The following is a 144,179-nucleotide window of genomic DNA, read 5'->3' as shown; positions in this document are numbered from 1 at the left end:
TCTCTACAATCCTTATCAACTCTGACATTCTATAATGCTAAATTCTCTGGTCTTGCTCTCAAAATCAGTGTTATCAACCTCTGGACTGGACTTTTAAACCATGTTGCATCACAGCGCCCTCTTGTGTCTTGTTGAGGCATTATTTCTGAAATCATAAACACATTTCTCCAAGACCAGTTCTCTTCCAAAAAGGACTTAAGGATCATCCTGGGCTAGTGGGGGGAATCATAAGCCATGACAGACAGAATGCCATCCTGCAATTTCTGTGTGAATGTGTGTGTGTGTGTGTGTGTGTTTTACATAAATTTGAACTTTGCCAAAGACTTAGGGAAATTCCAAAGGAAATGAGCCAGTCATCCAAAAAGATATTGAAATACATTGCCATTCCTTTCTATTGGCTGTCATTTTGATTTGTCTGGTAGTTTAGATTTATGGGAATTCCAGGCTTTTTTACTCTTGGTAAAGAGTAGGTGTCTAGGCCTGGTGTCAACAGCTATGGTATGGTTGAAAGGAATAACATTTGCAATCAGAAACTGTGGTTCAAATCTCAGCTCTCTAAATTACAGCCTGGGAGAAGTTGGTCAAATCCCATTCCCTCTATAGGCCTGTTGTCTCCTCTCTAAAATAAGAGAGTTGGAGCAACTAATCTTTAAAGCCATTTCCAGTTCTAACTCTTATAATTCTCCTCCACTTAGCTCCAGGCCCATTCCCCAGTTGTCCTGGAACCTCTTTCAGAGTGGTGAAGGGAGATATGGAAACAGGTGGGACAGCTTGGTCAGGGTTAGATCAGGGAAGGTGAGAGTGATTTCACAAAATTACAGATTATCAGAGCTGGAAGGGACCTTCAAAATTGGAGATCAAACTTATTTTTTTATATATGTGGAAAATTAAGCTACAAAAAAGGAAGTTTCTTGGCCACAGGCCACATATCTTGTAAGGGGCAGAGCAAGGGTCTGAACCTAGGTTTTCTGACTCCATATCTAGGGCCCTGGTCAATGATACCTCAAAGTCTAATGTGGTTCCTACTGTTTCTCTCCATTCCATTTCCCCAGTACCCCACTATAACAAAGGAATTGATCATGATTTATTCAATATTTATCACTGGTCCTCCACTAAGGGGGATTCAAAAGAAGATTCATCCATTACCCTGGAGACATTTACCATCTGATTATAGAAATAAGACCAGTACCTCTGTGAAACAATTAGACAGTCATATATAATTAGGTGAGTAGTTGTTTTTAGAAAATGGATCAAGAGCTCTATATTCTAATGAAAACTCACAAAGACTTTGGCCAAGTCTTTTCTTTTTTTTGCTTTTTGGAAGGGGGAAGGTAGGGCAATTGGGGTTAAGTGACTTGCCCAAAGTAACACAGCTAGCTTTTGTGGTAAGTGTCTGAGGCTGGATTTGAACTCAGGTCCTCCTGACTTCAGAGCCGGTGCTCTATTCACTGTACCACCTAGCCACCCCTGGCCAAGTCTTTTCACCTCTATAGGCCTTTAGGTGCAGCATTCAGAAAAGCATGGCAACCAAAGTCAGGAAATGAATTCAAATTTCAACTTTTCCACTTAAAACCTGTGTGATCTTAGGCAAATCAATTAAATTCCTTCTTTCCTCATCTGGGAGTAGACACAATTGTTATCAACACCCCAATGGCATTTTTGTGAAAAAAAAAAGTGCTTTGGAAACCTTAATGTGCAGCCAGAAATTCCAGCTACTAGTGTTATTTCCTGAAAAATAAAGAGGGTAGACAATTATCTTGAAGGTTCCATCTATGCTCTAACATTCTATGAGGGTGTGAACGAGGGAAATGAGCCAAGCATCCTTGGCAAGCCTTTTCTCCTTGCCTCCCAGGACAGACTGAATGAGTAAGGGGAAAGACAGCTGACCTTGAGAAGGCCACACTGGGGAAATTTTCTTGGGAATCCAGCTGTAGCCAAATGAATGCTTAGACCTCTTCATGGCCTCCTTCTCTGGCTCCCATCCTTTCTTCAGCTTCTCTAGGGAAGCTGTAAGAGCAGGAGAATGAATCTGTCCCAGGGCCAGGTTTCAGTACTAGGACAGGTTTCCTAAGACCTTAGATGACTTTACACAGACTCTAAAAAATGTTTGGACACTGTGGAAAGGGCATTTAGTGGAAAGGGCATTGGCCAAAGAATTAAAGGTAGTTAAGTTGCTTAGGAGACAGCAACAGGCCTGGAGCTGGGAAGATCAAAGTTCAAATACAGCCTCAGACACTTGACCCTGGACAAGTCACTTAACTTCTTTTTGCCTCAGTTTCCTCTTCTGTAAAATAGGGACCTACCTCCTATGGTTGTTGTGATCATTAAATGTGCCTAACACATGGTTAACTATAGTCAGGGATCTGGGTGCTAGTCCAACCTCTGTCACTAATTATGGGAGGAGGTCTAAGATGTCATTTGAGCTCCTGAGGGTCTCAGTATTCCCCATTTCCTATTCTAACAAAATATAGAAATAAAAATGTGCCCAATCTAGGTTTAAATTGAGGTGAGACAATGGGTATGAAAGAGAATTAATAAGCAAAAAGCTTTGTAGATGTAAGACATTATTAACGACAAAAGACTCTCACTTGGCAATTTAAAGAGCTCATAGGTTTTCAAGTCAAAGGGGGTTTGGAGATAAAAATCCAGCCCCCTCATTTTGTGGATGAGGAAATTTAGACTGAGAGAGAGCAAGTAACATGGCTAAGGTCACAGCAGTACCAGAATTGTAAATGAGGTCCTGCCTAGGCTGTTTCCCCTTCTTTCTCGGTTCCCACTGCAGACTAGGGTGCAGTCAAAGATGGGTAAATATGGCTCCTTGGGAAGAAATGGCAAGTTGTGCCTCTTCCCCCAACCTAAACAGACCCTTCCCTCTAGTAGAACTGGGCTAAAGGAGAGCAATGGGCACTTGAGAACTGACTGGGACTGATTAGGAACTGGTTCAGAGTCAGCTCCCCGAGCCCCAGACTAACAGGCTATCCAGATCCTCCAGAGGAATACAGGAATGCAGAGAAAACCCCTGCCCCATCCCATTACCTCTCAGCATCCCAGATCTCCCACTGCATCATCTACCACCAGCCAGGTAACACCAACCATGAGCATCACGCGCCACCTGGTGGCCATTGTGCATTTCAAGGTCTTCGTAAAATTAATAAGACTAGAGAGCCATTCCCATCTTACAACTTAACAATGAGAATTTTATGTCACAGGCGTTTAGGGATCTTTTAATTTTTCCCTGACTGATTCACTCTCTAGGGAAGCTAGTCCAAAACTTTTCTTATATCAAGTCACATACCTGAGGAAATTGGAACACCCCTATGTGAATTCCATCTACTAGCCAATTCTCTACCTGAAAGTTTTTCAACATCATCCCCCTTTCTCTCCTTCTTTGCTCCAGCTTTAAAAGAAGAAGTGACCCTTTTCGCTATGACTAACCTCTTACTTGTGCATTTGATTCTTTTAGCCTCCCTTCACTTTAAGGGGCTAAATCATCCCTTTTTTCTGTGTAATTTTGGCTCTCCCTATCTACTGATTCTTTCCTTCCTGTCAATAAACACATCTAGATTTCCCCCTTTAAAAATAAACTTCTTTATTTGATCTTACCAAAGCAGTCCCATACACTATCACTCAACTGAAACTGCTCCCTCCAAGGTTATCAGCAATCTCTCAGTTGCTAAATCTGATGTCCCCAGCTTGAGTCCTCATTTTTCTTAACCTCTCTACAACCTTTTACATGGGTATTCATCCTTGATGATCTCTCCTCTTTTCCCACACTCTCTTTGTTCTGCTTTTGCGTATCTGACTGTTCTCCAATCTAATTTTCAGAATCACAATCTATATTGTTGTTATTGTTCAGTCAGACTCTCTGTGACCCCATTTGGGGTTTTCTTGGCAAAGATAATGGAGTGGTTTGCCATTTCCTTCCCCAGTTCATTTTACAGATGAGGAAACTGAGGCACATAGGGCTAAGTGACTTGCCCAGCGTGTAACAGCTAGTCCCTATCTGAGGCCAGATTTGAACTCAGGTTTTCCTGACTCCAGCCAGGCTGTTTATCTACATATGATCCTGAACATTGCTCTTCATCCTCCTTATGACCTCTACTCCCTCCACCTCTCAGTTCTTTCACAAGCCAAATTTGGTAGAGGTAAGTGTCAAGTCTTACAGTGGAGGGTCATTTATCCAAAAGAGTTTAGGGGTTGGGTGGGTGCAATATGAATCAGCAGAGTGATGTCACAGCAATAATAATTAATAATAATAATGCAATTTTGAGTTACATTAAGAAGCACAGATTCCAGCAATAAAGAAAACAGTCCCAATGAACTTTTCCCTGGCCAGAAAAAAACCTGGAGAGTGTTTCTAAGTATCAAAGTTTAAGAAGGGTATTTATAAGCCCAAGAGTGTCCATGAGAGACAATAAGAATGGCAAATGGCTTTGAATCCACGTGATTTGTAGACAGGTTGAAGGAGCTAGGAATGTCTAATCTAGAGAAAAGAAAACTATTCCCCAGGCCAGGGGGAAGAAGTGTCAGCACATCCTAGCTGTCTGCTAGTATTTGTCATATGGCAAAGGGATTAGACTCAACTACTTTGGCCCAAGAGGACATAATCAGGAGCAATGGGTAGGAGATACCCAAGAGAAAATTGAGACTTGATATCAGAAAAAAAGTTCCTAATAATTAGAACTGTCCAAAAGTGAAATGACTCACCTCCAATGGTAGCAGGTCCTCACCCCACCCACCCAGCCAGCCTTAGGGGTCTTCAAGTACAGTCTAGATGGCCACTTGTTAGGTATGTTCTAGAGCACATTCCATATTGGGAAGCTGGTGGACTATATGGTCAATGAGATCCCTCCTGATTCCAAATTCTGTGTTTCTATGAATCGAATAGGAAATTAATATGTATTTTCCCATTTAATCCTCACGATACTGATGAGGTACAGGCTCTGGGAACTTGAGCTCTCCTTGAATCTTCCCTCAAGAGGCATTTGTCTGAGGCCATAAGCTTTTCATTATAGCTTGGCCCAAATCTCTGTTACTAGCCAGCCCTCCCTTGTCCGGATATCCCCCACCCCACCCTTGATCCTCCCAAAATATCTATACCCAAGTCTGTTACCCTTCAACTAGCCTAGCCCTCCACTGCCTCATCTCCAGGTAGCCTCCAGCAACTTCCCACCCTTAATCACACATTTACTGGAGTCTAACCTCATCTGACTCCTCCTGAAGACCCTCCCCAAGCTCATTACTGGAGTCTGACCTCATCTGACTCCTTCTGAAGACCCTCCCCAAACTCCTCCTCTAGACCACCCCTAGATTCCTCCCACAACCTTTCTGTATATAAGACCCCATCTTGCCTCCATGTGGTTTGCGAGCGCCATAGAATTTTCTAGCACAGACTTGTTCTGTGTCAGATGATTCTGGCCCGCTTATCCAGTACAAGCATCACAGATACCAAGGCTCCTTAAGAGTCTCCCCATCATGGCAAATCTTTAATAAACGTTGCTTTTCTTTGGCTGAGAGAAGACGGGTCAAATTCATTTGGCAGGACCCGGCATGTTGGTATTTTGGGGTCTTGAGCACCCTTTACTTCAACAATACTAGAAATAATAGATATGGTATAGTGGACAGAGCCCTTGTTACAAAAGCCATCTGGAAAAACTCTTTCTGCAATTTTAGACCTTAGTTTCTTCATCAGTAAAATAAGATTATTGAGCTCAATGATCTAGATTGTCCAGATTGTTTTGGAATCTTGACTGTCAATCAGTATGTTAGCTATCCCTTACAGCTTTGTGTCAGGGAAATTTGAAAAGCCTGCCCTCTATGCTTTTGTCAATGTCATTTATACAAATGTTAAACAGAACAAGGCTAAGTTTTGTTCTTCAGCATTGTTACCAAACTACTCTGAGTCCTGCTATACAACCAGCTCAGACCTACCTATTCCTAAACTCCATTTCTCCAACTTTCCTACTAGAATAGTATGAGGGATTTTGTTATGCTCTTCACTAAAATCTAGGTAAGTTTCATCTATAGCTTTCTCCTGTTCAACCAGTCTAGAAACCTTCTTCAAAAAAGAAATAAGATTATTTTGGCATGACCTATTCTTTGTGAAACCCTGCTGTCACTTCATAATCACCACCTCTTTTTCTAAAGGTTAATTAACCATCCCTTTAATAATACACTTGAGAATTTTGCCAGGAACCAAAATCAAGCTCACTGACCTATAGTTTTCAGATGCCACTGTCTTTCCTGTTTTCAAAATCGGGTATTTGCCCTTCTTTCTGGCAGTTCCTCAGCTCAGTGCAAACTGAAGGGCATCTAGGTTCCCTCAACTGCTTTTCTACTCATATCGGATATTACCGTCCTATTAACCATTTTTGTCCAGTCCTCTCCAGTTCAAAGATCATTTTCCTTAGCAAAGAAAATGTAAGAAAATAAAAGCAGCTTTTTTCTCTCCATTGTCTATAACTATTGTCCCATCTTCTCTAAGCAGTATCTCATTGATTGATCCTCCCCTTTCCCCCAATATTATTTTTTATCCCCTTTTTTATCCTTTTCTTCACTGGCATCAGCTCATTACTAGCTGTATGACCTTGGGCAAGTCACTTAACCCCAACTGACCAGCCTTCTCCCACCAAAAAGTTAAAAAAAAAAAAGAATTCTAAACTAGTTTGTGAGTTCTCTATTATTCATCCACATTGTTCTCTTTAGATAACTCTCCATTTTCTTCCTCATCAAAATTGTTACTATTTGTAACTTCAGAATTTCATTCATGATAGTTTTCCATTCCTCCTGTGCAGAGTTTCTCTGTAGAAGTTTATTCTATGGGATTCCTTTTATGCTTTTTCTAAGTCTTTTGAAATCTGTTCTTCCCAAATTGGAGCTATTCCTGGCTTTTCTCTCTTCTTTCATGAGTTAAAAAATGGACTAGGAACTTTCTTCTAAGATACCCATCATTTCCACTCCACCTTCCTAGTAATCTGGCTTATAAGAATCAGATCCAGAATAGAATTGCCCTCTGGTTGGTTCCTCTATCTTTTTTAGTTCAGCTGAAGCATGATAGATTCTGCTCCAAATCCTTATTTTAACTTTTCATGTGTTGTTTTGTCTGTCTCCATTAGATCCTGGTTTTTAATCCATTCTGTTATCTGCTTCCATTTTATGGGTGATTTCATCCCATTTATATTCACAGTTATGATTACTAACTATGTATTTCCCTCTATCCCATTCTTTTCTACCTATTGCTCTCCTTTTTTTAGCTTTTGATCACTGCCTCCCTTAATCTACCCTCCCTTTTACTCCTCCCTTTCTCTTAGACCCTTCCCTTCCTACTTCCTTGTTGGGTAGGACGAATTTGTATATCCAACTGCGTGTGTGTGTGTGTGTGTGTGTGTGTGTGTAAATTGTATGTATTGTGTACATATGTATGTGTGTGTATACATGGAGAGGGGAGAGAGAGAGAGAAATCCTTCTTTTAACCAATTCAGATGAGAATGAAGTTCAAGCAATTGCTGTTTCCCCCCTCCCAGTTTTCCTCTCAACTATAAAAACTCTTCCTGGCACCTCTTTTTTATGAGGTAGCTTTACTGATTCATCCTCTCCTTTCCCCATTCTCCTAGCACCTCCTTCTTTCTTCACCATTATATTTTTTTACAAGGCAATTGGGGTTAAGTGACTTACCCAAGGTCACACGGCTAGTAAGTGTGTCAAGTGTCTGAGGCCACATTTGAACTCAGGTCCTCCTGACTCCAGGGCCAGTGCTCTATTCACTGTGCCACCTAGCCACCCCCAACCATTATAATTTTTTAAGATCATCCCAACATAATCAACTCATATCCATGCCCTCTATGTAGACTCCTTCTAACTGCCCTAATACTGATACAGTTCCTAGGAGCTGCATGTTTCATCTTCCAATATAGGAAAGTAAGCAGTTTAATAGTTCTATATGATTTCTCCTTCATGTTCACCTTTTTATGCTTCTCTTGAGTCATGTTTGAGTGTCAAATTTACTAATTAGCTCTGGTCTTTTCATAAGAAATGCTTGAAAATCATTTATTTCATTAAATGTCCATTTTCTTCCCCATAGAATTAGACTCAGTTTTGCTGGGCAGGTTATTTTTGGTTGTAGTCCTAGCCCCTTTGCCTTCTGGAATACAATTTCCACTCTTTTATAATGGTAGATGCTAAGTCTTATGTGGTCTTCACTGTGGCTCCATGATATTTGAATTAATTCCTTTTGGTTCTTGAAGTATTTTCTCATTAACTTGGTAGCTCTGGAATTTGGCTATAAACATTCCTGGGAGTTTTCAGTTTGGGCTCTCTTTCAGGAGGTGATCAGTGAATTCTTTCCTTTTCTACTTTATCTCCTGGTTCTATGCTATTTCCTTTATATAGGAAGTCTACACTCATTTTCTCTTATCATGGGTTTCAGGTATTCTCAAATTATTTCTCCTCAGTTATTTTCCAAGTCAGTCATTGTTTCCAATGAGATATTTCACATTTTCTTCTTTTTTCCAGCATTTTAAATTTGTTTTATTGTTTTTTATGTCTCATGGAATCACTGGCTTGTGCTTGCCCAATTCTAATTTTTTTTTTAAGCAATCGGGGTTAAGTAACTTGCTCAAGGTTACACGGCCAGTTATTTCTGGGTGTGGTGCTGAGTGTCTGAGCCCGGGATTCGATCTCCAGGTCATCCCAACACTGAAGCCGGTGCTCTTACTTGCTGTGCTACCTGGCCGCCCCGCCAATTCTAATTTTTTAGAAATTTTCTTCAGTGACATTTTATACTTCTTTTACCAAACTGTTCATTCTCTTTCATAATTTTCTTGCATTGTTCTCATTTCTTTTCCCAATTTTTCCTCTACTGCTTTTATTTGATCTTTTAAATCATATTTTGCTCTTTTAAAAAACAAAAAAGCTCTTCCGGGAATTCTATTTGGGCTTGTGTCCAATATGCATTTTTCATTGAGGTTTTACTTATAAATGTTTTCAAGTTCCCAGTTGTAGTTAAAGAGTGTAGAGGAGAGGTTACAGAGACCTTACCTGATTAAGGACCAGAATGTAGACAAGGAGGATAGTGATCAGAATTCTTCCTGGATCACCTCATCTTAGAAACACTAAAAATCTTTAGGCCCCCAGAACTAGCCATAGGAAATTCAGGCTAGCTAGCCATCCCCTTCCGCAGAGATCATCAGAGCCCAATTCTAACATAAAGTCCAAAGTCAAGGAAAAGACTGGAAAAATTATATATATATATGGCAAAATTATATACATGACTACCCTACTATATGTTACATGTATATGTATAGATACATATAAGCATACTTTTCAGGATTCCTTAGTCCAGAAAAGAAAATCACTACTAGAGTAAGAAACATGAGAGCTCAGTTTGTCTATATGGCAAGGATGAGAAAAGAAAAGAGAGAAAAAAAAAGACAAGAGAGGACTTAATGACCCTGTGGAAGATATCTTTAAATATTTGAAGCGTTTGGGTATTTAAGAGAGGCTACACTCAATCTTCTTGATCCCAGAAGGCAGAATTAGGAACAATGGATGTAAAGAAAAACTCCCTAACAATTAGAACTAATCAGAAGTGCCTACTTCAAGAGGTAGTCAGTTTCCCCCTCCCTAGATGACCCTTTGTTGAGTATGTTATAGAGAGAATTACTGTTCCAGGGTGAGTTGGACTCTTCTGAGATTCTAGGAAATTTATCCTACTCCAAATACTTTTATTATCAAAAGTTCATACTGTATTTCTAAGTACGCTTTATGTCTAGCACCAGCACAATTCTTCATAAGAGAGGGTCATAATAACAAGGAAGGACCTAAAGAAATCTTATCCTATTTCCTCATTTGAGCTAGGGCTATTTAGTGTGCTAAAAGCAGTCAGTCCTTCTACTCCTGTTTAGAAAATTTGGAATCACTGGAAATGGATATAGAAACATGGGTGAAAGCCTGAGTGACTTTGCACTCTACTCCATTAAATTCATTGCTTTTCTTTGAGTCAAGGCAAAGCCTGGTCATACTAAAGCTTTCCTAGATCAAAGCAGGTATATTCATGGTTTTAGGATTCAGGGGTGGATGGAACCTTTAAGGGAGGTTTGGGTGTATTTGACACACCCTAGTAGGAACAGGACTCAGCTCAAGCAGACAAAATACCCAAGTTCTTAAAACTTCCCTTAAGTGAAAATTTCCATTTCAAAGAGGAGGTTAAAAAAAGAAAAGAATTCTAAGCCATTGTCTTTCAGAATGCAAAACTACCTCCATTCCAATGGCTTCCAGGAAATATGTCATTGATTGGGGAAACATAAAGAAACAAACAAAAAAGGATTGTCTACTATGTAGAAAGGTGTAATAAGAACCTCTCCACATCAGTTTCTTTTTTATCGTTTGAATATTAAGAACACTTAAAATTTCCGCTTAGGTTTCTTAGATAATTCTTCCTCCTTCTAGGGAAGATGATCAAATTATGTCAGATGGATGATGATGAGATGTTTATGTACACCTCGAGTCAGAATAATCCTATTGCCCCTTCCAGATGAAGCAGCAAAACACCCTGAAGGAGAGACAGAAGGCAGCCTGTGCCAGGCAAATTAAAACATCAAAATCCCAATAAAGATATGTCAGGAGCCTTAGGAGTAGCAATACCCTCCAGGTACCAGACCAGCTTCCACCTGAAGCCCCATAGCCTTTATTGAGGGGAGCAAACACTGGAGAAGGGGCCCACCTTCCCCAACATCATCAATACTAACTGCTAACCAATGAGCACCAATAGGCATGTAAGCATATGAATCTCTATCTTGACAACACCTCACCCCACCTCCCCAGACCCCCTCACACACACCCCTTGGAAAAAACAAAAACCCTATACTGCTAATCATGCTTCCAGTCCAGCATCCTGGGGGTGGGGATCAACTCCTATTACCCCAGATGTGACCTGACAACTGTTTCTGAGGGTGCTACTAATGACCAAGAAAATAAGTTTCTTATCGCCTAAACCTTTGACATTATCAAATGATTCAACATCAGAAACTGGCATGATTTAATCAATGGAAATGACATTAAAGAACATTATCATCTTCTCTGCCACTGGACCCTAAGGACCACCGAGCCTTTCCATCTGATTTGCAACTAAAACCTGCTCTGTGTTGTTCCCCTTTTAGAAAGTGAATGTCTTGAGGTGCAGAGACTGTCTTGCTTTTCTGTCAGTTTCCCCAGCATGTAGAATGATGTTTTGCACATAGTAACCACTAAATGTTTGGGCTTTTTATTCATTAATCTATGCTTTCATTGTGGATATGGTTGAAGACAGTCAGGGTAACCTTTAACAGTTAAGTATTGTAGCTCTGTTCTTAAAAGAAAACAAAAAGTGACCAGAATAGAGGAATATAATGGTTTTAAGTAAGGTTAAAAAATTCCTAGCAGTTAAGAGTTGTTCAAAGTTGAATGAGTTAGTTCAGGTGCTTGCTTTCCCATCATTGAAGAACCTTCAGGCAGAAGACAGCCAGGGGAGATCTGGGAATGTCTGGAGGCAGCAGGGAAGGAGCAGTCAATAAGTAACAGCTGAAAATTAGCTAGCAGAGAGGGAATCAAAGAGGTAAGCTACTGGAGCAGAGCAATGGGGTCAGATTAAAAACAGAAGTCAAGGGGTTTGTCTTGGCAAAGACTAGGCCCATATCTTCATCAAAAGACTGAAGAAAAATAAGAGAAAATACCGAATGATGTAAAGGAGTTTTGAACAGCAGAAAAGGAAAAAAAAAAAAAAGAGGAAACAGGTGGTAGAGGACCTCTATTTTCTCATAAAGATTTCAGGTGGACTAGGTTTGAGAAAAAAAAGTTTGGAACAGATATAGTTGGGAGTTCCATAGAAAGATAATCATAAATGGTGAAGGGATAATGGGGAAAGGGATTTGTGAATAGAGAAAAGAATATGATTGAACTGGCTAAGGATAGGGCCAAGAGTGAAAGTGGAGAAAAGTAAGACCAAAGCAGGGTTGATGGGCTGGGAGAACAGGGATTCTTGGAGGGACTGGAAGTAGCAGAGAGTATGAATAATAAATAGCTTTAAGGAGAATGAGGCACAAAGGGAGATGGAAGAAAAGAAAGCTGTGGTCTGGGATACAAATTTCAGAGTTCAGCATCACTTAGGTAATGGGATTGTGGGTGATAATTAGATCAGGGACATGACTATCCTTTTTTTTTTGCTTTTTGGAGGAGCAATTGGGGTTAAGTGACTTTCCCAAGGTCACATGGCTAGTAAGTGTTAGGTGTCTGAGACCAGATTTGAACTCGGGTCCTCCTGACTCCAGGGCTGGTACTCTATTCACCCCACCACCTAGCCACCCCAGACATGACTATTGTTGTGTATAGCTGAAGTGGGCATAAATGATGTTGGATTTACATTTGAAAACCTGAGATGCTCAGCTGTTTGAAGGGGTATCATGATGTATATCAAGGGCAGTGGTTGGGGTAGAAGGGATACCTGTAAAGTAGTTACTGATATTCTTGACAAAAAAGGGAGAAGGACCAAAGGGACTGGCAGGTGACTGTGATAAAAACCTGGATAGGGCCATATTGGTTGCTAGTCAGTTCCAAATAAGGAGAGGTTGCTGAATGAAGGTAGCAGAGGATTTTGAAATAGCAATGATGAGTAAGGAGTATGGCTATCACTCCTCCTGACCCAATGCATTATGAGACATGGGAGAACATGCCTCTAAAGCAGGAATGTAGGTTCCTCTGGGAAGCCAGATTTCTGATAGTGCAATAAGATGGAAGATTTGAATGTTAAGAGGAAGGGGAATGGAGATGAGTGGGATTTTTTATTAGAGGTCGGAGTTCTCAAGGAAGGGAGGATCAAAAAGGAAGGAATAAAAGGAAAATTATTGACACATGTGGCATTGTATACGATTTCAGGATCTCTTCAGTTTCTGTTGGTTTACAAGCAGCATCAATCAATCTACATGTATTTAGTGTTACTATATACCAGGCATTTTTGCTCCACTGAAACAATATAAACAAGGAAGCAACCCCTGCCCTTAAAGAACTTGCATAGTATTGGGAGAGACATCAAGGAAAACTTTGTTCTGTTAGTGAAATGAGTCTATTGACTCCCAAAACTTTAGAGCAATCTATGGGGAAAGGATAGTTGATGCTCCCCTGTCCCCTTAAAAAATAGCTGAAATGTTCTGGCTAATCCTACTGTTTTCATTTATGGACAGGAATTTGAAAGTCTGGTGATGGCGTAACTTCATAAATCACTTGTTGAGCTTGTGGATACTTACAAAGAATTATAGGCAGGAAAGTCCCATTTTGAGAGCTGGTATTCATGCATTGATTTGCAAAGATGATAAGCAGTAGGGTGGAAAGTCCCTATCTTTATGTGAAACTGATATAATATACTATTCTACATAACTTCAGTTCATTTTAACTATTATCCATCTACATTCTTTGTCAGCTCCGTTCTGAGTGAGCATGAGGGCTTTCTGGTGATTCTCGCACAGTAAAAAAAAAAATCACTGGAATTGGTGTCAGGGTACTAGGATTGAAATCCTTTCTCTGGTCCTGTGTGACCTTAGGCAAATCACTTATCCCTTCTGGGCCTTCCTTTATTCATCTCTAAATGAAAGAGCTGGACTAGGTTACTTCTAAGGTCTAAATCTGACATATGATCCATCATTCTTTTTTCTAGTCTTCAACAAAGAAATATCCCTTCTCTTGACCAAGGTCAAGCCCCTCCACTTGTGATCCTATCCCCTCCCTTCTCAGAATGATTGTCCATCCATCCCATCATGCCTTCTTTCTCTCTTCCTCAAACTCTTTTCATTAATTGTTTCTTTTCCTAGGTCTACAAAATGTCTAGCTTCTCCAATCCTTAAGAGAACTTTATTCGATCCTGCCATCCCTTCATGCTACTGTCCTATACATCTCCCTTTCACAGACAAATTTCTAGAAAGGGTCATATACACAGAGCAGTCATTCAGCATACATTTTAAAAAATATATTTATTTTTAGTTTTCAATATTCACTTTTATAAGATTTTGAGTTCTAAATTTCCCCCTTTCCCTTCACTCTCCCTCCCCAAGACAGCATGTAATCTCATAGAGGTTATATATGTATAATATATATATGTATGCTCATATTCAACATATTTCCAAACTTATTGTGAAAGAAGAATTAGAATAAAAGGGGGGAAACCGTGAGAAAGAAAACACAAAAACACATCCAAAAAAGGGGAAAATAGTATGCTTCGATCTACATTCAGACTCCATAGTTCTTTCTCTGGATGTGGATAGCATTTTCCATCATGAGTATTTTAGAAATGTTTTCAATCATCGCATTGCTCAGAAGAGTTAAGTCTAACAAAGTTGGTCATCGTACAGTGCCACAGTTACTGTGTACAGTGTTCTCCTGGTTCTGCTCACTTCAATCAACATCAGTTCATGAAAGTCTTTCCAGGTTTTTCTGAAGTCTTCTTGCTCACCATGTCTTATGGAATAGTAGTATTCCATTACATTCAATTACCATAACTTGTTCAGCCATTTCCCAGTTGATAAGTATCCTCTGAATTTCCAATTCTTTGCCACCACAAAAAGATCAGCAAACATTTACAAATCTCCTATTATGTGCCAGACACTGTGAGGCACTAGGGATATAACAAAAGTCCAAAACAAAAACAAACAAAAATCGAATCAGGTCCCAACTTCACAGGGTTCACTATCTAGTGAGCTGCTGCTTCCACTTCCTTATCTTGGCTTCCTTCTCCATTGTAATAATCTATATCAAGGACTAATCTCTCTACTGCACTCCAGACCTGCAGAATCAGTAACCTGCTAGATATCCCCATATGGATATCCTCTAAGGAGCTGAAACAAGACACATATAAAACAAAACTCATTGTATTTTCCCCCAAACCCACACCTCCTCCATATTTCTCTATTTCTTTCAAGGCATGACTATCTACTATCCTTCTAGTCATCCAAATTAGTAAACATTTTTGCCTTTTTTTTTTTTTGCTTTTTGGAGGTGGGGGGAAGGTAGGGCAATTGGGGTTAAGTGACTTGCCCAAGGTCACAGGGCTAGTGTCACGTGTCTGAGGTCAGATTTGAACTCAGGTCCTCTTGACTCCAGGGCTGGTGCTCTATTCACTATGCCACCTAGCCACCTCCATCCTTGCCTTTTCATCCCTTTTCTGCTGTCAGTTGCCAGGTTGCCATGTCTTATCTGTTCTTTCTCTACATCTCTGACATTCATAGCCTTCTCTCCCCAACTCAACTCAAAAAGCATTTATTAAGTTCCTGCAATTTGCTAGGAAATCTTGGGCACTGGGGATACAAAGACAAATAGTTTTACTCAAGGAAAATACATAGTATTGAAGAGAAACAACATGTGCACATATAATTAATAGTTACAAAGATACAAAGTAAATACAAAATCATTTCCCAGGGGAGCATGGGTAGAGACTGCTAACTGCGGGGAGCGTTGGGCAAGAATTTACAAGAGTTAGAGGAAGGAGAACATTTCAGGTTTGTGGGACAACCTGTATAAAGCCATGGAGGTGGGCTGTGGAATGCCATGAAGAAGGGAGATAACCTAAGTCAGCTACAGGAGATACCCTGTAGAATATGTTACAGTAGTAAAGTGAAATCAGTACCAAAATAAATAAATAATGATAAATAAATGTGATGAACTTTAAATGCCAAGCAAAGGTGTTTCTATTTCATCCTAGAGGGGACAATGATACATGAAAGCTTCCTGATGATGGGAGGGACACAGTCAGACTTATGATTTAGGAATACCAATTGGTTAGTTATTGAGCCATGGGTTGGAGAGGGAAGAGACAGGAAAGTAAAATTAGAATTAGAAGGATATTGCAATTGTCCAGAGAAGAGGTGGTAATGTGGGCCTGGATTGTGGCTATGTGAATGGATAGAAGGGGATGGATATGAGAAATATGGAAGAAGTAGAAGTAAAAACAGGTAGCAATTCATTGAATGGGGGGGGGGGGAGGAGTTGGGGAGTGAGCAAGAGTGAAAAGACAAAGGACTGAGGAGTGATTAGAAAGATAATGATGCCCTAGACAGGAACAGGGAAGTTGGAAAGTGAGATGAGTTTAGGGAGAAAGATAAAATTGTTTGGGACAAGTTGAGTTTTAGCCCATCTAGGTGCTTATAGTAAAGTGAAAGTGGGATGTGTGGATTGTGGGAGCAGGTGAATAGAAAAGATAATTGAAATGGAAGATGATAGAGAAAGTGTAGGGTGAGGTGGGTGGTGGAGTGTGTAGATTGAGAAAGGAAGACAGCACAGAACCCTGGGGTATATCTTAAGAAAGGGAGTAGGATGGGGATAATGACCTAAGAGAACAGAATGGGGGAACAGCTAGACTGGTAGGAGGAAAGCCTGGAGAGGGCAATCAGTGGTATCAATATTGCAGAGAGGTCAAGGAGGATTTAGCAATTAAGGGATCCCATATCCTCTACCCTTGTTCAGACCCTCATCACCTCTTGCCAATACCATTTCAATAGCCTCCTAATTTGTCTTTCCTCTCTCTAATCCATTCTTGACAAAACTACCAAATTGATAACTGCTAAAATAACGGACCTGGCCATATTACTCACCTACTCAAACATCTTTAGCGGCTCCCTATCACCTCTAAGTACAAAGTCCTTAGTATTATATTAAAATTTCTCTACAATCTGGTTTCCAGTCTACCTTTCTAGACATTTCCTATTATTTCCTTTTCACATCCTACTGGCTATAGCTGCTTCCTCCACATGATAGTCCATATCAGTCCACAGCCCCCCCGCACTTTGTAATTAGCTCCCATTAGTTTGGAATGCATTTCTTCCCTTCCAACTCAAAGAACACCTCCTACATTTTCCTTTGAAGCAGAGTTCATGTACCACCTCTTCTATGAGGCTTTTTTTTCAATCTTCCTCTCTAAATCCCCACCCCACCCAGTTCTAAGTCCTTTCCTTGCCTCCCTGAAATAACTTTATTTCCTTGGTATGTGTTTTGTATTTACTTCGTATGCATTTTACATGAGACAGAGCATTGGATTTGGAGCCAGGAAGTAGTGTGTTCAAATCCCACCTCAGACACTTATTGCTATATAACTTTAGACAAATCCTCTGTTCACCTCTCAGTTCTTTAGTTTCCTCAACTCCAAAACGGAGATAATAATAGCATGCATCTCCCAGGATTGTTGTGAGGATAAAGTGAGAGCATAGTGCAGAACACTTTGTAAATCTCAAAGCACCACATGCATGCTGTTATTGCTGCTGCTCTTTTAATTGTTATCACTTACTTTTGGGTATACGTGTTGCATCACATTCCTCTTATAGGATGTAAGCTCCTTAAGATAAGGGACCATTTTGATGTCTTGCTTTCCATGCCTTGCATAAGATAGATGCTTAATAAATACTTGTTATGTTAAATTGAGACGATTTCTCTATCTATAAAAGATGTGTAATACTATCAGCAGTACCCCTCTGACAAATGAGCTGGTGAATTTAAAGCACTTTGCAAACCTTAAGATGCAACATAAATGCTACATATTCTTATTCTTATTAATTAGTGGCCTGGACTCAAAAATTTGATTTCTATTATTTCTATTATACTCAGTATTACACCACTCCTAGGCTATGGTTGGAATTGGGTCCCCTACCTACAGAAGGACAGAAAGTAGTTGGAATACATCTTGAGGAGCTGAGATAATGATAGATTTTGAAAATAAGACTTAGGAGGAAAGAATGGCTAAGTATTGTAATTAAGCAGACAGAGAGACAAAGATACAGAGAAACCGAGGCTGTTGAAAACTTTTAGGAAATGAAAATCAAATGCTCCTTATCTCCCCTCCATACAGAATAAGAGGAAATGGTATAAATTTCAAGGAGATGTTTATTTGATTCCTCTGTGGGCTGTATATCTATTTTTATTCTCTTGGTCACCAAGCCAAGTTTACCAAGCACTTAGGAAGTTCATCATTTGTACCAGACACAGAGGTAAGACCTGGGAATATAAAGACAAGCAGAAAGATAGTCCCTCTTCTCCTCCTGATGCCCTTCTTGAGAAGCTTACATTTCAATGGGGGAATCACAAAGAAGGAAGCTGGAAAAAAGGAAGAGGGAAGGATCTAGGTATTGACAGTGGTGATGGGAGTTGGGGTGGGGCAGTGCTCTGAAGAGGAAAAGAAAGTCTGCAGAGTCAGTAGGCAGTCTGGAAAGCAATAAAGATAAGGTTGGCCTGGGCATCCTCCTTAAAGGAGATGCTTGGAGGAATCAGTCAATGAAGCAAGCTTCCAGGGAGAAGAGGGTTCTATGGTGTTGGCATGGTGGAGAAAAATTGGAGAGTCAGGAGAGCGTCCTGGAGAGAAACACAATACCAAATATCTGTGGTCTTACTCACTTGGTCCCCAGCTATCAGCAGTTAATTTCTTCATTTGCCAAGTCTTTATTGAAGGTGGTTAAGTATAGAACTGTCTGACAGAAGCTTATATTTTTGATGGAGAGAAATAAGGAAAGCACATAGAAAATCATCATTAATAGGAACATTCAAACATGTGGTGGAAAGTACAGGGATAGTTTGGGGTTAACAGTAGTGATGGTTCAGAGATGGGGTTTGGAAACTGTGTGGAGTCATAGTATCATAGGAAATATTGCTGAATACTTCCAGGGGTGGGGAACTTGCCACCTCAAGACCACATGTGGACCTCTAGGTCCTCAAGTGCAGCCCTTTGACTGAACCCAAATGACAGATTTGTTCTGTGAAGTTTGGATTCAGTCCAAGGGCCATACTTAAGGACCTAGAGGGCCACATGTATCCTCGAGGTCACAGGTTCCCCACTCCTGATTCTAGTATAACTCCTCCCATTACTGTTTTATAAATGGACTGAGGTTCAGAGAGGGTAAGTGATTTACTGATGGTCACACAGCTAGTTAGTGGAAGAGCCAGGATCAGGACCCAGGTCTTGAAATATGAGAAATAGTATCAATTCTGGAACCAGAAATGGTTTCTGCCTCTGGCTCTACTGATGTGACCTTGGGCAAGTTATTTAACCTCTGTGGATCTCAGTTTCCTCATCTGTTAAACGAGTTAGTCAATAAACATTTAAGTGCCCAGTGCCAGGAACTGTTAACTCCTAGGGACACAAAGAAAGACAAAAGACAGTCCAATCTTGTACCTCCCCACCCCGAGATGGCTGCCCTTGGCCCTTTCCTTCAACGCAGGACTTGGAAGGGGCCCTCTGATGTACACTTTCTCCAATAAGAAGGAGGGAGAGACCTCAGGGGTAGGAGGCATTGACTGAGGACGTCTGAGTTTCAGAGTTGATGTAATCTTGAAGAAAGATGAGTTTCTGGAGACAGTGATGAAGTCCAGGAGAGAAGCCAGGTAGGAAATGAAGGGGATTGGACTAAGCGGCCTCTGACATCCCTTTCCAGTTCCAAGTCTATAGTCCTCTGGCTTCAGATACTATGTCCTTTTCATTCTGGGAATCAGGCTTTTGAATAGAACTGGGTTTTGCTATTACTGAAAGGCTGGAATGGTGTAACATAGCAGAAAGTGGGGGTGGGGAGGCTGGTGCATGCATTAAGGACACTAGGCAAAGATTAGGAGGCAGCCAAACACAGAAGCTGTTACAGCATTGGGGCCACTCAGGGAACTTCATGGAAGAGATGAGTTGGTGCGAGTATTGTTGATACAGGAAAGGGTAGGAAGGATGGGTAAAAAGCAGCTAGAGGGGCAGATTCATTGTCTGAACGGAGCCCTGCTGGGCCAAGATTTTAGCACCAGAAAGCTTATCTATTACCGGCCAAGATAACTGGAAGGAAGTGTCCCAAGGTCTGTTGTCCAAAGTCAACACATGATTTAAAGAAAAAGTGAAATCATTAGCAAAAGTTCAACTCAAGCATTCATTCAGGGCCTATCCCATGCAGGATACTTTGCACTATGAATTCAATTTGCATCATAGGTTTTTGTGGAATTTAGGCCTCATCCACTGGCTTTTGTCTCTAGGCAAATACAAACTCTTCCATCATTTAAAGCCTTTCACAATGTGGCTCCAACTGACCTTTCTTTCCTGTCATGTCATTCCTTTTCTTCCTTCTTTGTCTTTGCATTGTCAGCCTCTTGTGTCTGGAATAGATGTCCTCCTCACCTCTGCTTCTTAGAATCCTGTTTCCCTCAGAAGAGCCACATCCTACATGAAGTCACTCCCAATGAGGTCACTCAGCTACTAATGGCATGCTCCCTCCCCAGAAATTTATACACTATATATATATGTATATATATATATATATATGTATATATATAACTTCTATGTGTGCATATTATTTTCCCTGACAAAATGTAAGCTCCAAACTGTTTCATTTTGGTCTTCATATTCCCAGTTCCTAGAGCAGGGAGGTGGCTCAGTGGATAGAATTCTAGACCTGGAGTCAGGAAGACCTGAGCTCAAATCAGGTCTCAGATACTTACTAGTTGACCCTGGCCAAGTCACTTAATACTGTTTCCTCATCTGTAAAATGAATTGGAGGAGGAAATGGCAAACCTTTCCAGTACCTTTGCCAAGAAAACTCAGAATGGGGTCAAAAGAACTGAACAACAACTATATTCCAGGCACCAGGCTAAGTTTTAAAATAGTATCCTATTTGGTCCTCACAACAACTCTAGCAGGTAGCTGCTATCATTATTCCTGTTTTATAGTGGATGAAACTGAGACAAACAGGATTTAGTAACTTGCACAGGGTCAGACCCTACTAGGTATCTGAAGCTGCATTTGAACTCAGGTCTCCCTGACCCCAAGTCCAGCACTCTGTCCACTGTACCACCTAACACAAATTTAACAACTCAATGGTGCTACTACAAAATGGAGGGAAGGAGGGAAGACTTGGGGTTTCATCCCAGTGGCTTACTTCTTGTGTGGCCTTGCTTAAGCTTCAGTTTTCTCATCTTTATTATTATTATTTTGCATTTTGGAGGGGGAAGGGTAGTGCTCTATTCACTGCACCACTTAGCCACCCCATTTCTCATCTTTAAAATGGTTATAAAGATATATACCCTTGGGGCAGCCAGGTAGCACAGCCAGTAAGAGCTTGGGCTCCAGTGTCGGGCTCAGGCACTCAGTACCACACACAGAAATAACTGGCCGTGTAACCTTGAGCAAGTTACTTAACTCTGATTGCTTAAAAAAAAAGATATATACCCTTTCCACTGGTTTATACATATTTATGATGAGAGCTTTTTTAAGGGTTTTTATTGTTGTTGATCAATGAAAGGATAGTAGGAACAGATTACAAATGTATGTAAAAAATAAACTTGTATTTAAAAAAATACTTGTATGGGGCAGTGAGGTAGCATAGCAAATAGAGCACCAATCCTGGAGTCAGGAGGACCTGAGTTCAAATCCGTCCTTAGACACTTACTACTAGTTGTGTGACCTTAGAAAAGTCACTTAACCCCAATTGCTCTGCCTTCTCCTCCTCCCCTCCAAAAAGACAAAAATACCCACTTGTAAACCTTTGAAAAATACATGCCATTATATTATATATAATTATAAAATATGTATTATAAAATTATAGGTACAATATAATTATATATGTAATTCTAAAAATGAAAGGTAGAGAGGATGCCTTACAGGGTGCCTGGAAGCATTAAAATGAAACATTGTGACAAGTGTTTTGAAAAACTATAAAATGACATGATTTCAGAGACCTCGGTGACCATCTATATCCTCAGTGATAATACATATGAGAAAAGAAAATTCATTTCTGATTTACCTGGTAGATGGTCGTCCATATTTTGTTTGACGACCACCAGTAAGGAAGAACCCATCACTTCCTGAGGCAACTCATTCCACCCTTCTAATTGTTAGGAAGTTTTTCCTGACATCAGTCCTAAATCTGTCAGCTTCTGCACTTTCTACTCCGGGACAAACAGGCCTAATTTATCCCTCTTCTACCCTGCCTCTCTCCCTTCCACAGCCCTTCAGATACTTAGAGGCAACTGACTTGTCCTCCCTGAATCTTCCCTTCTCCAAGGGTAAACATCTCCTAGTAGGTTTGTTTTTTTTTTTAAACTGTTCCTCATACAGTATGGACTGGAGGCCCTTTACCATTCTGACTTGTCTCTGGAAACATTCCAGTTCATCAAAATCTTTCCCACTCTGTAGTCAGTCCCTAGAACCGAACCTGACGCAGAACTCCTTGTATATATGACAAGGGCAGAGTTCAGTGGGATTTCTGACCCCTTATTCTTGGATGCTATGTTTCTTAATGTTATAAGACAGTAGGGTGTTATTTCTTTTAGTGCACATTTGCTGGGGCCAATTCTGCATTCATAGTCCAGGTCTCAAGACTTCCACTATCTGTGATTACAGCTCTCTCAGCAAGAGATATAGTCACTCATGTTTGGCAGAATGTTCTCTGGAAAAATCAGATATAGGGTTGTAAATCTGGGCAAACTGCCTATAGTTTTTCACCCCATGAAACTGACTGAGAAGGAAAAGCTTTTTGTCCTCCCCTGTCTGCTTCTGGTTTGGATTTGGCTCGAGCTTTGGGTTGTGTAAGTGGGGAAGAATCCAGGCTTCTAGCTCTCTAAGGGAAAAGCAAACAAATGAAATGGATGACCAATCATTTCTCCAAGACCTTAAACCAACCTGGCTCCCAGTGCTGCTGCGAGGGTATTGAGAGCCAATTTCCTGGAACGCTTAGAAAATCTTACAAGCTATAATGTTTTCCAGGCCCTGGTAGGAAAAGCCAGGGGCAGTATTTGCTCCACAGCTATTCCATAAAGCCATTCTTAAGGGGCCTCTCCACCGGAGCAGGAGAGTTCAACTACATCCGCAATTTAGATTTGATGGGGGTTGGAGGAGGGGCAGGTGGGGAGGCAAAAAAACTTTTCCCATTCCCCACAGGTTCTTGCTCCAGAGAGCTAACATACTGTCAGTGGTAAAAGGCTAAAAGACTGACTGAGGGGGCAACACTTTCCTCACTTGGTTTTAAAGAAAATTAATTTGTTCTTATGATGAGCATAGCCATCATTAATAAATACAAACATTCCAAGATACAAGGCACCAAAAAGTGATATATGAAATTATGAACCCGAGATTTTTAAAACAAAGTCTATATTAAATTTAACAAAGTAATAACAAAATTGCCTTCTTTGTGTCTCATTGAAATTTCTATTTTTCTGTTATTTTTTTTTTACTGATTCCCTCTTTCTTTTTCTTCCCTATCTCTATCACTACACTGCTTCTTCAAGTTCTCTCTTATAACAAATATGTATAGTCAAGCAAAACATATCAACACATTAGCCATGTCTGAAAAGTGTATGCCTCATTTTGTAGTTAGGCTTCTCTTCCAAGAGATGGAAGGCAATTCTCATATTATCTAGGGTTTAAATTCTAAAAGGAGTTGACAAAAAACAGCATATGAAGTTACCTACAAAAAATTTTAGCCAGAAGACAAACTGGTTATTATCCATTCAGCCATTCATTTATTCTGATCATTATTGAGTGCCTACTATGTGCAAAAGTCTAAGTCAGATAATTAATCCTAAGAGACAGCATCAAGTAGTAGAAAGAATGATGGATTTGGAGTCAGGGAGACCTAAATTCAAATCATACCTCAGACACTTAGCTGTGTGACCATGAAAAGATTATTTAACTTGTGTAGGCCTCAGTTTCTTCATCTGTAAAATACAGATTATTTTATTTGTACAAATGTAACACCTCCTGCTTTGGGCTATTGCAAGATGTGTATGAAGTGCTTTGTAAATTTTCAAGTGCTCTAATTGGTGATTATTATTATTCCTCTGTGTCTAAAGGGTAGCATTCTTATTTTGACAATCCATTTCAAAAGCTTCCATTCTTCAAATCCCAGCTAAAACAGGTTCTTCCATGAGTTCTGCACCAAATACTCCAGTTTTCATTGAGCTCCCTTTCATTATAGATATCTAACAACAAAATGTGGCAAGTCCTCAAAGAGATGGGAATACCAGATCATCTTACCTGTCTCCTGAGGAACCTGTATATGGATCAAGAAACAACAGTTAGAGCCGAACATGGAACAACTGATTTAAGATCGGAAAAGGAGCAGGACAAGGCTGTATATTGTCACCTTGTTAAACTTGAAATGCAGAGGACGTCACATGAAATGCCAGGCTGGATGAATCAAAAGCCAGAATCAAGGATGTTGGGAGAAATACCAACGATCTCAGATATGCAGATGATACTACTCTGATGGCAGAAAGTGAAGAGAATTAAGAAGCCTCTTGATGAGGGTTCTTGGTAACTGGTCCCATCAGTTTCCAACAAAAAGAAGGAGAAGAAATGGAACAGTGTCAGATTTTATATTCTTGGGCTCAAAGATCACTGCAGACAGCAGCTGCTGCTATGAAACTAAAGGTGCTTGCTTCTTAGAGGGAAAGCTATGGCAAATCTGGACACCATACTAAAAATCAGATATCACCTTGCCGACAAAGGTCTGTATAGTCAGAGCTATATGTTTTTTTTTTTCTCAGTGGCAATGTACATCTATGAGAGACTTATAAGGAAATAAGCGCACTTATAAGGAAAGCTGAGCAATGCACAAGCTACGCTTTTGAACTGTGATGCCAGAAAAGACTTCGGAGAGTCCCTTAGATAGCAAAGAGGTCAAATCAGCCAATATTTAAAAGAAATTGAAAAAGAAAAAAAGGCTAGTCACAGGAAGGTCAAATACTGAAGCTGAAGTTTAAATATTCTGGCCACATAGTGAGAACACAGAATTCACTGAAAAAGACCTCGATGTTGGGAAAGATTGAAGGCAAAGGGAGAAGGGGACAGAAGAGGATGAAATGGATAGATAGTGTCATGGAAGCAATGAAAATGTCCTGATTAAAATTTACTGCTTATACAGAATAAGGAGAACAATTTATACAGTAATAGTAACATTATAAAAAATAAACAACTTTGAGAGACTTAAGAACTCTGATAAATGCAATAGCCAACATGATTCCAGAGATACGATGATGAAGCATCCTGCCCAAACACTACAGGTTTTTAGTGTGCTATGAATGAGACTTTTTTTTTTGTTCATGGCCAATGTGGGAATTCACTTTGCTTGCTTCAGCATACTGGTTATATAAGGATTTGGTTTTTCTTCTTTTTTGTTTCACTAGTGGGGTGTAGCAAGGGAGAGAAAATCAATTCCTGTTAATTGGACAAAAATGTTTTTAAAACATTTACTGCATATAGCATCCCTCCCTCATTCTAAATACTGAAACTTGCTGACTTCTGCATGGGCTGGCCATCATTGCTTTAACTTATTCTAGTATTTATTGAATCACATATTGATGACTAAGACAGGAACCCTAGCCTCAAGGTGATTATAATTCAGTAGAAATGTCTCTAATCTAGCATTTTTTTTTGCTTTTTTTTTGGAGGGAAATTGGGTTTAAGTGACTTGCCAAAGGTCACATGGCTAGTTTTGTGTGTGTGTGTTTTAAGTGTCTGAGGCCCCATTTGAACTCAGGTCCTCCTGACTCCAGGGCCAGTGCTCTATTCACTGTGCCACCTAGCCACCCTCTAATCTAGTATTGATAGAGCACTTTTCAAACCACAGGAGGGAAGGCTGATCATCTGGGCTCAAGTGGTTGGTACTTTATCCGTGCCCTTCAATCACTGGGCCAAAAAAAGAATTCCAATATGAAAAGGGAATGAAACACTTGTGAGCAGGTACATTAGAATGTATCTATGAAAGTGTGCTGTCCTCTTCAGAGTAGTCACCTGAGGAAGCTCAGCTTTTGGTGTGCAGACTCATGGCAATGATGATGCCCTGCGTCAAAATAGTTTTAACTCCTTAAAAGTGAATTCAAGCCTCCTTTGAACACAGTAACATTTAATATTCACTTAGTGTTTTATAGTTCACAAGGTGCTTTTTTGTTGTTTTTATAATCATCCTGCAAATCCAGTTATTATCTCCATGTTACAGATGAATAAACCAAACCTAAGTTAAATAACTTGAACCACGCTAATAAAGTATGTAAAAATTTCATTTCCCAATGTAACCTCCAACCCTCAGAAGCTACCCCTTTTAACAGAGTTTCTTAATCTATGTCATGAATTCTTTGGCAGTCTGGTAAAACCTATAGATCCTTTCTCAGAATAATGATTTTAAATACTTAAAATAAAAGACACGGGATTACAAAGGAAATCAATTATATTGGAGTATAGTTATCAAAATATTTTAAAAATCAAATTCATGGATCCAAATTTAAGAACCCCTGCCTTATAAGAAAGAATAAAAAAATGGGAAAAAAAACCAGGTCAGCAAAACTAACAAAACATCAACCAAGTCTGAGACTATGTTACATGAAGTGCCCTATACCCACAATCCTCCCTTTCTAGAAAGGAGAGAGGGAAGTACATTCTCATCCTTCTTTTTCTTCAGGGTCAAATTTGGTCTTTTCTCACATTTCTATAAAGCCTTAGGTGACATCCAAAACTCCTGCCTTAGCAAGGTATTCCTCTTCATAAGCTTCTTTCAACATGTCAAGTGTTTCAATTGCAGGATAGCATACAAAATTTGATGTTAACAACATTCATTCATCATTATGGCGACATTAAATCACACATGACTTTCTTCATCATAGCTGTCAACCCAAGACTGACTGACCTTAAAGTTGTTGTTGCTTCAGCAGGTTGAAATATGTTTTAATATATCTTTTTTTTTTTTTGGAGTGGGGAAGGCAGGGCAGTTGGGGTTAAGTGACTTGCCCATGGTCACACAGCTAGTAAGTGTTAAGTATCTGTGGCCGCATTTGAACTCAAGTCCTCCTGACTCCAGGGCCGGTGCTCTACTCACTGTGCCACCTAGCCACCCCTGTAATATATCTCTACTATGATCAGTCCTGCCCTGCTTCCACAAGACAAACCAAAATGACTTTTGTCACTGTATAGTCAGTCCACCTAAGTGAGACACAGCAAAGTCACATGAAGCTACGCAGCTTCGAACAGAGACCTGGCACTGACTTTGAATCTTCCATGTCCCTAGGATCCTGTGACCCTGAGGCTTGGAAGAAGGTACCCTGGCACTAGAGATACATCACCTAAAATCACCCCACTCACCTAAAATGCTCAGTGGACGAAGCAATTGGATTAGAAGTGCTGTTGTTGTGGAGTTCGCCTCTGCGTGACCTCATTCATAGTTTTCTTGGCAAAGATACCAGAATGGTTTTGGCATTTCCTTCTCCAGTTCATTTTACAGATGAGAACCTGAGGCAAACAGGGTTAAGTCACTTGCCCAGGGTCGCACAGCTCATAAATGTCTGAGGCCAGATTTGAACTCATGAAGATGAATCTTCCTGATCCCAAGCCCAGTACTCTATCCAGTGTACCACCTAGCTGCCACAGAGGGAATGGTAGTGCTGAAGAAGGGGAGCTAGGACTATGCCCCTCTATTATGGGTTAAAATTATCCTGAGATGTCAAGATATTAGTCACCACAGGATTGCACAGAGAAGATTCAATTCAATTCAATTCAAACATTTATTAAATGCATCCCACTGTGTCACTGCCCTTTGCTGGGAATACAAAGACCAGATGAAATGGTCCCTATCCTCAGGAAACTTTCCATCTATAGAACAGTAACATCTTACTTTCTACCCTGGCCCTTTGCCTCTTTGTCAGTTACCTGATCTTTATTTCCTATGCAAGGAGTATCTGTAAGAAAGAAAGGAGCACTACAGAGAATGACACAGCATTCTAGGGAACAATGAAGGTCATCATCAGATGTCTTATTACTAGAATTGAGGAAACCTTTTTTAATAGGATGACTTTTGATCATGGGGACTTTACCTTGGAACCCTGAAAATAATGAAGAACAAATGGATCACTTTAGCCAATTTTTTCTGTGAAGTATAGAAGGGAAAAGGAGAAGTTAACTTTTTTTCATATTCCTCAGAATACTTCTGAATATTTACAGGATTGTTCCCTCCATTTCCCCCTCCTTCCTTCTCTCCCTCCCTCCAAGAAAAACTTAGGAACTCTATCCAGGCTATTTACCAGTTTTTATTAATAAAAGTAAATCACAGAATTGAATCTTTATAAGCAGCAAATATTTTACTCTAGAATCTCAGAAAGAAAATTACAGTAGGACTTAAGTCATTCCAACAAATGATCTTTTTATATCAATGAAAATAATAACTTATGGATCAAAAGGATTTTATTTTTACATGACAAAGAAAGCATTATAACCCAAGGCTTCTGAATGAAAGAAACAAGAGATGCAGACAGCAATGCTTCTTGGTTATTGCAGTGCTTAATAGTCTTAAACTCCTAATATGGAGCCTATCATTTGTTGATTCCAATGAGGAAAAACTTTAAAACTATGTTAATACAATTTGGGAGTCAGAAACTGACACAATTTCTTACTAGTATGTCCTGATGGCACATGTCAGCTCTACAGAGTTAATCAAAACAAAGTATTTAGATGAAACCAATGTAGATCTCTACTATGTTACCATCAATGCCTTGATTTCTGTTGGGTCTCAGTTTGCCATAACAACAGAGGATGGAGTTGCAGGCTTTATGAAACTGAATATGTGGGATTAAGTATTTTAAAGGCAGGGTTACAATTCCAGTCGCAACACAGGTTCTACTCCATAATTAATTTACAATGGGCTACAAACTTTTCAGCAACTAAATTGTATTAAAAAAATATAGTCATTCTTATTATATGTTCCATTCACAGCAGACATCACAAGTGTCCAAGCTTTATTAGCTTAGAAAAGTACAACTTTTCCCTGAAAAGCTCTAAAGAGTGATCATATTCCAGCCACAGCTGTTCTGAACTAACATTCATAATTAGCAGTGACTATATTTTGTCACTACTTTATTCTAACACAGAAAAAACATGGTGACAATGGGAAAAAGGCAGTACAAAATCGGAAGCAAATTTGTCAAGAAACTGATTTTTAACAACCAGTGGCATTTCATGTTGTCAGTAGCTGTCACTGTCAATATAAAACAACTCACTGCCTGTGTGACACACGAACGTGAACAAACACGGCTTTAGGAATTTGCTTAAGCTAGTTTTCTTAGAAGACTGTTCCACAATATTTTGATCCCTTCTGGAACAGCAATGGCATTTAAAACCTAGCTCTGAAGAATACAATCCTTATTAACAAATTTGAGTACAATTCATCTACAGGAAGCTGGTACTTTTAAAAGTAACTTCTTTAGTGTTCACTTGAAATGCTTCCATAAATATTTAAACACTGCATTTCAGCTTTCTCAGATATGACAATTTCCACTTGACAAACTATGATTTCCTTCCATGTGGATCATGTGTTAACTAGACTGCCAAATGGCCCATCTTATCATCAGGAAGGGTAAAGTTATCAGTGTTAACAACAGAGCTTTAAAGATGATGTTACTGCCATATTTAATGAGATGGTAAAAGATACCTCTGTAACCCTAAAACAAAATGGTCATTGTTTTCCCTTAAATTACTTAGTGACCAAATAGCAGTTTTTGAAATTATTTTAAATATGGGGCATTCACCACCACAGTTGCCAAATGAAAAATTAAACCGAAATACAGTAGAGCAAATTTGTGTATTCGTGATCCTTCATAAATTCTCAAATGTGAACTATTCTTAGGCTCACCAAGAAATATATTGGAATGAACTAAAGATGTGTTTGAAAGTATTATTTTAAGCATATGTTTATGTCATTTCATTTCCTTGAGACCATTTACCATTACTCATGGACATAATTTAATCAAGACTCTTCTACCATTACTGTCAAATACTACAATGATCGACAATCATATTCTGGCTATGGAGGGAGCTTAATTATTAAGCAACACCTTCCTAAAAAGCTTCAGTATTTATGATCAATAAAAAGCATTTCTCATTGAAATAACACTGAGGTGGAACGTGGGCCCTCTTCTTTCTGTCCAACTCAATTAACTTTTCAGATGAAAATGATAATCACATTTAGTCATAGTAAGGAATAATCTTCAAGAAAGCTCCATGGGTAGGTCTGGTACCACAGAAGTATATCTTGGATCCAACTGGGGTGTGAAATCTGGGAAGTGCTTAGATGCTTCCGTACCAAATACATCAAGGACTTTTCTGTTCATGACTGCAAACCTAGAAAATGAATGGTGAGAGTGTAAGCAAATGCAGACTTAATGAATCCTGCTATTGAGTAATATTTCATTTGGATTCATTTCACTCATCTGATAAAAAGAATAGAGCTACACTGAGGCTAAAGTTGGCTAATGGTATAGGCAATGGCCTACTTTATGATGTGTTAGTTTTACAAATGTTATCAGAAATCACTCTTCTCTCATGATTGACTAATACTTTATATAAGAGATATAATCAGTTGTGGAATCTCAGGATGCTTGAAACTCAACCTTTCTAATAGATGTCAGATTTCAACCAAAGGTTACTAAGAATTTTTTAATGAACTGAATCATATTTTTAAAGACTAGCAATATCAGAGATTCTAATTTAGGATTCCAATTAACTCATAGAGTAAATTCAAGCACATTTTAATAAATGAGTGTCTTCACAGTTTGTCATTCTCTTTCAATTAATAGTTTCTCATTCTCTTTCCAAAAAAAAAAAAGGTGTTAATACTTAAAGCAAACAATTTTGTTGTTGTTCAGTTGTTTTCAGTCATGTCAGACTTTTCATGACCCCTGGGGTTTTCTTGGCAGAGATACCTGGAAGTGGTTTCTCATTTCCTTATCCAGATCATTTTAGAGATGAGGAAGTAAGGCAAACAGAGTTAAGTAACTTGCCCAGGGTCACACAGCAAGTGTCTGAGGACAAATTTGAAAGAGGAGTTTTGTTGACTCTGTGCTTGGTACTCTATCCACTGTGCTACCAACTAACCAAAGTAAACATGGATTTTCAACTTTTTAAGGCACATAAGACTATAGAAAAGATACCTGCTTTTTATTGGTATCATTTAATCTGATTGACCTAACAATTAATGGAAAAGGGAAGGAAGTGAGTACTGTGCCAAATTCTGTCAATATGGGATAATATATAAAGGGGTGCTAGAAACAGGGGGAGGTGACCAAGATATAAGATGAAGGTCTGGGCACAATAAGGCAAAAGCACCACTTAAAGGGTCCGGTATAGTTTGAGGGGTGGAATCCAAGTTTCTAGTGGAAATAAGGCATGGTTTCATTTTGGATTCTACTGCTTATATAAAACCACTTATAAGCAGAAAATTACTTCTTAGAGTAAGAAAGGAGATAAAGAATGTTTTAAAAAGCTACATGTATTCAGAAGACTATGGCATGGACCCCAAGTATGAGCATATAATTAGCAGATAGAAGAACTTTCCTTTCACTTTAGGCACTTCTTTTTTCCTAGAATTTGGATTAGTTCTACAGAGTTGACCAAAATGTGACCCATAAAACTGTGTCAGGGACATCTGCAAGAAGGCTATAGATGTTCAGTTGGACCATCAAGTTGTGCTTGATGAACTACATAAGTCGATACTAAGAAGGAGACTGAAAAAAAAAAACCAAAAACCAGGGTAGGAGATTTTTGGACCCAGGGGCTGGATGAAACACAAAGATAACTGTTTATTATTTAATAATTAAAGATATTTTAAAAATACACACATAAAATAGCCGTGTGACCTTGGGCAAGTCACTTAACCCCAACTGCCCTCCAAAAAGCAAAAAACAAAAAACACATACAGAAACAAATATCAACAATTCCAATAAAGAACACCAAAATAATTAATAGGGTATACTAACACTACTTCAGTACTGAATTCTTGGACAGTAACTTTTTTGCTATTTTTAAAAGGCTAATATGATATTACCTAGTTTGGTCCCTTAGTCCATATCACTATATTTTAAGAAAGAACAGGAGAGAAATCAGAGAAGATCAAGAGAAGAATATAAAAACAGTTGAAAATATGAAGGGACATTGAAGGAGCTGTGTTAATTTAGGCTTAAAAAGGTCAAATTACTAATTTTATTCACATTTTGGGAGGGAATTTCAAGTAGAGAACATTACTTTCCAGTCCTTCTCTATCTTTAAAGAGGAAAGAATTAAAGAGAAGGGGCTTAATTTTGTAAAAGAGATAGCTATACTGTTGTAATGGTAAGCCTATTGAAGAAGGATATATAGTATCCACCTTTAAAAATCTAAAAGAATGGGACACACAACTATTTGACTAGAATAAGTCAAATGTAGTTCAGAAGGATATTTTTAGGACTAGAGATATTTCTTCCAAAATTGTTTATTAGTCCAATTTTTGGATTTATATCTTTAGCCAATCTTCTTAACATATTAAGTTTAAAGAAAAAGAAGTCTTGCATTTATGAAATTAGTAATATATTTGTTAAAATATGCATATATGTTTTCTATATAATAGCAATAGTTTTCAGCAAAATCACATTGTAATTATTTATAGCCAATAGCATTTCCAAAATATCTATAAGGATGGGCAAGGATATACTCATGTTCACTAAATGCCTATCTTGTTTATTCTCTGAGTTAATTTGGGTAGGGAGTGAGGAAATGATAATGTTACCTAATATGAAATATCCATTTGACCTATGAATTTTCCACATTAAGAGAACTGAGGATTTTCCCTTTCAGGAGATTTAAATTGTTTAAATCATCTTAGTTACTTACTTGCCCTTGGTGAGCCTTAAAAGGAATTTCCAGTAAGATGGTCGCAAGGTCTGAACTTCCATGACAGCCTAAAAAATATAATACTGGCCATCAAACTTCTTCCAGGACATAACAAAAATATAATCAGGCTTATAAGATGCAGTAGGCCTAGCTTTAATTTTTTTGTATTCATGATATATTAGTATTAACAATTACAACAATAGTAATGCTAAATCTATTAGTGTTTTATCTAATAATAATGAGGATACCATTTATAGACTCCAAAAGTTTTTAAAAATTTCCTTTAGAAAACAATTTGACTGGTAGTCAGCATCTTCAAGAAGTATGTATTGAGTAACCACTGGTTTTTCAGTACTTTAGTAGCTTCAAAAAATGAATCAATGTACAATACAACAACAAAACTCCATCCAAAGGCAATCTGCAATTACCCTAATATAGTAATAAAAGTGGTCTCAGAACTTTGGGAAAATATGAACAAGAAAATGAAAGCTGTTATTTCTATAAAATTTCATTTTCTTGCTGGAAATACTAGGGTATGCTATTGATATGACAGTGATGATGCCAATATTGTCCCTTTGGGAATACTCTACTGGCTTGGAAAGCACAAGTCCTGGTGGACTATTCAATACATTAGAGTTCTAAATTACTTTCAAACTAAACTTAATATCCATTCAAGAAGCAGCATATTCACATAACCAGTCTGACTCAGGAAGATATTTTGTATTCTTAGTGATTCCTGTCCTTAGGTTGGAAGATAAGTGAAACACTCTACCATGCACGTCTTGTAATATTCTAGGTTTTCCCACTGGATGTAATAAGCATTAGAGACCACAATAATCTCATTTCCCATTTCAAAGAGCATACTTACTGCCTGAAAACAAATTGCTGTGGAGATAGAGTATATGATGGTATCTGCATGAGGGAAATAAGGAACTTTCCCTGCTTCAATGCCTTTGAAATACATGGTCTACAAAATAATCACAATGCAAGATTTATAAATGATGACATTTTAAATAAAAATAGTACTATTTTCTATATTAGTTGTGATATCACAAATTTTTTGCTATTCGAAAATCCTCATGAGACACAAATATACCATAAACAAAAATGGATAACATTAAGCATGCAGCAGTAATTTTAAAATAAAACAACACTTATTTATCAAGTTGCTAATATAAGTCCAGTTGGCCTATAGGCTATACAAAGAGGAGCATCAAAATTTTCCCTTTTGGCGCAATGAATACAGCACCAGTCCTAAGGTCAAGAGGACCCAAGTTCAAATCCAGCCTCAGACCCCTACTAGCTTTGTAACCTTGGGCAAGTCACTTAATCCCAATTGCCTTGCCTCCCCCCCAATAAATAAATTTTATTTATTATATTTATATATTATTAAAAATTTCCCTTTTATTTCATTTATATTACTGAATCATTTAATGAAGATGCAGAAATAAGTTTGGCAAAAGTACAATTTACATGAAATGCTCAGATTCCTTGAGATATAAAATGAATGAATTCCTAATTATTTCTTGAGTCTAAGCTTTGTTTGCCCAACTAGACCATATATTTCCCAAGGAAAGGAAGAAAGTCTTATTATGCTTCTGGTGGATTACCCCAGAGATCTCTTCTAGGTCCTCCCATGTTCCACAATGACTTGGATGAAATTATAAATATTGCTTCTTAAATCTCTAAACAGCATGTAGCTACAAAGGATAACTAATATCCTGGGTGACTAACTTAGATACCAAAAGATCTAAAGAGACTAGGACAATGGCCAAATCTAATAAAAACAGATAAAAATCGAACAATTAAAAGTGTAAGTAGAAATCTGACCTGGGAGTCAGGAAGACCTGGATTTCACCCCTTTTTCTGATACTTATTGTATAAGCCACTTATCCTCTCAGTGTTCTCAAATTACTAAATTACACAATAGTTGTGGATCTGCACTGAAAGAAGGCATTTCCCTACCATGTCCCATGTACATCAGTGAAAATGCAGGTCCAAACAAACAAAGGATCATCCTATACTTCTGCTAAAAAGGTAACTTCACAAGTAAAGGCTAAAGGAAGTCTGGCTAGACAAAAACGGTTTATGTGAATATGATCTCTGAGTGTACAGTATGACACAGAAGCCTCAAAAGCTAATATAATATTAACTTATGTTACCAAAAAAAGCAGGGTTACCAGAACAAGGGAGGCGACATAACCACTGTAGTCTACCTGGTCAGACCACAGTGGAATGTGGTTAGTTCTGGGCTTATCACCTGAGATAAGCGAGAGAGCTCTGAGAAGGTAGTGAGGAGATTCTAGAGTAGGCCATGTCATATAAGGGATCATTAAGTGAAACTGGGCTTAAGTGACTGAGAACAGAGGAATTGGGAGAGGGAGGATAGAAGGGAGGAGATGTTAGTTGTTCTTAAGCATTTAGAAAACTAGTATGTAGAAAAAGGGTTTTGTTTTGTTTTGGCAGTTGAGCTAATGAAAAAAGAGGCAAATATGGGGTTAATGTGAGGATAATCTTTCTAAAAACTAGAAAACCAGAAGCAGTGGTTTCGACAGGTGGTGGATTCCCCATCTTTATAGGACATCAAGGAGAGTCCTGATGACACAAGGTCAAGGATGTTTTAGAGGAAATTATGTTCAGTTAGCTGTGGCTCTTCCAAATCTAAGGTTTTCTAATTCTTGCATCTCAAAAAATGCTGGTCACATAGTAAGTAGTAAATGCTTATGACAATTCATAGATTTCTAAAAAAAAATAGTCTATAAAGCTATTTTAGGTATACTGACCACAGTGCTGACTTTTACTACATAATTATAGCTTCTATTTATTTATTGAATTTATGTAAGGAAATCATATCAAAGAATGATGAAAACTATTTAAAATATTTAAAGGGAATTTGATAATTCTTTGCTAAATATTAATGAAAATATACAAAATAAATTTATTTCTACATGAAAATAATTCAAAACCCCTTCTAGTCATAAATTAAATGCTCCAGAGATTCTATTACTGGAGAACCACTTTTCTAGGACACATTTTTGGGCTAATGGCCTATACCCACATCAGATGATTATATGACAATGAAAAGAAGGAAATGAATACGCTACTGCTTGGCTTAAAATGCTAGACAGTCGCAGGACAAAAAAAGGAGGAAAAGTATCCTTTAATAGGTTTATATTGAGTCGCTATGACATAAAACATATTTATAAGTGCTTAAAATAATTTTAGATAAAATTCTATGTTATGTTTTTTCATGACAGTCACTGGAATCTGTGCTTGTGATATACAACCTCTTAACACTTTGATGGATAGACTAAGAACACACATAAAGAGATATTTACTTACCTCTACAAGTTTGGAAGCCAAATACATGGAGATTGTCGTGCTTTTGTAAAACATCATTGATACACCTGCCAAAAACCCTACAACAAACCACACAGGAAATATTGAGAAGGTTCTGGAATGTTGAATTTAACACAATTCAATAATTCTACCCACATCACTGGCACTGCTACTTGTAGTTGTAGCAGACCCTGATAACAGTATTCCTGGGCACTGATAAACTAGGTTAAAGTTTGGAAAGAGAAAAGGCATCTCATGTTAATTTCATGTAAAATCAGCTTCTCGGTCAATGAGTCATCTTCATTTACATAAGAAAATACTTTTGATATTCTGTAAAAATCTATTTGAAATTTTTAAAACAAACTATCATATTTTTATATTGCCTACATTTCCAAATATATCCTTCTCTCTTCCCATACCTAGAGTTCTATCACTTAGGACAAAGAATTAACAAAGAAAGAATTAAAAAAGTGGTGAACTTAATCCAACAGATCAACTGAGTGTGATAGTATATGCAATTTTTCACTCCTGTAGTCCTCTACATCTAAAAAGTAACCAGAAAGGTGCACTCTCAATTTTTCTTGAGAGGCAAAGTTGGCTTTAATATCACACAGCATTTTAACATTTTTTTTGTTCCTTCCATTTGTGTTATTGTAGTTAGTTACTATATATATTTCCCCATGGATCAGTTTACATCATCACGAATGGGGTGACACAAGTTTTCTCATGATTATATTCATTATGTTCAAAATAGCTTACATTACATTAATATTCCATTACATTCATGTACTATAATTTGTTTAGCCATTCTCCTATGGATGGATATGTATTTTGTTTCTCATATTTTGCTACTATAGAAAGTGTTACTATGAATAATTTTGTGTAGCTGAGACTTTAAGTCTTAGACCACCCTGGGGTATAAGTGTAGCATTGTGATCTTTGGATCAAAGGGTATGGACAATTTAATCATTCTTAGCTCTAAACTGTTTTCCAAAACAAATGGACCAATTTATAACTCTACCAACAGTGTTTTAGTGTAACTGACTTTCCAAAGCCCTTCCAAAATCAATTATTCACATTTGTTGTCACCTTTACTAACTTTCTGGCTATGAAGTGAAACCTCAAGGTTGTTTTGATTAGTATTTGTTTTATTATTAGTGATTTGGAATAATCTTTTCTAAGGTTAATAATAGCATGTAATTCTTTTAAAGACAGTTTGTCGAGACAGTTAAGTAGTACACTGAATAGAGTGCTGGACTTGGAGTCTGGAAAACTTGAGTCCAAATCCAGCAGCTATTTTCTTAGCTATGTGATCCTGAGCAAGCCACTTAATCTCTCTCAGCTTCAGTTTCCTCATTTGCAAAATGGAGACAATAACAGTATCTATCTTCCGGGGTTGTTGTAAAAATGAAATGAGGTATTTGCAAGGTGCTCTGCAAACCATAAAATGCTCTAGAAATGCTAGTTACTGTTATAGCCTTTGAACTTGTATCTGTGGGGGAATAGCTCTTGGTAAAATATATTTGTCTTAGTTCCCTATACTCTTTGGATAACTCTTCAGGCAAAGATTGCCTGCTTCTCTTCTGATTCTAGTTGCATTAATTTTGTTCATATAAAAGCTTTTCAAATTCATATAGCTGGAATAATTATAAATATTTATGTATTTAAAGTTTAAAATATGTTTTATCTTTGATAATTTTTATCTCTTGTTTAGTTACAAATACTCTCCCTAGCCAAAGCTAGAAAGATATTTGATCTGGCCTGGTTTTAAGTTTTATGGTGGGAACTTTAATATTCAATTAATATTTAATATTCAATAAATTTTTATACAAAATTCACCACTCAATTTAATATTAATTATATTTTTATTATAAATTATATCATGTTGAAATTCTTAACCAAAAAAGTTTATGTTCTCAATTTATTGAAAAGTGGGTTGAATTCAATTGTTTCTATTCTTTCCCTGTCTGACATCTCCCTCTGAATTAATTTTCTATTTTTTAACCCACCATCAAATAGGCTGTATGAATACTGTTTTATAAAAATGAGAGCTAAAAGTGCAATTCTCCCTTCATTTATACTTTTTTTTTCCCATTTTTCCTTCAATAGTGTAGATATTATGGTCCTCTAAATGAATTTTATCATTTTGTCTAGTATGTCCTTTGGCAGTCTGACTAGTATAGCACTAATGTGGTAAATTGGTATATGTAGCATTACAATGATCTCCTTGATTGTTGTTATAAAATGACACTCCATCTCATAATTTTGTGTCTTTTCAATGGCTGTGCCCATGCTTGGACTGCTCTCTCTGCTCACCTCTGCCTCCTGGATTCCCTAGCTTCCTTCCAAGACTCAGTTCAAATTATTCCTTCTCCAAGAAGCCTTTTCCCATCCCCTACCCAAATATTAGTGTCCTCCCTCTAAGATTTCCTCCAATTTACCCTGTATATAGCCTGTGCATACAGAGTTATTTGTATATGGTCTCCTCCATTAGAAGGTTAATTCCTTAAATGTAGGGGCTATTTTTGTTTTTCTTTATATCTCTGGCATTCAGCATATTGCATGGTATACAGTAAGTACACTTACTGACTTGACTGTTGAATTGATACAAACATATATACATATGAATGAACAAGAGCCATTCTCCAATATATAAATGGTCAAAGAACATGAGCAAGAAATTTATAAAAGGAATGAAAATCCTCAACAACTAAAGGGAAAAAAATGCTCCAAATAACAAGCAATAAGAGCAACTCAAAACAATTCTAAGTCCTACCTCATCAGATGATAGCAGACTAACAAATTAGATTAGTAAAGATGAAAAAAAAGGTTAATTGTTGGAAGAGTTATGAAAGGACAGGAACACTAAAACACTGTTGTTAGAGCTGTGAAGTAGTACAACCATGTTGGAAAACAATTTAAAATAATACCCCAAAAAGTCATTAAATTGCACACATTCTGTGACAAAGAGATACCACTATTAGCCATGTACACTGAAGAAGTCAAAGACAAAATGAAAGGAGATACACATACACATGTGTGCCTGCACACATGTACACATAATATGAATATATAAGTACATAAAAATATAAATTTATAGCAACTTTTTTTGTCGTAACAAAAATCTAGAAACAAAGCAGATGCCAATTGAGGACCAGTTCACCAAACTACAGAATATGGATATAAAGGAGTATTATTATATAAAGACAGAAAATGACAGATTCAGAGAAAGCTAGGAAGACTTATATAAACTGATACAAAATTAAATAGATCCAATAGCACAATTTATACAACACTTACAACAAGATAAAGTAAATAGGCTGATCATGAAACTTGCTTTCCATATTTTGGCAGAGGGACAATGGACCACAAGTGTGGAATGAGATACATATTTTCAAACACTTTCAACCCATAGATTTTATTTGCTTGACTTTTTTTTAAATGCTTGACATTTATTAAAAGCTTTTTATTTAGGGTCATGGGGTAGGTAGTTCATGGGTAGTAATGACGTTAAAAAAAGAAAAAAAAAAGTACCAGAGAAACAAACAAAAAAAAAAATACAAAGAAGTGAGCAGAAAGAAATTTAGGGTAATGCTATCATGTTAAGTTTGATATATACTTAAAAAAACCCTACAAAATACAAATTCATAGTTTCACATGCAATAGTCTTCCTGTTTTTTGTATATGGAAATCAGTCAATAAATATTTATTAAGTACCTACTAAATGCAAGGTATTGTGCTAAGAGCTGAAGGTACAAATAAAGACAAAAGACTAGCTATTCTTGAGGAATTCCATCTAACGGGGAAGATAATGTGAACAACTATCTATAAACATCCCACATATATGATAAATTGAGGAAAAACAAGATGAAAGGCACTAATATTTAGGGGTTCCTTTGGGAGCCAGGAGGCAGAGATAAGGAGGGAAAGAATTCCTGGAACATGAGAGCTCCAGAAAAAAATGCCTGTGTCTTGTGGGAGAAATAGTAAGGAGAGGACACAGGTTATGAAAAGCCTTGAATGTGTAACAGAGGAGTTTACATTTAATTCAGGAGATCATAGGGAGTTGCTAATGTTTAATGAGTAGGGTAGTGATAGTTAGACTTCAGTTTTCCAGAAATTACTTTGACAGCTGAGTGGAGAATGAATTAGAGTAGGGAGAGAATTGTGGCAGAGAGACCAATAAGCTGGTTATTTCAATAAATCAAAAGTGAAGTAATAAGGGCCTGTACCATGTTGGTGGCAGTGTCAGAGGAGAGAAGAAGGAATATATGAGAGATATTATAAAGGTAAAATAGGTCTTGGCAAGAAAATAAGGAGTTGATAAAATCTGATAGGATAGGGTTAGTTTTAACAGTAAGAGGAAAATGTGGAAGAAGGGAGGTTTCAAGGGGAAAGAAAGTAATTTCAGTTTTGGTTATGTTGAGTTTGTGACGTATACAGAACACCCAGTAAAAGATGTCCAATAGACAAGTACAGATGAGATCAACAGAGAGATTAATGCTGGATAAGATTTGAGAATAATCAAAACTTTGTATCCATGGGAACTGAGATCACCAAGCAAAAGAGTATAAAAGGAGAAGAGAAGAGGGTCCAGGACAGAGCCCTGTGGTATACCCTGGATGAAGATGAAAGGAAACTGAGCAGGAATGGTCTGACAGGTAGGAAGAAAACCAGGAGAGAATGGTAATCAAGAAAACCTAGACAGAAGAGAGTATTAAGGAGAAGAGGATGATCAAGTGTGTTAAGACCATCAGAAAGGTCAGGAAGGATGAGGGCTGAGAAAAGGCCATTATATTGGACAATTAACAGATAATTAGTAACTAAAAAGAGCAATTTATTCTTTCTATCTTTCACAGTTAACTGTATGTTTTTATTCACAAAGATTCACCTGTATTTTATTTTCAGTTCTGAATTTTCAGTTCCTTTCCTCTCCCCTACCCATTTAAAAGTCAACAAAAACAAAATCTATTACCAATAAGTATCATCATACAAAACAAATTCCCACATTAAATATGTCCAACAAAAAAGAAAAAGAAAGGAAGACAATATGCTTCAATCTGCAATCTGAGTCTATCAATTCTCTATCTGGAAGTATATATTATGTTTCTTCATGGATCCCTTGGAATTATAAGTTTTTCAATGCTGATTATTTTCAAATATTGTTATTGTTGTACAAATTGTTCTCATGGTTCTGTTCACTTTGTATCAGTTCATGCAAGTCTTCACAAGTTTTTTTGAAGCTATCCCCTTTATCATTTCTTACAACACACTAGTATTCCATCACAGTCATATACTATAACTTGTTCAGCTATTTCCCAATTGATGGGCTTCCCCTCAATTTCCAATTCTTTGCCATTACAAAAAGAGTGCATGCACACACACACACACACACACACACACACAGTATATGGGTCTTTTCCCTCTTTCTTTGATCTCTTTGGGGTACAGACCTAGTAGCAATATTGTAGAGTAAAAAGGTGTGCATAATTTAATTTGGAGAACAGTCTCAGATTGCTTTCCAGAATGTTTGGTCTAGTTCACAGCTCCACCAATAGTGCATCAGTGTTTCTGGTTTCCCTCAGCCCCTCCAGGATGCCATTTCTCTTTTTTTTGTCACCTTAGCCAATGATGATAGATTTAAGGTGAGAAAGCAATTTCCACTGCATAAGGAGGTCAGATGTCAGATTGAAGACAATTAAGAGGAGAGTGAGAGGAAAGGCTGTGGAGGCATCAATTGTGGACAATCATGGAAGGAGTTTAGTCACAAAAGAGAGGAGAGATAGGGATGGGGAAGAGTAGCTCCAATGAGGGACAGCTCAAGTAAGGGTTTTTTAAGGATGATGAAGCCATGGATACATTTCTAAAGAGCAAGGAAGTAGTGAGTAGATATGGAGAGATTGAAGATAGGTGAGATAATGGGGATGACAAAGGGGCAATGTACTGGCAAAAACAGGATGGCATAGGATCATTTGTGCAGGAGAGGGGGTTGTCTTTGCAAGGAGAAGGACTTCCTCTTTATGTGAGACAGACATGAAGGAATAGTGGCAGAAGGCAGCTGGCTAATGTCAGATGAGGAGAGGAGTGAATTCAGCAAAACATCTCAAATTTGTCAGTGAAACACACACAAGGTTGTCTGTACAAAGGATGAGGGAGAGAAAGCTATAAGAGGAGTTGAAAAGGTCTGGAAAACTTGTCATGGTGAGTGGGACGGTAAGTTAATTAGGGAGGTGTAAAAGGATCACTTTGCTGCACCGAGGGTCCAGTCAAGATTACATGAGTTAATAGTAGTTCTAGTAAGCATGGTTTCATAATTTTCTATAGCTTTGTTTAGCAGCACATGAGTGAGTAGGAGAGAAAGCAGCAGAAGGTGGGAGTCATCCAAGGATGATGTTTAGTACTGCAAGCTATTCAAGAGAATAAGTGGGCAAAAGATTCAAGAGAAGATGAACGAGCTGAGTTGAACTGGCTTGCTAAGGGGTCAATATGATAAAGGGAGGAGAATGTAGCTATTCCTGGGGTGATGGTCTAGGAAAGACCTGAAGTGTCTTTAGTGAGGATGTCATAAAGAGGATGAGGAACAGGTTTTAAGGTTTCAAGGCAGAGGGAGAGGTGTAATGACAACAGTTTGCAAAAAGGTCATTTCAGAATTCATGAACATGGAAGTGGTACATTTGTGCATGATAATAAGATCTGTGTGTAATTCAGATTGGGTAGAGAAGGTTGTAGTAAATATTAAGAGACAACTAGGCAGTGCAATGGCTAGAATGCAGGGCCTAAATTCAAATCTGGCCCAAGTCACTTAACCCTCTTTGTCAGTTTCCTCATCTGTGAAATGAGCCGGAGAAGGAACTACAAACAACTTTAGTATCTTTGCCAAGAAAAACCCAAACGGGGTCAGAAAGAAGTGGACATGACTGAAATGACTGAACAAGAGCAAAAATTTTTATTGATGTCCTCTAGTACAAGGGCAAGTGTTGGAGAGGACAGGAAAATCATGAATCAGGGACTGAACTCTTTAAGGAAAAAGGGAAGTATCCTAGAGGTTGGCAGGCAACAGCTACCAGAATTTTGTTTAGGTGGTTGATATGGGTTGAATGAACCTCAAGGGAGGAGAGGTTACTATTTGATGGTCATAGAAGGTATTTGGAAGTAGCAATTGGAGCAAGGCATATTCCAATGTCCCCACTTAAAGCAGTGAATTGGTTAATGAGTGAAAGTAATGCCAGTGTTGGAAAGGGTGGTATCAGGAGGGAACAAGATTTCAGTGAGAACCAGAAGATGTGAGAAAGCAGAAGATTTACTATGAAAGCAAGCTTGTTACCTAAAAAGTTGGCATTCCAGAGAGCACAGTGGAAGGATGTAGGTTTAGAGTGGGACACAGCAGGGGTTAGGTTGAGAGGGACAGGTATGAAGGAGAGAACACTAGGGGATGGAGAAGAAGGTTTGGATAATAACAACTAGGAGTTCAGAATCATTGGAATGGGGTGTATATGACCAGACAGGAGCTTATTAATCATTAATGAATGAATTGAAGTGGATTATTAACATAATTATGGGTTTGACCTCAGGGTGGAATCTTCTTAGGGTGTTAAGCAGCTAGGCTGTGAGGGGGAGGAGAGCTGATGGAATGATGTTTCTCTTTTCTCTGCTGGCAGGTTAGACCAAGAGATAGGTTGGAGAGAGCAGGATTTGTTATGTTCATAATGAAAAAGAATTTAAATAAAAAAGAAACAGGATAATAACTATAAAATATGAAGATGGATTAAAGGAACTAGAGAGGTTTAGCCTACAGGAAAAAAAACTTAAGAGAGACATAATATCTCTCTTCAAGTATCTGAAGGACTGTCATGTGAAAGGGAGATTAGAAATGTTTTACTTGGCCTCAAGAAGCAGAAATAGGAACAAAGGATGGAAGCTGCAGAAAAACAACTTGACTCAATTCAAAGGAAGACTTTCTCAAAGTGTAGGAAGTGGAATGGAGTCATGAAATAGTATAATTTCTATGACTAGAAGTCTTTGAGTGGACGCTAAGTGAGCATGGGTATTGTATTAGCAATTCCGGCTCAGGTACAGGTTAAGTGAGATATTCTCTTAAGTCCTATCTAATACTGATCTTCTTTGAACTTGTTTCTGGTCAAAGGGATGAAGCCTGAACTAATATTTGTACCCCTTGATTGCCTCACTCATGGTCTGTTATCAAAAGTACAGTGGGTGTATATGGGGGGGGGGGAGAGAGAGAGAGACTGTATTTTATGCGTATAAGGAACTGAAGATATATAGCTACACATTCATTTATATGTACACACACATAATTTTTCTTAAAATGCATATAGTACACAAACATAACCTCAACATACTTTAATATACTAAGAATAAGGCAATTAATTTCTTCCACCTCCTTTTAAGTAAAAAGTTTATTTACATTGAAGTGTTTTATTGAAAATATCCTTAAGGTAATTTTTCAATTACTTGAACACCTAGGAAACATAAATTATTACTAAAGGAGAAATGATTATTATTCAGGGTGACAAAAGAAATGTTCTAAGAAAACTGACTATATTACAATTGATTATTTTGATACTGTCTAAAAACCTAGCATAATTCTGGGATCTACAAGGCTCATACCTATGCTCCTGTGTTTTTATTGTCACTTTCCCCACAGGTTGGTAAAATAAAAATATTAGTGTTTTATTGTTGCTTTACCAGCTATAATTGCATGTAGTTCATCATCCAGGTTTCTCACCCAGCGAAGGAAGCAACTAGTACCCTATATTAAGGGAAAAACATAATATTTTAGTAATAAATAAATTAATATTTATTTTTCGGTCAAGTTCATGAAAACAAAAACATTTTAACCAATTCCAACTGCTGAAATATAAAAATCAAAATAATTAGTTAGTTGGAAAAGTTATAAGGACACATCAACATCTTAATGCCATTGATCTGAAAGGTCAACAAATTCTATATAGTAATTTTTGTCATGAGTACAAATCTAATCCATATAAAATAATGTCAGATTATATTATTTACTGTGGCTGATTATATTAGAATTAACATAAAAAACCCTTTTAAGAGAGATCCCTACATACCAATGTATGACTTGCACAAAAAGATAAATATCTGTAAGTTCTACAAAAAAAATCATATGTTCCTTCAGGAAGCATATAATTTTTATTTATTTCCTGGTGCTTTACTTTTAGATTGGTGACAAAGGAATTATTGAGAAGTTTTTCAAGGCAATAGGGAAAAAAATATTGAATGTTCTCTATAGTTCTTTCGTTTTCAAGTCCATTATTAGTATACATATGCATATAAAAAGGAATACAAAATAAAATTTACATTTGGCAACTTTTTGAATTTATTATAGTGGAAGTCATTGCTGGAAATCAAATTTGCTGTCTTTTGAAAACGTTTGTTTGAGTGTCAATAAGTCCCAAGCAATTTCAATATCATATTGAAAAATCAATAGTGAAATGGTAATATAAGCAACTCATTTATTTCTATAATAAACAGGTCATGGAAAGCAAATGAAACAAAAGAAAAATAAGAGTGTCATGAATAGGACTTTAAGGTGCCTCCATTCACAAATATAGCAGTTTATGAAGAATAAATTAATTTTTTTCTTTTTTTAATCAAATGTTTTATTAATTTCTATTTTGCATCATTCATTTCCACAAGATTTGAATTACAAATTTTCTCCCCATTTTTCCCCTACCCACCACCCCAAAATAGCGATCCCACTGGATATCCCCTCCTCCAATCTGCTCTCTCCCATATCTTCTCCCATATCTTCTCCCATATCCCCTCTGACTTTCCAGTAGGACATGGTGGATTATGCCCGAGTGCCTGTATATCTTATTTTCCAGTTACATGTAAAATAACATTGATATTAGTATGTATATATATATATATTAATTTTTTTAAACATCTGATTTTAAAATTTGAATTCCAGATTCATTCCCTTCCTCCCTTGTCACCCACCCTTACTGAGAAGATAAGTAATTCAATATAGGTTGCACATGTGTAGCTATCCAAAACATTTCCATAGTAGACATATTGTAAAAGACTACCTATATTTCCCTCCCTCCTATCACACCTCCCACTTGTTCTAGTCTCTACTTTGATCCTGTCCCTTTTCAAAAGTGGGTGCTTCCAACTTTCCTCCCCCCCAGCCTGCCCTCCCTTCCATCATCCCCCCTCTCATCCCCTTCCCTCCTATTCTCCTGTTGGGTGAGATACCCTATTTAGTGCATATGTAATTCCCTCCCTAAGCCAAATTCAATGAGAATATGGTTGACTCATTCCCTTTTGCCTTCCTGTTCTTCCCCTCCATTGTAACCATTTTCCCTTACCTCTTCTATATGAGATAGTTTACCCCATTCTGTCTCTCCCTATCTCCTCACTTTATATTCCTCTCTCACCTCTTAATTTCACCTTTTAAGTATCATCCCTTTCCATTAAATTGGTCCTGTTCCCTCTATCTATGTATACCTGTACATATATATACACACATTCCCATATGTATTCATATGCCCATATACCCTCCTATAGACATATATATATATGTATATATATATATATATATATATTTCTATTCCCTTCAATTATTCTCATACTGAGAAAAGTTCCATAAGTTACAATTACTGTTTTTCCAAGTAGGAATACAAATAGTTCAACTTTGATAAGTTCCTTATGATTTCTTTTCCCTGTTTACCTTCTAATGCTTTTCTTGCTTCTTGTATCTGAATGTCAAATTTTCTATTCAACTCTGTATTTTTCAACAAGAATGCTTGAAAGTCCTCTATTCCACTGAATGACCATATTTTCCCCTGAAACATGATACTCAGTTTTGCTGGGTAGGTGATTCTTGGTTTTAATCCCAGCTCCTTTGACTTCTGGAATATCATATTCCAAGCCCTTCGATCCCTCAATGTAGAAGCTGTCAGATCCTGTGTTATTCTGATTGTGTTTCCACAATAATCAAATTGTTTCCTCCTGGCTACTTGTGATATTTTCTCCTTGATCTGGGAATTCCAGAATCTGGCTATAATATTCCTAGGAGTTTTCTTTTTGGGGATCTTTTTCAGGAGGTGATCAGTGGATTCTTTCAACCTCTATTTTGCCCTCTGGATCTAAAACACAGGGCAATTTTCCTTGAGAATTTCTTAAAGGATGATTTCTAGGTTCAATTTTTAGATCATGGCTTTCAGGTAGTCCAATAAATTTTAAATTATCTCTCCTGGATCTATTTTCCAGGTCAGTGGTTTTTCCAATGAGATATTTCACATTGCCTTCTATTCTTTCATTTGTTTGGATCTATTTAATAGTATCTTGATTTCTCATGAAGTCACTAGCTTCCATTTGCTCCAATCTAATTCTGAAGGAATGATTCTCTTCAGTGAGCTTTTGAGATTCTTTTTCCATCTGGCAAATTCAGTTTTTTAAGTGATTCTTCTCCTCATTGCCTTTTTGAGCCTCTTTTGCCATTTGAGTTAATTTTTTAAGGTATTATTTTCTTCAGACAGGTTGTTGACTCTTATTTCATAATTTTCTTGCATCGTTCTCTTTCCAATTTTTCCTCCACTTTTCTTATTTGCCTTTCAAAATCCTTTTTAAGCTCCTCTATGGCCTATACCAGCTCCTATTTTTCTTTGTATTTTCTTTTGGTACAGGAGTTCTGACTTCACTGTCTTCCTCCTGTTCCATGCTTTGATCCTTTTTTTCCCCAAAATAGGAGTGTAAAGTTGGATTGCTCTGCTTGGTTTGCTTCCCTTGCCTGCTCATGTTGCCACTCAATTACTTGACTTTTGAGCTTTTTGCTACAGTAGGACTCTGCTACCAGACAGGGGAGCTTCATCCCAAACTCTGGGTTTTCTCAGCTGTCGAAGCTATTAGTTGGGTGCCCTCTCTGAAGCCTCCACACACTTTGGCAAGCTGGTCACACACCCCAGGATCTCCACCCTAGACTGCAATCCAGATCCAAGCAGGTTAAAGCAAAAGCGATTACCCCTCAGACTGGTTGCTTGGTGCCCCTACAGTCTGCAGACCAGGAGCTGAAGCTTCCATGTGACAGAGGCTCCATGCCACTGCACCTCAGCTGCTTCTAGCTTGGGGCAAAAGCCAATGCACCCCGAATTCTGAGGTTCCAAAGTCCACATTGCACTGACCTACCACTTTGTCCCTGGCATCTATGGGTTGATAATTCTGGAAACCACCACAACTGCTGGTGATTTGAAGTCCCCCCAGCCACTGGCTGGTCAGGCCGCCCTGGGACTAAGACCTCCGGCTCCAGCAGAGGCTGGGGTCAGCTCCCAGAGTGTTGTGCTAGCCACTACCTGCTGGGCTTTCCTCAGCGGGAGGTTAGTGTCATTTTGTGGGTTCTGTAGCTCCAAAGTTTGTCTATAGTCATTTTTTTTACATGAATTAGAGGTGGCGCAGAAGTCCTGTTTCTACTCCACCATCTTGACTACGCACCTCCATAAATTAATTTTCCAGTTACTTCATGGAAATATTTTAAATGCCTCCATCCTGTGACAACACTCTCTCACTAAAAATACAAAACAATTTGGTAGAAGGCTCAATAGTTTGTCTTGAAAGTGGAAACAATTATTAACATAGTAAATCTTATAGGATAAGGAGAAGGAAGTACAATGGAAAAGACCAAGTGAATTAGTTACTTTCTGTTTCCATCAATGAATAGCATGTTTAATTCAACCATCAAGTAGCTATTTAACTCTTTAAGTACTTAGTAAACTCACTAAAAAGAGCTGGAAAAAAGATGACATATATGGTATTTTCATATAAAATATACACAGTGTTAAAATTGAGAAGATATTATATCAATATACAAATGTGATCATTTATATTAGGGAGATGAAAAACATCAGGTGGCATCAGTGATATACACAATAATAACTATGCTACAGGTAAAAGAATTAGAAATTTAAAATGGTGGAATGACACTGAACATTTTAATCAATGTAAATTATTTTTGTAGACACTTGAAAAAATGTTACTGAGTCTGGAAGATTTTGGAAACATGAATTCAAAACAGAACTGCCATTATGGGTAGCTACCTTAAAGTTATAATGTAAGTTTGAGGCAGATGATACTGCATATCCAGTTAGTCTTTTAATTACATATGCTTATGCTTTAGAGAGTTAATGAAGTGTTTATTTTATTTCAACACTTTGTATTTTCTATCACATACCAAAATTATATTATGTAGACCAAAATGTGTGGTTTAAATGTGAAGTTCAAGGTCAGGTATGAAGAGATTAATGTGGGCAAGAGTGGACTAGAAAGGCTTCTTAGAGGATATGGGCTCTTGAGGCCTATAAGGTTATGTCCAAATGAAAAGCACATTCCACATTGGGGAAAAACATGAGCTCTAAAGCAAAAAAGACAGCAGTATTTTAATAAACAGTTAAGAGACCAGACTAATTATATTATACATAGCCATGTTGGAGAATAGTGGGATACAAGGTTGGGTAGGTAAAATTGGACCAGATTATGTTGAGGTACTCAGATAAAATGTTTGGATCTCATTTTATAACCAATGGGAAACTAATGTAAGTTTGAAAGTAAGTGAATATGTTATAAGAAAACTGATGCATTACTATGGTGGTTTCAATTTAGAGCCAAGATAAAGGGGACTTACAATATAAACAGAGAAACGAAATGAGTAAATGAAATTCAATTACTCTAGAAGAGAGGTATCACATTCAAACAGAAACAGATCCCTGTGGGTCACATGCTGACATATAAAACCACAAATCAACACTACGTTGTATTATGTTTTTATTTATTTTGTTAAACAATTCCAAGTTACATGTTAAACAGGTTCCTGTGCACTGAGGAGTCCCTCTAGCCCCAAGTTTGACACTTTTGTTCTAGAACACTCATATAGATCAGGGGTCAACAAACTCTGCCCTATGTGCCAAATCTAATTTGTTGCCTATTTTTAGTATAGCAGCTAAGTAAAGAATGGCTACATTTTTTTTAATGTAAAAATCATTCTTAGCTGAAGGGCTATATAAAAACAGGCAATGGGATGGATTTGAGATTTGACCCATGAGCTGTGGTTTATTGACCTATAATATAGATGAATAGCTTACTCAGTGGAGTTTACACATTGTGACTCCCCAATAAATCTAGACCATTCCAGGCAAATCCTGGAATTAAAGGTACATTAGTATTAAAAGTAGGTAAGAAAAATACTTAATCTCTGAAACCTAACAGAAGCTAAAAATTCAGCCCTTGGACATTTTAAAGAAGTTAATCCTAAAAACATATACATATGTTAAGATGTACAACAAAAATACAAGCTGTCCCCATTAACCAGGATTTTGGAGCATCTATAATGAAAAGTTCCTTTGTATTACTTGTGTTCAACAAATATTCATTAATGACTATGGTCTTAAATTACAATTTGGCTAAAGAATTGCACTTTTCTCAGTAAAAGGAGTTAGGAAGCCATTTTACTTAAACTGGGACAAAGTATTTAGCCTTCATGTATTTTAGTTTTTATAGTTGTAACACTTTCCATCTTTCTAACTAGCAAGAACAATTTGAGAATGAGTGGTAAAAGTTGGTACAAAATGCAAAGCATCTAAATAAGCATTAAACAAAAAATACATGGTCATAATATGACCATCTTTTGAAGCACCATGCTCATCTAGGGATGCAAGAGGACAAGATAATCCAAAAAAAGCCCAGCTACATATGGCTGTGAAACACACCATCTGCATTTTTTGGTAGAATTAACAAGCAAGAGTTGGAAGACAGCCCAGATGTGTGCTGAACAATAGAGGAAAATGTGCCTGGGTTTACAAATGTTGCTATAAACACTTCACATTTGGGCATCTATAATGATAACATGAATCATGTGATAAGAGTTGAAAAGAAATGTTTATAAGAACGCTCAAGTCACAAGTTTGTTACCTCTAATAAACTCAGAAAGTGACAATGGTTCCCTACTACAGGCATGCTTAAAAATGAAATTTTCAGCATTATTGTTTTTAACAAAGTGGAAAATTATCCATAATTAGAGATATTATGGATAGTCTATGATCCAACATCTGCCAAATGTTTCCCTCCTTAAAATAAATATACTTACCTTTCATAAGAAAATTATTATTGGGGCGGGTAGGTGGCATAGTGAATAGAGCATGGGCCCTGAAATCAGGAGGACCTGAGTTCAAATCTGGCTTCAGACACTTAACACAAAAACTAGCCGTGTGACGTTGGGCAAGTCACTTAACCCCAACTGCCCTACCTTCCCCCCACTCCAAAAAGCAAAAAAAAAAAAATTTTTTTATTAAAACAACCTATATTCTCTGAAATCTACAAGAGCTCAGAGATTCATCTGTTCCAGACTTGTTTAGATGCCAACTCATAAAAAATATAGGCTGACCTCATTTAGCACAGTTTTGCTTTTATATTTTACAAAACATTTAAATGCTGTAATTTTTATATCAGATGGTTCCTCTAAACAAAATGTCACTGTTTACTACAGAAAAGTCCTATAAGTGCCCTGATCATAACTCCATTGGTTATCAGAACCTCCTTGTTGGTGATTAGGTTCAATAACTATTGGAAGTACCTAAGGAGACTTGAACACAATTATATTTCCATCACCCAATATAGCTTCAGAAAAAAGATTACCTTGTTTAAAAACATTTGAAAGGGTATTGCCACATGGAAAAGAGGGTGAAGTTAAGTCTTTGAAAACTTCTATGGCATGTGTAAGAGTAAACTACTTTATACATTCATCTATCTTAAACTATAAAGAAGTAATTACAACCTAAATTACTAATTTCATCTCCACATCTGGATTTGGCAAAATTTTTATGAACACTGATGAAAAAGTATATAATATAGATGTATTAACATACTTTGATAATAACCAAAGGCTTCATCTTCCTTTTCCCTTTTGAAAAACTTACCTTATATATACTGACAAAAGAGCCAAGAAAAGCTCCAAGTTGAAAGTTTTCCTTGTTATAGAAGAGAGAAAGTAGCCGGGATGGTTGTGTAAACAGATGCCTGAATGCTGAAGGAATTCGAAGGCAGCATTGAATCAAGTAACCAACACTAAACATTCTGATGAAGCCCTAGAAAACATGTGGGGGAAGGGAGAAAAAAGAAGGAAATTTGATTTATAATCTGGTATTTCCTATAGCAATTTCACTGCGTATTGCTCTTCTGTTCTTATTACATTCTACCTTGCATTTCATTTACTTGTTCACTATTATCTCCCCCTTATTAATTGTAAACTTCTTAAAGGTAGGGAGTGTTTAGTTTTTCCATTTTTCATTTCAATTGAAAAAACATTAATTAAGCACCTACTATGTACTATATGCATCTTTGTACTCTTCTCAGTGCCTTGAAAAAGGTTGGTATTAATTGAATATTTATTGAATGTTAACAGGAAATGGAATTTCAAGTTCTTAGATCAAAAAACATTTAAAAGTTCATATTATTAGACATCCTCAGAACTAAATCCTCCTTACAATTTTAAATATTTTTGTGCATTCAGCATTGGACATGAAGTCAAAAAGACTATATTAGTAACCAGCCGTGTAACCTTGGGCAAGTTACTTAACCCCAATTGCCCTCCAAAAGGCAAAAAAAAAAAAAAAAAGACTATATCTTAGAGTCCTGACACTGGCACTTATGAGTCATGTGAAGTTAATTAAGCTTTGTGAACTTCAGCTGTTCATCCTTAAAGTAAATATGATATCGAATGTATTACTACTTCAGAGAGTTGTGAGGAAAAACACTTTGTAAACTGTAAGGCTCTACATAAGCATAAACTGTTACCACTATTAAAGAACAGACATTTTAGGTTGAATATATTTTTATTAACATTATAAACTTAAAAAATTTCAAAGCATGTACTAAGTGTATCTATATTCTAATAATTAGTTCCTTGATATTTCCATAACTTACTGATTGGAACTGTTAATTCTTAAACCACTGGTTTCAGAAAGGAAAATACTGGGGTGAGGGGAAAAAAAAGCCCACCTAAGCAGAAATGTGAAAACCCACATCCTAGCAAAATCAAGTACATGAGGAAACTTAAAAAATAATACAGCCAACAACCCTGAATCATTGGAATGGGCAAGCATTCTTTTGACAGACAAGCAATTTTTTACATTTTTAAAGACCATAGGGCCAGAAATTTACAACTGAATACGTCAGAACAAATTTATAGAAGTAGAAACAATTACATGTAAATTTTCTCTTACTGATCTATCTAGTCAGGCTGGAAACCACAAGAAGATGGCAGCTTTATGGCACACTACCCAAATGAGATGTTGATGTCATAAAAAATGATATATTTACAACCAACATTTCTCTACATTTCCTGTAAATGCTCATAGCCCCAAATGGAAATGATCTGGGAAAGAACCAGTGTTTGCCAATTTTTGTTCTCTGTGATTACAACTGAGGCCAATCTGACATATCATATCTAGAGAACAACTGGTACAGAGAAGGCTGTTAAAAGGTGTTCATATACCATTTAATCAATGTATCTTAATCCTAACTTCCTTTTTGGTATAGCATACTACCGTGTTTCCCCGATAATAAGACACTGTCTTATTATTTTTTTTTTGTTCACATTTACCTGTTTATTAAAATTGCTGTCAATGTTCATTAAAATAAGCCCTCCCCTGAAAATAAGCCCTCTGGTGTTTTTCTGTCCAAAAAAAATGTACCTTTATTCTATAAGCAAATCACTGGGGAAGAACAGGATGACACGCTCACTGCTGCAGATCTGATTGGATGCAGCTCGGAGCGTGGCGTGCATTTCACGGGGGGGGGGGGAAGACGGTGCATACAGAGGGTACCGTAATGTAGTGTGTAGCGCAGGGGATCACCTTCACTACAGTAGCAATCTCAATAGGGCTTATTTTCAGGGGAGGGCTTATTTTAGAGGAATCTTACACAGTAAGGGGAGGGCTTATTTTCGGGATAGGTCTTATTATCGGGGAAACACGGGTAGCAGAGAGTAGATGCTGAATAAATGCTTTCTCTTTAGTTAGTCTAGGGTTCACATTAATAAGAACACTTTCCTGGTAAGGTGGTGTAGGAAAGAACTAGACTTGGAGTCAGGCGATGTGGGTTCAAATCCCAATTCTACCACTTATACAACTAGCTATCTGACCATGAGCAAGTCCTTTCATCTCTATGGGCCTTAGTTTCCTTATTTGTAAAATGAGGATTATACTTGCACTACCTACTTCATAGGAATATTGTAAGGAAACCTTTTGTAAACTTTACAGCAATACAAAAACAAGAACCTACTCCCATGAATATTTGAAATTATATGTGATCTATTCACTCAAAGAATTGGAGGGGTCTTCCTCTAGATATCTTGATATTGCACAGACATAGAAACTATTCAACTGCTATCCTTCATTCTTGCTACATGGTTGGGCCATATCCCTTTCTACCTGTACAACTTTCTGATGGCATCCTTTATTGTAATTTCTCTCATAATAACTGTAACTCTTATGCTAGTCTACTCCATATGACCATATGATCTCAAATTTACAACTTTAAGGGACATTAGGTGATTTTCCCCAATCTATTCACTTTACAAGTAAGGAAACTCATAGATACCATTCCCTTTGTGTAACATTCAACATTAATTCTTCAGATACTATATGGTATTCCATGACTCATAGTCATATAGCATCATGAGAGCACTGATTTTAAAAAATTTATCTATTTATTTATTTTTAGCTTGCAACATTCACTTTTATAAGATTTCAAAAATTTCCCCCCCTCCCTCTACTTCTGCCTGCCCAAAACGGCATGCAATCTGATATAGGCATATACAATCATATTAAACATATCTCCATATTAGACATATGAGAACACTGATTTTTAAAAGGCAAGCCTTCAGGCAGATAGGTGGTGCAGTGAATAGAGCACTAGCCCTGGAGTCAGGAGGACCTAAATTCAAATGTGACCTCAGACATTTAACACAAAAACTTGCTGTGTGACCTTGGGCAAGTCACTTAATCCCAAATGCCCTACCTTCCCCGGTCCAAAAAGCAAAATAATTAATTAATTAAAAGGCAAGCCTTTCTTTCAGGGAAGGTCATTTAGTATGTAATTGGCCTAAATCACTCATACCTAACCTTGCACTCTCCTATTCAATTCTGGGAGTAGGTCATTCACAGTATCTATTTAAGATTTACATACTAACAGAACAGTTATCTGAGCAGGCAATCCAACCTGCATATCACAGTCAGGACAAAAGGCATTTTACATCTAAGAGGTTTATCCTCTGTATATAGAAAGACTGAACTCTTAAGTGATTATGTGTCTAATTTAGGAAATTGCAATGTTCTGGAGGTTTATATAATAAACACAGTATCAACTTTGCCAACTAGGATAGAGAGATTCTTTACCATTTGAATTCTACTTGGTATATCCTTCATGATGGGGCAAACACAAGGGGAATCATATGTGTTCCAGTTTTATACCTTATTAGATACTGAAAAACTACCACATATTTCAAGCAATCCTGACATTAAGAGAGGCAGAGTTTCCAGAAAGGGGGTGGGGGAAGTTGAGGGGAAAGAGATAATTTTGCTATTCTTTGATGTAAAAACAAGTTTATTTTCTAAATCAGGGCTGCTTTTGGCTGCCATATCAGTTTGTATGTCAAGGAGATTGAATATTTATTGGATGGGGAACTTTCTAAGCCCATTAGCTTTCCTTATGGTTATTTATATATGCCAAAATTCCTTAGGTGATTGTCTATGTTGATGTTTTTTATCCATTTCCCACTTGTCAGTATTAACAGATCACACAAGGAGGTTGGAGTTACTTCTGTTTCATGAAATTTTTCTGTTTTGCTTTTTTGAATAATTTAGTACTGATTTTGATCTTTCTAATATGTTTGATGTTCTGGTGTGTATAGACCACTGAATCAGAAATTATCTCAATATCATGAAATAGTCATTTCTTAGCTGCTAAAATAATATCAATTTCATTTATTTTTGTTGATATTACTTGTTGCTCATCATGTCCAGCACTTCCTGACTCTTCTCAAAAATGTAATCATGACAGAGATGTATAAAGTTTCTGTATAGTCCCTAAGCCTTTGGCCATTCTTATTTTTTCTTCCTAAACTATGCTTACACACACACACACACACACACACACACACACACACACACACACGCTCACGCTCTCTCTCTCTCTCTCTCTCACCCCTACTACATATGTATTTTTTCATTGTCTTACCCTTTCGTTGAAGTCACAGAGTATGAAGGCATACGCATGCGTGTGTGTGAACAAATGCTTATAAAGAATGCTGTGATATATAATGACCAAATGTCTCATGAAATTATAATTCATATTGCCTTTGGAAGCACAAAAGCTTCAACTCTACCAATTCCTTTCTCTTCTTCTCTAAGGAGTACCTCTGAGCTTTACTTTTCATTAACTTCATTTTCTTCTGGTTTCACTTATAGAAAGAATTTCAAAATTGGTACAATTTGCTTCCTCCAGTAAGTAGTATGTCTACTGGTTGGACACTTGACAAAGATTCTGAGATTTAAGTAGCAACAGCTAAGTTTATACATAATTGTCTAAAAGTCATTCCCCTTCTTTTCTTCCATTCTATGAGTCACCATTACTTCTAAAACAGACTGGGCCATATAAGACCAAAGGCCATTTCGTAGTCTTCTTGTTTTATGAACTGCCATGGCTAAATAAGCTTATCACCAAATGGCCAGCCTGATGTTGCTGAACTATTCTATACTCAAGTAGCCCAGCATTAGAAGGTGCAGTCTGTTATAAGGGCCTTTGCAGCACAGTAGAACCAGCTAGCGCTTATATTTCACAAGTATGTACCTTTTAGAAAGTTTTTTATTTATTTGAATTTTAATTTGTGGAATAAAACAAGCATTTCCATAACACAGTGTAATAAAAATGATTGCACATGAAACTGCAAATCTATTATGTACAACTTGCTATCCTTTTAAAAAGATAATAAAGATAGCATGTAAATTTTCTTTTCTACCCCTCCTTCCCCCCACCACAAAGAGAGCTGCTATAAATATTCTAGAATATGTAGGTTCTTTTCCTTTTTCCCTAGTCATTTTTCGAAACAGATCTAATAGTGGTAGTGCTGAGACAAAGGGTAGAAGGCAGTTTACAAACTCTTTGGGCATAATAACCGATTGCTCTCCAAAATGGCTGGATCAGTTCACAATTCCACCAAAAATGAGTGAATGTTTGAATTTTTCCTCAATCCCTCCAATATTTGTAATTTTCCTCTTCAATCATTTTAGTCAATCTGATAGGTATAAAATGATACCTCATGGTTGTTTTAATTTGCATTTATCTAATCAATAATGATTTAGACCATTTTTTCACATGACTATAAGTTGTTTGATTTCTTCATTGAAAAACTGCCTGTTCATATCCTTTGACCATTTGTCAACTGGGGAATAACTTGTATTCTTATGAATTTTACAAAATTCCTTATATAGTTGAGATATGAGACTTTTATCTGAGAAGCTGTCTATAAATTCCCCCCCCCCCTCAATTTTCTGCTTCTGATCTTGGCTACTTTTGTTTTATTTGTACAAAAACTTTTTAATGTAATCAAAATTATCTATTTTATAACTCATTGATCTCTTTTATTTATCCATAAGCTATTCACCTATTCACAAGTCTAACAAATAATATATTCTATGTTTTTCAAATTTTCTTCTAATATCTTTCTTTATATCTAAGTCGTGTATTAATTTTGATGTTATCTTGGTAAATCATGTAAGATATTGGTTAATACTCAGTTTCCACCATACTGCTTTTCAATTTTCCCAACAATTTTTACCAAATAATGAACTCTTATCCCAAAATCTCAATTCTTTACATTTATCAAATAAAAGGTTACTAAAATCATTTACTACTCTGTATTATATGTCTATTCTGTTCCATTAATCTACCTTTTTATTTTTTAGCTATCAGACAGTACTGCTAAGCCTCCTTCCTTTACATATTTTTTTCATTTTTTCCTTTGACATTCTTGATTTTTTGTTCTTCCAATTGAATCGTTATTATTCTTTCTAATTCAGTAAAATAACTTTTTGGCAAGTTAATTGGGATGGCACTGAATACATAAAATTGTCATTTTTATTATACTGACCCTGCCTACCCATGAAAATTAATATTTCTCCAATTATTTAAATCTTATTTTATTTGCATAAAAAGACTTTTATAATTTTGTTAATATAGTTTGTAGGTTTGTTTGAGCAGATGTACTCCCAGGTTTTTTATACTGTCTAGAGCTATTTTAAATGGAGTATCTATCTTTCACTATCTCTTGCAAGGTAATTTTTGTGTGTGTGTAATACATAGGAATATGATTTATATGGATTTCTTTATATGCTGCTACTCTTCTAAAATTATTGTTTAACCTTTTTAGTTTAATCTTTAGGACTTTCCAAGTATATTATCATATTGTCTGCAAAAAGAGATAATGTTATTATCTTATTCTTCACTAGTATATACCTAAAGAACTAAAGTCACCTCCATGCCAGGATAAGTTACCAGAGTAGTAGTACTTGGTAGAATAAGATACTGTGAACTATTACTATTAAAAGCCAGGTTTATATTGGTACTTAAAAATACTTTTTTTCAAAATCTACAAATTAATTCCTTTTTTGAAGAAAAAAGATTAAATTACACTATCACTATTTGTTATGGATTACCCAAATTCTTAGGGTTTCTATTATCAGTTTCAGATTCCCTACTTTTATTAGGTCCACATATGTACCAATTATGGTTTGTTTGGAATACCATAAAGTTTTCTTAGACACCATTCTTGTGAATTCACCTATGATATATTTTAAACTTTAACAACAACAAAATCTTTCCTGGTTAAAGACTGATGGGCAGCTACTCATTATCAAATGAGATAATATATGTAAAGTTCCTTGGAAACCATAAGACACTACATAAATGGCTGCTGTTATTATTTTCTTTGTTGTTCAATTGTTTCAGTTGTGTTTCACTCTTCATGACCCCATTTGATGTTTTCTTGGCAAAAATACTGGAAGTGGTTTGGTATTTCGTCCTCCAGCTTATTTTACAGATGAGGAAACTGAGGCAAACAGGGTTAAGTGACTTGCTCAGGGTCACATAGCTAGTAAGTATTTGAGGCCAGATTTGAATTCACAAAGGTGAGTCTTCCTGACTTCAGGCCTGGCACTGTATCCACTGAGCCATCTAGCTGCCCTTTGCTGTTATTATTACATCAGTCAAAACAGTTGATTATCTAATTAAAATATTTGGGAAACTTAAAATTTATGAAGGCATATTTACCCTACCATTGATAAACTACAAGTATACAGAACACTACCATGATGTTGGGTCAAAAAGAAGAGAAAATCATCTATATTATCAACATTTTATATTATAAGAAAGGTCTGCTTGACCTCTTAGCAGGGAGGACACGAACTAATATGTAGTAAATTTGAACCCACAGAACAGCAGGCAAGGAGCACATTTATGTTGCCAATTTTCCCAACCTATCGTTCTCCCAAGAGTTTTAAGTTCACATATGAATTATTCTAAGGGTTATTATACCACATTTTCAAGTTCAATACTAATCATTGACAGAATTGCTGCTTATACCATAGTTTTCTCAGCCACAGTATATACAGATTAACATTCCAAAGTCTCCTTTAACTAAAAATAGTAAAAAAAAATTAATAAATCAAATTCCTACTTTTTACATCCTCCTGAATTACAATCATGTTGGACTTCTAGATAACCATTCTTCAGGAGCTAGCAGCCTATGTGGCTGCCAATATGGAACTTTCATCACTTCAAAATGGTACACATGAAATCTATTGTTGAAGGGTAGCTCTACCACACTACAGAGCTAGAAAAATACTCAGTTACTATAGAATTAGTGACCTTTCCCCTTCCCTTATCTTTGGGTAATATATATCTATCTATAAGTTGATTTGGGCTCATATGTAGAGCACTATACAGAAAGTCAAATTCCTAGGCATAAAGGTCTACAATTTGAAATACCTAAAGAGATTTTCTTTTCTCCTATAGAAAGCCATGGGGACTTTACATTCAAAAATTTACAAATCTATTCATACTCCAGACTGAGAACCAGGATGTATTGAAAAAAAAAAAACAGCAGCAACAACATTTTGATGGGTTCTTTAAAAATGTAAACTTTTTAAAAAGAGTCAGATCTGTTAACAAAACCACCTCAAAACGAAATTTTAAAATTGTAACAGGTGGTACCACCTGTGCCAGACTAATTCTAGTCAAAACAATCTCCTTCAGAGAAGACTGTGCTTGAGAGGAAGGGTGGAAAGTGTATTAAGCATATAAGGTAAAAGGGTAATTTGTGCCAGGGGACTTAGACGGCTCTCTTAGTATGTAGCCACTGGGCAATCTTCCATTATCCCAGACTCTTAAAAAAATTTAACAACTTTGCAAGTCCAAAGTAACATTCCAGGATACCAGATATGGGCAGCTGTATGTATATAACTACTTATCCAAAGTCACATTCCAGGTACTCTATTTAGGGTGGGGTTGTCATGGGGCTAAATTAATTACATTTTTTTCTCTCTTGCTGACCTTTCTTCTCTCATTCTCATGTCTTCTACTGATTTAAAATAAGCTCACACTAACACCATGAATTAAAGATCTTCTAAAAGTACATTCAAAGAGACTAATTGGCTTGTTCTTGTCCATTAGTTTCTAGCTTTGTAAATCACAAGTAAAGAAATCATAATCCTTAACATTGTGAGAATTTTATTTTTCATTTACCTTTAATCTAATATTGTGTTATGTGATTTCCATTCACAATTACCACTGGTCATCTTTTATACTTACTTTTAAGCAGTAAGATATGCAGTTATCTTCATAGTGCTTACAACATCTATGCCTTGGTCCATGCTTGCATCTAAAATTGAACCCCCCAAATACAAACTAATTAGATAAAGGTCTCAAGACCACAGCATCATCAATTTAGAGTTAGAATGGACCCCTGAGGCCTAATCTGCTTATCTGACAAATGGGTAACAAGGAGGCTTATAAAGACTGAGCAACTTGACTAAGGTCATAAAGGCAAAAAATCAGTAACACAGTCAGGACTTGAACCTAGTTCATGTGATTCAAAATTCAGTGCTCTTTCCTCTATGCTACACTGATTTCTAATGCCAGTATCCAAATTTATTAAAGAAAATAAGTAAAAACCCTCCACAAGTTCATTTATAAGATTGAACATAAAAAGATGAGTTAATTAAAAGTTTATTCTTTTAATCAGTTTAGTACAGGATAAAATTAGGAAGACACTTAACTGTGAAAGCTAAGGTCCCTTTGTATTTGTCCTATAATATATAAAATAATCTGATTTCATTTTCTAAAAACTAGCTTAAACAAACTTTTACTCAAATTAAATTTTGCAAGTTCCTCAAGGGCAAAAACTTATCTTTCATGTTTGTACCTTCAGCACCTTCGGCCTTCAGAATATTTACTGAATTCAAAACCATACCAGGACCTAAGCTTGTTTCATCATTCTGGCAATAATAAATTATAATGGCAAAATAGTATTTCAGTGTTTATCTGTTCCATGTTATCTGCTTCATCTTACTAAAATTATTGATTAATAAATTTTTTTTATTAGTGTCACCAAAACATATCCATTTCTACTACCAAATCAGGACATTCAAAAGGGCTTTACACACTTACGTGGGTTTGTTCTACATTGAGTACTCTGTGTACGTATTTATATAGGTATAAAATGTGTATGTAATGTCTCCAGAGAGCAAGGGCAGAACCAGATTAAAATATAATTGGAAAATGTTAAAATAAATAAAAATTCAATACAACACAGATAATCTGGTTTTCTAAGTCAATATACCTCTGGGATCTTTTACTATTTGAGTTTGATACCACTGATGTAAGATATTGTTTTTCTAAATGAGTCATATCTCACTTTTCTAGATGTATGTTATGTCTAAAACCTAGCTATGAACAGAAATGATATCAACTTTTTTGGGGGGAGTAAGATAACACAATTTCCAAAGAACCAAAACTATGGTCATTGACTCAAAGAGCAATGGAGAAATGCATGGGGGTGAGGGTAGGGAGGCAAGGAAACTGCAACCTAAAAACACTAACAAATGTGAAAGACTTAATAAAAAACATATTTATATCTGTATTACTCTATTTATATAATCTCTCTCAATGCAGGATTGAAAAAGTAGGCGGTGTGATCACAACAATGGAAAGGAGACACAAAATTAAAGCACTACACTGGTATCCACAAAATGTCTAAAGCTGAAGAAGGGCCTAATATTTGGTTAGCTCCTCTGTGGAGAATCAATGCAAAGAATAAGGCACTGGATGGATTATTATTTGAAAGAATGGAGAAAGTACCTATATCAATGAGATCATGAAAACACTGGGGTGGACAGCTTCAGCAGGGCAGCACCTGAAATGTGCTGGTTTTGACTATCTATAATCTTTCTTTCACATGGAAAGAAGGTAGCTACTCGAGGATAAGAAAGATTCTAATTTTTTTTTAATGCTTTAAAAAGTCTGCATATCTTTGTGTGAAAAAGTAGATAATACTGTTTATCTTTTTCAGAGTATATTGACATTTTTATTACTTGAAGCATACAGAAGGAGAGATGACTGTGGGTTCTCTTTTTTTTAACCATGAAACACTGTATATGCCAGAATCATTGTAAGGTAATTTCATACAGGTTCTATTAACAATATTGCCAAGTATTTGTGATTTATATGAAGAAAATTATATAATTTACATACTCAGCCAAATATTTTGGAAGTTTTGAATCATGTATTGTAAAGTATACTGGGCATAAATCATCCATGAGGTCAGTTCATGTAGCAAAAATCATAATGAAAATGTACTCAGGTTACAGGCATTTATATTTAATTACATTTGAAAGGAAACATATGGAAGAGAAACTTGATATAGTATTAGGATTGAACATTCAATATTTTTGTAAATGCAAGAATAGATCATTTGGGAATCTAAAGGAGGTTGGTTATCTGTGGCTCATTTTCAAACCATTTCACTTTCTAGTGTTCAGCAAAATTATGGAGCTACTGTTCAAGTCTCATTTTAATTAGGTAATATGTTCGTTGCAGGGGTATTTAATCAGAGCAGACTGAAGGAACTTGAATTAAAGAATGTGCTATTTTGAATATAAGTTCCAGGAATCAATTAGTTAAGTTTTCATCTTGTTGGGTTAGGGTTTTTTTTTGGGGGGGGGGGGATGAGTTGGGTAGGGGAATAGTTCACATTCCCAAATAATTGACCTTTATAACCTCTTTTAGACTAGTAAATTGGCAGCATTGCTGCATATTAACCCTTTCCTATTTATAAAGATAATTTTCTGGGAAAACTTTCTGGTCCTGAATTTCTCTCATCTTATTTACAAAAAGATACAGAAAGTCCTTTTCTCAATTTAGCCCAACAAGTATATTGAAGCTTACACACTGCTTTTCATTAGGAAGGGGGGGGGAGGGGATGAAGGCAGTGGTTCATATTCACCATAACATTTATGTCATCGGCATGCTATGAAAGATTGGGTCATGTGGACTTGTGGAGAGATTAGGGTAGGGGCCAAGAAAAGAAGAAAACGAAGGAAAGAGACCTCCCACAGACACAAGGTATCATTCACAAAGCCTTCTCTACACAATTCCCTTGGAACTCTTGGATTCTACTGGCTGGTGATACTTTGAGTCTGCTGTGAACTTGATACTGACCCTACCAACTGGTTAACCATTCCTTATCCTCACACTAAAATTCCTAACCATGACTTGGACTGCTTCACTTTCTCATTTTCCCCCTGGCATTCTCTTATCCTGCTACATTGTCATCCCTCATTGAATTTTTTTCTTGTCTTTTTTTTTGTTTCAGAACAATTTTTTCCACTCTCTGATTGTGTAAGACACTACTTTAAAGCTTGAGTGTTTTCTATGCTTCTCCCTAGTTTCTTTTAACATGAGTGAATACCTCTTCATATCTTTTTCCTTTGACTGGTCAGTTAGATAACCCATAATATTTCTGGCCTTATCTTTAACACTGTACCTTTGTGTTTTCTCTCTCACCTGCTCTCCTCTCTTCTTACCCTCTTACCAAAGATTACTATATGCTAAGAAGAGGTATTTCTTCTTGTTGGGTGTTCAAGGTCTCCTCTATATGGACTTCCCTTATTTCCTATGTACATCTATTCCATTCAACTCAAATGACTACTGCTAATATTATTTTTATTTGCAGATATTCTAAAACTTATTTTTGCCATCCATATTCCTTAAGAGTAACATTAGCTTTTTCTCCTTTCACTAAAAATCAAGATTTCTTGTTTCACTTTCAAAGACCTGAACATTTTCTTCCTTACAGAATAATCTTCATTAATTAAGACTGACTTCTAGCTGTTCTTTGTCTTCTTTAGTCACTGAAAATTTCTGGTTTAGTTTTGTTCCCTCCTAGGCAGGAATATTCAAGTAATGTGCATCAATCTTTTTCTTCCAATCTACTATCCCAAATTCTAGTAAACTCATCTAGTTTTTAAATGGCAAAATATTTAAGTTTAAAGCTAATATGTTTCTGAATTTGCATATTAATCTATAAGATAAAGTTTTCATTTATACCAGAGATTATAAATCTTTTTGTTAACCTTTATAAAATTTTCTTCTTATAAGCTTCTATGCATTTTGAATGGTACATTACATTATGTGAATGGAAAACAAAAATAATCCAATATTGGTCTTATTGTCATATATAAAACAAAGTGATGGATATACGCTAGGCTGTTAGGATAAAGAGTCAAATCATTTTTAAAAAAAACTCACACTGAATCCACAAGTTTCCGGGCTAGAGTAATTATGTTCATTCTTCTTGATTTCTCCTCCTGCTTCTCTCTCTTTTGTTCCACTTTTGCATATGCAGCCTCTGGTGAATATGAATGTGTGGGAATTTCTTCCTTCCCTACAATGAATCTAAAGAAAAAGACACAACATGTGGCATTTCTCACTTTTCAAAAAGATATGGGAATTTTACTTAGATGCAAATAAATTTCAGACAAACCTCCTGCCATTTAAAGTACAATTTTCATGATTTATACATTTGATTTTCTATACAAATGTGAGTCAGTATTCAAGAAAAAAGGCACAGACAATAAAGTATAATACAAAGGGCACTGGATTTAGAGGCAGAAAATCTGGGCTAGAACCTCAACTTTGACATTAAACAGCTATGTGACCCTGGGGTAAATCAATGAACCTCTCATGTACTCAATTTACTCATCTGTTAAATGGGGGTCCATCCAAATCTTCCCCAGTCTTACAAGGTTCTTTGAAAAATCAAAGAAATGGTGTACATGAAAGAATTTTATAAGTAAATATTTTAGATGGCATTTTAAATTTTAAAGGAAAATATAAGTCCATTGTTATTGGTTTTTAATTTTCTTAAGTACTGAAAATGTCAAAAATATCTATCATAATTTAACAGAAACAGTCACTGTCATTCAATTCAGCAAACATTTGTTAAGCATAGTGCTTAGAGTTTAGTATAGGCAATACACAAACACATTCATATATGAAACACAGAAAATTATAGTCTACAATATAGTGTGTGTGTATATATATACATATATATATGAGCATAAGACAAAATGTTAAGTGAGGTATGGGGTAGGAGAGAAGATAATTATCTATGAAATCACTTCACATTTAAGTATTCAACATTTAAAGTCATTAGACATCTTAAAGTACTCCTAGAAGAAATAGGTATATTAAATCTGTTCTACTGGTCAACTGCAATAATTATCTTTTGCCTAAATTCTGTTTAGTACATTTGGATAGGTTCTCCATTTCCTGCCCTAAATTACTATATAACATTCTCCTGAGCTCTAGAGCAGCTGCATTGTAGCAGTGGGTCATGAGAACATACACATAGAAAGGAAAAATTAACATACAACAGGAAAAAAAAAAGAGAACAAAAAACCTGCACTTATTCTCATATAATTTTTGTGAACATCTTTTTTGTTTTCAATTCCTCTCATCTGACTGATTCTTGGAAGGAAAAAAAAACTCACAGGAAGTACCACTCTTACCCTATCTCAGAATACTCCTATATTTTAAGAAATGTAATCATCATTCAACACTAAGACTTTTATTAAGAGATGGCTCGTGAACATTTAGAAAGGAAAATGGTGATAACTAAGAGTCAGCATGGGCTCATTCAGAACAGGTTTTGCCACACCAAATTTATTTTAACATAGCTATTAGATTCGAATTAATTGTATAGCTGTGTTTTCTTGTGGACAAGATAGAGAGATGTGGGCTATTCAGAGCTGGGTGAATAATGAGACTTACAAAACTGTAATTGATGCATTGATACCAACCTTGGAGAATGGAATCCATCAAGTCCAGTCTCAACCCTACCTTCCCACCCATTTTCTCTCCCTCCCCAAGCTCTCAAGAAGCTCACAGTTGTGAGAAACACGCTTTTGGGGTTCACAGGACTTCCTCAGTAGGGTTAGGAAGTCAGCCTGGCATGAGCTTCCACTGCCCACTGCTTCCCTTTTTGGAGACCCTTAGGAAAGATCTATATATGATGTACCCCCTTAAAACGACAAACCCCTTCTCACTGAAAGAACTCAGAAACAGTGTGCAGAGTAAGATGTTTATTTACCCTTCAAGCAAGTAAGCAGGTGTAGGGCTCACTAGGGAAACACCCACAGGTGGGGGGGGGGGTGTGTGTGTGTGGAATCCTACAAGTTCTGTCCTTACTGGTAGACTTATGGTTAAATTCCTCAAATTTCTTACTTTATTTCCCTCTATATTTATATATTCTACATTCCTATATACATATATAATATATATGTATACACATACATATATGTGTGTGTATATATATAGCCAAATTTCTCAAAGGTTAGCCAAATTCCTCATACCCCTCACTTTATTTCCTTCTATATATTTTACATTTCCTAAATAAATGCAAATTGTATGTAGATTACAGAGATGTGGTAGTGAGGATATTAGAGACCTGACCCAGGACTCTACTCTTCTCTAAGATCAGAGCTGTGTGCCATACCCCTACCCTTCTAGTTCCCTCAGGCCATTGACATCTTTCCAGGAAGGCCAGGGTTTTAGTAAAGTAAGATAAGCAAGAGCTTCCCCACATCTACTGATTGTCTTCCAATAACTTTTATGGGAGCAAAACAAGATTCCATTATATCCCCTCTTTGACAGTCTAACGGGAAAGACAACATGCAAATAAATATGAACAAACAAGCTACATACAAGATAAACTGAAGATGATCAACAGAGGAGAGGCATTAGAGTTAAGCTGTCTTCAAGTATTTGAAAGGCAATCATGTAGAACAGGTTCTGTTTGGCCCTACAGAGCAACATGGGGTGGAGTGGGCGGTGGGAAAGAAGAAAGGCAGATTTGGGCTTTCTGCCTACAGAAAAACAATAAACAGCAATTAAAGCTGCCCCAAAGTGGAATGGGCTGCTTCCAAAGATGGAGGAGTCCCCATTCCTGCAAGGATAACCCTCTAAGCTGAATTATAAAGTGTCAGGAATTCTGCAAAAGAAATGGGCTATAGTAGTCACTTTCTGATTTTCATTTTTCATCTGGCTGTACTACTTTGGAGCTTCCCTGACTTTTTCCACCATGCCCCAGCAAGCTCATCCAATGAGGAAAATCTCATCAGCTTGCTAGATCCCATCAGCCTTGGTACTCCACCTCATTGACACCCTCTGTCCCTCTGACTGGAGGGTAAAGCCATCAACTCCAAAATCTCCAGTGAAAAAAAGGAGCTCAGCTCAGAACAGTTCCTCATTTTCCACCTGGATGTCCTATTATAGAACTTCTCTAATTTTTCACCAAGTCTGGCCATTCCCCACGCCTGTGCCGCCCCTCCCCTCCCCACTCTACTTATCTCCTTCCTTTTGTGTGCTGTCTTCCCATAATAGATTGGAAGCTCCTTGAGGGCAGGGGTTTTTCTTTTTGTGTGTTTTCTATATTAATTGCCTCTACTTCCTCTACTCTTTCTTCTAAATACTCAGGCCTCATCATTCAATTGAAACTGCTCTCACCAAAGTAACTACTGATCTAGAAATTCCCAAATCTAATGCCCTTTCCTCAATCAACATCTTTCTCAATTTCTCTGTCTACCAGTCTTTGACACTATTTATTCCCCTTTCTTCTTATAGAGTCTTATGGGCTTTCATTAAACTGTTCTTTCTTGGTTTTCCTCCTACTGATCACCTCTTCTTAGTCTCCATTGCTGGATTATCACCCAAGTCACATTCACTGTGTAAATCTGACCTGGATTGTCTTTGTTCTCTATACTCTCTCTGTTGCTGATCTAATTAACTTCCATGGAATAATGATCATCTTTTTGCAGGCAATTCTCTGAGGGTGTGTGTATGTGTGAGAATATGCAGTGAGAGTGGGAAAGAGGGAGAGAAGTGGGGGAGGGAGAGAGAGAGAGAGAGCCAGAATTTCCTGAGCTTCAGTCCCATATCACCGACTGCCAAATGGATATTAAAACTTGAATGTTCCATTAGGCTTCTCAAACTCAACATGTAGACAAAAGAACTCATTCCCCCCCCCCCAGCCTTTTCTAAAAGTCTGTTACTACCAAGGGAATCAAGATCCCCCTAGATGCCCAAGTTCACAATCTTGATGTCATCTTTAGCTCCTCAAACCATAATAGTGTGAGTTGGTATAGTTCCCCATTTCTTATATAGATTGCCACGTTTCCACAAATTTCTAACACATATGCTCCCTTTAACACACTCACACAACCACAATCCTCATTCAAGCACACATCATCTCTGGCCTAGAGCAGTAGCCTCCTACTTGTTCTCTCTGCTTGCTAGTCCCTCCCCACTCCCATACATCCTCCATACAGGTATCAGGCATTTCCTACAGTGAAGGTCTGATCACATCACTCTCTACTACATAAACTCCAGTGGCTTCCTATTACTTCCTGGATCAAATATAAACTGTTTGCACAGCATTTAAAACATCAAAACCTGGCCTCTTGATACATTTATAGTCTTACACATTACTCCTCTCTATAACATTCTATAGTTCAGCCATACCATCTTAGTGTTTCTCACTCATAACATTCTGTAGTTCAGTCACCACCTTCTTAGCATTTCTCACACATAACATTCCATCTCCTATCTTATTGTCAATTCACTACCTATCTCCTATGCCTAGAATGTTCTCCCTCCTCACTTCCAACTCCTGTAATCCCTAGTCTCCTTTAAAATTTAGCTCAAGGGCCACCTTATGCTTGAGGCATTTCCTCTCCTCCCCCCTCCCCTACCTCTTAAATGTCTTCCTCTTCAAAGGCATCTGCTTTGTATGTGTTTTGCATACACTTCTACCTGTACATGTACATCCTTAGGTAGAATGTAAGCTCTGTGAGAGAAGGGAACGTTTTGTTTTGTCTTTGTATCCTCAGTGTTTCATAGTCCCTGGCACTGAGCAGATACTTAATAAATACTTGTTCATTGGTAGTCTAACTGATTCATCAGTTTTAACTCACATAACTTAGGTTGCTTGTAGGGTCTCATACTTGTACTAATTCCATTATTAGCAACTCTAAAATTTTCAAATCCCTTGCCACCTTGTCCTACTGCAGTTCATGCCTTGCCAGCCCCAACCACCATCTACCTCCTCTAATGACATATTCACACAATCATGCTGGTTAGGTCCTCTGAAAGTTTTGCTACCTAAACTCAACTGCGTCTTTCTGTTACATGTAAGACTTTTATTGTTCTTTGACTGACCCTTTAACACACTCCATGCAGTGGCTATTCTAAAACTTTTCAAATTCCCTTTACCATCTCTTCTATCCTGCTTAGGAGATGACTTTTTCTCCTCCTTCACTGAGAAAATTGAGGTCACCCACCATGAACTAACTCCTCTCCCATTCCACACCTCAAAATATTTCTGTATTATCTCCAGTCCTTTTCTTTACTAAGGAATCCCTCCTTGTTCCAAGGCAACCTACTTATGCCATTGGTCTCATATAATCTGGGAGTTTGTCTTATCAATCATATTCCCTTACTTAATCATCAATTTTTCCTTATTCACGGGATCCTTTCCCTACTATTTAAAAATTAACCCAGGTCTACTAAGTCTTTACAAAAGTTCATTCCACCCTGCAATTTCCTAAAGCTCTTATTGTTCTATAGTTCTCTTATGAGATAAACTCCTGTAAAAATGTGTCTGCTTGTAATATACATTTCCTCATCTTTTTACCAAATATAGCATATCTTCCAATCCCACATTCTACTGATACTGATTTCTCATATGTAAAATGAGCTGGTAAACCAATCTAGTACCTCTGCCAAGAAAAACTCCAAATGGGGTCACAAAGAGTCTGACATAACTGAAAATGATTGAACAACAACTAGAATTATTGTTTGTTAAATTTGATGACCTTTTTTCAATATTTGGCCTACTTTATCTGTGGTTTTTGACACTTTTCTCCACACCTTCCTTATTGATCCTTCTTTGGCCTCCACATCATTCTTCTCTCCTCATTTCCTTCATCCCTGTCCTTTCCAGCCTTTCTGCTAAAACAACAATCATTTCCTGCCTACTATGCAGGGGCCCTCTTCTCTTTTCTCTCTATACTTTTACTCAGTGATCTCAATTGGCTCCTGTGAATTCAATTCTCACCTCAAGACTCCTAAGCCAACATCTTTAGTTCTATTTTCTTGCCCAAACTGTAGCTCAGAATAGACAAGTACCTACTATCTCTTCCCAGGTCCTACTGAGATCTCAAACTTGGCATGTCTAAAATGAAAATCATTACCTTTCCTTCCTCTCCTTGTGCAACAGCCTCCTAACTATCTTCTTGCTTTCAGGCTTTGCTTTCTTCATCCATCCTCCACACAGTGGACAAGTGAACACTTTATAAAGCACAGGACCATTTCACACCTTTGCTTAAAAATCTTTAGTTACTCCCTATTGCTTACAGAATAAAATTCAAACCCCACAATCTAGCTCCCATCTACCTTTCCAGCCTTTTGTCATTTTTTCTCCCTTTCACACATTCAAGACTTTAGTCAATCTGGACTAATAACTATCCCAATTCAACATTCCATCATCCACCTCTGTGCATTCACACATCCTCATCTCTGGAATGTACTCTCTTCATTTCTACCTTTCATAGTCCTTGTCCTGTTTTAAGGATTAGCTTAGCAGCCACTGCCTACATGGACCTTTCAGATTCTCCCAGCTGTTAGTCTGCTTCCTCAAATTAGCCTGTATTTACGTATTTGTATTCATATCCTATCCCACTATAGAATATAAGCTTCTTGAGGGCAGGATATTTTTTCTTTTTTTTTTTTCCCCTTTTTATCTTCAGTGCCTAACACAGTGCCTTATACATTGTAGTTTAATAAATGTTTGTTGAACTGAAATTAAAGAGCTCTCAGAACGAGTTAATAAAGATGATTTTCATTATTCAATGAGAAGTTAACAAGGTAGGTACCATTTAAATAAATATTTATTTTACAAACAAATTTGATGCATTATAAACACACAATAATTTCCTAACATCAATTATAAGAATTGTAATAATAATGTAGATATATTTTATTTGAAATAAAAATTCTTACTTTACTACAGTATTAATACCTTGTAAAATATAGGTTTCATCAGTATTAGGCCTATAGATTTAGGTTGAATTAAATGTCTAACAGTATAACATTTTATTCACTTTATGTCTTTTTATTTTATGTTTATTTACTTTGGTAGCATGAAATTTAAGAAATTTGGTTAAGACAACTTTTCTCAAAATCCAATAAAGTGTGTGTGTGTGTGCACGTGCATGCACGTGCCTGTGTAAGCACATGTACATATGTATGTGAAGGCATTTTTCATTTTCAAAAAAAAATGCTTCTAGATTTAAAAGAAGTCAGTTTCCAAAGTATAAATCAACAATTTTTACTGATCATTTAACATGAGCAGCATAATCTGCTAATTAGTAAAGGGACCCTGAGTTATTTCTCCAGAGATCTTTTAATATTTATTACTATAGTACCTCAATATGTACTTTTACACTTTTAAAGTTTAATCTTAATACTCTAAACCACATAATATTTGGTTATTACAAATAATATTTTAACCTTAACACTGGGAGAATGCAGTTTTTAATAATGCTTATGTATCACATTCCTTATATATTACATATATACACACATATGTATATAATGTGTTTGTAATAAAAGCTATAATCACAAAGAATGAAGAGGTTACAACTAGATTTTTATTTCAGATTGTTTCTGGAAAGCTATGAGACCTTACCTGCATTAACCCACATTATCTTTTGGCCAGGAAATTTGACAATAATAAATGTTTGGCTTCAGTAATATTCCTGTAACTGTTTCACAAGGTTTATAACCATAAAGATAATCCATTTACAATGTGGAAAATATGAAATGAAATAAAACCTGTTTAAGCTTTTTGTTTAATAGAGAGAAGAATACAATATAAAATACACATGAAGACATAAACTTAATGAAATGCTCAGGGTACAAAAGTAATATTGGCACAACAAAGTTCGTCTAGAAGATTCTATCTCCTCTTGTGCAGGGAGAATTTTAAGATAATATATAAAGAAAAGTCCAAAGCAACAGCATCATCTTGATCAGAAGATAGTTTAGAGGGGCGGCTAGGTGGCACAGTGAATAGAGCACCAGTCTGTCAGGAGGACCTGAGTTCAAATCTTGCCTCAGACACTTAACACAAAAACTAGTCGTGTGACTTTGGGCAAGTCACTTGACCCCAACTGACCTCCAAAAAAAAAAAAGATAGTTTAGAATTAGTTCAGAAGAACAGTATATGGAATACAGTTTTTGTACCAGTTCTGGAGGCAGAGGTGTTCATAATACTGCTGAGACAGATGGAGGTTATCATCTCAAAAGAAGGGTTTTTGTTAAACTTCAAAAATGATTTTTTTTTCTTTTAACATAGGCTTCCCTGACAAGTATAATACATAGGAGGACATATTTTCTAGACAATCTTGGGAACTTTTGACAAGTGCTACAGCACTACAATCTTCCACTAAAAAACCCTCTACCCCCATGTACAGACGTACTTTCATGGTAGCACCATGTTGCTAGTCAGTCTCAAAACAAGTATTATGTGACTCTTCATTCTTCATGACCATTAATATTCAACCATTTTCTAAATTTCATGGACTCTTCCTTTGTTGTATCTCCTCATATCTGAGTATTTCTTTTCAATCCCCTACTGTTATCCTAGTTAAGAACTTTTTCTTTTTATTCCCAGTAAGAGGGGAAATAAGAGGGGGGGTTAGGGGAAAAGATAATGGATTCCATTTCGGATATACCGAGTTTTAAGATGTCTACTGGACATTCAGTTCAAGATGTCTGAAAGGTCTTTGGAGATGTGAGTTTGGAGGTCAGCAGAGAGATTGCGACAGGATAATTAGGTTTGAGAATCATAGCACAGAAATGGTATTTAAATCAATGGGAGCTGATGAGATCCCTATGTGAAGTAGCAGAGAGGGAGAGAAAAAAAAAGAGGGCTCAAGGTCTGAACGATGAGGGACACCTACAATTAGAGGGCATGACCTAGAAGAGGACCCAGCAAAGGAGACAGAAAAGGAGTGGTCAGCTAGGTAGGAGAAGAACCACGAGAGAATGGTGTCCCAAAAGCTTAGAGAGAAGAAATTATCAAAGAAGAGAGAAGTATCAGAAGTGTCAAAGACCACAGAGTGGTCAAAGAGAACAAGGGTTGAGAAAAGGCCAACTGGATTTGACAACTAAGAGATCATTAGTAACTTTAGAAAAAAATATTTCAATGGAATTATAAGATTGGAAGCCATATTGTAAGAGATTGAGAAGAGAGTGAGAGGAGAGAAAATGGAGGTAGCTACTGCAGGCAACCTTTTTGAGGAATTTGACTATAAAGGGCAGAAGAGATATAGGATTCTACTTAGCAGGGATGGAAGAATCAAGTGAGAATTTTTTCATAGACAATAGGAAATCAGCAAGTAGAGAGGGAGAATATGAAAATAAGCAGAAAGAGTGAGGATGATGGGGGGGGGGGCAATCTATTGAAAGAGATGGGATGGAATGGAATTACTTGAACAAGTAGAGAAGTTAGCCCTGGTAAGGAGTAAGGCCACTCCATCATGTGAAAGGGTGGCAGAAGGCACCTAAATAATAGGAGATTATTCAGAAGAAGGGAGAAAAGGGAGTTCACAGCAAATAGCCTCAATGTTTTCTATAAATTATAAGGCAAGGTTCTCAGCTGAGAGAATGGGGGTAAGGGAGACATGAGAGTCACCAATTGGTGATTTTTTTTAATCACTCCAATTCATGAAGATAATTTACTATAACAATAATAACTATCATTTATATAGTGCCTTAAAGTGTGCAAAATGATTTTTATTAAGCATATTAAGTTAATATTAATAAGTTAATATTTGATCCTCCCAATAACCCTGTGAGATCAGGACTATTAGTATCTCTATTTGATGGATGAGGAAACTGAGGGCTCTGTCTAAGAAAAGGACTGAGGCAGGATTTAAACTCAGGTCTTCCTGACTCCAAGTCCAGTTCCTATATCCAATACAGGACCTACATGGGTTGTGTTCTAATGCTGGTAGGTAGTTTTTTCAGAACATGGAATTAACAAATCCTTAAAGTTTTGATCCTCGAAGTAAAAGGATACTTTATTACTTTTAAAGAAAAAGGAGGCTAAGTTTTTGTTTTTTACTTTAAAAAATGCTTTATTAACTTCTGATTTACATCATTCGTTTCCACCAGATTTTGAGTTACAAATTTTCTCCCCGCTTTTCCCCCATCCACTGCCCCAAAATAGCAGTCCCACAGGATATCCCTTCCTTCAATCTGCTCTCTCCCATATTTTCTCCCATACCCCTTTCGACTTTTCCCATGGATCTCTATGCCTCAGTGCCCACATATCTTATTTCCCAATTACATGTAAGATGGTATTATTAATAGTATATATATATATATATATATATATATATATGTATATGTATACACACACATATATGTACATATATTTGAATATTTGATTTCAAAACTTTCAATTCCAGATTCATTCCCTTCCTTCCCCATCACCCACCCCCACTGTGAAGACAAGCAGTTCAGTATAGATTGTACACGTGTGGCTAATGCAAAACAACAACATAGTAGATATATTGTAAAAGACTGACTATACTTTCCTCCCTCCCATCCCACCTCCCACCTACTCCACTCTCCACCCTGATCCTGTCCCTTTTCAAAAGTGGGTGCTTCCAACTTCCCTCCCCACTAGCCTGCCCTCTCTTCCATCATTCCCCCTCTCATCCCCTTCCCCCCCTATTCTTCTGGAGGGTGACATACCCTATTTAGTGTGTATTTCACTCCAGGAGGCTAAGTTTTAAATGATCTCTTAATACAAAGACAGATGAAATGTTACTTACCTAAGTGCAGAAAAAGTGAATCCTTTTAAACCATCTTTGCACCTAAAACATTAAAAATTTACTATCATAAATGAGTGTAATATGGGAAATAATTGTATTATAAATATTAATAATTTATATATCTCATTTATATATCACAAACATTATTTCACTTGATCCTCACAATGACCCTCTACTTTATAGGTGGATGAAACTGAGATTGACAGAAGGTAAGCAACTTGCCCACTCTCAGAGGTAATAAGTATTTGAGTATCCAAATATTTTCTTGATATATGAAACTCTCCAGGTTTTCTTGGCTGCAAGTCTGGCATTTTATTAATTTGAACACTGTTTCCTCTCTTAAAATGTAAATGTGAAATTGTTCCTTTAGAAAAGAACTATTAACAAAGTATGGAATAACTCTTTACAAACTGGCACAGCAAAGGATGAACAACGAAACAAAATTAGACCTTATTGTAACAGTATCAGCTGATATCTACAGAACCCCCTAGGTTTTGCAAAGTAAAGATATGTATAATCTCATTTGATTATTACAATCTAAGAAGCAAATATTGCCAAAGATATTATCATCCCTACTTTACAGAAAAGGACCTGAAATTCATAATGGTTGGCAGGCTTGCCCAGGCTAATACAGCTTATAACTATGGAGAGGGCCAGGATCTGAGCCTCATCTTTTCCTACCTCCAAGTCCAACACTCTTAAAGTAAATATATTTCCACTTAGAAAGCCAAAATAATTTAGAACCTAACCTACAGGCTGAAGAATGACTCATTTGGGGCAATTCTCTCCATTATTTAAAGTAGGAAGGCAGAATTTTCACTTTCAAGCATTTGAGTGATAACAATGCTGTAATTAATCAGGCCAGTACATTCATTGGGAATTTTGCAATCTAGATTTTGTGCACTTGGGGGTGGGGCAGGAAACCTAATGCCCTGACTGTTCCTTATTTAATTCTTTGAATACACAGAAGTGTCCAAATGGGCAGCCACATGTAACAAGACTGGTTAAAATGGTTCTCATCTCCAAAAGAAACCAGGCAAAGCAGTTAAATAAGGTCAAGAAGAATAAGGGAAAAGAAAGGCCTTCTCCTAGCTTATAACTAAGGAATATACATATCCAGTACACAAGGTTGGTTCAAACTACTACTTCTAAGGTCAGAAACCTATTTTATAAAACAGCCTTCTATTACACTATAGCCTCACTTTAATATGATGATTGGGGTCTTTCCTGTGGTACTATCTTATGGTGAACATATTTCCTCAGCCAAAAGTCAGGTGATAAAATATGATAAAGGATACTAATTTTGTAAAGCTACATTAAAAGTATATTTCTTTTCTCGATATCAGGCCAGTCCCAGAAGATCCAGTAGATAAAGCTGCTAAATGAGGCTTGAAGGTTATAACGCTGTTTAGTACTTTAGAAACTATACTCCTTACATACAGTTATAGCAAATGGCATTATAATGATATCCACTTTAATTTACTTTCAAGAAGTTGGATAGGGGCGGACAGGTAGCACAGCAAGTAAGAGCACCGGCTCCAGTGTCAGGATGACCTGGAGATTGAATTCCCGGCTCAGACACTTAGCACCCACCCAGAAACAACTGGCTGTGTAACCTTGAGCAAGTTACTTAACCCCGATTGCTTAAAAAAAGAAAAAAGAAGTTGGATATTCCAAAATGAAAATCACTAACTTCTCTCATCCCCTCCTTCCATTCCTTATACTTCAATATTATGGGGAAAGTAATATGAAATCTAATTAACAATTTTTTCAGTAGCTTTTCTATGTTGATCATTGCCAAAAAAAAATGCAATGAAATTATTTCAAGGGAAAGCTAAGTTAATATTTTTCCACTAATAAAATATTTTTAAATAAGGCCAAGACATTTTAGAAATTAATTTTATCTAAGAAAGCACAGAAATTCTTTTTTAATCCATTTGAAACCATACTATGCATTTTTAGGGTTTTATCAAGTAAAAATAATTCATTTAAAAATAATTAATTTGGTTTATTCACACTACACAGAATAGATTCCATACACTATGGCTACACACAATGAGAGAAAAGTAGGACATTTTATTTTATTTATATATACCCCAAAGTTGAAATACTAACATTAAAAACCAATTAAACTCATTTCTATATCATAGTTAAAACTTGTAATTGGGTAACATCTGAGTAAGAATAAAGAAGTGAGAGAGGCCTACAGATAGGAAAACAGAAAGCAGGAAGGTGAGTAGAAGATTATCTGGGAACAAAATATGTTTTGCTAAGTTATTGTTAAAAGATAGCAATTTATCTTGATAGAATCCTCAAAAAAGGATTTTGACAAGTAACTTCAGATTTGTGACCTTAAACAATGAATTTAATTGCTGTTCAAGACATCAAAAAGTAGCTTTCAAAAATAAAAAGGGAACCTACAAATGAATTTGCAATTTCATTATAATGGAAGCTTGGTTCTTTTTACAGGACCCTGTGGGAAGTGCTTCATATTGGGAAAGTCTGAGGACTTTCAAAGGGGGCTATTCTTTCCATTCATGTGCATAATGTCCCTTAATGTAACTGAGGGTCAGATGTCTAAGTCTAAGAGAACAAAAAAAGTAATTATTCCTACAAAAAAAAAATTTTTTTTAATTGTATATGGCTCTAGCTCTGCCTTTAGGAGTAGCTTCTGATCACATATATAATATAGTACAATTTTAAACTTAAAGTTAAGTGTGATATTAGATGTAAGATTTACTACTATGTTGCAAAAGGTCATTATGAAATACTTTATGATGCCATAGATTTGATTATATTTTATTTAAACCAGGTACTAGCACAATGTTGTATACTGCACATCTCTCTTCATGCTCTATAATGTGAATGACTATAATTATGTCTTTCCCCAATATCAGTTTTATAATAAGACTCTAATAAAATGCATATAAGACAAGAATTAAAATATTCTTTAAAAAAAAAACCTGTCTCTCAATCTTGATCACATTAAAAACTACATTTCAACTTATAAGTGTGAACATGAAAAAAATAAACCACAAAACACCTACCAAGGCTAGACTCTGGTAAGACAAATTAATTTAAAGTCTCTAACTTTCCTTCCTTCCTGTCCTCATTTGCTCAGAAAATATTTATTCAGTATCTCCAATATCATGAAACTATCCTACTGTCAAATAGCATAATTTCTAAAAAACACAGGAAATGGTTGAAAAGAGGTTAGCTTTAAGTACTCAAGAGAAGGGAGATATATATATATAAGCTAAAAGCACAATTTAAGCAGGTAGTTCATGAATACAAACAAGGAAAACAATTATTTAGAATATTAGAGGGAAAGATTAGAATTAACCAAAAATAATACTTTAGGATGAAATAACAGTTGAGAGGAAAACAAATATTTTAAAAGAAGAGACATAAAATGAGTCTGAGAGAAATATTACTACAGTCTTTTTTCCACATTTAATGTCCATGAATTCATAAAATACAACAAGTCCCCAGTAGATGTCCCCAGTAAACTATTATTGAAAGCATATATAGTTCTAATTCCAAGTTAAAAAGAAAAACAAAAGAAACCTTCTCTGTAGAATTTTCTTCCAAAAAATATATCCCAAAGCATTGTAAATGTTGCTGTGCTTCATCAAACCACTTAGGTTTCTGAAAAATACAGATCTCTTAATATTAAATCCATAAGATGGAAGATAAAAGTTTCCTAGATTTTATTATTTCACAAAGTAGTAAAATGCTCTAAGACAGTGATTCTTAACCTGGAGTCTATTCACTTTTTTTTTTTAGATATTTTGATAGCTATATTTTAATAAATGACTGGTTTCTTTTGTAATCCCATGTATTTTATACCTTCCATAAGCTTCACTGGATTATTCAAGGGATCATAAAACAAAAAGTTAAGAAGTCCTGCTCTATGATGTAAGTTTCAGCATATCTTTAACCCAAAAGTTGAAATAATATTCAATGTGATACTTTATTATACAGTCCCTACTAGACAGAAGATTTTCTCAAAACATATTCTTATGTGACATATAAAATCTCAAGCATAAGATTAAGAGAAGGAAAGATTTAGAGGGTTGTCTAGTCCAATTCCTTCATCTGACAGATGAGGAAACATGGAACAGCAAAGTGAAGAGATCTGCCCACAATTATACCCATCGTTATGTAAGTGGCAGAACTGGAATTGGAACCCTGGTCCTATAACTTTAAATCCAGCAATCTTTTCACTAAGCCACATTGCCTGCCTGTAATCCCCCCCCCCACTTTAAATTAATTTGGCATGAAATGCATATGATGGCACACATCTTTTTAAAGGCAACCATACTATTTCTTTCAGATGTGGTATAAAACAGCTGTAGAAAACAGCACTGGAAGGTTACTCAGAAAACTTAGGTTCTAGTCCTGGCTCTGCTATTACCAGGCTTGGGTATGTAATTTAACCTCAGTCACTTGTAAAATGTGTAGATTGGAGAAGAGGGTAAAAAAATAATTGGAAATATGTCATCTTATCCAAACTGCTCATTTGATTTTGTGGTTAAGTTACTTTCCAGACTACAGCCTCAGTCTTGTGGCTGCCAACATGCCTGGAATGCACGTTCCTCGCCTCGTCATTTCTTCAGATTCTAAGCTTCAATGTCTAATTTCAGTACTATTTCCTACTGGAAGACTCCAAGGATTCCCTTATCTTCTTCTTCCTCAAATTATATAATATTTCTTTACCTGTAAATCCCCTCAAAGGACTCTAATACCCTGAAGGCAGTAATATTTTCTTGTTATATCCCATATATGCCAAAGTGTTTTACATGTAGTGGGTGCTTAATACATGTCTGCTCCGTGAATCCTTCCTTTATATAACACATCATGTTGCCTTTTTAAGGGTCCTTTCAGCTCTGAGGTTCTAAGACAGTAGGTGTTTCAGAGTAAAATTTAAGGATTTTTAAATTACTATTTATAATCTTGGGAAATGACAGTTTTAGCTGTAATAATTTAATAACTAGACAGATCAGATCCATAAAGGCTAATAATATTTAGTAGGTGATATCTGTAGAACAATATAAGGAGTTGAGGCAATATTAAGAACTGATTCTTCACAATGTAATATAGTAAAATGAATTTCCCTAAAATATTTATCAACAATGATCTTTCCAAAAAATTAAGATTGTCTGAAAGTTAATGATAGTGCCAATGGTTATAAATGTTGATTTTCAGTATGATAAATTTATAACATTGTTAAAATTAAATGAAGCCTAATGAGAAATCATAACATCATTGTAAGAACAACTTAAGCCACACAATCAACTCTTGATCATTCAGGAGCTGCTATTTGGTTTACAGATTATCCATGACCTTTCCTTCATCACAACTATGGGAATTAGAAGGTACATAAATCAATCATACAAATTAGCCATAATGCCAAAAAATCATATATGGAAAAAGCCAAAACTATCAATTAAATACTTTTTAAACAATAAAATGCCATGTAAGTGATAAGGTATTGAAGCAGAGAATAAAATATCAGGTAAAAGCATGTAAGTATTCCTTTTTGCCTTCACTTTTTAAAGTGGTTAGAAAGAAATTAGTTCACTGAGCCAAGCTTACAACTAGTTAGTATCAGAGGCTGCAAGTTAAAATAGTACCTCTGATCATTACATGTTCCATGACATTGGCCAAGTGACTTAACCTCTCTGGGTCTCACTTTTTCTCATCTTTAAAACAAAGTAACTGAACTAAATGACTAGGTCTATGATATTAATGATCCTACAAATTTAAATAGTGCATATCTCCTTTCTATCCCTCAATAATCAGAGTTGTTAGTCCAGTATTAATGAACTTTTAAAAATAGTTGTTTTGATAAATGTAATTCAATATAATTAGTTTCTTTTGTAATCTTATGCATTTTATTTTATGCACCTAAACTCTTTTTTCTGAGAAAGGTTTCAACAGGTTGAGAAAGAGATCCATGAGACAAAAACAGTTAAGAGCCTTCTCTAAAAGGAGAACTTACGGAGGTGAGCAGGCCAACTTCCGCATTTCCAAGATAAATTCTGCTCTACATGGCTTGAAAGCACTGACTGAAATTTTATTGGGATAGTTTAAGTTAATTTTACCAATCCAACATTTTACAAACTCATCAAATATTCTCATATGTTAAAAATTTCATCAAGGCAAGGCCTTAATTTAACAAAAATAGTTATTTAAAAAGAAAAAAATATACAGGAGCCCAAGGAATTTGTATGCTGTTTATTCTTAAAGGGTATATCAATTAATCTTCAAATTTATCTATATTTCTCTCAAAAATTATTCTTAAAAGAATCCTAAAAGGAAATTAAGCCTAACTTAAAGAAACAAAAAGATGTGATTGGTTGTTTGTTTTTTTTTAACGTGAACCACAAAAGGGGAACTTTGACAAGTTTAAATCTGAGCATTTACACAGGAGGTATCAAAGGATGACACCTGAGTCTAATTGCTAGTGGCAATTTTATGTGATTATTATTTTGATAATACATTGAAATTTTAATAAACTGTCTCTGATGCTAAAAAGTACTGAATGAAGAGAAAATCAAATTTGAAACTTTAAAGGAAATTATCCAAATACCCCATTTAAAAACGGAAATAAAATAAATGATAGAATTACTAGTGCAGCTGCTTTGAAATAAACACCTATGAGAACCATGTATTTGTTAGGCTCTAAGTTGAGGAAAAAATGTTTCCTGGTAAAACATTATTTTTTTTAAATACCCTAAATGTCAAAGTTATGTTGTTGTTTTTTTAAGTCAACTATCAAGAGAGTTCAAAATATATCTGGACTCAAACAAAAACAAAAATAAACATTCAGTTATTTCACTTTAAATTTACTATATTCAATGAAATGAAAAATAAATATTAAGAGTTAATGAAAAAATTGAGAAATGAGTAATTGCTTCCATTCACCATCTCAAGAAAAGTATCAATAAAAATTTGGAGTCAGAACAAATAATCTAATGGAGAAGAGCAGGGTGATGCAATGGAAAGAGCAGTGAAGAGGGGGAAACTGAGTTCTCAAGTCCACTTCCAGCTATACTAATTAATTCCAAGCTCTGTCATTTAGGTCAGTTGGGTCACTTAACCTTTACAGGCCTCAGTTTCCTCATCTTTAAGATGAAGTGACAAATGGGATGGCCAGGTAGCACAGTGTGTAAGGGCACCGGCCCCAGATCGGGATGACCTGGAATCTAATCTGGGCTCAGATACTTAGCACCACACCCAGAAATAACTGGCTGTGTATCCTCGAGCAAGTTACTTACTTAACCCCAATTGCTTAAAAAAAAAAAAAAGATGAAGTGACAATTAAATGACCTCTCAGGTCCCTTCCAGTTGGAAAGGTCTATGACCTATGTACTGAAAATGTCATAACAAAATTTGCTAATATAGTGCTGAAAACCAAGAATAAGTAAAACTATGAGAGAGCACCCAGCTAGCTGCCAAGGATGAATTCAGCCTTGTATCTGATGAATAAATTGCATTCTTGAAGTAGTGAAAATACTGACAACTGTAACTGCGGAGCCACTGTGAGTGGTTTCTGATTGTGGGAAAAGGGAGTGGTACTGTAGGACTGGAGAAGGGTAAATCTTGTTCCCATTTCTGAAATGAGGAAGAGAGAAGAGTACTAAGACTTGGTGCTGCTTTGCCTTACAAAGGAATTATTTAATATTCAAAAGAATTTACTTCAGAATAGAGTTCTTTAAGTGATGGCCTCTTCTAATATAGTTACAATATATTTGCATTTTGATGAATCTTTTCATTCAAGACCACATCAACCAGTTGAAAAAAGGTTCCCTTGTTAGGTTTTGTCCTCTATATCCCAAGAAAAAGAGTTGAAACAGGTAGTTATGTCTAATCTAGCATGATTGTAAGGCCTTAGCTGATTACTATTCTCATTTTCTGGTGTTCTCTAAATTATAAATTGGAAACATTTGGGTCTAAAGTTGTAGTAACCATTCCTACAGAATCAAATTCCTGTTTAAACTTTGAAAAGCTGGAACAGCTTTTGCTTTAAAATCTAAATTGAAAAAGGTCATGCTCCAAGCTGTTATTAATTGCTGAGGAACCAAAAATCACCTTTAGACTATTTTCTAAAAAATATAGATTAATTATAATGATGTCTTTCCCTCAAAATGAACTGGCAATGGCAATGTTATTATAAATTAAAATACATGTAAAAGCAAATTGTCTTCTCCTTGAATGTAAGTTGAAAAAAATTGCTCCCAGTCACCAAAAAAAGAATAAGATCAGACTTCATAAATGTTCTAAACCACAACTGAATAAGGTCAAAATAACCTTTTGTGTAAGTACAAAGAAAATCCTGGAAATAGTTTGGAAGATGAGTTCAAATTCTGCCTTAGACACTTACTAGTGTGTGACACTGGGCAAATCATTTAACCTCTGTCTGTTGGTTTCCTCATTTGTAAAATGGGCATAATAGTAGCACCAACTTCTCAGGGTTGTTGTGCAAATTAAGTAATGTTTGTAAAGCACTTAGTGCAGTGCCTGATACGTAATAGGCACTTAATTAGCCCTTCCTTGCTTCCTTCCTCTCTCCCTCCCTACTTTCAAGGCCCCAGTGGTCTTATCTGTAAAATCACTCTCACAATTCTCATTCTTTACTAAAATCATCATCTATCTCCCAAAATGTAGGTGTCCTCCAGGATTCTGTCCAAGATTCTGTTTTGTTTTCTTTTTTTTTTTTTTTTTTTTTTTGGCTTTTTGGAGGGCAATTGGGGTTAAGTGACTTGTCCAAAGTCACACAGCTAGTAAGTATGTCAAGTGTCTGAGCCTGGATTTGAACTCAGGTCCTCCTGATTCCAGGGTCGGTGCTCTTTCACTGTGCCACCTCGTGGCCCCGCTGTTTTGTTTTCTTATCTCTCTCTAGGTGATCTCATCACCTTCCAGGGATTCAAATAAACATATTACTCTAAGTCTACATACCAATTTTCACTTATAATTTGAGTTATCACCAAGTATTTGCTGCACAACTTCAACTGAATATTCTACAGGCCAATCAAATTCAATATATGTTGGGGGTTTTTTTAAATGCTTTATTAACTTCTGATTTACATCATTCGTTTCCGCCAGATTTTGAGTTACAAATTTTCTCCCCGTTTTTCCCCCACCCATCCCCCCAAAACAGCAGTCCCACAGGATATCCCCACCTCCAATCTGCTCTCTCCCATATTTTCTCCCATACCCGTTTCAACTTTTCCAGTGGATCTCTATGCCTCAGTGCCTGTATATCTTTTTTTTTCTTAATAACATGTAAGATGGTATTAATAATAGTATATATATATATACACACACATATATATATACACATATATTTGAATATTTGATTTTAAAACTTTCAATTCCAGATTCATTCCCTCCCCCCCCCCCCCCCCCCCCCCTGGGAAGACACACAGTTCAGTATAGGTTGTACATGTGCGGCTAATGCAAAACAATAACATAGTAAATGTATTGTAAAAGACTGACTATATTTCCCTCCCTCCTATCCCACCTCCCACTTGTTTTATTCTCTACTTTGATCCTGTCCTTTTTCAAAAGTGGGTGCTTCCAACTTCCCTCCCCCCCAGCCTGCCCTCCCTTCCATCATCCCCCCTCACATCCCCTTCCCCCCCTATTCTCCTGGAGGGTGAGATCCCCTATTTAGTGTGTATTTCCCTCCCTCCTCAAGCCAGATTCAATAGGAATAAGGTTGACCCATTCCCTTTTGCCTTCCTATTCTTCCCCTCCATTGTTGCCTCTTCTGTATGAGATAGTTGCCCCATTCTGTCTCTCCCCATCTCCTCTCATTATATTTCTCTCACCTCTTAATTTCACCTTTTAAGTATCATCCCTTCCTGTTAAATTGGTCCTGTGCCCTCTATCTATGTATACCTGTAAACGTATATACACACATTCACATATGTATTCATATGCCCACATACCCTCATATAAAGACATATATATTTCTAATCCCTTCAACTACTGAGAAAAGTTTCATAAGTTACAACTATTGTTTTTCCATGTAGGAATGTTAATATTTCAACTTTGGCCAGGTGGCTCAGCAAGCAAGAGCACCGGCCCCAGTGCCGGGACGACCCGGATCAAATCCGGGCCCAGACACTCAGCACCACACCCAGAAACAACACCTGGCTGTGCAACCCTGAGCAACCACTCAACCCCGATTGCTTTAAAAAAAAAATATGTTGGTTTTTTATTTTTATTTTTTTATTTTCACCTTAAATATTACTCTCTTCCTAACTTTTCTTTTTCTGTTGAGGGTACCATTATGCTTTCATAACCCAGGTTCATAGCCTTGGAAAAATGAAATTAATTCAATTCAAATCAACAAGCATTTACTGAGCAACTAATTTGTGAAAATTGGTGTGCTAGTAGGCAAAAGGTGTACAAATTAATCAAAAAGTATTTATTACGCATCTGCTATGTGCTAGGCATTGTACTAGGTACTGGAAATACAAATATAAATAATGAAATGATCCCTATTCACAAGGAGCTCACAATCTAGTGGGCAAGCCAACAAAGCATATATTAAAAAAAAAAGTTTATGTAGGATAAATTTAAAGTTTAATACACATATGTACAAAATAAGTCAAATATAAGATAGTTTTGTAAGGTAGGACATTCACAGTTACATGGATCAGAAAAGATTTCTTACAGAAGATGATGCTGCATGTTGAAAGGAAGACAGGTATCCAGTAGAACAGTGAAAAGGAGAAAGGCATATGAAATGGGCGTGTAAAGGACAAACACTATAGATGGAATGCCTCTTCTGAGAAGCACCTGACTAGCCAAGTTAGCTAGATCATAAAGCGTAGGAGGAAAAGTGATGTCCAATGAAGCAGAGAAAACAGGGTGGGACCAGGCTGTATAGGCCTTAACCAGCTAAACACAGAAGTTAATATTGTATCTTAGAAGTATCAGGTAACTACAGAAGTCAACTGAATATAGAAGTCATGTGATGATATCACGGCTAAAGGAAAACTACCCTGAGAGGAATATGTGAGATGAACCAGAATAGGGAGAAATTAGGCAGGAAGACCAATTGGAAAGCTATTGCAATAATCAGGTGAGAGTTGATAAGGACCTGGACCAGATATGAGATGTGAATGTAGAAATAATAGGATTTGGCAACTGAGTATCAAGGGGGGAAGCGAGAGAGAGAGAGAGAAAGAGAGAGAGAGAGAGAGAGAGAGAGAGAGAGAGAGAGAGAGAGAGAAAGGAGGAAGATAAGGTTAACACTGAGGTTATATATGTGGGAGAGTAGAAAGATAGTGGTGCCTTCAACCAAAATACAGAAGCCTGAAGGAAGGTAAAGTTTCAAGGGAATGATAATTAGTTCAGTTTTAGATTTGTAGAATTTGACATATGTTTGAAATGTTCAATAATGTAAGAAATACTGTAGCATCCCTGATACACCAAAATACAAGGACCCAGGGCAGCTCAAAACCCCTAAGTCACTTTGTCAGAATAAGATGTGCAGTCTCCAATTCAACCCTGAGGAAGTGTATACCACATATGAACCTCAACTTGACAACTTGACATGCCAGCTCCAATTTCCTTGCTCTCTGCTTCTATTCCCTTGTCCTAGTTAGACATGCAGGATCCCAATAGATAACCCTATATCCTTTCTCCCTGAAAGCCCTTTCATTTTGTATCTTCCCTCAGTAAATTGTACTGGTTTCCCTTTCTCTGTCTGCTGTGTCTTATGCTGGGATTGCTAGTGGTGTTCTCTGTCACAACTACTTTTGCTCTTTAATTAGAAGCATCAAGGTGAGGTCTGCATCACAAATCTTTGACTTAGAAAATATAAAACAAAAGGGATGGTTCCAGAATCACCAACCCAATCCAGCAGGGCACCAGGCTTTTCCCCAGACACCTTTTTCCAGACACCAAGGCTGAGGACCCTGCCCCAAACATGTGCCCTTTTGGTTTTTTCCTCTACCATCTCCAGTGGCAAAAAAGTAAGTCATATTCCCATATACTGGACCTCGATATTCCAAAATGTCCTAAATCTATATGAAGACAAATAGACATTTGGTGCTACAGGACTGAAGCTTAGGATATACAAATTTGGGAGTCGTGTACATAGAGATGACAGTTGAGCCTGTAAGAACTGATAAGATGAGTAAGAGAGAGTATAGTTAAGAGAGTCTAAGAAAAAACCTTAGGGAAGAGCCAAAGTTAAAGATCATAATGTAGAGGATAAGTCAGCAAATGAGACTCTAAAAGTTAGACAGGTAGGAGGTAAACTGGGAGTGAGTATGAAGGTAGAAATGGTAGACGGCAGTGTCAAATACAAAAGCTAAGCAGAGGAGGATTAGGACTGAGAAAATACCATCAGACTGGCAATTAAGGAGTTCACTGGTAACTCTGGAGGGAGCAGTTTCTGTTTGATGAGTCAGAAAGGAATCAGAGGCAGAGAGTGCAGAGAGCTTTTTCAAGGATTTGGAAGAAAAGGGAGGAAATACATAGGATAAAGACAACATTATATACACAGATATGCAAACAGAAATACAAAATAAATACAAGTCCTCAATTCTTCCTACTTCTTCAAGCCTTCTATCTACTCCGATGCCAATTCTAGCAGATTCTATCTCCAATTTTCTCTTATCTGTCCTCTTCTCTCCATTAACACAGCCACTACTACCCTGAGTTCAGGCCTTCATCATGACCAGTCATAGGACTACTGTAAGTAGTTATTAAATTCCAGTGACTCCCCTCTCCAATCCATCTTCCACATAACTGTGAAAATAATTTTAAAGCATAGGTGGGTCTAACCTTGTTGAATCAGTTGTTTTTTTACTTGGCATTTAAAACCTTTCAGTATCTCTCTAGCATTCTCTGTTAAGGACATTTAGCCATGCCTGACAGGTCCCTCTTTAATGGTGATCCCCTGTCAGGATGTTCCCCTTCCTCATCTCTACCTCAGAGAATTGCTAGTTTTCTTCTCATCTCAGCAGAAGATCCAGCCTCTCCTGGAAGGCCTTTGAGGATCCTCACAGCTGCTGCTTGCTCTCTTCCCAACCAAAAGTGGCTTTGTACACACTTCCTATGTACTGCTCTGTTTCTATGTTGTATTCCTCCTGCTCAGGAGAACAGAAGTTTCTTGAAGGCAGGCACGGTTTTCTTTTTATCTCTTGCACAGGGTCTTCCACAAATAGGAGCTCATTAAATGCTATTGAACTGTAATGGTCTGAACAAAGCTTCATTCTTCTGCAACCTGTGGACTCTTCCTAAGTGCTAGCATACAGGGCTTTGAACAGCTCATCTTCAAGGAACTAAGAAGTATCTCTTGTCCTTAGCTGACAGACTATTTGTGCATTATTAAAGTCTAAGAATAAAGAGTGAAAGGGCAAGGACATATCCATTAAAGATCAAATGGACTTATTTTATACTTCAAAAGAAATTTACAGCACAACTCCATTTTTATTCCTAAAATCCAACCATCTGCTAGCTAATGGTTTTCATAATAAGTTTCAGTTATTCAGTTTAAGCTTGTTAAATTATAAAAACTTTTCTTCATATTAGTTTCAGGAATAGGATTACACACATTTTATATGTGTACTTGTAACTTTATGTATAGTTAAACTAAGAGTTCAATCCTAATATTTTCATTAATAATAAGGACTTCTATGTATATCCACTTTGATTTGGGTGGAAGATGGAAATGAGGTATATGCCACAGCAAATTACATGTTCATTTCGGGCAAAAAAAAAAATGAGAACTTATGTAGTAGAGTTCTAAACAAATTTGTCTTTAATCTACTATAAATCAGTATTTGTAAGGTATTTCAATGATTATTTTATATGTATGTCACATTTATATTTCCTTTGTACTAGTATTTGTAGTGAATTTACACAGAGATATAGCTATCTACATTGAGACCAAGGTTACCCAAAGTTTTCCAACGAGAGAAGCTATTTTTCATTTCCCAAAAGTTTTAAGACAACAATCTGACTTGACTTGCCTTGACCACAGGCAAACAAATGTGAGTGTTTAGTGAATTCACTTATGGAAGATAGCAAGATTAAGAATGGACAATATTTAGAAAAGACAGTAACCATTCTCAAATATACTTGTTCTACATACTGTCTCTGTGTGACTAGACATTCTTTAGGAGGAGAAGAGTTTAGCAAGAAATATCAATAATTAAGACTACAAAGAAAAAATTTTATGTGAATTTATGCTCTCAGTACCATCTCCAAATCATTATTGTTTCCCTTAGGTCCCCAAGAAAAAGACATCCTTACTCTTTGCCAAGGTCAATCTTTCAACCTGCATTTTTGATCCCATCCCCTTATGCCTGCTCTAAGACATTGCTCCATCGTCATCGTCTTTCTTTCATGCATCTTAAATCCATCCTGTTCTTTGACTCCTTTTCCAACTACCTATAAAATATGGTCAGATCTTCTCAAATCCAAAAAAAATTCTTCCTTCACCTTCTATACTATTCAGCTACCATTCTCTCTCTCTCCTCCCTTTCATGGACAAACCTTTAGGAAAAAATTTATCATGGCTCTACTCTACCCAGTACCTTATAGTCTGACTTCCATCCAGGTGACTTCACTGAAAAACTTCCTCAAAGATCAAGGACTATTAGGTCAAATCCACTAGTCGGTTTTTTTTTCAGTCTTCATTCTATTTGATGGCTATACAACAAGAAGACCATCTCTCCTCCCCTTTTCTTCCCCCACCTTTACTGCATTTTCTTCCCTTTCATGGCTTCAGAGAGAAATCACCTTCTCCTGGGTTCATCTCCTTCTTCTCTTGTCACCCTTACTCTGTTTTCCTTTGCTCATATCCTTTAAAAACCTGTCCTTGGCTTTCTTGTCTTTTATTTCCACATCTTCTTCCTTGGGAATTTCATTGACACAGAATTTCAATTACTGCCCCTACAAAGATAACTCCCAAATCTATATACCTGGGCCATGAGTCTATCCTGGGTTATACACATGCTTTTCCAACTTATCATAAGGCTATACTAGTAAAGATAAGTAGCTAGGTGGCACAATGGATAGAGTGCCAGGCCTAGAGTCAGGAAGACCTGAATTTAAGTCCAGCCTAAGATACCTACTAGTTATGTGACTCTGGGCAAGTCACTTCACCCTGTTTGCCTCAGTCTTCTCATCTGTATAATGAGCTAGAGAAGGAAATGGCAAATCACTCCAGCATCTTTGCCAACAAAACCCAAAAATGGGGTCACAAGAGTCAAGCATGAGTGACATGACAACAAATAACAACACCACCAATAAATGTAAGTTCAGCATTACTAATTTAACCAGTTCAAAACCAAGATTATTTTTTTTCTCCCACCAAACTTCATATCCACCAGACTTCATTATTTCTGTAAGTAATGCTAACATTCACCTGGTCTTCCATGTTTAAAAACACAAAAGTCTTTTCTCTTCCTACCCTCTATTAACCAATTGCTCTGCAACATCATTCAAATTCATCACTCCTCTAACCTAAGTGAAATCCTAGCAAACAGGACCTCATTAATACCCATCTGGCTCAAATATAACCTCTTAAAATATCACTCTGTTTTCCCCTCTATCAATATATTCTTCACTGTCTATCAGGTTTTCTCAGTTCATAGATCTGGTGATATGACTGCTGAAAAATCCTTAATAAAGCTTTAACACCTTTTCTAGGTAAAGTTATCTAGAATTTGGTACCATTCTACATTTCCAGTTATATCTCATATTGCTCCCTCCATACACAATATGAATGAAATCCTCAAAACTTTTGTACATTACCTCCTCATTCTTGAGACTTCCTCTAGCCAACAAGATAACATTTTCCTCTTTGGATCTCATGGGACATGCTGTTTTGCAATTTTCAAGAGTATTGCTCATGTAGTATTACGAACTATAACTATCTGTGCACACATGAAAATACTAGATTTTATGTTACATGAGAAAAGAGATCATACATTATATAAATTATGTTTCTCCCCAAATATTTAATAAAATCATCATGACACAATTTGTTGAAATGAATTTGGTCTTTCTGCCTTACTCCATCCTCCATGGAGCCACCACTTTGATTTTCCCAAAGCACAAGTCTGATTATGCCACTCCCCTACTCAATAAATTCCAGTACCTCCTTGTTGCCCCTGTGATCACATATAAACTCCTCTGTTTGACATTTAAATGTTTTCACAAAATAGATCCTTCCAACCTTTTTCCATCTCCTTATACATGACATTATTATTACTACTATTATTATACAAAGTACTCATTCATATGAGTACTATAAGGATTGCCAAGTACTCAACAAATATTATTTCATTTGATCCTCACAAAAACTCTGTGAGGTAGGAGCTATTATTAGCTTCATTTTACAGAAGAGGAAAGTGAGACACCATTAATTGATTTTCTCAAGGTCAGACAGCCAATAAGTTTCTGAGGTGTAATTTGAATTCAGGTCTTCTTGACTCCAGGTCCAGTACTCTATCAACTGCACCACCTGGTCTTCTTGACTCCATTCTCTCAACAATCTGGTCACACTGACCTACTTACTTTTCTGCACACAGTATACTCCATCTTCAGTCTTAGTGCCTTTTTCACTAGATGGCCCTCTTCATGCCTGGATTGTATTCTCTCCTTACCCCAACTTGCAGAATCCTTGGTTTCGTTCAACACTCAATTGAAGGCCCATCTTCTACTTCACTTCCCTTCCCTTCCCCTCCAACACCCTGTCTTCCTAAATTAGCTGCTAGTTAACTCCCTACTGAATTAATCTTTGCATATAAGTAACTGAGCCAAAGTTATTCAGTTAGCTATGACAGGATTAGAATTCAGATCTCCTAACTTCCAGATAGTACTTTAAAAATATACGTAATACTACTTTCCTGGCAGGTGTGTTTATCAAATTTTCAGAAATTTCAAAACCAAGAGGAATAGCTGTTATTTTCTATGACAAACTCCAAATCCCAAAGTACTTCTTTGGCTAAATTTCACAATGCTAATAAGAGATGTAGTTTGCTCCCCTACTTTGTCAACGGTGTTGAGTTAAGTCCCTGTAGTCCCTCTACTCTGAAAAGTAGATCTGACTACTCACATGGCTTGCATAATCAAGGAACTACCAATAAGTCCTCCAAGGCTGGAGGACCAGCAGGATTTACTATCTGTTCTGCCACTACATCTTCTTGACTATAGAAGATATTCCATCAGATATTGTCATCTAACCTAATGTAAAGTACGTTACCTTAATGTACTATAAAGACGCCTGTACCTGTAGGATTTTTGAGCCTTTCAATTCACCCTATAGCTAAGCCTCCTATAGATGTCTCCCCTATTTAGAACACAAGTTCTCCATGAACAGAGACCCTTTTCTTCTTCCCAGCATTCAACAAAGTACTTGATATACTCTAATGATAGGGATGGGACCTGTGACTTTCTTCATATAGGGAAATCTCTGGTAAGGAAACTCCCTTGACCAAGGCAAGCTAGCAATTTCTCTAAAACACATCTCACTGAGCTGCCAAGAACATTCAGAAGTGATTTGTACAGGGTTACACAGACAGTATATGTCAGAACTTGAAGCCATGTCTCCCTGGCTCAAGGCCAGTTCTCTATCCTTATGCCATGTTCCTTCTCAGTACATAAGAAATACTTAATAGAAGTTTTCTCATTTCAATCATTCACACATTTTATATGCAAACTCCCTGAGGACAAAAACTCCTTTATTTGTTTCTCTGTATCTCCAAGTGTTTTACACAGTACCTGGTAACAGTGTGTAATAAATTGTCTGTTGTTTGACTGAGTTACTGAATTTGTTTAATTTCAAAGTGTGGTGGCCAGGAAAGCCTAAGTCGATATATATGGTCAATCAATGGGGAGAAGGGAGAAAAAGTAGGTAAGTTTAACTAATAGGAACTTCTATATGAATGGCTAAGCTGAAAGGCCATCTAATTCAACACATACTTGAAAAATATTCCCCTATATAGCATGCTGGGCAAATGGTCATTTAGCTTTTGCCTGAAGATCTCCAGTAATGGAAAATCCACTACTTCCCAAATCCATCATTCCACTTATGGATAGTTTTCTTGTCAGAAGTTTTTTTCCTAACATGAAGCCTCAATATGACTTTCTATAATTTCTACTCACTTCTCCTAGTTCTACCTTCCTGGGCCAAACAAAACAAATGAAATCCCTTTTCTATATTAACAAATAGTCTTTCAGATACTTGAGGAGAGCACTCATTTCTTTTTTCTTTAACATTTTCATTTAAAGTTTTGAGTTCCAAATTCTATCCTTCTTTCCATTCCTCCTCTCTACTCTTCCTGAGATGGTAAGCAATCAGATATTGGTTCTACATGTGCAATGATGTAAAACATTTGCATATTATGTAATTTTGTACATGAAGACTCAAATAAAAGAAAAAAAGATGAAAGAAAGTGAATAGCATTCTTCAGTCTGTGATAGCTATCATTTCATCCCATGTCTTTTCTTCTTCAGTTATTTATTTGTATCCCTAGCACAATGACTAGTACACAGCAATTATTTCATAAAAATTTGTTGACATTTAAGATTCTGATTAGTCAATAGTCAATAAATATTTAAGTTCCTACTATATGCCAAGCAATGTGCTGAGCTCTGGAAATACAAAGAAAAAAGAAAAAGAGTTCTTGCACTCAAGGAGCTTATAATCAAATGGGAGAGGACAACACACAAAAGTCGAAAATGGGCGAAGCAGATGAGGAGTATTAGGAGAAGAATGTGCCAGATCCAGAGAGGCAGTGGTAGATTTCAATCAAAGAAGTGCAGCTGGTGGGAAATGAAGAGTTGGCTGGCCTATAAGCTCTCTTTAAATGGAGGTTGGGGAAGGAGTTCTTCACCCCTTCAGCTTTCCAATCAAAGTGTAGGAGCAAGCACCCCAGCGTCCCCAGGGTGGCTGCTCACATAGGTTCTTGGATCTGCTTTGACAAAGGAAAGCAACTCAAAATGGGTTAACAAGCTTACTTTAATCAGTCAAACATATATTGTTTACCTCGTTCAGGGGGAAAAGGTCAGCACCCTGAACTTCAAAGTATATAGGCAGAATTATTAAGACAGAAACAGATCAAGTAGACAGCTTTCCAAACTGTCCAACCATTACATCCATACCAAATCAACATCTGGGTTTCCACATCTGGGTTTTTCAAAGCCAGGGGGCTCTGGACAACAGCTTCCCAGAATCCAGATCAAATCACAGAACACTTCTCAAAGTGAGCCCCAAAACAATGCCTTACATCAGGGCTTATATAGCCTTCTCCTGGCTCAGAGAATGTCACAACCTTTTGGACCCACTGGCCAATCAAGAAGTATCTACTGAAAAACAAGCCTCCCACCCCAGGCTCCAGGTGCACTTTAGCCTAGGGGCAGGGAAGATCTTCCAAATTTGCATTCCCATTACTCAAAGGGGCAGAGAGAACTGAAGAGATGTGTGTACCAAGGCTAATAAAATGCTTCAGGATTTCTGGGGAACGTAATGGTGGAATCCAAATCCAAGAAATGAAGCTGGTGGGAAATGGCTGCCCTCTTCCGCATACTCTTTAGCTTATCAATGTTCTTTCTAAAATGTACGGCAAAGAACCAAATACAATATTTCCAATATAGTCTGACCAGGGCAGGATGAAAGAAGTCTGTTGACTACCTGGTTCTACACACTTTTCCTGTCCTAATGTAGCATTTCTTTTTGTTTGTTTTGTTTTTTGGTTTGTTGTATCATATTGTTGATTCATATGAGCTTTCAATACACTAATGCCTCTAAATATTTTTCAGGTGAACTATTGTCTGACCACATCTCCCTCACAATGTACTCCAGAAATTGCTTTTAAAAAAATCTGAGTATAAAACTTTACATTTATTCCTCTAGAATTTTATCTTATTCAATTTGAGCTGATGTTCTAGTCTGTCAAGATTTTTTTTTAATCCTCTAACATTCACTGTGTTATCAATCTCTCTCAGCTTTCTATCATCAGCAACTTTGGAAAGTATGTTATCTATACCTTTATTCACATGATTAATAAAGTAGTCCTCTGACCTCCCAATTTAGCAGCCCTAACAAAAAAAATTAAGTGGATTAGTCTGATATGATCTGTTTTTGTCAAAGCCATGCCAGATCTTTGCGATTGCTAGTTTCTTTACTTATATATTCATTAGTCATCTCCTGAATAATGCATACTAGAATCTTGCCAGGAACCCAAGTTGAATTCACAAACCTAAGGTTTGCTGATGCAATAGTAAGAAAGCTTAATCTGGAGTCCTAGGACCTTGGTTCAAGTCTTAGATCTACCACTTATTTCCTGTGTGACCTGAGTTAAGTTATTCAACATCTATAGGGATCAATCACCTGACACATGAGAGAACTGGATTAAATGACATCTACAATCCCCCCTAGCTCTAAATATCTGACCTAATAGCTACACTGTTCTGTAACTTCTCTGTTTTTTGAAGATTCAAGCAAGACTGCTCTTCTTTAATCCTAAAGTATCTCTCCTTTTCTCCACAATCTTTCAAAGATCAGTTATCCCATCTGCCAGTTCTTTCAATACTGAAAGATACAGTTCATTTGTGCTGGGTACCTGAACTCATCAAGGGTCCCAGGGTGCCAATCTCCTTTGCAAAGGGGGAGGAGAAGTGGGGGAACAGAAACAAAGATTGGTCACCTCTGTCTCCTTGTCATTTGTTACAATCCTATTCACCCCAAAACACTTAAAACCTTTCACCTGACTTAAAAAGAAAACTTAGCTTTCCTAACTTAAGATTTCAAGCTTTATCTCATTATAAACTTTAACATTCTTGACTCTATTTTTACATGACTATGTCATATGCTTTGTACTCATCCTCAGTTACCAGTCCTCATTTCTACTTACTACACAAGAATTTTTTAAAAAGATGATTTTTGTTGAACTCCAAGATCCAGACTCCCCCCCAAAAAAGACCCCAAAAATGTAGTTGGTGAATTTTCTGGGCATCTATATCAATCACTTTAAATAATTTCTCTTATTCCTCATTAGAACTATTCTTTGTGTCTTCAAAATTTCATTCTTGAGAGCTTCTAATCCATCCTTCGTAAACTAAGTTTTCTTATAGTAGTTTTAAACTGTTGGATTTTTTCTCTGAAGCCTTTCAAATACGTTCTGTCAAAATCAAGGATACATTGTCAGACTATACCTAACTCACCTATAGTTCCCTATCATAAAGTATAACAGTTACTTGTTCCCATGATTTCTAACATTTCTACCTCAGCAATCAACTCTTTCTGCTTTGTGAGAATAAGATCTTTAAGAGATCTAATTTCCCTTCTTGAATCCTCCACTTTTTGAGTGGTTAAACTGATATTAAGGCAAGTAAAAAATTTTTTATTAACAGCATTGTTTTGGGCAGTAGGATAGAGTTCCAGGAGAGTCCAGAAAATTGAAGTCCTCCATCACTACATGCCTTTGTGCCATACTTGAGAGGAAATTACCCAGAGGAAAACTATATTTCATTAGTTCATCTCAGACAACTGCAACTGGAATTCAGTTACAACACTAGCAAATTGCTGTTTTTGTTTTATTTAAACAGAGGGGTGTACACATTTCAGTTTAAATAAATGTTTCCTTATCACTTTGCACAGCGTGTGTGTGCACGTACACACACACACTTCATGTGCTCAGACCATTCTCACTATTGTCTTGTATCTCTCCTACCTTTTGCAGCTAAACTCCCTGAGAAATTTATCAATTTCTACAATCTACAACCTCTACAATAGATTTATACAATCAGGACTTTCAATTCCTCTCTAACTCTGTTCCAAACACTCTGCAGTCTGGCTTCTGATCTCATTCTTTAATTGAAACTATTCTCCCCAAAGTTGATAATCATCTCTTAATTGCCAAATTTAATGACCTTTTCTTAATCCTCATCGTTCTTGGTTTCTCTGAAAATTCTGACAAAGTAAACCACCCTCTTTCTGGATTCTGTCTTCTGTTTTCATGACACTATTCAGCCCTGGTCCTCCTTCTACCAGTAGGACCACTCTTCAATTTCCTTTGATGGATCTTCTTCTAGGTCACAAATTATGGGTGTCCCCCAAGGCACTTTTCCAGGCCATCTCTATATACCATGTTTCCCTGATAATAAGACACTGTCTTATTATTTTTTTTTTTTTTGGAAAGAAAAACACAAGAGGGCTTATTTTCAGGGGAGGGCTTATGTTGTCCTGCCTCAGCTCTCCTCCGCGGCACTTCTCTCAATGGCGCCAGCAAGCAAATCACTGGGGAAGAACAGGATGACGCACTCACTGCTGCAGCTCTGATTGGATGCAGCTCGGAGCACGGCGTGCGTTTCACCCGGGGGGGGGGGGGACGGTGCATACAGAGGGTACCATAATGTAGCGTGTAGCACAGGGGATCATCTTCACTACAGTAGCAATCTCAATAGGGCTTATTTTCGGGGGAGGGCTTATTTTAGAGGAATCTTACACAGTAAGGGGAGGGCTTATTTTCGGGATAGATCTTATTATCGGGGAAACACGGTACTACCTCATTTGTTGATCTCAACAGATTCCATCAGTCAATTATCAACTCTATGAAGATGATTCTCAGATCTAGTTATTACACCCTAACCTTTATCTTGATTTCTAGTCTTGAATAACAAACTGCCTATTGGATATTTCAAACTCCTTGTCCTGTAGATAGCTAAAACTCAACATGCCTGAATAGAATTCATTATCTTCACCCCACCCCACCCCCAAACCCTCCCTCTTCCAAACTTCTCTATTACTGTCAAGGGCATGAACATTCTCCCAGCTTCCCAGACTCAAAACTTTGGTGACATCCTTGACTCTTTCCTCACATTCTTTCATCTGTTGTCAAATCTTGTCATCTCTGCCTTCACACAGCATCTCATATACATTCCCTGGTATTCCCATGTATCAAGCAACCTTGATACATGTCCCCATCACTTTGTGCCTGCACAATTGCAACAGCCTTCTCACTGGGCACCCTGCATCAAAATCTCTCCCAATTCCAGTTCCTTTTCCATTTAGCTGACAGAGTGATCTTCCTATAAACCACAGATCTTACCATATTACCTCCATACTAAATAAACTCCAGTGGCTCCCTACTATTATATTTCCAGTTTCCTTATACTTTATTCCCTTCTATATGCTGTGATCCAGCAACACTGATCTTCTTAATGATTCTAACACATGATACTCCACCTCCCCAAATCCATAACTTTTTCCTGGGTATTCTCCATGCATGGAATGCTCTCTCTCCTCTGCTTCCTTTTGCAAGAAGCTATTTTTATTCTCCCAACTGCTAGGGCTATTCCTCTGAGATTAGCTCCCATTATATAATATTATATATAATCTGAGTGCATAGTAGTTTGCCAGTTGTCTGTTCACAGTGCGGAGCATGTAATAAGTGCTTATTGACTGATTAGCTGATCATGGTTAAGTTATTTAAACTTTCTGGGTTTCAGCTGCCTCATCTGTAAAATGTAGATAATTAAATCTGTAGTCCCTAGTTCACAGGGGTTGTTACGATGCACAAATGTAATATGTATATATTTTAGGGAGGCAGAAAGAAGTAGAAAGGGAAATCAGTCAGATGTCTTTATAAAAGTACACCAAGAGGTAAGGAGGGTGATGAAGGTAGAAGATAGGATAGAAATAAGAAATACTACTGAAGCAAAATTTATAGACTTTGGTTACCAATTAGACACAGGAATTGAAAAGGAAGACTCAGAGATGACTCAAAAATTTTAATATTCAGCGACGAGAAGGATAATGGCAGCAAAACTTATGGGAAGGTGGGTAATTCTTAAGGTTTGGGAAGGTGGATAATTCTGTTGTAAATGTTGAATTTCAAGTAACATTGGGAATCTAGATGGAGATATCATTATCAAGCAGCTCAGGGTAGAGATTAGGACTGGTGGCCTAGATTTGGCCAGTGAAAAATGAAGCCATGTGAACTGGTAAGATCATCAATATAAAGAACAAAGCGGGGGCTAAGGACAGAACTTTAGGCCCCACCTACATTAGCCACACAGAAAGAGGAAGAGGAGATAATGGAAGAATCATGAGAACAATCCAAGTCATCTCAAGAAACATTTATTAAGTGCCTATTACAACGTGTCAGGCTCTAGGGATACAAAGAAAGGCAGAAACAGTCCCAGCCCTCAGGGAGTCCACCATCTAATGGGGGTAACGCCACTGCACCCAACGGAGATGACGGCAGCAAAGTGGTGAACAGTGTCCTAAGGTACCAAGCGGCCAAAGAGAATGAGGAATTTTAAAAATGGCCACTGGAAAAGATTATAAGAAAATCTTCCTAATATCTGTCTATGGTCAAAGTGAATTACCAGAGCCTTCCAGGGTAAAGGAAGCACATTCTAAGACCTGATCAGAGAGAGGAAGTCAGAGACTTTATTACTAGAATGCCAACCTCAGCATTAGCTCCAAAGCCCGAGAATCAGAATGTCAAGGAGAAGAGAAGCAGGTGTGGAAAGGATGGTGGTTTGTCTCACCCTTCTGTAGCTAGGGGTCTGCTGCATTGCCATTGCAAAGAACATGAACACTTAGTAACCTCTGAAAGAGATGTTTCAATACACTAGTATGAACTAAAGCCAGACTGTAAAGGGTTAAGGAATAAATGGGTAATAAGTATTAGACTCTTTCTAGAAGTCTGGCAGAGAAATGGAAAGCATAGAGAGGACTGTAGTTTGAGAGGAAAAAAGAAGGTACTCTGAATTTGGGAGGAGCTGATATTAAAATAGAAAGAATGTTGCTAGAAGGGAAGAAGTCAATAAAATGGGAGCAAATGAAGATGACACAGGGGGGAATGATCTGAATGATCTGAAATACTGAAGACTATAGAAATTCTCTAATGCTACAATGTTTGGGCTTTTGCACTGGGGAAAAGTAGGAGGAAATAATTGTTTAAACCTCAACTAGTTTGGCTTTTCTTCCTCTGAAATTATAAGTAGTTGAAAAATATACTTTATCTTCGAACAACTTTGGATTTGTGAACTATAGTTGCGGTTTTTATTATCTCGTTAGATGAATGTTAATAGATCTTTAGTGCTTTGGTTGCCTATTTTTGGAAACATTTATCAAAATCCAACATCCCAAATTGCCTATTTTTGGAAACATTTATCAAAATCCAACATCCCAAATCCCTAAAGTTAGTCAAGTACCCTTTTTCTTATGTACTGTGTAGTCATATGTTCTAAGAGTTTGACGGGCATGCCTTAGCCTCAACAAGTCTGTTATGGCTACAAGAATTTAAAATTATGAGCTGGTATTTGACTTCCTTGCTCTGCATTTCTCATTTTTGTGAGAGCTTCTTTTGTTTTTGATGGAATATTGATAGGAATTCAAGTTCCAGAATCATAATTCCAAGAGGTAAGTAAGGGAGTCAAATGAAATCACAAAATATCACTAGTATCAAACAAAACAAAGAGTACAAAAGAGGATAACATTATTCCACTTATTTCTTTGCAATCAAGTTACGTAGTAAAAGTAACACTTCATATAGTATATTATTTTTTGGCTATATTTTGTAATGGCCTCAGCATGGAAACAAGAAGGTCCCCAAACAGTCATTCATTTAAATAAGACAAAAAAAAAAAAAAGCAGGGAGGTTAGAGGTTATTTGCTCTTGAAATACAACAGATGTCTCTTGGAGACCTTGAGAGAGGGGGAAAAAAAGTTCCTTAGACATCAGAGTGCATACAATCCATATTTTGTATATTTCTTGTCTGGCACACTTTATTCTTAGGACACTGGGCTGAAAACATGGTGTTTATTTCTCAAAAGTTTATTCACTCTTGCTACTTATTACACATTGAAGCCAGCTCACAATCTCTGATGAAGAATTCTGAAGCACAAAGAGTTTTGAGGCACATTTTTGCCTTTATACAGTAGGAAGAAAGACAGGAGGGTTAACAAGAACTTAAAAGTAAAATCTGAGGAATATAAGTACTGGAGATGGGAGAGAAGGAAAAATAGCAGCCAGAAGGTATAGCCAGAATGAAAAGCTTTTGGGACAATATCCAGAGACTGATGAAAACTCCAGTCCTCAAGACTTTGACTTGACCCCCAAAGATTTCATGAGGCACTGATTTGAAACAACCTTTTTTTGCTCTGCATACCAGTAAGATGAACAGCTTACAGAAGGGTATAGCTAGGGCCCCCAGAGAGCAAGGGAGGGGGGAAACCAAGCATTCAACAGAATGGCTCCATCCATGTTCTCCAGCTGCTGTTTGACCTGGAAGTCTCTTTAACATTTCTAGTTTGGGCAATGAGAGGTCCCTTGAGTGCTGCATTCCCTAGTCCTAGCCTGGAAACTAGCATTTAGTAAACACTGACTTAGAGGAGGGAAATCAAATTCATGACAGAGGTTGAATTAAATGACCTAATACCCCCATGCTTCCTATAATTTATGGAATTCCTTAAATCACTCTGACTTATTTTTCAGGTGTTTGGAGAGTTCCCTCCTGGACTCATGACCTCAAGAAATATAAAATTTAAACTTGCAAATGTGATTAGCATTTTATGAGAATTATTTTCTAGGGTTCCATATTTTAAAATAAATGGCCATAAGAGTGCTCAGAAGAATGAGGAATGAAGTGACCTTAACCACCATTAATGGGGAAAAGAAGGAGAAAGAACTGAAAAAAGAATCAGATAATTCCTGGATTTGAAGTTAAATTTGGGTTTAACATAAGAAAAAAATCGTATCTGGTTTTAAAGTTTGATGAACAGACTGGAAAGACAGAAGTCAAACTACAAAGGTTCAAGGTAAGATCTTATTGACATTAAAGAAATGGAGGTACTATATACTCATCATATAATTTAAGAATTTTGTAATAAAAGACAGCTAGATGATATAGTGGATAGAGTGCTGGACCTGGAGTCAGGATGTCCTAATTTAAATCCGCCTCAGATACTTAATTAGCTGTGTGACCCTAGGCAAATCACTTATTCTGTCTGTCTGAGTTCCCTCATCTGGGAAAACGGGGATAATAAAGGCACATATCTCCCCGGATTGTTATGAGGATAAAATGAGATAATATTAGAAAAGTGTTTTGCAAACTTAAAGTATTGTATAAATGCCAGGTAGCTAATAATGAACTAAGAAATCATAGAATCATAACTTTAAACGGGCATGAGAAATCCTACATACCATATTTCTATTCTTTTACAAGGAGAAATGTAGGCCCAGGGAGTATAGGTACTTGCAAAAGTTTACACTGTTCGTAACAAATAAGATGAGACTTTTTTCCTTTGTTGATATGGAAAGATTTGATATAGTGCAGAGTACCGGACTTCAGTCATATTCTGGTTCTGTTGCTCACTTAGCTCTGATCTTGGAAAAGGCAATGTACTGCTATAGGTTACTCAGTGTCCTTAACCTGTAAAAATGGTAGAGGAAGAGGAATGAACTAGATGATCTGTAAGAGTCATTACAGCTCTAAGTCTATCATCTTCATGAACCAAATTATGTTCTGATGCGACATAAAACTATAGTCAGTTTGGTTTTGGTAAAGATAGAAGGAATGGTTAAACTGATCAAACTAAAACCACTCATTCTGTGGCCAAATATGACTTTACTGGTATAAAGAGGTGCTGCGTAACTATAAAAAGCATTTGTTTGTTTGTTTTAGTGCAGTCAAAAAAAGAAACATGACTTCTAATAGAAAACTGTTAAATAACCTGATATGGTGAATTTCCTGTAAGGTTCACAAAACAGAAACTTATCTGGGCATTTTTGTGCCTTCAAGCACATACAGAAATGAAACCAAAATAGACTGGCTGCTTTTCAAGTAAGAATCATGGGGTCCAGCCAAGATAAATATGGAGTCTGAGGAAAATGATGGCTTATATATGAACAGAAGGATTTTGGAAAAATGTTGCTCTTTCACAAAATTTTGAAATTTGTGGCCTTAAAGAAAATAGATTAATGGTACTTATAATAATAAAAAGCAGAAGCTTAAGGAAAAATATGGGCCAGAATTACTACAATGTGAGGCTCTCACATTTGGGTGAACATAAGAACAAGGCAAGGATTCATGACAAGACTCAAGAGGTGACAAAGTGTGGACATATGAATAGGATCTTTCTTAGTGAATACAGATTGTAATTTTGGAATAAGAAGCACCAAGGGCACATTTTTTTGTCAAATATTTCAAGACTTTTTCTGGACTGACAAAACACAGAATTTTACTAAATTGACTGCACTAGTAAAATGTGAAAACGTGCCACTAATTTTTGTAGCTATATATAACATTTAAGAAAAAAAGTTAGATGTTTTATTCTGACTTGAAAAAAATAGTATATGAAAGTATTATTAGGCAAACATGTATTTTTGGAATATATTAGTCCTAAGACAGAATATCAAATTAAGTATAAGTGGTCATTATTAAAATACTGTGCAAAGTTGAACAACTGTCTATATTATTATAAAATAAAAATGAAGGAGTTTTAAAACCTAAAAAACTCTTGTAAATGGGGATCCCAAATGTCACTGTCTTGCAACTGTAGATGTTATCTGAAACTCAAGACCTCAGAGGGAAAAAAACCCTCAAACAGCTGGAATCCAGTTTAGACACACAAAATAAATCAGTTCTGACTGAATTCTGCCCTCAAAAAGTTCTAACCAGAACCCATAAGCTGCAAAACAAAAGAAAATACAGAAGGAACATTAGCATCCCTGGTAAATAAGGCTCATTAATTGTACTACATAAGGGAAATTTCAATAGGAAAAAAATAAAAAGAATGGAATCTTCTGTTAAATTCACAATTCTCATACAGCACACGCAATATCCTTGACCCCTTAAGGTCATAAACTTTGCTCGGCAATCACTCTCCCAAAAAGGGTACAGAAGGTTGCTTCATTGGTACAAACTGTAATCATTTGTTACGATCTTAAGTTACTGAAGATTGAATATACTCATGATGAACTGACATGGCAAATGTGGATTAAAGATAAAGTGACAATTTTCTAAAATACAAAATACTTTCTTCAAATCATAAAATTGTTGTTTATTAGTAATAATTACCATTATACAGCCCCACATGCACTATCTTAAATGAAATTATTTAAATTTATCTTATTTTGTACACAACTAATCCTAACATTTTCTTTCTAAATAAAGGTAATATATGAATACATATTCAATTTTTAAAATTTTATTGAACCAAAAAATCCAACTAAAGGGCCCAAGCAATAGGAATAAAACCAGAAAAGAGTCTAAATAAACATGGACTATTTATTACTTTTCAAGTTTAATTATTACTTTCACAAAACATCAACAAACTTTTTTTTAAATTTGAAAAAAAATTCTGCTTCCCCTCCAATTATGTTAATGAAGCCAAGTCAAGAAGCATTTAAATAACTACACTGTGCCAGGCATTGTGCTAAGTGCTGGGCACACAAAGAAAGAAAAAACAGCACCTGCTCTGAAGGAGAAAATATGCAAATTATGTACAAAAAAAAAAGATATACAAGAAAAATTAGGGAAAAAAATCTCAGAGGGAAAAAACTAAGGTTAAAAAGGGTTGGATCGTGCTCCTTGTAGAATATAAGGCTTTGGCTGAGACCTGAAGTAAGTCAGAGAAGCTGGGAGGTAAAAATGGGGAGGGATGGAGTTCCAAAGATAAGAGGCCAAACCATGAAAACTCTAGGTGGAGTGCATAGTGCAAGGAATAGCAAGGAGACCACTATCACTAGATCAGTGTTATGTGGAAAGGAATAAGGGGAAAAAACACAGAAATGTAGTAAAGGGCCATGTTTGGAGAAGTATAATAGCCAAACAGGATTTTATCTTTGCTCCTAGAGGTGACAGAGAACACCTCTTGTAGATGACCTCAAATAGCTGAACTATAAAAGGAAGGAAAGACATGAGGACAACAGTTAATGGGAATGGATGGATCAAGTGCAAGTTTTCTGGGGAGGAGGAAGACATGGGTATGTTTATAGTTAATAAGAAAGAATCAAAAGACAGAGAAAGACTGAAGATAATATGAGAGAATGGGGGTGATAAAAGAGGCAATCTGATGGAGAAGATGTGACAGAATGGGATTGCTTATTATTAAGGATGTGCAAAAGGACTACCTTACAGCAGTGAGAGCCCAGTTGTATAAATCATAATAATCAAGGATTGTACTAAAAATCTACTTTTTACTGCTGTCTACAAGGGGAAAATTTACTTTGGATTAATTTTACTTTAGCTTAGAGTAGATAGATATAAGTCATAATAAAGTTATTTTTAAAATATATGGTTTCCAAGGAATAAATGGAAAATAGAGCAGACAAAATGTTTTATTCTGTTTCATCAAACTTTTCCAACACACAAGCTATATTCAAAGTTATGTATAACTTTCCTTCACTGCTAAATATACTTAAGGAAGTTGTTAAGCTTAAGGAAAATGTCTTAAATAATATACTATCCAACACTTCAACAAAGTAGGGTTAGGGTTAACTTTAACCCTAACTCTAAAAGGATGTATAGTTCCATATTTTTTAAAGAGCTATTTCATGAAATTTTACTACATATATTAAAAGTTATGACTAAAATTATCACTACAAAAGACTTCTTAAAAAATGATACACAAATCATACATATTTATTTTCAATACTACTCTTTTCCCATTCTGGTATCACTCCCTCCTTTTCTCATCTGCCATTCATTCTCAACTACTTCCAACCTGGATTTGGACCTGACTACTAGAAAGAACTTACTTTTCCCAATGACTTATTAATTGCTACATACTGTAGCCTTCCTGTCATCTTCCCCCCAAGTCCCAGGCAACTAGGCAGTAGTGCTACACACTTGTAGTCAGGATGATCTGAATTCAAATTCTGACTCAATCCTTACTGGTTATGTGATCATGGGTATGTCACTGAGTTTTCCCATCTGTAAAATGAGGATAACAGAGGTGACCACATGGCACAGTAAGAGGCCCTGGCATCGGGAGACCCGGGATCGGTTCCGGCCTCAGATACTTTGCACCCACACAAAATAACTGGCCATGTAACCTTGAGCAAGTTACTTAACCCCAATTGCTTAGGAAAAAAATGAGGTTAATGATACGACTTACCTCACATTGCTGTGAGGATCAAATGAGATAACATGTGAAGTGCTTTGCAAACTTTCATTTTATAAATGCTTATTCTCATAGTTGCTATTATTCTTAGTTCTTATTCCTGACCTTGACTTCTTTTTAGCTGCTGAGATTCCCCTTCTGCTCTAGCCCCAATTCCATCTTCTCTCAGCTTTTGTGGTACTATACTCTGCTAATTCTTATGCCTTTTCCTTCTCAAGGAAACTAGGTAGCATAGTGGAGAGAGTGCTGGGTCTAGAGTCCAGAAGACTCATCTTCCTGAGTTCAAATCTGATACTTGTGACCTTGGGCCAGTCACTTAACTCTGTCTGCCTCAGTTCCCCATGTGTAAAATGGGCTGGAGAAGAATAAGGCAAACCACTCCAGTATCTTTGCCAAGAAAACCCCAAATGGGGTCATGAAGAGTCAGAAACTACTGTACAACAACAAATTCCTGCTCAGTCTCCTTTGCTGGATCTTCAAGATGTGTTGCCATCTAACTAGAGCTATTGCCTAGGCTCTATCTTGGACTCTCTCCTATTACCCCTTCCAACTCTAATGAGTTCAACTGTCATCTCCATGCAAATGACCTGGAATTCTGTACATTCAGGTTTAATCTTGTTCCTGAACACTAGTGCCACAAAACCAATTATCTGTTAGATATTTCCACCCAGATGACAAAAGTGGAACACATCATTTTTTGCTCTAAATTCACAACTCCCCCAAACTTCCCTATTTCTGTTGAGGGAACCACCATCCTTAGAGTTATTTAGGTTCAGAACTTGGTTTGTGACTCTTCTTTCTCTGTGTTCCCATGCCTAATCAGTTACTAAATTTCTTATCAATTCTACTTTTTATCAATTCTTCCCTTCTCTGCACCTCTAATCAACTAACCATGTTCAGACTCTCATCAGCTCTAGGTTTTACTATTGTGACATCCTTCTAATTGGTCTTCATGTTTTGGTCTCACCCTTTTTCTAATCCCTCCTCCTTCAGCTATCAAATTAGGATTACTCAACCACAGGTCTGGCAATGTCACTTCTTGACTCAAAAAATTTCCATGAGTGTTGCTTCTAGGATAAACTACAAACTTTTTAGCTTGTCATTTAAAACTATCTACAATCTGGTGCACACCCACCATCTTAGCTTCATTACTTCCCTTCATGCATTCTACATTCCAGGCAAACTGGCCTGTTTTTCATTATTCTCAGTTCCCCATCCAAACTTCCATCTTTGTACCTTCACAAAATTGTCCACCTTCTGGCAATGTGCGTTTTACTACCTCTGCTAATACCTCTTAGGATCCTCCCTTTGCTCTAGGGTACCTCTTATGTAAATATAAATAGGTAAAATAGATGCAGATATAGATGAGTAGTTAAGAGGCTTGTGTTACAGGACTGCCGTAAAGGGTAGAGGATGGGGAAAAAAACAACAAAACAAAGCTACAAACAAAGAATTATTGAGAATCTAGGAGGCTGACTTTTTAGAGAAACCTTCTCTTTGCCTTCAGTATTGCTAACCACTCCATAATCACAGTATCACTGAATTTTTAGCATTTGCCCTCAGCAGCCATATCTGAAAAACTGATCAGGTACAACTTACCTGATAAATGGTGTAAAGCCAAGCACAAACAGCTTTACAGAGGATGGCTGCTGTGAAGAGCTTTCAAGGTTCTGATTACATAGTATAGTGAACATTCTATTTATTCAGTAATAAATCAGAACAAAAAATTCACATAAAATCAAGGTGTACACCATTCACAGTGTTACAGCTTATCATAGAAAATCAAAATACTGCATTCACCATGTTACAACTCAACAACTTCACTAAAATGGCCACATAGTTTTCACCAAAGTGGTCACATAGTTTTGAACAAAGTACAGTCATTTAGTCAATCAATCACATAGTAATTCAATCATTCAATTATAAAGTACAAAAGGTCAAAGTCCTCCACCCATGGGGCACACTAAGTTACAAATCAGTCACTATTCAGTCATCAGTCACTATTCAATCATCAGTCACTACTCAGTACCCTCTTAAGGAGTAGTGGAAAATACACAGGCCATCCACCCCTAGGTCACAAGTAAATCACAATTTCATCGCTACCACAGAGAGGTCTTTTCATCTTAACTCAAGGAACATGGTCCTAGCTCCTATCCAAGTCTAACCAACTGCCACCTGAGCTCAAAGGCAGACAGCCCCCAATTCCTTGTCCAGCTCTCCATGCAGTTCCTGCTCCCTACTGAAGCTTACAGTGTCCAGTCCATTCCAAATCCTCCACAGTCTCTGTTCCTGGGAAGACATGATTCAACAAAGTCACAAGAACATTAAGACACATTAACAAAGCCACAACAACATTTTGATAGAATACCAACACCACACTCATGCTTCCTCAGTCTTCAGCAGCTCCAGCTGGCCCTCAGAAATTCTCAGAAGCCTCAGCAGCTCCAACTGGCCCTTGGAAATCCTCAGCAGCTCTGGCTGGCTCTCGGATATCCTCAGCAGTGTCAGTAGCTCCAGCTGGCCCTCAGAAGTCTTCAGCAGCCCCTTAGAAATCTTCAGCAACTTCGTTCTCAAAATCAGAATCAATTAATCCATGGAAGTTCCAGTCCAGCAGTAGCAGCCCAGCTTTCAGGTGCTCATCCCAAGAAGTTGACTTTCCCAGCTTGTGTTTTTTTTCCTTATATACAGTATTGTTCCTTCCTGTTCAGCCCCTTCCTGTTACATCAGCAACAGGGGTTCCCTGTTCAGTCCCTTCCTGTTATGTCAGCAAGAGGGGTTCATATCTTCTGTTTCTTTAACAGAGGTTAATTTGAAACTAGGTGCTAAGTACCTGTCAGCTTAGCAATACAAAGAGATCTTCAAATTTCATTACCATTACAAATGGCTATATATCTCCTTCTAAAAAACTTTTAATAAAGGGGAAATCCATTACCTACTGAGATATTTTGGAAAGCTCTGTCTAAATTTCCTTCTTTACAGCTTCCTCCCACTGCTCCTATTTCAATCCTCTGAAGTCATGAAGAACAAAGAAATTTAATTCCTCTTGCAGGTGAGAACTCTTTAAATACTTGGAGGTAGTCATCATGTTCCTCCTTGAGTCTTCTCCAGGCTAAAAAAATGTGCTTTCAACTAATTTTCACATGGCATTCACTCAAGGTCTTCACCATCCCATTTGCCCTTCTCTGACTTCTTACAATGGGCACCCAAAACTTAATACAATAATCCAGATGTGATCTGATGAAGGCTGAGGACAGCTAGACTATAAGCAATGTATTCCTGGAAGCACTGACTCTCAATGCAGCTGAATATCACATTAGTCTTTTTGGATGCTATGTCAAACTGTATGACTCATGTTGAGTCTGAAGTCTACCAACCCCTGCCCCCTCCCAGATCTTGTTCAGATGAACTATTGTTTAGCCTCTTAACTCTTCCCTATATGCAGTTACCTCACCTACATCTATTGCTCTAACTTACAGCATAGTTGAAAGGATTGAATGAAATAATACATGTGAAAGCATTTTGTAAACTCTAAATCCTATACAAATGTAAGACAACATTATTCTTTAAAAGTAGGAAGAGCATAGCTATGTCAGTTCCACAACTTTATGAAGATAAGTAGAAGCTAGATTTTCTTCCTACTTTGACATTATGAGCAAAGATACAGAAATAGATGAGAGGATGTGAAAATTCTGTTTTAAGTGAATATAATGATTGATCATAAAGAGGTTAAGTAACTTACTAAGTTACAGAAGACTTAATAGCCTACATTGGTGGGGGACTCTACTGACTAAATGACAGATCCTTGAAGAACTGAAAAATTATGTTGGCAGATTGATTGGAGGAGTACTAGACTGGCAAATTAATTCAGGTAATGACATTATTATTTTACGGGCCATAGTTCAAGTATGAACAATGAATATCTCTTCATTTATTAAAGTCTTCCCTTATTTTTGTAAATAATGTTTTGTAATATTGGTGATATAAGTCTTGAGTATTCCTTGGTAGACTGACTCTCATAAAGCTATCATTTTTGAAAAATATTTATTCATAACATTCACTATCAACACAGTTTATGCCCTTGAGAAGAAAAGGGATAATAGAACAAGAGACATATCTTTTGCCTTCCCCCAGGATGGCAATACATTTAAGATTTGAAACTGCTAGGAAAGGCACTATGATTCTGTAAAAGTAACATTGGACTTAAAAGTCAGGGGGAAAACATTTCTGATTTGTTCATTCTGTCACTTACTATCTATGGGGCATGGGTAAGTCCTTGAGCTTTCTGAGCTTGTTTCCTCATCTCTTAAAATGAATATAATAATACTTATATAATCTACCTACCCTGTCAAGAGTTGTTTTGTAGATAAACTAAAAATAACGCACAAAATGTATCTGGCATCTATAAAGGACAGTATGGGTTACATTAGTAAAAGGAAACATACAATAAAATTAGTTTAAACATTCCCATTTCTCATTTAGGTTAAGATTATTTTAATGGTTTAATTTTCATAATGAATAATCACATATTATTGTTATACTAACAAACGTAAAAAAGATGGTAACTGCCTCAAATTGTTGTAGCAGCAGTCACCCCAAGCATCCTCAAGGTTTGCTGCCAATACAGGTTCTTGGATCTGCTTTGATAAAGGAAAGCAACTTAAAATGGGTTAACAAGCTTACTTTAATCAGTCAAACATGTATCGTTCACCTAGTTCAGGGGAAAAAGGTCAGCACCCTGAACTTCAGAATATACAGACAGAATTATCAAGACAGAAACAGATCAAATAGACAGTTTCCACACTGTCCAACCATTACATCCATACCAAACAACATCTGGGTTTCAAAGGGGGGGGGGGGGGGAAGGGCCCTCTGGACAACGGCTTTCCAGAGTTTCATCTGATCAAATCACAAAACAATTCTCAAAGTGAGGCCCAAAACAAAGCCTCACATCAGGGCTTATATAGCCTTCTCCTGGCTCAGAGAATGTCACAACCTTTTGGACCCACTGGCCAATCAAAAAGTATCTACTGAAAAACAAGCCTCCCACCCCAGGCTCCAGGTGCACTTTAGCCTAGGGGCAGGGAAGATCTTACATTTACATTCCCATTACAATTGTTAGAGTTTAAAGAAATATAAGCTCAAATTATGTGAACAAAAAGAAATAAAATCATATATTGTATCATATGTAAACATTTATAAATACACATAGCAAGAGTTTTGTTATAACTTACTGTAAAAATTATTCCACAATGAATTACCAGAGACCAATATAACTGTCTGACAGATGAGCCTTTACTACATCATTATTCAAAAATCCGTAACATTTCAGTTTGTGACAATATGTAACAGAATGTTTTTTTGGCAGGGGGAGAGGAATAGGAAATTTAAAAAAAAATAAAAGAGGTATGCTAATATTGTATACACTTAAATGTTTATGTGTTATTTTCCCTAATAGAATGTAAGTTCCTCAAAGGCAGAGATTGCTTCATTTTTGTCTCTGCACCCCCAGTACCTAGCACCTGGCACCCAGTAGACCTGTAATAAATGTTTGTTAATGGGAAAAGAAAAAGAATTGTGTGTGACTCTTTTAAGACACAAAGTATTTTGGATGGAGCAAAGACAGCTCCAATCTGTCATGAGCATATTTAGGTTTAAGATCCATAACCATAAACAGTAGGCTTCAGGCTTGGGTGGTCTGTGATAGGTCCAAAAATATTAAAAATGGGCTTATTCTCAAAGTAAATATTTTCATTTTATGTACTTCAAGTCACAGAAATGATTCAATTTTTTTCAAAACAGAAAAGGTTACAATAAAACCTCTCTAATCATCTTGGTACATATTCAATAGATTTTTCAGCATATCTCCCTAAGAATAGACACAGATGACTCTGAATATACTGGGTAGCCTCTCAATTCAACATAAGCTCTCAGTGTATTCAATGACGATTGATAGTTTCTACAATGTTTTGTTTTTTTTCCAATGAACATAAATCTATTTTCTCTCCCTCCACTCTACCCTTCCTTCAGGGTTGGGAGGTGGGGAGAAGAAGTCCTTGAAACAAATGTAAATGGTCAAGCAAAACAAATTCCCTCATTGGTCATATCTATCTATCTATCTATCTATCTATCTATCTATCTATCTATCTATCTATCTATCTATCTATCTGTTTTATATTATACCCTAAGACCACCACTTCTCTGTTAGGTGGGTAGGATACTTTTATCATTGGCCTCTGAAACTAATTAGTCATTCAATGTATTGATCAGAGTTCTTAAATCTTTCAAAGTTGTCTTTACAGTGTTATTATTGTATAAACTGTTCTAGTTAGGGTCACTTCATTCTGCTTTAGATCATATAAGTCTTTCCAGGTTTCTCTGAAACCATCACTTCCATCTCTACTTACAGAAAATAACATTCACATACCAAAATTTATTCAGCAACACCCCAACTGATGGGAACTTTTTTAGTTTCTATTTTCTTGCCACCACAAAAAGAACATCTATAAATCTTTTTGTAGGTAGGTTATTTCTTCATTTGATCTCTTTGGTGTATATGTTTAATATAAATCCAAACTGTTTCCTGGAACAATTTGCAACTCTATTAATTGCATTACTGTGTCTGTTTTCTCATAACTCCTCCAACAGCTATACAGTGTTTTAATAAAAACTATGGGCCAAATAAACTTTTAAAATTCTGTATTTCTATTTTCATTTTAGTTACAATCTGGTACTGAATATCTGGCAGGCTATCCAAACCACCTAATTTTCATATTGTTACTCTCACTATCACTGTCATCATCACTACCACCACCATCATCAATCATCAGTTCTATAGGGCCAATCAATCTATGAACCCACTGGTATGGTAAACTTCAGGTATAAAAACCTTTTCTACTAATGAAGATTCAGGAACTCATCTATAATATATAGCCTTATAAAGCTGTTAGACTTGATTATTTGCCCATGTCTTGACATAACTTGACATAACTCTGGCTCTTTATGTAACATTGTCTGTCATCAAACATTCTTACTTTGAAGAACATTTTCCTTAACATAACAACTGGTTAAATATTAGTTATTTTTGGAGGTCTTCGAGCCCCTTTTTGATTCTATCTAAGAACAGAGTAGCCACAATCAGGTCAAAGAAAATAAATTTTTATAAATAGTTGTGGTGAGGAAGAATAATTCTGGGGAGAAAATATCGAGGAGTAATTTACTCCATGAGCAGGCAAACATGACAAAGACGGCTTCCAGGAAAGTAATTCATGAAATCAACTAAAGCAGTTTCTCAGGTTCAGGAAGTTTAAAGAACCCATAGTCCAGTATCTTTCACAGATGGCAGAGACACTTTGTTTCTTCTCAACTCAGAATTTACTTCTATACCTGCTTAATGAGTCTGCCAGAAAGTTTTCTGAACCATTAACAAAGACAGGCTGTCAGAGTGAAAGGATTCCAAAATCATCACCTCCAGATGTTCAGAGCTAAAAATCTTGGATCCTAACTGACTTTTTCATTATTGGTTTACATAATGAGCATTAAATATTATTTGTTCTACCTCTGAATTTCCTTCTTCCAAAAAGGCTGAGATAAGTGTGAAACATTTTTTCTATATAAAGTTAATACAACATTTATAAGGAAATGCTTTAGCTCCAAACTGGCTATTTTCCAGGAACTACACATTGATTCAGATGTTTGGTCAACCCCTAGAGGATTTTATTCTTAGGATTACCTGCAGCTGGTTGGATGTCACAGCTACACCTTCTTTTCCAAACTGAATAATAGGGTTTTTTTTAATTACCTAATTTTTAAAATTCCAAGGTAAAATATATTTAAGATTCTTAAATGAAATGGTGAATGTATTTATAAGCAAATAAAACAGAAGTAATGTGACCATAAAAACAAATTATTCCACTGATAAAAACAAAGATTTAAATTAATACATTCAGTCTAAAGGAAAACAAGTTTTAGTTAGGTTCAAAAGCAACAAACTATATTAATTTACAATGAATAATAACAATAATAATAATAATAGACATTTTAAAAGATTTTGTACAGTGATATGCCCATACAATTTCATTTGATGTTCACAACAATCTCATGAGGATAGGTGCTATTACGTAAATTTTACTGATAAAGAAACTGAGACATAGAGAAATTAAATGACCTGACCATGGTCAGACAATTAAGGTACGAGGAGGGATGCCAATCCAGATCTTTTCGAATCCAATGCAGTACTGAATTATTCAAGAATTTAATATTTTATAGAGAAGCAGAAAAAAATGCTCCTTATTAGAAAGATGGACAGAGCACATAACTCTCCTATTTAAATTATTTTAGTAAAAATTTGTTAAAATCAATATGCCCATTTCTCCCCGTCTTTCTGAAGAATAAGTCATTTAAATGCTCTGGGTCATCAAAAGTATAACATGGGGGAGAAGGGGACTAGAGCTAGAGCAGATAGTTTTGCAGTTTTGTGAAAAAACATGAAGGGTTTGTATTACAAACATACCATGAGGCTACAGTGTGACCAAGAAGCCAAGAAAACTATTGCCATATTTGACTTCATTAAGAAAAGGCCAATATCCAGGAACAAGGACAAAGCAGTCCTGGCTGTCCTCTGTCTTGATAATATCCTACCTTGAATACTGTTTACAATTCTGAGCACATTTCACAAAGAATCATGATAAATTGGAAATTGTGCATGGAAAGGGATTCAGAATTGTGAAGGGTCTCAAGCTCTTGTTATATTAAGAAACAAATGGGAATATTTAGCCTAGAGAAGACAAGTTCTGGAAAGGCATGATAGCTGTCTTTAAGTATCTAAAGGGTTGTATCATGAAAGATGGATTGGATTTGCTTTATTTAGCTTCAAAGAGCACAACCTGAAGCAAAAGGTGGAAGCTGTAAACATAGTCTTGATGTAAGAAAAAAGTTATAACAAAGCTATTCACTAGGGAAATGTTGTTTAGTAGATTGTGTGTCATTATAACCTCAGTTGGGGTTTTCTTGGCAAAGATACTGGAGGGCTTTGCCATTTCCTTCTCCAGCTCATTTTACATATAAGGAAACTGAGTAAACATGATTTGTCCAGGGTCACACAGCTAATAAATGTCTGAGAGTGAATTTGAACTCAGGTCCTGCTGACTCCAGGGTCAGCACCCTATTTACTGTACCACCTAGCTGCCCTGTCAGGGAGCTTCTTCAAAATTAGTAGGTCCCCCCCTCATTGTAAGTCGGTGGCATAAGTTGTAGAAGAAATTATTTTTAACGCTTAGGCTAGACAAGGTGGACACTAATGTCCCAACTCTGAAATTCTTTGTTTAAATAAATTTTGGACTAGTTAGTCTCTAAGGTCCTTAATACCTTTAAATATCTATAGTTCCTTCTGATTCTTAAGCTTTTTTTAAAAATTCAATTTTATTTTCGGTTTCAAATTCTCTCTTCTTCCTCCTCTACCCATTGAGAAGGCAAGAAAAATAAAACCCATTACAAATATGTAAATCTTATGCTTTTAAAGCCATGAATATTTAATGTTGGAAAACTTTTGGCTACAAAATAATTCATTATTATAAAATCTAACCAAAGAACTGGTAAATGTGTATTTCTTGAAGTCTTGCAAATATAAATCTTACTGATGGGTTTTAAACTTAAAGAAGAGTAAGAAAGATAACTGCCTACCATTCATCAAAGACAGCAGCTATAATGGAGAAAGAATGGCAGCTGAGACATCTAGAAATTCACGGGGTGTCAAAATGAAGAAAGGAATCAGCAAGAAAACCCATGGACTCAGATGTCTACAGATAAATGTACAAAATATGGCTAACAAGCAAAGTGAACTAGGAATCAAGAAAGCAAATTTTAGCACTCAGTGGTATGGGACCAATAAGGATAATGTAGATCTGGGAAACACAGGATATCTGACAGAGGGTAGGGAGAAGTGACATATTATATAAAAAAGATATTCGTGTGAAGAAATCTAGGAACTAGAGATGGGAAGCAGGAGCAGATGCTGTATGTGTAAATGAAAGGAGGTAAAAAACAAAATGGAAGAGAAAAGCGCCTACCCTGTACCAGGGCACTGTACTAAATGCTTTATAAATACCATCTTAGTTGATCCTTCAAAAAATGCTGTGAAGCAGGTGCTATTATTATCTCCATTTCATAGTTTAATAAACCTAGACAAACATTAAGTGACTTGCCCAAGGTCAGATAGCCAGGAAGTATCTGAGACTGGCTTTGAATTCAGGTCTTCCTGACTCTAGGTTCAAGTGCCTATCCAAAATCATTACTGGAGTACACTACTGACCAAAAGACAGAAAAAGGAAATAAATGAATTCAGTAAAGTTAACTAAAGCCTGAATTATCCAGACATTTGACATAATCCTTTCTCTTTCAAAAGTAAAGAAGGTAGTAATTTCTTGGCTTTTATTGGGATAAAGTCATCATTCAGAAGGTGGATAAGGCAAAGAAGGAAAATGCTACTGTGAACCTTATTCTCATCAACAATAAGGAAATAAATGGTTGCTAAGAAATAATGGATATCTTGGGGGAAGTAAATATGCTATCTTAGAATCTACAACAGGAAAGGAGAGATATAGTGTGACATGCTCACAGCATCTTCAGAAAATAGACTTCCAAAGTATTTTGTTCAGATATGAGCTGGGTAATTAATCTCTGAGTTTTGAACTCTTAGATTCAATGGTTCAGAGAAAAGATATGTTGAACCTCATGGACTTAAATTATAGCCAAGAAGTCAATTCAAGAAAGATCCGAAGCTCTTAAGAAAAAAGTTCTAAAGACAAGGAAGAAGTCTATTTTCTAAAGAGACTCATGGACGTACAGATCACTCACCAAAGAACTTAAGATTTTTACAAAGGATGGAAGCAAAGACAGGTAACAGAAAAGGAATGCAAAAGAATGGCATGATTTGCTAAGAATACTCTCAGGGATACTAGTGTCCCAAAATGAGCTAAGTCTGAGAAAAAATGGTACAGATCACAAAAAGGGTTTTTCTTTTTAAAAACAAGAGTAGGAAAAGAAAAAAATAAGAAGACTTAAAGGTTGGGGAAAAGGATGTCCTGTGGAGACAAGATTGTTCTATTTGGCCCCAGAGGGAAGAACTAAGAATAATTGGCTTATGTTACAGAAAAACAATATAAATGAGATATAATTAATCCCAATATAAAGAAAATTTCTTAAGAATTTAGTTATTTATTAACTCATATGTTACAGGCTATATAGAATATGTGCAAAACCTATTCTCTGTCTTATTCTAAAGTAGTTCTGTGACTTGGATGAAATCTTCCCACTGATAATGTCTTCTCACCTCTGCATATCCAATTTGTCCTTTAAGAACCAGCTCAAGGGGCAGTTGGTTGGTGCAGTGAATAAAGCACCAGCCCTGGAGTCAGGAGGACCAGAGTTCAAATCTTGCCTCAGACACTTGACATATTTACTGGCTGTGTGACCTGGGGCAAGTCACTTAACCCTAATTGCCTTGCCTTCCTCCTTCCCCCCCCCCAAAAAAAAAAGAACTAGCTCAAAACTTGCTTTCTCTATTTTGACTTCAGTTCATATTCATTCTTTTCCCTTCTCTAATCTCTTTTGATATATTTGGTATAATCAAACTGTTACTATGTCATCACAACCTATCTTTGTTTATTAAAGGTTTCACATAAATTTTGTCTCTCCAACAAGATTGTAAATTCTCTTGTGGACAGACACATAGTCTTATATCTCCATAAATCTACTGCTATGCTTAGTATAACATTACACACAAAGTAAGCACTTGATAAATACTTACTGATTGGTGTTTTATCAGCAAAATTAAACCATTTTCATATTATTTCATGTAACCAATTACTGGATGTGCATGTAGAAGGCATTCAGTAAATGAGCTCCTCCAAGTCAGGGACCAAATCCAAGATTCTTCCATATTCCTAGAGACTAGGATATAGTAAGCACTTAATAAATGTTGCTTGATAGGGACTGGTTAGTCTACCAGTTCTAATGATTTTGAGATCAGGGGCATGAGAGCTGGCATTTCTGGATCTTCTGCTCTCCTAGTTTAAAGGAACAAAAAAAGGTTTCTGCATTATGCCCCACAAATTTATAATTTTTAGATCAGGATCACTTTATCAGATGTCTGCTTATGTCTATCAAAACTCTCAAAAGTGTATCTCAATTCCCTCTACTCAGAGAATGCTTAATCTGCATTTTCTGACTGCTAACTATTCCTACAGCAGGTTACTCAAAATACAAAACTTTTTGTTTTGTTTTTTAGTTCTCAAATTTTTTAATCATTTAAAAATATCTTGAATGCAGAAAATTAATTTAAACAGTTCTGTTTCCCCACCAAAAAGAATGAACAACTTCATTTCCTAGTTATATGCCTAACTAAACTACGTCTTCCCTTTCAACTAAAGCAGTATTTTCAAGGTATTGCTAACGAAAGAGTTCAAACTTGGTCTTTTATCATTACTCAGACACAAAATAAGATATCAGGTTTTTGATAACACTGGCACAAAAAAAGAAAACATAAAAAAAAACACATTTCATGGGTTTTGCCTACTAGGTCAAGCTATTAAAAAAAGAGATTTGGATTATTTAAGATTTTAAAGAAGGAACCACAAAGTAAGCTGTGTAAACGGTATGCTGGTCATGAAAGTCAAACTTCAGATGACTGACAATTACAGTCAAATAATCACTTCTATTGAAGTGTGAGAGCAAGAATATTCTTACACAGTTGGCAAACAAAGCCAAGCCATCTTTACAAAAAGATTCTAAACTTACATGGTAGTCATAAATAATGATGATATAATACCATTTAAAATTATTACATATAAAATAAAACCACAAATGGACTTTCAAGAGTCTATTCAAGCATAGGCTTCATCCCACATGCTATATTTCAATGGAATGTACTAATCCTGTTAGGTCAAATTAAGTCAAGCCTAAAAATACCTAAGTCGTTCACAAGTTTTCAGTTCATTCTCTGGAATGAACGTACTAGAGACAAGCAAAAAACATAGACTAGGTCTATACCACAATGAATTAGTGGTCAAACAATAGGAATAATTTTTTAAAGAAATACAAATTATTAACAGCCATGTGAAAAATGCTTAAGCTAATACGATAAATTTTAATTTTTTTTTTAAAGCAATTGGGGTTAAGTAACTTGCTCAAGGTTACACGGCCAGTTATTATTTCTGGGTGTGGTGCTGAGTATCTGAACCCGGATTTGATCCAGGTCATCCCGACACTGGAGCTGATGCTCTTACTCGCTGAGCCACCTGGCCGCCCCTAAACTTTAATTTTTAAAACCCTGAGGTCTCATCTCACATAAATCAAATTGCCAAGAGATGGACGGTCACTGTTGAGTGGGCTCTGGGAAGAGAAGCAATTTGATCAGATCCAACAAGAGTATTTGGGGAATGTGAGAAGAAAATGTGGAAAAGAGGAGAGACTGGAGTCCAATAGTCCAATTAAGAAGCTGTTGTAAATAGTCCAGAAGAAAAATGATGAAGTCCTGGTGTAACAGTAATGGGAATTTGAAGATCTTCACTGCCCCTTGCTAGGCTAAATGTAATGATGTGGAGGCTGTGGTGGGAGGAGCTTGCTGAACGGGTGGAGCAGGAAACAAGTGAGGGCCGTTAGAGTGGAGGGAGAGAGAGGACACAGGCAAGGAGACAGCTAAGATTGTGTTTGTTTGTGAGAGGGCCAAAGCAGGGGGAAGGCTTTGGTATGGTGTTGTTCCCTGCAGTGATAAGGTGTATAATAAGGTATATTAACTTCTTTGTTGCTATGATGGATTTGGTTTCTGATATTGGGATTTGCCTTTCTGGTGTCTGAATAAATGTTTTGCTTCTGCCTTATATTCAGAAAGTCTGTTATATTTTGCAATTCAGAACTATGCTGGCATATTCCTAGTCAAGGCTAGTGCTATGAATATTGCCTTGGAAATACATCTGGCCACAATGGTAGCCATGTGAGTGAAAAGAAATGGACAGATATGAGAAATTATATGGAGGCATACTAACATACTCATGGTAGAATTGAGAATTAGTACACATGTCATGAAAAACAATTTGGAATTATGTAAGAAAAATCATTATATTGGTTTGTACTCTTTGACTTAGCAATTTCCTAAATGGTAACAGAGTCCTTAGGGGACAGAGGCTGATTATGTCAAGTTAACAAACGTCTAAGTGTTACTATGTGCCATGCAATGTGCTAAGGGCTGGTGATGCAAAAAAAAAAAAAAAATCAAAATTTTTTTAAGTCTCCTTTCTCATGGAACTTAATAGAGGAGACAACATCCAAATAACTATGTACAAATAAGATATACAGAGGATAAATTAGAAGGAAGGAACTAAGATTAAGAAGGATTAAGAAAGGCTTCTCTTAAAAGGTAGGATTTAGCTGGGACCTGAAGGAAGCCAAGAGGTAGAGATGAGAAGGGAGAGAATTCTAGGTTTGGGGAACAGCCAGTGAAAATATCCAGAGCTTGGAGATAGAATGTGCATCCTGTGCAATGAATAGTAAGGAGGCCAGTGTCACTGGAACAGAGAGTATGTTGAGGGGAGTAAAGTGTAAGACGATTGAAAAAGTGGGATGAGACAAAGTTATAAATGTCTTTCAAAGGCAAACTGTAGATTTTATATTTGATCTTGGAGATACTGAGGAGTCACTAAGTTTACGGAATGACAGATGAGGTGGGTATATAACATGATCTGATTTGTACTTTAGGAAAATAAAATTTAACAACAAATTTTAAGATGAACTAGAGTGGAGAGAGGTCTGAGGCAAGGAGAACAAGCTATTGAAATAGTCAAATATCCAAAATATTCATAGCAGCATTTCATATAGCACCACAAAACTAATCAATGACCAATGAAAGAGTTCAACAAATTATAGCATATTAATACAAAAGAATATTATTACACTTAATACAGAATAAATATAAGGAATTCAGAGTAGTATGAAAAGACTAAATGATCCACAACAAAGAATCACAACAGTATATGTAATGATTACAATAAAAGTAGCAATAAAAGGTAGTTAAACAGATTTAAAAGACATAGCAACCACATGATATAGTAGTGATAGATAATGTGAATTATCCAGATATCTAGTAGAGAACTCTGGAAAAAGAAGATCTACTTATAATTTTTGGTTTACCTTAAAAAATAAGCTCATTCTTTAAGATGCAGATAGACCAAGAAGGAGAAATTATATTTCGAATTTGATTCTCACAAGGAAGAACTGATTTCTGAAGTAAAAAAGATAGGAACCATGGAAAAAGTGACCAGTTGCTTAATTTATGACAGAGAAAGTAAGTAAAATTGAGCATATTTTCTCATGCACTACAGATTTAAAGACAGCAGATTTCAAAGGGTTCAAAGAGAGGCTAGGTACAATCCCATGAAATAAATTTCTTCTGACGTCAATGTTCTGAGAGAACAAAAACAGAATCAATTTTGAAAAAGAAGAAAATGACGTGTTTACAGATTCTAATATGGTTTGACAGTGAATTTACCAAACTCAGATTTTCAAATGACATAAAAAGAAGATACCCTCATGGGCAAGTAAGTATCTATTAAGTGCCTATTTTGTGCCAGGTAAACAGAGGATAAACACAAAATCATGGTATGGCCATGTAAGAATGGTGTTAGGACGACTAAAGTTCCAAGCAAGCTGGAGCTGGATGGAAAAGTTAAGGACAACAATAAGTTTTGTTTTGTTTTAAGTTATATTGGGGAAAAATAAGAGGATCAAAAAAGGACTGCTACTCAGAGTTGATAGGAGAATGATGGATGATGATAAAAAGGCAGAGCAGCTAAATTCTTTGTTTCTTTTTCCAAGAAAAAGGACCTTTTTTTGATAGTTTTTAAATTACTAAATCTAGGCAATTACAAAAATGTAATTCATCTAGATTTTAGCAAAGTATATGATAAAGTTTCTTATGTTATTCTTATAGGAAAGATGTGTGCTAGATGATAGCATAAGTAGATGGTCAAATTCAAAGAAGTCATTAATAGTTTAATGTAAACTAGGAAAGAGGCTTCTAATGGACTGCTCTAGAAACTGGTGCTTAGTCCTGTGCTTTTTAATATTTTTATCTATGACTTTCACAAGGCATTGTGCTTTATCAATGCTTATCAAATTTAATATTGGGATTTAATATTAGTGAACTCAATAAAGTAAACTGTTGGGTTAAGCAGCCAATAATGTTAATGTAATCTCAGACTTCATTTAGACAAGCACAGCTTCAAGGAATAAGATGATGATAGTGCTGACTGTACTCTGCCTTGGTTTGGAACACAACAGGAGTATTGTACTTGGTTCTTGTTATCACATTTTTAGATGAACGTTGATAAAATGAAGAACATTCACTGGAGGGCAACGAGAATAATGAATGACTTCAAGTTCATCCCGAACAAGATCTTACTAAAAGAAGTAGGGTTGTTTAGCCTGGAGAAGAGTTAAGGAAACATGATAGCCATCCTCAAGTATCTAAAGGATAATTACTTGGGATTAGACGTGTGGATTCAATATTCTAGGCCTATAAAGGGTTTTATGTAACTAGATTTTATTGTCATATAGGACAATGGCAAAAGACTTCCCCCAGGAAATTTGTTGCCTGCAAGCAGAAAAATTAAAGTGCTTATGTAACTTGATGTTAGCAATTTTCCATTAATATTTTACCTTTTTTCCTCTCTGAATATTAAAAAATATACTGAGCTGATGAGTTTTACTGATTTTATTACATATAACTTCAATTTATCTCCCAACTTTGTCTACTTCTGCCTAGTGTCCTAACTTTTTATATCCTTCTCTTAGGTAAATTCACACCATGCTTAACTGAATTTTCTGTTTTCTCAAAAGGTTATATATTTTTGGCTATGAAACTGGTTAGTTTAGCTGTAGTCTGGTTCCCCCCTTATAACTGGAATATTGAGAATAAGTCACTTGCTTAAGGTCACATTGTGAGACAATAGCAAAAATGAGGCTATCAACCAGATCTAGTTTACCTTGGGGCCAGATTCTTCTCAATATAAAAATATCTGATGTCAAAGTGGCCACTACATTATCTCCCTTACTGAAAAGGAAATGTATAAGAATTTATGGTGAAGGTAAAAAGGTCCACATGTCAGAGAAGTTCATTTGTAGAAAAAGGAGGAATTTTGCAGTCTAAATCCTCCAGGAATACAGGAAAACTATTATGCCAAAAAATACTCAGTGTTAGAAAAGGTTTATCTTTGCAAAAATACTTTACTATTGTAGCTTTGTATTCATACTGCACCTAATACAACATCAGGAACTTAATTCCTGACATGTAAATGAAGATAAAATTCAAATTAAATATGCTAATCTCAGTGAAAACAAAGAAGAGTTATCAATAAGTGTTTTTTTTAATGGCAATGAGAAGTCAGATTAGGTAATAGAGCATGAGATATAGAACCAGAAAAAGGATGAGAGGTCAAAAGCATAACAAATCTGGAAGTCATCAATATGTAGAAAATATCTGAAGATAAAGAAATTAAGAGTTTAGAAAGAATGCTAATAAGAGACATGATGAAGCTATATCTAAGGCAGAAGCCGCCGAACTACCAAGTTCACTAGTACTTTTCAATCTATGATCCTATGTACAGAACAATAGGGTATTATTCAAAACTAAGCATTAGAGGATTAAAAATAATGTAAAAGTAGTATTCAATTTAAAGAAACAAGGATAAGGAACTAGTAGATACTGTGGTTCTCTGAACCACCTGAATTTCTAGCTAGCCATTTTGTATTTTTTCATTTTTCAAATGCTTTATTAACTTCTGATTTACAGCATTCATTTCCACCAGGTTTTGAGTTACACATTTTCTCCCCGTTTTTCCCCTAGGCACCACCCCAAAACAGCAGTCACACAGAATATCCCCTCCTCCAAACTGCTCTCTACCATATCTACTCTCATACCCCCTTTGACTTTTCCAGCAGGACATGGTGGATCTCTATGCCCCAGTGCCTGTATATCTTATTTCCCAATTACATGTAAAACAGTATTATTAACAGTGTGTATATATATTTAAACATTTGATTTTAAAACTTTGAATTCCAGATTTATTCCCTTCCTCCCTTGTCACCTGCCCTTCCTAGAAAGATAAGCAGTTCAGTATAGGTTGTACATGTGTATCTTATGTGAAACATTAACATAGTTGATATAAAAGACTGACTATTTCCCTCCCTCCTATCCCACCTCCCACTAGTTCTACTCTCTACTTTGATCCCATCTCTTTTCAAAAGTGGGTGCTTCCAACTTCCCTCTCCCCCAGCCTGCCCTCCATTTCATCATCCTCCCTCTCATCCCCTTCCCCCCTACTCTCCTGTAGGGTGAGATATCCTAGTTAGTGTGTATTTCATTCCCTCCCTGAGCCAAATTCAATGAGAATAAGTTTGACCCATTCCCTTTTGCCTTCCTATTCTTCCCCTCCATTGTAACCATTTTCCCTTCCCTCTTCTATATGAGATAGTTTACCTGATTCTGTCTCTCCCCATCTCCTCTCATTATATTCCTTTCTTACCTCTTAATTTCATCTTTTAAGTACCATCCTTTCCTATTAAATTGGTCCTGTGCCTTCTATCTATGTCTACCTGTAAACATATATATACATATTCACATAGGTATTCATACGCCCATATACCCTCCTATATATATATATAGTTCTATTCCCTTCAACTATTTTCATACTGAGAAAAGTTTCATTAGCTACAACCATTGTCTTTCCATGTAGGAATGTTAATAGTTCAAATTTGGTAAGTTCCTTATGGTTTCTTTACCCTGTTTACCTTCTTATGCTTCTCTTGCTTCTTGTATCTGAATGTCAAATTTTCTATTCAACTATCATTTTTTGATCAAGAATGCTTGAAAGTGGAGGCAGCCAGGTGGCTCAGGGAGTAAAAGCACCAGCCGCAGTGTTGGGATGACCTGAGGATCGAATCCAGGTTCAGATACTTAGCACCACACCCAGAAATAACTGGCTGTGTAACCTTGAGCAAGTTACTTAACCCCAACTGCTTAAAAAAAAATGCTTGAAAGTCCTCTATCCCACTGAATGACTATATTTTCCCCTGAAACATGATATTCAGTTTTGCTGGGTACGTGATTCTTGGTTTTAATCCCAGCTCCTCTGACCTCCAGAATATCATATTCCAAGCCCTTCGATCCCTCAGTGTAGAAGCTGCCAGATCCTCTGAAATCCTGATTGTGTTTCTACAATATTCAAATTGTTTCTTTCTGGCTGCTGATAATATTCTCTCCTCAATCTGGGAATTTTGGAACCTGGCTGTAATATTCCTAGGAGTTTTCTTTTTGGGATCTTTTTCAGGAGGTGATCGGTGGATTCTTTCAACCTCTATTTTGCCCTCTGGTTCTAAAACATCAGGGCAGTTTTCCTTGAGAATTTCTTGGAGGATGATTTCTAGGTTCTTTCTTTGATCATGGCTTTCAGGTAGTCCAAGAATTTTTAAATTATCTCTCCTGGATCTATTTTCCAGGTCAGTGATTTTTCCAATGAGATATTTCACATTTATTCTTTCATTTGTTTGGATCTGTTTAATAGCATCTTGATTTCTATAAAGTCATTAGCTTCCATTTGCTCCAATCTAATTCTGAAGGAATGATTCTCCTCAGTGAGCTTTTGAGATTCTTTTTCCATCTGGCAAATTCGACTTTTTAAGGCATTCTTCTCCTCATTGTCTTTTTGAGCTTCTTTTGCCATTTGAGTTAGTCTGTTTTTTAAGGTGCTATTTTCCTCAGTCAGGCTGTTGATTCTCATTTCGTAATTTTCTTGCATTACTCTCATTTCTCTTCCCAGTTTTTCTTCCACTTCTCTTATTTGCTTCTTAAGGTCCTCTATGGCCTGTAACCACCTCGTATTTTCCTTTGATGTTTTTGGTGCAGGAGTTCTGACTTCACTGTCTTCCTCCTGTTCCATGCTTTGATCCTTTTTTTTCCCCAAAATAGGAGTCTAATGTTGGGTTCTTCTGTTTGCTTTGTTTCCTTTGCCTGAGCATGTTGCCACTCAATTATTTGACTTTTGGGCTTTTTGCCACAGTAGGATTCTGCTACCAGACAGGGGAGCTTTCGTCCCAAATGCTGGGGTTTTCTCAGCTTCCAGAGTTATTAGTTGGGAGCCCTTGCTGAAGCCTCCACACGCTCTGGCAAGCTGGACACACACCCCAGGACCTCCACCCTAGAATGCAATCCAGATCCAAGCAGGTTAAAGCAAGAGTGATTACCCCTCAGACTGGTCGTTTGGTCCCCCTACACTCTGCAGGCCAGGAGCTGAAGCTGCCACATGGAAGCAGCGGCTGCACCGCAGCCCTCAGCGGCTTCTCGCCTCAGGGGCAAAAGCCAAGGCACTCTCAACTACTGGGTCCCAAAGTATCTACTGCACTGACCTCTCACTTTGTCCTTCACATCTATTTGTTGATAAATCTGGAAACGACCACAGCTGCTGGTGGTCTGGAGTCCCTCCTGCCAGGTACCTGGTCAGGCCCGCCCTGGGGCTAAAGCCTCAGAGTGGGGCTGGGCTCGCCCAGAGCACTGCGCTGGACAATTCCTGCCAGCCTTCTGCAGGAGGTTAGCTTCTTTGTGTCATTTTGTGGGTTCTGTAGCTCCAAAGTTTGTTTAGAGTCCCCTTTTACATGAATTGGGGAAGATGGAAGCCGGGAGCCATGGGGAGGACCGACTTCTACTCCTCCATCTTGACTCTGCTCCCCTATAGCCATTTTGTTTTTATGACTAAAGCTGTAACATTTAAAATCTTTATGTCAAAGTTTCCAATTTCAAATATATTTCATTATTATAGTCGTTCATTTAATATATTTAATAAGCCAGAAACAATTAAATCTAGCTTTCTACAAAGAACTTGGAAATTTATCTATTTGAAGTCTACATAAATATCATAGTGGAGAGGATTCTGGGAAGATTGCAGAGTAGGTCAGAAACTTCCAAGCTTTCAAGATTTTTCCCCATAAAAGAGTTAAAATAGCACCTTAGGGAGAACAAAGTATGGGTGGAGATATATAAGAACAGGGGCACAATCTATATCTTCCTGGGGCAATTTGAGAAGATCTGAAGAAAAAACTCTGGACAAGATTTGGTCCAGGAAGAGTAAACACCTCCAAACTAGGTTCTGTTTTAATAACCAGTGGCAAGACTCTTAAACAATAAGCAGCAAACCCTGGGGTTACTTGGTTTGAGAGGCTGCCTCAGCCCTAGTCACAGGAACTTTTATCCACAGGGATAGTGAGTGGAGTTCTGACTTCTTGAGGAAGTCAGATCCAGCTATGCTGTGAAAAGCAGCAGAGGCAAGAAGGAACCAGCACATGCCTGGTGAGTGCAGAAGGGGTGGTGGGACAGAAAGACCCTGGCTGTGGGCACTTATAGATAAGAGGTTGGAGGTTTGGCTTTGGTCTCTGGCTATAGAAGAGAACTGAAGATCTGGGCCAAGTGGCACTATTTCCCATAACCTAGGGCTAGAGGTGAATACAAAAATTAAGCTATTACCACAAAAAAATGCACAGGCAAAGGAGAAAGAATCCAACAAAAGAAAGCTATTATGGGAATAGAGATGACCAGAATTCATCTTCAGAGGAGGATATTGAAGTGAAGAAACCCCCAAAGAGTAATGTCAAAGAGTCACTTGTCCAAAAAGAATGTATGGAAGATCTTAGAAAAGACTTTAAAAACAGGAAGGTTATGAAAGAAAAGTTAACCAATTAGAAAAGGAAATCCAGAGTCTTAAGGAAGAAAATGACACCTTGAAAATTAGAATTGGACAAAGCAAAACCAGTGAAATTATAAGAGATTGAGAAATAATTAAACAAAATATGAATAATTTAAAAATAGAAGAAAAAGTGAAATATCTTATAAGAAAAACAACAGATTTAGAAAATAGATCAAGAAGAGAAAATATTAAAATGATCAGACTAGCTGGAAATTATGATTAAAAAAAGAATCTTGATACAATAATACAAGAAATAATTAAAGAAAATTGTCCTGAAGTATTAGAACAAAGAGGGAAAGTAGAAATATTAAAAAATCTATCAATCACCACTTAAAAGATATTATATGAGGAAAACTCATAGGTATATAGCATAGTCAAAATCCAAAAACCCCAGCTCAAGGATAAAATATTAAAAGCATCAAAATTAAAACAATTTAAATATGATGCTGACACAATTAGACTCACATAAGACCTAGCAACTGAGACATTAAAGAACCACAGGTCTTGGAACATAATGTATCAATGAGCAAAACAATTGTGGCTCCAGCTGAAAATATCATACCCAGCAAAGTTAAGTATTAAACTGAAAGGGAAAAAAAAGGACATTTGATAAAGTCTCTGATTTTCAAAACTTTGTTAAAAAAAATTCTGAACTCAACAGTAGATTCAACATACAAGAATCAAGAAAAATATAAGGTATATACCAAAGACTGATTATAAGGGATTCATAAAGATTACTTTATATATGAATGAATGTATGTATGTATGTATGTATGTATGTATGTGTATATATGTAAAACATAAAATGTATGTCTAAGATTCTTATTAATATTTGGGTGGCTCATAAGAAAGATTGTGGTAAACCTGAGTATGACATGAATTTAAAAAGTAAAACCATTTAGGAACAGCTAGGAGTAATTATTTAATATAAATTAAGTGCAAGAGGAAGAACTGGTACTTATGGAATAGATGAGGGAAGAGGGCTGGTAGTTCTGGTAACCTACTTTCATCAGGAATGGGTTTAAGAGGGACACACACACACACACACACATACTTAGAAGAATATAAAAGTCTTCAAATTCAGAATTAAATGGTAGGCGTATAGGGAGGAAGGAGAGAACAAGGGAAGGTTCTTTATAGCAAAGGGGGAGGGAATGGATAAAAGGTGGGTATAGAAGAGTGTTTGGATTTATGGGAATGGGAGAATTGGGGATAGATCCTGGGAGGAAGGTAGGCAAGTAACAGGAGGGAAAGGCAGTGGGTAGAGGAGGCATGCGGGATAGGAAACAAGAGATATGCACAAACATAAAACAAAGATCAAGAGTAGAATATGTTTGTGAAAGTATATGTCTATGTATGTCTATATATGTATATATTTATAGTTATAAAGAAATATATCTAAACTTTATTGTAGCGGGGGGGATTAGGGGAGAGGAAAAAAGAACAAAGTTAAAAAGTACACAGCAGAGAGCAAAAGAAAACTCACAAGGAAGCAAAGAAAAGATGGACAATTCTCAATGCAATGAATATTATTTATCATACAGGCTTTCTTGAAATGAAAATTTATTGTTACATATTTAGAAGTTCCTCAGGTTCTGCTATGCACATGACATGCTTTTTTCTTTCTTTCTAACTTTGTATTTAAGTTCCAATATTTAAATTTATGATGTGTTTTTTTTTCCTTTTCTCTATTCTGTATTTATGTTCTAGCATTTCAAGTCTAAAGAAAATTTTTTTAAAATATCATAGTGGAAAAGAAAAAATAATCATTAAAATGACTAACAATTTGCGCAATTACTTTTTCAACAACATGAAATTTTAATATTAAATACCACAAGCCCATCAAAAAGATTCAATCTTCCTTAATATTCATAGAGAAAAAACTATTTTAAAATGCTTTCCAGGGGTGGCCAGGTAGCACAGAGAGTAAGAGCACCAGCTCCAGTGTCGGGATGACCTGGGGGATCAAATCCAGGCTCAGATACTTAGCACCACACCCAAAAATAACTGGCCGTGTAACCTTGAGCAAGTTACTTAACCCTGATTGCTTTAAAAAAAAAAAATAAAATGCTTTCCAGTAGGCATTTATATTATCCTATATGTTTCATTTTATGCTATGAGAAATAATTGTACCTCATGAATTTGAATTATTATGGTCATCATTAAAATATCTGCTATATGGACAGAACTATCCAAACTGTCATTCTAATTAACTTCATATATATTTATATGGTAATATAAAGATCTATTTATATTTTGCATAAGCAAATTCTCCCAAAATCAATATATTAAATAACTATCATTATATATCAATGTATAAGAAGACCTATATGTGTTAATCTTTACAAGGCACAATTTTTTCTTTTAAAGGAACTCCAAAAATTCCCAATATTAAGACTGTAAATTCTTTCAAATTATAATATAAATTTTAAAATTTTAATTTTAATCTCTCCCATGGAGATGGTAGTTTCTGAAAAGTTAAATATGTATAACAAAAACTGGTGTTTATTCATTAATACATAAACAGGAACATCAAGAGAACCTCACCATCTTCTTCCATTTGGACTCGGAACAAAAATTGTCCAAGCCAGTAGCAAACACTTTTTTTTTTTAAACATCTCACTTAATCAGAGAATCTTTAAACAAAAGTATCACTGTGGTTACATTTATCAAGGAATCAAGTATGATTTTTTTTTTTAAGCAAACGGGGTTAAGTAACTTGCTCAAGGTTACACAGCCAGTTATTATTTCTGGGTGTGGTGCTGAGTATCTGAGCCCCGATTTGATCCAGGTCATCCCGACACTGGAGCCGGTGCTCTTACTCACTGACCCACCTGGCCACCCCTAAGCAATTGGGGTTAAGTAATTTGCTCAAGGTTATACGGCCAGGTGTTTCTGGGTGGGTGCTAAGTGTCTGAGCCTGGGATTCGATCTCCAGGTCTTCTCAACACTGGAGCCAGTGCTCTTACTCGCTGTGCTACCTGGCCGCCCCTCAAGTATGATTTTAATGCATGTTTGAGTCACATTTCATTGGAGGAAAATGTATTCAAGCCATGTTTTGCTCTCCAAGTTAAAACTCTTAAACAATCAATATTATACCAGGATATATAATAAATATACCTTCCAGTCCATTATGGTCATGGAATATCATTTGTGAAACTCACTCTATGCCCTTCTCATATTAAACGGAATTTCATTTTTTAGGGAGATGACTGTCCTGATTTCACTGAATGGCAGAAATATTATAGAAAAAGACATCATTTAATTTGAGTCTCACAACAATATTCTGAGGTAAAGATGCTACAGGTATTTGCACCCCCATTTTATAGCTGAAAAGACCAAGAGGTTAAATGACTTGTTCATATGTGACCAAAAGTGAAAAAATAACTTGTTCATGACTTGCTAAATGACATGGTCATAGAGCTAGTGTCAGGGTTAATTTAAGATCAAGACTCAGAAATTCTAGATGCCAAGTCCAGTCATCTTTCTACTTCACCATGCCTCACCAGTGGCTCTATCCCAATCACCCCTTTTCTCAGTTATCCTCATCATCACTAAGCTTTTCCCAACCTAACAATCATACCCAATCTTTACAATGAATCTCTTACATGTTTATCTGGATACATATCTGCAGGTATAAAATATTTACTTATTAATTTTGACTCAACTGAGAGTCAGAAAAACCTGGGTTTTAGGTTTGGTTTTACTATTAACTTACATGTGATCTTGGGCAAGTCATTTAACTTCTCTACATTTCCATTTTCTCATTTTAAAAATGAGGATATTAGTCTCATCTCACTTCATAAGCATACAATTCTATGAAAGATTAGTATAACTCATTTGAAGTAAATTTGGTTTTACAGAATTTTTAGATTCAAAGAACTGATTAATTTTTCAGTATCTGGAGCCTAGAATTCAAGTCATTTTCAAGGTGCAATGTTATGTTAGATAGTGGCTTGTATTAGCCAAGAGTAAAACTGTTGACATTGGACAGTATGAGATACCTGGAACTAAGTGGAGAAATACTTAAGTGCAGAATCAGGGGATTTCCAGACAAAGAAGAAATTCCAAAGTGCAGAGAAGAGTGGGATGATGTGGGCTGAAAGGACAGGGAATCAAGCACGACAAATGGGGAGAATCAAGTATTAGTAAAACACAGTCAACACACTCTAATTATTGTTACCAATGTTGTCATCCAGCAGAGCAATCTTTTTTGCCATTAGTTTTCAACTTTTGAAAAATTTCAACTGGAAAAGCATAGGTCCAACTATATATCTAAAGAAAGTCGGTGAGAGTATGCTTTAGAGATTACAGTGAAAGAAAGTTGCTCTATAAAACAAGGGATTCCTCTATTAGCTATAAAAATAACTGAAATCCTTGAGTTAATGTTAGACATTTAAAATCAACTTTCAGTATCATATTTTAGGCTTCAGAAAGGACCACTTATTTTATATAGAAATTAATATTGAAAAGTAAAACACAATTAGGTACTTAATAAATATCCTTTAACACTGATGGTGATAAAAGATCTTTCATAACTTGACCTTTCTTCTTTTGTAACTGTCAATATCAGTTTTATTTTTTAGTCTCAATGACCAAAACTGATATCAAAATTATCCATCTAAAGCAACATAATTCCTCTAAAAGTGTTCTTGCTTCTCAGTCTAGAAATTTGTACACTATTATAAACTAGGAGCTTACAGATTAAAAACTTCCATGATCAGTGATTTAAAATTTGAGAAAGGGTCTTCATGGACCTATTTTTAAAAGCAAATTTGTATTTGACCCTGGAATAGCACATTATCAGCCTATATGATGAAAAGTTAAAGGAAGCTGATTTAAAGACTATCAGGACTTAGTAGCAATCTTCAAGCACCTGAAGAGAGATTGTATGAACAGCTGTTTTCTGTTTCCAGTGAAGATAAGAAAAGATGTAATCAGCTTACACTACAGTAACAGAAACTTCGGGGAGATGACAGAAATAATGTTTTGACTCTAAGAGTTGTGAGTCACTGGAATATATTGCTAAGCATAGCCAAAGTCGAATTCTGTAACTACAAGATTTCTTTCCAACACTATTATACTAATATTTTCAATTGATAAACATTGATTTTATGCAGCTGTACATGAGAGACCTAGAAAAAAAGAAAAAAATAATCACATCTGGTCAACAAAACCCTGCTTTTCTTTTCTTGTTTGGCCTCTTGTTTCAGATTTTACAAGTATCTAAAAAGACCAGCAAAAAAAAATTCACTGAAATTTGGGCCTGCCTTCTTTTAAAAGATAATGAAAAACTTTGTGTAAAAATAAATAACTGAAAAAACCTTACATATCCCTACATTAAACAAGTAAAGACCAATACAATTTAATCTCCTGAGTCTAATGCATAGTTACACAACTCATAGTCTTGTTTGGCTCAATTCTTCTAATGTTTCCTCTTTATGATCCTTTTTCTAATAATTTGATATTTTTGTCATTAATTCAAATATAGAATTGTTAGTGTCATAGAAAGGCAAGAGAACTTTCCCAAATTCCAATCATAAGGAGAACAGAAATACAGACAAAAGTGAAGAGAAAAATTAACAAAACACTTCTTTGCCTACCCCAACAAACCTCCCTTCAAAGTCTGACAAGATGATGAGTCACTTTTTCTTGGGAGACAGAAATAGCTGATAGTTTTAAGACCTTTGGAACAAGAGGACAATATCACTTCTTTTATAAATATTAATGAGAACCAACCATATCAAAAACAGCTCAGAAATATAATAAAATAGAATGACCAAATGCAAGCTGTTTTTCCCAACAATGACAGAAAATAGCTGGAAGTTAAGGCTGCAACTGTTTCCAACCTAAGAGCTTAGAGCTTTTGTGACAGGATCAAAGGGAGAAATCAAATCCGTGAAGCTCGATTGCTTTTCCATCATCTGATTCGTAATATCAGCCTTGTTCTGAACAGTGCCTTAGGAGCTCAAAATCATAAGGGTTATGTACCACATTGTTGGTGATCAAATCACTTCAGAAAGCATTCCAGGGCAGCTGGGATACAGAGGTCCCACACAACTACAAGCAACTTATTCTCCAAGGCCTGAGAACCAAAAGCTATTCTCCCCCTCCCCCTTTTATTCTGCATTTTAAGGATGACAGGAACATGATAAACAGCCAAAGCACAGTCCCCATCAATGCCCTACCAGGACAAAGAGGCTTTGTGATTGACAGAGAAAACTTTTAAAAAGGGAGGAGACCCACTTTTCCTTCCTCCAGGGATGGCTCTGGATAGAGACAGCTGAAATTTTAGAACTTAAAAGCTTCTCCCATTTCTACTAGCTCACCTTGCAGGTAAACACCTTTGGTTTGCTGACTCAGTCACATATCTGAAATAGAATCTGTGCTGAAAACTGATAATGGTGGAAAATATATTCTCAGTCTGCTATAATTTCTGCACAGCTTCTCTGTAGGTGGCGTACATCTTGTCTGGCTAAGCTATGAAAAAGAACATGCAGGTATGCCACTTACAGCACTCTGACTGGTTCTTTCTTTTGCATTTATCACTGTGGCCTTGGAGCACCATCATCTGTGTGCCTATCTTCTCCCTCCAGTACCAGATTATATGCTACCTGAGAGTTGGAGTTAAAAAAAAAAATAGCTATCACCTAGCATAGTGCCTTTGAACACAGATGATATCTAATAAATATCTGTTGAACTGAACTGAAAATTATAAACTGGGAGACAGTATATATTGAATTAAGGGAGAATTTCAATACATTTCAGGTACTTTAAATTTATATCTTCTGTTCCTAGAGATACCTGGCATATAATAAATATTGAAAATCAACTTTTACAACATTGTCCCTGCGTATGAAAGAAAACTAGTGAAATAATCTGTTCAATGACTTCCCCCCCGAAAAAAGTACCATAATATTAATACAAAAATATCAATAAAAAGAGTAAAAAAAGTGTTGATTTTAAATATTTAGACTGACACTTAGATATCAGTAAATAACAATATTCAGAGAACCCCAACTATTTGCATGTCAAAGTGAGGAGGGAAAACACACAAAAAAGAATATAAGCACCAGACTGAGTGTCATGAGATCTGGGTTCTAATTTCCAGTCTGCCATTAAATTGCTATGTCCTGTCACTTAACTTCTTTGTACCTAATTCTTCATCTGTAAATTATGACAATAATGTAAAAGAAGGCAACAGAACTGCAGCTTAATTATGGATTATTAAAAGAAAAATATGTGATTATTAAACAGAACAAAGTAATAATAAACTAATATTATTTCTATGACACCTTCTGAACTTGACTTCTGGCCATTTAGCCATGTTTAGAGGCTCTTATCTTTTACATAATTGTCATTGTTCTACTTTGTTTTTCCCCCACACTGCATCACTTCATGTAAGTATCCCTATATTTCTCTAAATTTGTGTGTATTTGTGTATACACACATACATATACATATATTTTTCCTTGCAGTATAATTTCATTAAATTATATTAATGTAATATAACTGGTTCAGCTATTCCCCAGCTGTTTAAGTTTATTGAACAATTTTTGCCATTACCAATAGTGTAACTTAGATGATTATTTGTAGGTCTTTGAACTCCTATCTGATATAATCCAGCAGTGGATTCATTGGATCAAAGAATATGAACAATTTTATAGCTAATGGTATAGTTCTACAATGACTTTCAAAAAGACAGACCCAATTCACAGCTTTAGCAACAGCTTAAGCTAGTATAAAGAGAGGAATTGACTGAATTAATCACTCCACCAAAGTAACTAGCTTAATCATGTGAGAATACCTTTATTATGAGTCAATCAATTAACCAAAGGCATTAACAGTGTAAAAAGCCCCTAATCAATTTGAAAGGAATAAAAACCAATGGATGGAATCAAATGACTACAGAGGAAATATGGGGGGGGGGGGGGCACAGTTAAGGAGATTCAGCCATGCCCTATAGGGCTTTGTATAAAATAGCAAGTCAGTTCAGAATCTGAGCATCTTAGTGAAAGGCTAGACTAAAGAAGAGAGCAGTCCAGCCCCTCCTGAGTGGAAATCACTTGGTGGGGGCTGGGGGGAGTAGGGAGAGAAAGAGTCCCCTTTCTCATTGCCACCCCTTCTAATCAGAAGAGGACCATGTGAACTTCAAAAGGTAAAAAGATTTTAGACTTCCCACAGGTATGCTAGCACCATCCTTTGGAAGAGCTGACTGCAAAGCCAAGGCAAAATAAGACATACTGAGAAAAGGTAGGTTCAAGACTATAGGAAGTCCATCAGAAAGCTACACTATGCTTTAGGGGAACTTCATGAGAATCCCACAAAGAACTTCCAGAACTGAGTTACCCTCTTTGCCACATACATTCTCTGAGGTTGATTGTAAATACTTGGGGGAAAGCATGTTCCTGCTTTGGTAGGATGTTTTGTATCAAAGGTTTTTTGTTTTTTTTACTATAGCATCTTAGTAAATACCCTTTTCTAAAAGTTAATAAAGTCTGTCTGTTTAATTGATAGCATCTGAAAATCAATGGAGAAAACACACCAGGAGGCTTTGTGACCTATATAGAAATAGAAAAAAACTGTACCCCAAGACCCAAAGATTACCCCTAAAACACTGAGAGGAAAAGCAGCCAATTGTCCTCAGAGGGCTCAGGCAGGTGAGCACAGAATTACACTAGTTTCAAAGACTTCAAAATATCTTGAAGAATATTAAAGTACTCTATGGGTCAGATAATTTTTTTTTCCCAAATTTTTGCCAGTCACAGAAAATCTAACACTACAACCTTTCTGTAGCCTCTAGGATAAGATTTCATAAAATTCAAAATCTCAATATGAAGGTGTTTTGCTATATCAAGTCTTAGAATAATTTGAATAATTTTCTGTTAAGAAATAGAAACCAAAAGGCCTTTCACTTAAACTCAAGATAGTATGAAGACCAGGTCTTTCTCAAAGTTTCTTTTCTTTCTATTACATTGAGTTTTGAAATAACTTTAAAAATACCAAGGAATCCATTAACGGTTATCTAACTTGCAAAGATGTCAGGCACTCTGACCTAATAATTACTGCAATTATGTGCACCCTGCAACATAAAATCTATTTCTTGGATTTGATTCACTGAAGAGATTGCTAAATATGTCCCTTCCCCCTGAAAGTCTATCATACTATGGCAAATAATTTTTTAATTTGTAGTGGTTTGTAACTTTAAATGCAGCTTTTCCAATGTTTAGAGCCAATGAATTAAGAAATGTCTTTTGTGAAACAGCCCTTATATAGTCTCAGGATTAATTACCTTGACAACCAGTCTGGGACTTTAACTATATAACTCTGAGCAAATTGTTGGATTTTCTAGAGGTATGTGGAGAGAGTTTCTATCTAGACTTATTGTAGTTATATGAAAGGTATTATCACACTTTGTAATGCCATTCATCTTTTATTTTTTCATCTTTAACATCAGAATAAATTCCCAATTTCTCCATTCCTCATCATTGAAGTTTTTCTGGTAACCAAAAAAAAGAAAAAAAAACCCACAAAAATACAATCAAACAAAAACCTTTAAAAAAAAAAAGTAAAAGCAAACAGGCAAAGCTAAACAGTATGTACAAAAATACCCCATTTAAAGCCCCCACCTCTACTAAGGGAATTGCCTGCTTTTTTCTTTTCTCAAGAACTATAACTGATCACTAATTAAATTAATGCTCTGACAACCTCTAGATCTATGACTCTACGATAGGGCCCACGGTTTTAACACTTAAGGTTTGTATGATTGTATGCTCTGAATGATTGCTAGATGCAAAACCGCTCAAAATAAACATTCTAAGTTTAAAATAGTCTAATAGTTATCCTCTCTCAGGATAACTGTGAAAACTTATTTCCATAAAATACTTGCTTTACATATCAATAGAAAGTTATAAAGTGATTTTGGAACATTAGCATTTAAAATTCAAAGACTGCATAGGAAGAATATTATTGACTTTAAGACCATTATTCTATCCATTTCCCCATATTGCTTCTTATTTTCTCTAAAATGTTTTCATAAGTATTATCCATATAAAGTATCTTTCTCTAAAACCCAAATAAACAACACTGCCTTTAGGTATCTTTCCAATTTTTTCTCCAGTCACGGCTCATGTCTGGTTTTAATTACTTAACAGCAAACAATGTTCTATGCCCAGCTGTCAATTATAACCTTCTGTACACGCCAATGAAGTAACTAAACAGAGAACCTGGGACTGTTAAGGAGAAATGCTAAAGGCAGGAGTGATGAGGACAGGTGTGGAGGTAGCCTCTACTCACCACACTAAAAAAAAAAGAACACAATGACATAGTCATATTCTCCCCAAAGTTTGCAAAATCTTTCCCTATTTACAGAAATCTGGGGATGGATTTCCTGAGAAGCATTACAACAGTAGTAGACACTGACCCATGGGGTGAAATTCAAAATACTAAGATTACTCTACTTTGTAGATAAATTAATAATCTTCATAATCTGTCAGTTTTAGAAAATCATTTGGGGACACCTCCTTTCCTTCTTTTTCACAAGTAGGTATAAACTATAGGTTTATAGCATTAAATATACTGTAAGATAGTTAATGCATTGGTTACTTTTATTTAACTTTTTTTTCCTCTTTTTAATTCCTCAATGGAAAGATCCTTTTGGAAGGGCAGGAGAGGTATACCTTTGGAAATGATGGTGATATACAAAAAGAGGTCAATAAAAATTTTTAAGGAAAGAAAATAGTTTTGAAACTAACATCTCAAGGATTATTTTTTTGGAAAAATGACCTATTCTCAAATTTCTCTCCAATAAAAATAATTTTCACTTTCCTTCCTTCTCTGATAATATTTTTTGCTGCTATATACAGTACAATCTCTTACACTACATGTAAACTTTGTCATTTACCTCTCCTCAAAGCAGGCTTAAAAGTTAGGTATAAAATAACTTAGTTGATATCTTCCCCTACTTAAGCATTGAATTTCTAAAATATTTTTGAGCAAACATTATGTCATATTCCTGCACTTACTCTGAAGTACAACCATAAGGATCAACTGTTCTGCCAGCCTTTGCCTGGCCAAGTGGTGTCAACTATTCTGAAGGGCAATAGTGTCCTTCTTCACAGAAGGATCTGGCCTACACATTACAGTGCCTGGGAATGGTGACACTTTATAAATGGTTTTATTTTTTGCAAAACATTTTCTCTAGGATTTATGTAAATAGAACCTTGTCAATTTAGGGAAAGTTTTAGGTTTGTTAGACAAGCAATCCAGCAAGCTAAGAGTGAAGCATATAAAGACAAAATGAAAAAGTTTTTGGCCTTAAGAAGTTTAGATTTTACCATAGGATTCATTTGAGGTCCCTTCCAGCTCACCAACCTTCCAGGATTCACCAACCACAACCAGAACCTTGTTCCCAAGGACCCACTAACTGACAATATTTTAGGGATCTTGGACACCAAGGCTCCCCTAGGGACAATGGTCACAAGATTGGGGACTTTGACCCAAGGGCCCTCCTAGTTACCAATTCATTTTAAGACTCGTTGAGCAATGCTTGAGGCTCTTCCCTCCCACAATTCTGACCTAGGATCTGCTAGAAAGAACCCTAGGATGTTAACCCTCTTAGAGATCCCCTAGTTACAACTGCCAAGAGTTTGTCAAACAACCCAACGCCCAGGCAGAAATATCTGAGGACTGTCTCCAGTTGCCAAATCACACCTTGGAAGCTCCAAAATTCCCTAGGGCTCTCTCCATTATAAACCAGAGAACTTCCTAACCCTAAGTGCTAGGATAAGAACTGTTACCTTTAAACACAAAGACAATGATAGGAGCACCAAGTAAACAAGCATTTATTAAATACCTACTATATTCCAGGCACTGTTATAAATGATGGTGATATAAATTAAGGCAAAAACAGTCCCTGCTCTCAAGGACCTTACACCAATCTGGTATAAAGAGATAACATTCAAAAAACTATGTACAAAGTATTAGGCCTTCTGAAAAACATTTTAAAGTTATTATGAAGAAGCATTTTGTGACTGTAACAAGAAAACAATTTCCAGCAAACAGGGTAAAATATTTTGTAGCTTTGCATCAAAATACATTTGTTGTAAGATATCTGCAGTCATATTAGGTTCATGTTTCCTGATCTCCTGTAGTGATTTACTGTCTATCTTATATTTTCATAGATCACATTAATTCTATCTATCTACTTTCTATCCTACTTACATTGTAATCCTCTATTAGATAACAAATTCTTTGATCTTAAGAGATTCTGAGATAATTTTTCCTCTATATCCACAACTTCTGTCATGGTGACTTTCTCATGGCAAGTGATTAAATAAATAATTGCTACAATGAATTAAATATCTGACAACAGTTTTCATAATATAATTTCTTAATCAGAATGTCTTAATTTCAATATTACAAATATTTAACACATGTAAATAAAAAATCCAAAACACTTTACAGATGATTCAGAAGGGCTAAATTAATGTCAATTACATAAAAACAATGTAGTGCAGTGATAGTAGTAGCAGATTTGGAATGCAAGGACCTGGGTTCAAATCTACTTGTTATTTTATACAAAAGAATTGGCTAGATCATATGATCTATAAGGGTCTTCCTAGTTCTAAATAGTTTGACTGTAAAGACATGCTATAAAAATAATGGCATTAAACAACACATTTAATTTACTGTCCTTGGTATTATGAACTTTGCTCTTCAATAACTTAACATAAAATACAATAAACATATGACATAACTGAACTTTCTGACCTTTTAAAAAAATCATCCTGATTAGAAAAAGCACAAATTCAAATAATGTGAATATTTTCAACATTATACCAACAAAGTTTCTGGGTATAACCAGCAGAGAGACTCTTAAAGATAGCTGAAACCAAAGGGTCATTTTATTCCTGACCCTTCCTTCTATAATTGAAAATCCAAGAGCAATAATAGTCTATTTGGTAATGGAGACATATTCATTAAGAGGAGATAGACTATAAAATTTCAGAGACCACTGAACAGCTGCAATGATGTTCAGTCACCAGTGACTGACATAAAATACTTAAAATCCTTTTACCATCCCTCTGAGTTTAAGATCCCATATATCTTGAAACTTCATATATTATTTTTGTTTTAGTCTATTTCATGAGAAAAAAACCCAGACACACTTTATTCATATATGCATGACGTTCTTCTCCCAAAAGGCAAATTAATTGAAAACTGAATCAAGCAACTTCAACAAATATTTACTGGGGTTTTCCAGACTACAGGAGGTAACCTCTTCAAAACATTCTGATAGGCTGACTTAAGATGGAAAAAAAAGTTCAAAAGGTAAACACCAAATGTAGTGATTGAATTAATGTCTTGGTTGCAAGTATATTTATTCTTGTTTCTCTGGGATAAATAAACCACCCAAAGACTGAGCCCTAGTAAATGATGATTCTGTGACAAATCTATGAAGGCACTGTTGGGAATGGTGCAGTGAGTACCATGTGAAAACTGGGCTCTTCTAATTGACAACTGCTTTCCCACACTTAGTAGCTAATGATACTGAGCTACTTTCATTACTTACAAAAGCAAGCTTCCTTATCAGCATTTAACAGACAATCCCAACCTGAACCCCCAAATGCCTCACCCCTCCAACTCTCTAGTTATGTTTGTCAATGGCACAATCTCTCTGATATTTCAGCTACCTACTCTTTTCAGATAATTAGAATTGACAAAATCCAACACATACCAATGTTTTCCTTAAAATATGGTACCCCGAATTAGGACATGGTGTGCCTTTCCATGTATCCTAAGACTATGTTCACTCCCTAACTGTTCTTTTCCCTACCTACAAAACTCTAGTACCCCAATGCCAACCCCACACAACTGAGTACAATGTAAGACACCTGAGGGAAGGGATCTTAACATTTGTATTCTAAACACCTAGCACAGGCCCAGGCGTATAGAAGGCCCTTAATAAATGCTTGTTAGGGGTGGCCAGGTGGCTCAGTGAGTAAGAGCACTGGCTCCAGTGTCGGGATGACCTGGATCAAATCCGGGCTCAGATACTCAGCACCACACCCAGAAATAACTGGCTGTGTAACCTTGAGCAAGTTACTTAACCCCGATTGCATTAAAAAAAATAAATGCTTGTTAACTAATTGATGGATGGATGACTTGGTAACAGGTTAATGCTGAATGTATGCCTCTCTCTTTTTTACTTGAAGTATCCATAAAATTTTTTTTAAGTTTTACATAGTTTATTCATGGTCAGGTGAAAAATTATCTTCACAGATAAACATAATCCATAGTGCCTTTTATTCCTTCTTTTTGCCAGCACTGACATTTGCCTTTGCAGTACCCCTGACTTTCTTCATTCTGTTCTTGTGTTCCTTTTGCTGCTTTCTTGATGTCTTTTTCTTCTCATATAAGCCATGCCTTGCAGTCTGTGCTTTGGTTCATTTTTCTTTGCATAGTCAAGTGAATCATAAATCATGCCAAAGCCTGTTATTTTGCCACCACCAAAATGGGTTCTGAATCCAAAACCAAAAATGATGTCTGGAGTCGTCTTGTACATCTTGGCTAGTTTTTCTCGAATTTGAGTCTTAGGCACTGTGGCCTTTGAAGGATGAAGGCCATCTATAACCATCTGTTTGCACTGAAGAAGTCTGTTTGTCATGAACTTCCCAGTTCTGATGGTTACAGTGTCATTCATGGTGGCGGCCAGCTCCTTGAGCAGCAGGAGAGGGAAAGGCTCCATAAATCTTTATTAAGACTAATTCCTTGGGGCGGCCAGGTGGCACAGTGAGTAAGAGCACCGGCCCCAGAGTGGGGATGACCTGGGATCAAATTCAGGCCCAGATACTTAGCACCACACCCAGAAATAACTGGCTGTGTAACCTTGAGCAAATTACTTAACCCCAATTGCTTAAAAAAAAAAAAAGACTAATTCCTCTATTTAATCCTTATCTCCTTTCCTTCTAAGACCTTGCTCTAGCAGTGATCCTTTTGCACTCAGGTATCTTAAATACTTTCTTCACAATCCTCTCTTTACATAACTATAATTATGCTTACTTTGTTCCAATACTAAATAAACTTCATTCGTTTTTCCAACTTTTCTAGCTATCAAGTCATCTGATTCCTCCCATTCACTGCCAAATATTTTTAAAAAGTGAAATATCTCCAAAGTCTACACTTCTTTCCCACCCATTCTCCCCACAACACTCTGTAATCTGGCTTCTACTGCCACCATTATGCTAAGATCACTCTTAAAAATCACTGGAGCCCAATGCCAAAGCTAACAGCCTCTCCAATTTTCATTCCGCTTGCTCTTTTCTTATCTTATGACAGCTAAATACCTAGCTCCTTTTTCTGGATAATCACTCTTCCTTTGACTTCTGAGGTATTACAACCTTATCTTCTACCTGCCCTTTCTCTAAATTCTCATCTTATTCTATAAGGTTTAATCATCATTCTTTTTTCTCTTCTCCCAAACTATTATTTTTCTCTCTGACTTCTCATTTTCTGTCTATCCAAGTGTCTCTCTGTAATCTATTAGCAAGTTGAATTCATTCTGCCTCCACAATATATCTCATATCTGGCCCATTCTCTCTATTCTAATTAACCTTTCCCAAGTATAGAGCCCTCATTACACCTACCTAGAGTCTTTCAATAACCTCCTGAGAAGTCCTCTGACCTTTAATTCCTTCACCTTTCCAAACCTATGCTTCATACATTTGTAGACTAAT

The 144,179-nt window shown here is 36.5% G+C and overlaps 1 protein-coding gene and 1 pseudogene across 1 annotated transcript; both read right to left on the bottom strand.

Annotated features, from left to right (window-relative positions):
• Nucleotides 1-28,018: 28,018 nt before the first annotated feature.
• LOC138148346 (transmembrane protein 135) lies at nucleotides 28,019-118,576 on the bottom strand. The gene is made up of 10 exons (XM_069071040.1): nucleotides 118,464-118,576; nucleotides 75,538-75,579; nucleotides 64,883-65,029; nucleotides 60,887-60,956; nucleotides 51,937-52,104; nucleotides 44,693-44,756; nucleotides 35,990-36,066; nucleotides 33,516-33,614; nucleotides 32,648-32,715; nucleotides 28,019-30,124 (listed from the first exon to the last, which is right to left on the bottom strand). Exons 3-10 carry the CDS (start codon nucleotides 64,921-64,923, stop codon nucleotides 29,992-29,994), a joined length of 720 nt encoding a protein of 239 aa, XP_068927141.1. The 5' UTR covers nucleotides 64,924-65,029; nucleotides 75,538-75,579; nucleotides 118,464-118,576; the 3' UTR covers nucleotides 28,019-29,991.
• Nucleotides 118,577-142,563: 23,987 nt separating this feature from the next.
• Nucleotides 142,564-144,179, bottom strand: part of LOC138148405 (small ribosomal subunit protein eS24 pseudogene) — a 3,187-nt pseudogene continuing 1,571 nt past the window's right edge.

This window comes from Petaurus breviceps, unplaced genomic scaffold (genome assembly GCF_028583685.1).
Source record: "Petaurus breviceps papuanus isolate PSGF00001 unplaced genomic scaffold, PetGlider_PUasm1.0 90823, whole genome shotgun sequence".
Classification (NCBI taxonomy): domain Eukaryota; kingdom Metazoa; phylum Chordata; class Mammalia; order Diprotodontia; family Petauridae; genus Petaurus; species Petaurus breviceps.
The sequence above is the reverse complement of the archived record's forward strand: the minus strand, read 5'-3'. Positions and strand labels throughout refer to the sequence as shown.

Bases quoted from the DNA above. Each gene is read 5' to 3' on its own strand.
- LOC138148346 (XM_069071040.1), bottom strand. From the start codon at position 64,923: ATGAACATAATTACTCTAGCCCGGAAACTTGTGGATTCAGT. The intron at 60,957-64,882 runs GTGAGTTTTTTT...GTTCAATTTTAG, and splicing joins CGGAAACTTGTGGATTCAGT to ATGCAAGCATGGACCAAGGC. The intron at 36,067-44,692 runs GTAAAGCAACAA...GGTTTGTTGTAG, and splicing joins ACTACATGCAATTATAGCTG to GGTTTTTGGCAGGTGTATCA.